This window comes from Diceros bicornis, chromosome 4 (assembly GCF_020826845.1).
Source record: "Diceros bicornis minor isolate mBicDic1 chromosome 4, mDicBic1.mat.cur, whole genome shotgun sequence".
Classification (NCBI taxonomy): Eukaryota; Metazoa; Chordata; class Mammalia; order Perissodactyla; family Rhinocerotidae; genus Diceros; species Diceros bicornis.
The window spans coordinates 67,354,854-67,499,032 of record NC_080743.1 but is presented as its reverse complement, the minus strand read 5'-3'; the positions used below and the strand labels follow the sequence as shown (position 1 = coordinate 67,499,032).

General features: G+C 46.9%; 1 protein-coding gene across 1 annotated transcript; it reads left to right on the top strand.

The window, feature by feature from the left end:
• The first annotated feature begins 56,114 nt into the window (after window positions 1–56,114).
• Window positions 56,115–138,811, top strand: LOC131401639 (neuroblastoma breakpoint family member 9-like). Its single transcript, XM_058536896.1, has 6 exons — window positions 56,115–56,250; window positions 58,268–58,370; window positions 59,171–59,385; window positions 135,566–135,668; window positions 136,469–136,683; window positions 138,765–138,811. Exons 1-6 carry the CDS (start codon window positions 56,115–56,117, stop codon window positions 138,809–138,811), a joined length of 819 nt encoding a protein of 272 aa, XP_058392879.1.
• The last annotated feature ends 5,368 nt before the right edge of the window (window positions 138,812–144,179 follow it).

The window sequence follows — 144,179 nt, the reverse complement described above, 5'->3', positions numbered from 1 at the left end:
GAAAAGTAGAAGGGGGTATTTTACCCTCAGTTTGCTGGGGATGGAGACACTGAGGCACAAAGAGTTTAGTAACATTTTCAGGTTTGCAGTGTGGTGTAGGGTGGAATTAGAATAAAGTTCCAGATATGGATTGCTGGTGCAGCCACACAACTGCCTGCTTCTCTCGGGAAAGGGCTAGACTGTTTCTCTCAGCATCCTTTCTGTCCTGTATCAGATCCTGCATCACTGTTGGCCTAAATGTCTGGAACTAATGAACCCATCAGTTCAGACTTCTCTGAGGTCCCGGTGGCAAAGCACTGTGCTACTTACACTGCAGAAACTGGTGATAGTGCACACTGGGGAACACAGGTGATAGGACCTGCTTTAAAGGAGCTTAAAGATGAGGCTGCTCCTCCCTGAAACTGTGGTATCTGTGAGTGACACCATCAAGACAGGGAACAGCCTGGTGAGAGGGAAGCCCTGCTTCCAGGGCACTGGCTGTTCTTCCTGAGTCCAAGGAAACCATTGGACACCTGTGGTGAGGTTGAGGCTGTTTCTGTGGAAATCAGAATTTGCATACCACCCCCTCTGTCTCTCTCAGCTTGTGAACCCTCAGGGATGCTGGATAGCCAGCAGGTCCCGGTGACCTGGAGAATCTAGGCTGCGAGACATGTGCCCAAAGTGAGAATGAGGGTAGGTGGAGGAGACCCCTAGCCCCAGGAAAAACTCAAGCCAGTGTGTGAGGCAGGCCCTTCCCTCCCCCAGTCAGTCTCAAAATTGGAAGCTCGATTGCCTGTTCAGTAAGACTGGGCTGTGGTGATGAAAGGCATCGTGAGAACCTGGGCACCTGCACAATGGAGTGTTTCGAAGGAGTCTGGACAACTCTGAGCCTGAATTTGTGTCATATCCTACAATTGCTTTTCAATAAGCCATTGTGGAGGTGGTGATTAAAAATCACTGATACAGAGAAAAACTGAAGCCTGCCATTTAAAAATGTGAAGAGAAGAGCTTTCAGGAAAGGACAAACTAAGTTTTATTTACATCTTTCCTTATAATCATAGCATAGCCGTAGGAAACAAATTTTGAAGATGATGAAGAAGAAAGATCTCATTTAAGCCTGGGTGTCAAGGTAACATGGTGCAGTGGTGAAGAGCACGGACTCAGGGCCGGTCTTCCCGGGCTCCAATCCAAGCTGTGTATCTTTCTGAGCCTCAGATTCATCCTCGGTTAATACGGTGCTATCATAGTACCTACTTCTTTGACTGGTTGCAATGAATCACGTGAGTGATTTCTGTAACGCTCCTAAAACAGTTGCTGTCACAGAGTAAACAGTACTTATTAGTTCTTCCTTCTGCTACTTTCAGTTTAACACAAACTTGATTAGTATCTGTGCATATTTCCTTCAGGAATTTATGGTCTAATGTATTATATTTTTCAGAATTGCACCCACGTAAATTTTTTTATCTTTGAGGTACTTGTGCTTGAAATTCTGAGCTCAAGGGAACCAACAGTCAGTATAGTCCCCGGGGCTTTCCCAAGCATACAGGAAATCGCTACTCTGTGCGCCTGCTCAGTGTTTCCCTTAAGAGCCTGCAAGGCTTGGTAAAGTGGCCCAGGACTCAGGGTCAGTCTCAGGGGATGTGAATACTGACCTTGCCAAATACCAGTTAATCTGTCTAGTTACTTTCTGTGCCTTGGAGCTTCTCTTTCCTCAGCTCTAAAATGGGGAGTAACCAAATGCCGCGTAGTAGTTGGGAGGCTGAGGAATAAGATGTGGAAATCCCAGCGTAGAGCCTGGTGCTGGGGTTATGTCTGTCCCGGGATGGACCCTGCGTCCTCCCTTGAAGGCGGTGACCACAGCAGCATGGCCAGCTTTCCACTGAGCAGGCCTCTCTGTCTTTTCTCAGAGTGTGGAGAGTACCAAGACCTCGTTGAATCTGTGCTGGGGGAGAAGCTGCATCTTGAGGAGGGGAAGCTGGCAGAGCAGTGGGCGCTAGCTGAGAAGCTCAGGTAAGGGGAGTGTGTGTGGGGAGGCTGGGGGGAAGGGGTAGGAATCTCTGAAATGGGGCAAGGAGCAACTTTGGGCCAGTAGAAGGCAGAAATGTACATGGCAGGCACATGTGCAGAAATATTTATAAAACATTGGAGAAAAATAATTGGAAAATTATGGACCCCAGTTATTCAGAGGCTCATTCACTCTTTTTTCAAAAACATAAATTATTGAACTGAAACTCACATGACGTAAATTTGAACAAATGGGAGTGAACAATTCAGTGGCCTTTAGTCCATTCAGTGTTGTGCCATCGTCACCTCATTTACCTTTAACATACTCACCTCCTGATGCACTACAGTTTGTCATTTTTTCTTTCAAAAGAATGCTGTCTCCTGGACCCCGTCTTTCTCATGTTCTTTCCAGCGAACACCAGCTGTCCTGTCCACATTTCTGTGTCTGGCTTGGTGTCCACTCACTGCATAATGCACTGTGTGTATTTCCACATAGAAACGGGCACGGCTGAAGTGAAGAACTGAAGAGACGTGTTTTTACAGCAGGTTTAGGAAGACGGCTGGCTTTGTTGATGAAGGAAACAATGACTAGGATCTCCAGGAATCTACAGGAGAACTCTCTGATCCAGAGGAAGCTTATATTTTACCTTCTTCTTTCTCTTTGCCACCGACAAGTCACCACACATGTGCCAGAATTCTCTGAGGACTCCTTGGAGTAAATTCCCACAGAAATCTTCTTGAACACCTTTAGAATCTATCACTCATCCCTTTTGACTCTGAAATGTTCTCTTCTGTCCCACCTTAGGGAATACAATATCCGAATTCGAGATCAGGAGCAACAACTGACCCATTTACGGCAACAGGTACAGGAAGGGAGAGAAGTGTCGGTCCTACTCCATCAGCACCTCAGTGACCTCCTCACACATGACGACCCTGATGACGACCAGGGGCCAGGCTTCGGAGAGCAACTGGCTGAGGGATGCGGGTTGGCCAAGCGCCTTGCCGGTGTGCTCAGCTCAGGTAAGGTGGCCACAGGCCCTGAGTGCACTGAACTGCTCTCCAAGGAGCGTGGCTCACAAGAGATTCCACAGCTCCCCTTGTAATGTTTTGACAAGCTGTCCTGGTTTCCAAACCGCACTTGGGGCCATGATAGGGTCAGGACTGGCTGGGTGGGAGCAGAGAGGAGATATTTACAGGGTGGAGGTCATGCTGCTCCAAGTGTCTGTTCCCTTCCTGATAGAGTGTGAGCTTTAGAGCCAGAGGCAGTGTTAGAGCACAGAAAAGAGGACATGACAGACAGCTTGTTAGAGTGAAAAGAGACCTGGACAAAGCATGTGCTATCCCAGGCTCTAGCCTGAGTGTTGACTTTACTAACAGTGGGCGGGAGATTGGTTGTTACTTCTTCCATATCGATCTCCTTACCTGTACAATGGATCCAATAATCCGTTTGTGGTAGCTGTAGTCATCAAGCCTATGCCTTGGCATTCGCCATCCACAAAATGTCCCGCGTTTCTGCCTAGCCTGAAAGATGCGTTTGGATGCCAAGGCTTGTAGATCCCCTCCGTCACTCTACTCTGAGTGTAGGAATTCCTCTGAACACTGGAAGACTAGTGTGTCTGGTGAGAAAAGGCTGCATAGTGCAGTAATCAGTGAGAATGCAGTTCAGCTTGTTCCCCAGAATATGTGAGGGAAAGATATCTGGGACTTTTGACACAGACCAGAGATACGGTGTTGTGATGAGGGTCTACCCGATCAGGGAGGTATTCCCAGTGGTTCAGGGGAGCAAATCACGAGGATTCACAAGACCCCACACGAGGTCTCCTGGAATATGGCTCTTACGGTATCCTGTTGTCACACTGAGGATAGTGATGTCCCTGTGCCAGGACTGAACGTTGGACGATAAAGTTCCAAGGGGGCACTGCTTAAAGTGACTGACCCTTTCTGAATTTCTTTGTAGAAAACCATCCTGATCTTGGGGACGAGGAAGACCATCACCGCATGTCTTCCAGGTAAGTCTCAAGAATCGTGGGACTTCACGTTAAGGGGACATCTGGGGATCTCAGATCCAGGGAAATCAGACAGTGCTGACTAGATCCATTTCACCGCAAGTGTCCTATTCGAAAAGTTGTCCTTTTCCATTGTGCGCCTTCCAGATGCCAATTGCTTGATCTCTCTCCAATGTAGTCAGCTGCATTCAATTGATGCAGGTGTACTAACCAGCCAGAGGATTGCTTGCCCAGTCCCGTTCTCTCTTTGTGAGGACCACCGGCATAGGACGCAATTATGCCTCTGCCTGTTTGGCATTAGCACTGTGGCAGATATTACTTGGCCAAGGAGGTGATGAATAAAAAAAAAAAAATCCATCACATTCGACCGTATTGAGAGAAAGTCACCTTGAAACTTCCTGATTTCCAAGAGTGTCCAATGCTACCGTGGCCGCTGACTTCGCAAGTGTGCATAGCTTTCAATAATGTTTCTGCAAAAGTGTTGACGTCACCTTTCTGGTTTTCTGAGAGTAGGTGCGTCATGGCTCTTGTGTACTGGGGGAGTTCGGTCTCCTTGCTCACAAGCTCGTTTTCTGCTCAGTGCTCTGAGCACCCTTTGCTTGCTCTCTGTCTCTCTCGCTCTCTCTGTCGCTGTGTCTCTCTTTTCTCACGCTCCCTATCTGGTAGTCCCATTTCCACACTATTCTGGCCCCAGATAGAGGAGGATTATTCCCTCTCCCTTGACGAGGACTTCCCATTTCTTTTCTGTGGACGGACCCTTCGGCCTTCTGGGGAAACCAGCGCTAGGACAGTGTGTTTCCCAAACCCTCTGTTTCACCTTTAGTCCTCCCTACCCCACCAGGCTGAGGAGGGATCTGCCACCGATGCGAGAGCTTCAGCTCCCGACACCGTCTCTCCACGAGTACTATGGGACATACTCAGTTGATGTTGGCCGATCGCACTCCTACTGGACTCAGACGAGCACCTCCGTGTTCTGTGTCGATCAGGTGGAGGTCTGTTCTGTTCCGGATGCAGCCAGTGAGTATTCCATCGTGCACGTCTTCAAGCTCCAGCTGGAATCCCTGCTCAGCCCACTTTCCTTGAACTCTACCCCTCTAGCTGCGCAGACACACATTGAAGTGAATCAGTTCAAGGACTGGGTTTAAGCCCAAACAAGAGGTGGTTCAGGGAACTGTGCTCCCTTCCTCATTTTCAGGATGCGCCCCTGTCACCCTGGCCCCACTCTCACATCACTGGACCCAAAGCTGGCATGACATCCACAACTCACCTCTGCAACGAATAGCAACGGTTCCGTCCGACATCCTATCGGGCATGAAATGTCTCTCCTCACCTTCAATGCCCTGCGTTTCATGCCTGAAGCGTATCCCTTCAGATTCTAGGCCTACCCAGTGCGACTGGCATCCCTGTCAATGTCTCCATCAAAGACGTACCTAGGCTTCACTGTTCCTCGCCCCGTTCTCTATCTCCTTTCTCTGGGCCTTTGTTCCTATGCAGTCCACCGACGACCGACCCTAAACACCCCTACCATTCCCTTGCTTGTGTGTTTCCCTCATGCCAGCCTATGCCTTGGCATTCGCCATCCCCAAGAGTGTCCCACGTTTCTGCCTAGCCTGAAAGATGCGTTTGGATGCCAAGGCTTGTAGATCCCCTCCGTCACTCTACTCTCAGTGTAGGATTTCCTCTGAACACTCGAAGACTAGTGTGACTGGTGAGAAAGGGCTGCATAGTGCAGTAATCAGTGAGAATGCAGTTAAGCTTGTTCCCCAGAATATGTGAGGGAAAGATATCCGGGACTTTTGACACAGACCAGAGATACGGTGTTGTCATGAGGGTCTACCCGATCAGGGAGGTATTCCCAGTGGCTCAGGGGAGCGAATCACGAGGTTTCACAAGACCCCACCTGAGGTCTCCTGGAATATGGCTCTTACGGTATCCTGTTGTCACACTGAGGATAGTGATGTCCCTGTGCCAGGACTGAACGTTGGACGATAAAGTTCCAAGGGGGCACTGCTTAAAGTGACTGACCCTTTCTGAATTTCTTTGTAGAAAACCATCCTGATCTTGGGGACGAGGAAGACCATCACCGCATGTCTTCCAGGTAAGTCTCAAGAATCGTGGGACTTCATGTTAAGGGGACATCTGGGGATCTCAGATCCAGGAAAATCAGAAAGTGCTGACTAGACCCATTTCACCGCAAGTGTCCTATTCGAAAAGTTGTCCTATTCCACTGTGCGCCTTCCAGAGGCCAATTGCTTGATCTCTCTCCAATGTAGTCACCTGCAATCAGTAGATGCAGGTGTACTAACCAGCCAGAGGATTGTTGCCCTGTCCCGTTCACTCTTTGTGAGGACCACCGGCATCGGACGCAATTATGCCTCTGCCTGTTTGCCATTAGCACTGTGGCAGGTATTTCTTGGCCAAGGAGGTGATGAGTAAAAAAAAAATCCATCACCTTTGACTGTATTGAGAGAAAGTCATCTTGAAGCTTCCAGATTTCTAAGCGTCTCCAATGCTACTGGGGCGGCTGACTTGGCAAGTGTGCATAGCTTTCAAGAATGTTTCTGCAAAAGTGTTGACGCCACCTTTCTGGATTTCTGAGAGTAGGTGCGTCATGGCTCTTGTGTACTGGGGGAGCTCGATCTCCTTGCTCACGAGCTCATTTTCTGCTCAGTGCTCCGAGCTACCTCTGCTTGCTCTCTCTCTCTCTCTCTGTCTCTGTGTCTCTCTTTTATCACGCTGCCTATCTGATAGTCCCATTTCCACACTACTCTGTCCCCAGATAGAGGAGGATTGTTTCCTCTCCCTTGACGAGGTCTTCCCATTTCTTTTCTGTGGACGGACCCTTCTGCCTTCTGGGGAAACCAGCGCTAGGACAGTGTGTTTCCCAAACCCTCTTGTTTCACCTTTAGTCCTCCCTACCCCACCAGGATGAGCAGGGATCTGCCACCGATGGGAGAGCTTCAGCTCCCCACACCGTCTCTCGACGAGTACTATGGGACATACTCAGTTGATGTTGGCCGATCGGACTCCTACGGGACTCAGACGAGCACCTCCGTGTTCTGTGTCGATCAGGTGGAGGTCTGTTCTGTTCCGGATGCAGCCAGTGAGTATTCCATCGTGCACGTCTTCAAGCTCCAGCTGGACTCCCTGCTCAGCCCACTTTCTTTGTACTCCACGCCTCTGGCTGTGCAGACACGCACATTGAACTGAATTAGTTCTAGGACTGGTTCGAAGCCAAACAAGAGGTGGTTCAGGGAGCTGCGCTCCCTTCCTCATTCCCAGGATGCGCACCTGTCACCCTGGCCCCATTCGCACATCACTGGACCCAAAGCTGGCATGACATCCTCAACTCACCTCTGCAACACGAACAGCAAAGGTTCTGTCCAACATCCTATCGGGCATGAAATGTCTCTCCTCACCTTCAATACTCTACGTTTTATGTCTGAAGCGTATCCCTTCAGATTCTAGGCCTACCCAGTGCGACTGGCATCCCTGTCAATGTCTCCATCAAAGACGTACCTAGGCTTCACTGTTCTTCGCCCCGTTCTCTATCTCCTTTCTCTGGGCCTTTGTTCCTATGCAGTCCACCGACGACCGACCCTAAACACCCCTACCATTCCCTTGCTTGTGTTTTTCCCTCATGCCAACCTATGCCTTGGCATTCGCCATCCCCAAGAGTGTCCCACGTTTCTGCCTAGCCTGAAAGATGCGTTTGGATGCCAAGGCTTGTAGATCCCCTCCGTCACTCTGCTCTTAGTGTAGGATTTCCTCTGAACACTCGAAGACTAGTGTGTCTGGTGAGAAAGGGCTGCATAGTGCAGTAATCTGTGAGAATGCAGTTAAGCTTGTTCCCCAGAATATGTGAGGGAAAGATATCCAGGACTTTTGATACAGACCAGAGATACGGTGGTGTCATGAGGGTCTACCCGATCAGGGAGGTATTCCCAGTAGCTCAGGGGAGCGAATCACGAGGTTTCACAAGACCCCACCTGAGGTCTCCTGGAATATGGCTCTTACGGTATCCTGTTGTCACACTGAGGATAGTGATGTCCCTGTGCCAGGACTGAACGTTGGACGATAATGTTCCAAGGAGGAACTGCTTAATGTGACTCACCCTTTCTGAATTTCTTTGTAGAAAACCAACCTGAACTTGATGACGAGGAAGACCATCACCGCATGTCTTCCAGGTAAGTCTCAAGAATCGTGGGACTTCACGTTAAGGGGACATCTGGGGATCTCAGATCCAGGGAAATCACAAAGTGCTGACTAGATCCATTTCACCGCAAGTGTCCTATTCGAAAAGTTGTCCTTTTCCACTGTGCGCCTTCCAGAGGCCAATTGCTTGATCTCTCTCCAATGTAGTCACCTGCATTCATTTGATGCAGGTGTACTAACCAGCCAGAGGATTGCTTGCCCAGTCCCGTTCTCTCTTTGTGAGGACCACCGGCATAGGACGCAATTATGCCTCTGCCTGTTTGGCATTAGCACTGTGGCAGATATTACTTGGCCAAGGAGGTGATGAATAAAAAAAAAAAATCCATCACATTCGACTGTATTGAGAGAAAGTCACCTTGAAACTTCCAGATTTCCAAGAGTGTCCAGTGCTACCGTGGCCTTTGACTTGGCAAGTGTGCTTAGCTTTCAATAATGTTTCTGCAAAAGTGTTGACGCCACCTTTCTGGTTTTCTGAGAGTAGGTGCGTCATGGCTCTTGTTACTGGGGAACTCGGTCTCCTTGCTCACAAGCTTGTTTTCTGCTCAGTGCTCTGAGCACCCTCTGCTTGCTCTCTGTCTCTCTCTCTCTCTGTCTCTGTGTCTCTCTTTTCTCACGCTCCCTATCTGGTAGTCCCATTTCCACACTACACTGGCCCCAGATAGAGGAGGATTATTCCCTCTCCCTTGACGAGGACTTCCCATTTCTTTTCTGTGGACGGACCCTTCTGCCTTCTGGGGAAACCAGCGCTAGGACAGTGTGTTTCCCAAACCCTCTTGTTTCAACTTTAGTCCTCCCTACCCCACCAGGATGAGCAGGGATCTGCCACCGATGGGAGAGCTTCAGCTCCCCACACCGTCTCTCGACGAGTACTATGGGACATACTCAGTTGATGTTGGCCGATCGCACTCCTACTGGACTCAGACGAGCACCTCCGTGTTCTGTGTCGATCAGGTGGAGGTCTGTTCTGTTCCGGATGCAGCCAGTGAGTATTCCATCGTGCACGTCTTCAAGCTCCAGCTGGACTCCCTGCTCAGCCCACTTTCTTTGTACTCCACGCCTCTGGCTGTGCAGACACACACATTGAACTGAAATAGTTCTAGGACTGGTTCGAAGCCAAACAAGAGGTGGTTCAGGGAGCTGCGCTCCCTTCCTCATTCCCAGGATGCGCCCCTGTCACCCTGGCCCCATTCGCCCATCACTGGACCCAAAGCTGGCATGACATCCTCAACTCACCTCTGCAACACGAACAGCAGGGGTTCTGTCCAACATCCTATCGGGCATGAAATGTCTCTCCTCACCTTCAATGCCCTGCGTTTCATGCCTGAAGCGTATCCCTTCAGATTCTAGGCCTACCCAGTGCGACTGGCATCCCTGTCAATGTCTCCATCAAAGACGTACCTAGGCTTCACTGTTCCTCGCCCCGTTCTCTATCTCCTTTCTCTTGGTAGTTGTTCCTATGCAGTCCACCGACGACCGACCCTAAACACCTCTACGGATCCCTTGCTTGTGTGTTTCCCTCATGCCAGCCTATGCCTTGGCATTCGCCATCCCCAAGAGTGTCCCACGTTTCTGCCTAGCCTGAAAGATGCGTTTGGATGCCAAGGCTTGTAGATCCCCTCCGTCACTCTACTCTCAGTGTAGGATTCCCTCTGAACACTCGAAGACTAGTGTGACTGGTGAGAAAGGGCTGCATAGTGCAGTAATCTGTGAGAATGCAGTTAAGCTTGTTCCCCAGAATATGTGAGGGAAAGATATCCGGGACTTTTGACACAGACCAGAGATACGGTGTTGTCATGAGGGTCTACCCGATCAGGGAGGTATTCCCAGTGGCTCAGGGGAGCGAATCACGAGGTTTCACAAGACCCCACCTGAGGTCTCCTGGAATATGGCTCTTACGGTATCCTGTTGTCACACTGAGGATAGTGATGTCCCTGTGGCAGGACTGAACGTTGGACGATAAAGTTCCAAGGGGGCACTGCTTAAAGTGACTGACCCTTTCTGAATTTCTTTGTAGAAAACCATCCTGATCTTGGGGACGAGGAAGACCATCACCGCATGTCCTCCAGGTAAGTCTCAAGAATCGTGGGACTTCACGTTGAGGGGACATCTGGGGATCTCAGATCCAGGAAAATCAGAAAGTGCTGACTAGACCCATTTCACCGCAAGTGTCCTATTCGAAAAGTTGTCCTATTCCACTGTGCGCCTTCCAGAGGCCAATTGCTTGATCTCTCTCCAATGTAGTCACCTGCAATCAGTAGATGCAGGTGTACTAACCAGCCAGAGGATTGTTGCGCTGTCCCGTTCTCACTTTGTGAGGACCACCGGCATAGGACGCAATTATGCCTCTGCCTGTTTGCCATTAGCACTGTGGCAGGTATTTCTTGGCCAAGGAGGTGATGAGTAAAAAAAAAAAATCCACCACCTTCGACTGTATTGAGAGAAAGTCATCTTGAAGCTTCCAGATTTCTAAGCGTCTCCAATGCTACCGGGGCGGCTGACTTGGCAAGTGTGCATAGCTTTCAAGAATGTTTCTGCAAAAGTGTTGACGCCACCTTTCTCGATTTCTGAGAGTAGGTGCTTCATGGCTCTTGTGTACTGAGGGAGCTCGGTCTCCTTGCTCACGAGCTCATTTTCTGCTCAGTGCTCCGAGCTACCTCTGCTTGCTCTCTCTCTCTCTCTCTGTCTCTGTGTCTCTCTTTTATCATGTTGCCTATCTGATAGACCCATTTCCACACTACTCTGTCCCCAGATAGAGGAGGATTGTTTCCTCTCCCTTGACGAGGTCTTCCCATTTCTTTTCTGTGGACGGACCCTTCTGCCTTCTGGGGAAACCAGCGCTAGGACAGTGTGTTTCCCAAACCCTCTTGTTTCACCTTTAGTCCTCCCTACCCCACCAGGATGAGCAGGGATCTGCCACCGATAGGAGAGCTTCAGCTCCCCACACCGTCTCTCGACGAGTACTATGGGACATACTCAGTTGATGTCGGCCGATCGCACTCCTACTGGACTCAGACGAGCACCTCCGTGTTCTGTGTCGATCAGGTGGAGGTCTGTTCTGTTCCGGATGCAGCCAGTGAGTATTCCATCGTGCACGTCTTCAAGCTCCAGCTGGACTCCCTGCTCAGCCCACTTTCTTTGTACTCCACGCCTCTGGCTGTGCAGACACACACATTGAACTGAAATAGTTCTAGGACTGGTTCGAAGCCAAACAAGAGGTGGTTCAGGGAGCTGCGCTCCCTTCCTCATTCCCAGGATGCGCCCCTGTCACCCTGGCCCCATTCACACATCACTGGACCCAAAGCTGGCATGACATCCTCAACTCACCTCTGCAACACGAACAGCAAAGGTTCTGTCCAACATCCTATCGGGCATGAAATGTCTCTCCTCACCTTCAATGCTCTACGTTTCATGCCTGAAGCGTATCCCTTCAGATTCTAGGCCAACCCAGTGCGACTGGCATCCCTGTCAATGTCTCCATCAAAGACGTACCTAGGCTTCACTGTTCCTCGCCCCGTTCTCTATCTCCTTTCTCTGGGTATTTGTTCATATGCAGTCCACCGACGACCGACCCTAACACCCCTACCATTCCCTTGCTTGTGTGTTTCCCTCATGCCAGCCTATGCCTTGGCATTCGCCATCCCCAAGAGTGTCCCACGTTTCTGCCTAGCCTGAAAGATGCGTTTGGATGCCAAGGCTTGTAGATCCCCTCCGTAACTCTACTCTCAGTGCAGGATTTCCTCTGAACTCTCGAAGACTAGTGTGTCTGGTGAGAAAAGGCTGCATAGTGGAGTAATTCTGTGAGAATGCGGTTAAGCTTGTTCCCCAGAATATGTGAGGGAAAGATATCTGGGACTTTTGACACAGACCAGAGATACGGTGTTGTGATGAGGGTCTACCCGATCAGGGAGGTATACCCAGTGGCTCAGGGGAGTGAATCACGAGGTTTCACAAGACCCCACCTGAGGTCTTCAGGAATATTGCTCTTACGGTATCCTGTTGTCACACTGAGGATAGTGATGTCCCTGTGCCAGGACTGAACGTTGGACGATAATGTTCCAAGGAGGAACTGCTTAATGTGACTCACCCTTTCTGAATTTCTTTGTAGAAAACCATCCTGATCTTGGGGACGAGGAAGACCATCACCGCATGTCTTCCAGGTAAGTCTCAAGAATCGTGGGACTTCACGTTAAGGGGACATCTGGGGATCTCGGATCCAGGGAAATCAGAAAGTGCTGACTAGATCCATTTCACCGCAAGTGTCCTATTCGAAAAGTTATCCTATTCCACTGTGCGCCTTCCAGAGGCCAATTGCTTGATCTCTCTCCAATGTAGTCACCTGCATTCATTTGATGCAGGTGTACTAACCAGCCAGAGGATTGCTTGCCCAGTCCCGTTCTCTCTTTGTGAGGACCACCGGCATAGGACGCAATTATGCCTCTGCCTGTTTGGCATTAGCACTGTGGCAGATATTACTTGGCCAAGGAGGTGATGAATAAAAAAAAAAAATCCATCACATTCGACCGTATTGAGAGAAAGTCACCTTGAAACTTCCAGATTTCCAAGAGTGTCCAATGCTACCGTGGCCGCTGACTTGGCAAGTGTGCATAGCTTTCAATAATGTTTCTGCAAAAGTGTTGACGCCACCTTTCTGGTTTTCTGAGAGTAGGTGCGTCATGGCTCTTGTGTACTGGGGGAGTTCGGTCTCCTTGCTCACAAGCTCGTTTTCTGCTCAGTGCTCTGAGCACCCTTTGCTTGCTCTCTGTCTCTCTCTCTCTCTGTCTCTGTGTCTCTCTTTTCTCACGCTCCCTATCTGGTAGTCCCATTTCCACACTATTCTGGCCTCAGATAGAGGAGGATTATTCCCTCTCCCTTGACGAGGACTTCCCATTTCTTTTCTGTGGACGGACACTTCTGCCTTCTGGGGAAACCAGCGCTAGGACAGTGTGTTTCCCAAACCCTCTTGTTTCAACTTTAGTCCTCCCTACCCCACGAGGCTGAGGAGGGATCTGCCACCGATGGGAGAGCTTCAGCTCCCGACACCGTCTCTCGACGAGTACTATGGGACATACTCAGTTGATGTCGGCCGATCGCACTCCTACTGGACTCAGACGAGCACCTCCGTCTTCTGTGTCGATCAGGTGGAGGTCTGTTCTGTTCCGGATGCAGCCAGTGAGTATTCCATCGTGCACGTCTTCAAGCTCCAGCTGGACTCCCTGCTCAGCCCACTTTCTTTGTACTCCACGCCTCTGGCTGTGCAGACACACACATTGAACTGAAATAGTTCTAGGACTGGTTCGAAGCCAAACAAGAGGTGGTTCAGGGAGCTGCGCTCCCTTCCTCATTCCCAGGATGCGCCCCTGTCACCCTGGCCCCATTCGCCCATCACTGGACCCAAAGCTGGCATGACATCCTCAACTCACCTCTGCAACACGAACAGCAGGGGTTCTGTCCAACATCCTATCGGGCATGAAATGTCTCTCCTCACCTTCAATGCCCTGCGTTTCATGCCTGAAGCGTATCCCTTCAGATTCTAGGCCTACCCAGTGCGACTGGCATCCCTGTCAATGTCTCCATCAAAGACGTACCTAGGCTTCACTGTTCCTCGCCCCGTTCTCTATCTCCTTTCTCTTGGTAGTTGTTCCTATGCAGTCCACCGACGACCGACCCTAAACACCTCTACGGATCCCTTGCTTGTGTGTTTCCCTCATGCCAGCCTATGCCTTGGCATTCGCCATCCCCAAGAGTGTCCCACGTTTCTGCCTAGCCTGAAAGATGCGTTTGGATGCCAAGGCTTGTAGATCCCCTCCGTCACTCTACTCTCAGTGTAGGATTTCCTCTGAACACTCGAAGACTAGTGTGTCTGGTGAGAAAGGGCTGCATAGTGCAGTAATCTGTGAGAATGCAGTTAAGCTTGTTCCCCAGAATATGTGAGGGAAAGATATCCGGGACTTTTGACACAGACCAGAGATACGGTGTTGTCATGAGGGTCTACCCGATCAGGGAGGTATTCCCAGTGGCTCAGGGGAGCGAATCACGAGGTTTCACAAGACCCCACCTGAGGTCTCCTGGAATATGGCTCTTACGGTATCCTGTTGTCACACTGAGGATAGTGATGTCCCTGTGCCAGGACTGAACGTTGGACGATAAAGTTCCAAGGGGGCACTGCTTAAAGTGACTGACGCTTTCTGAATTTCTTTGTAGAAAACCATCCTGATCTTGGGGACGAGGAAGACCATCACCGCATGTCTTCCAGGTAAGTCTCAAGAATCGTGGGACTTCACGTTAAGGGGACATATGGGGATTTCAGATCCAGGAAAATCAGAAAGTGCTGACTAGACCCATTTCACCGCAAGTGTCCTATTCGAAACGTTGTCCTATTCCACTGTGCGCCTTCCAGAGGTCAATTGCTTGATCTCTCTCCAATGTAGTCACCTGCAATCAGTAGATGCAGGTGTACTAACCAGCCAGAGGATTGTTGCCCAGTCCCGTTCTCTCTTTGTGAGGACCACTGGCATAGGACGCAATTATGCCTCTGCCTGATTGCCATTAGCACTGTGGCAGGTATTTCTTGGCCAAGGAGGTGATGAGTAAAAAAAAAAAATCCATCACCTTCGACTGTATTGAGAGAAAGTCATCTTGAAGCTTCCAGATTTCTAAGCGTCTCCAATGCTACCGGGGCAGCTGACTTGGCAAGTGTGCGTAGCTTTCAAGAATGTTTCTGCAAAAGTGTTGACGCCACCTTTCTCGATTTCTGAGAGTAGGTGCTTCATGGCTCTTGTGTACTGGGGGAGCACGGTCTCCTTGCTCACGAGCTCATTTTCTGCTCAGTGCTCTGAGCTACCTCTGCTTGCTCTCTCTCTCTCTCTCTGTCTCTTTGTCTCTCTTTTATCACGCTGCCTATCTGATAGTCCCATTTCCACACTACTCTGTCCCCAGATAGAGGAGGATTGTTTCCTCTCCCTTGACGAGGACTTCCCATTTCTTTTCTGTGGACGGACCCTTCTGCCTTCTGGGGAAACCAACGCTAGGACAGTGTGTTTCCCAAACCCTCTTGTTTCAACTTTAGTCCTCCCTACCCCACCAGGCTGAGGAGGGATCTGCCACCGATGGGAGAGCTTCAGCTCCCGACACCGTCTCTCGACGAGTACTATGGGACATACTCAGTTGATGTTGGCCGATCGGACTCCTACTGGACTCAGACGAGCACCTCCGTGTTCTGTGTCGATCAGGTGGAGGTCTGTTCTGTTCCGGATGCAGCCAGTGAGTATTCCATCGTGCACGTCTTCAAGCTCCAGCTGGACTCCCTGCTCAGCCCACTTTCTTTGTACTCCACGCCTCTGGCTGTGCAGACACGCACATTGAACTGAATTAGTTCTAGGAAGGGTTCGAAGCCAAACAAGAGGTGGTTCAGGGTGCTGCGCTCCCTTCCTCATTCCCAGGATGCGCCCCTGTCACCCTGGCCCCATTCGCACATCACTGGACCCAAAGCTGGCATGACATCCTCAACTCACCTCTGCAACACGAACAGCAAAGGTTCTGTCCAACATCCTATCGGGCATGAAATGTCTCTCCTCACCTTCAATGCTCTACGTTTCATGCCTGAAGCGTATCCCTTCAGATTCTGGGCCTACCCAGTGCAACTGGCATCCCTGTCAATGTCTCCATCAAAGACGTACCTAGGCTTCACTGTTCCTCACCCCATTCTCTATCTCCTTTCTCTGGGCCTTTGTTCCTATGCAGTCCACCGACGACCGACCCTAAACACCCCTACCATTCCCTTGCTTGTGTGTTTCCCTCATGCCAGCCTATGCCTTGGCATTCGCCATCCCCAAGAGTGTCCCACGTTTCTGCCTAGCCTGAAAGATGCGTTTGGATGCCAAGGCTTGTAGATCCCCTCCGTCACTCTACTCTCAGTGCAGGATTTCCTCTGAACTCTCGAAGACTAGTGTGTCTGGTGAGAAAAGGCTGCACAGTGCAGTAATTCTGTGAGAATGCGGTTAAGCTTGTTCCCCAGAATATGTGAGGGAAAGATATCTGGGACTTTTGACACAGACCAGAGATACGGTGTTGTGATGAGGGTCTACCCGATCAGGGAGGTATACCCAGTGGCTCAGGGGAGTGAATCACGAGGTTTCACAAGACCCCACCTGAGGTCTTCAGGAATATTGCTCTTACGGTATCCTGTTGTCACACTGAGGATAGTGATGTCCCTGTGCCAGGACTGAACGTTGGACGATAATGTTCCAAGGAGGAACTGCTTAATGTGACTCACCCTTTCTGAATTTCTTTGTAGAAAACCAACCTGAACTTGATGACGAGGAAGACCATCACCGCATGTCTTCCAGGGAAGTCTCAAGAATCGTGGGACTTCACGTTAAGGGGACATCTGGGGATCTCAGATCCAGGGAAATCAGAAAGTGCTGACTAGATCCATTTCACCGCAAGTGTCCTATTCGAAAAGTTATCCTATTCCACTGTGCGCCTTCCAGAGGCCAATTGCTTGATCTCTCTCCAATGTAGTCACCTGCATTCAGTTGATGCAGGTGTACTAACCAGCCAGAGGATTGTTGCCCTGTCCCGTTCTCTCTTTGTGAGGACCACCGGCATAGGACGCAATTATGCCTCTGCCTGTTTGGCATTAGCACTGTGGCAGATATTACTTGGCCAAGGAGGTGATGAATAAAAAAAAAAAATCCATCACATTCGACCGTATTGAGAGAAAGTCACCTTGAAACTTCCAGATTTCCAAGAGTGTCCAATGCTACCGTGGCCGCTGACTTGGCAAGTGTGCATAGCTTTCAATAATGTTTCTGCAAAAGTGTTGACGCCACCTTTCTGGTTTTCTGAGAGTAGGTGCGTCATGGCTCTTGTGTACTGGGGGAGTTCGGTCTCCTTGCTCACAAGCTCGTTTTCTGCTCAGTGCTCTGAGCACCCTCTGCTTGCTCTCTGTCTCTCTCTCTCTCTGTCTCTGTGTCTGTCTTTTCTCACGCTCCCTATCTGGTAGTCCCATTTCCACACTATTCTGGCCCCAGATAGAGGAGGATTATTCCCTCTCCCTTGACGAGGACTTCCCATTTCTTTTCTGTGGACGGACCCTTCTGCCTTCTGGGGAAATCAGCGCTAGGACAGTGTGTTTCCCAAACCCTCTTGTTTCAACTTTAGTCCTCCCTACCCCACCAGGCTGAGGAGGGATCTGCCACCGATGGGAGAGCTTCAGCTCCCGACACCGTCTCTCGACGAGTACTATGGGACATACTCAGTTGATGTTGGCCGATCGCACTCCTACTGGACTCAGACGAGCACCTCCGTGTTCTGTGTCGATCAGGTGGAGGTCTGTTCTGTTCCGGATGCAGCCAGTGAGTATTCCATCGTGCACGTCTTCAAGCTCCAGCTGGACTCCCTGCTCAGCCCACTTTCTTTGTACTCCACGCCTCTGGCTGTGCAGACACGCACATTGAACTGAATTAGTTCTAGGAAGGGTTCGAAGCCAAACAAGAGGTGGTTCAGGGTGCTGCGCTCCCTTCCTCATTCCCAGGATGCGCCCCTGTCACCCTGGCCCCATTCGCACATCACTGGACCCAAAGCTGGCATGACATCCTCAACTCACCTCTGCAACACGAACAGCAAAGGTTCTGTCCAACATCCTATCGGGCATGAAATGTCTCTCCTCACCTTCAATGCTCTACGTTTCATGCCTGAAGCGTATCCCTTCAGATTCTGGGCCTACCCAGTGCAACTGGCATCCCTGTCAATGTCTCCATCAAAGACGTACCTAGGCTTCACTGTTCCTCGCCCCATTCTCTATCTCCTTTCTCTGGGCCTTTGTTCCTATGCAGTCCACCGACGACCGACCCTAAACACCCCTACCATTCCCTTGCTTGTGTGTTTCCCTCATGCCAGCCTATGCCTTGGCATTCGCCATCCCCAAGAGTGTCCCACGTTTCTGCCTAGCCTGAAAGATGCGTTTGGATGCCAAGGCTTGTAGATCCCCTCCGTCACTCTACTCTCAGTGCAGGATTTCCTCTGAACTCTCGAAGACTAGTGTGTCTGGTGAGAAAAGGCTGCACAGTGCAGTAATTCTGTGAGAATGCGGTTAAGCTTGTTCCCCAGAATATGTGAGGGAAAGATATCTGGGACTTTTGACACAGACCAGAGATACGGTGTTGTGATGAGGGTCTACCCGATCAGGGAGGTATACCCAGTGGCTCAGGGGAGTGAATCACGAGGTTTCACAAGACCCCACCTGAGGTCTTCAGGAATATTGCTCTTACGGTATCCTGTTGTCACACTGAGGATAGTGATGTCCCTGTGCCAGGACTGAACGTTGGACGATAATGTTCCAAGGAGGAACTGCTTAATGTGACTCACCCTTTCTGAATTTCTTTGTAGAAAACCAACCTGAACTTGATGACGAGGAAGACCATCACCGCATGTCTTCCAGGGAAGTCTCAAGAATCGTGGGACTTCACGTTAAGGGGACATCTGGGGATCTCAGATCCAGGGAAATCAGAAAGTGCTGACTAGATCCATTTCACCGCAAGTGTCCTATTCGAAAAGTTATCCTATTCCACTGTGCGCCTTGCAGAGGCCAATTGCTTGATCTCTCTCCAATGTAGCCACCTGCATTCAGTTGATGCAGGTGTACTAACCAGCCAGAGGATTGTTGCCCTGTCCCGTTCTCTCTTTGTGAGGACCACCGGCATAGGACGCAATTATGCCTCTGCCTGTTTGGCATTAGCACTGTGGCAGATATTACTTGGCCAAGGAGGTGATGAATAAAAAAAAAAAATCCATCACATTCGACCGTATTGAGAGAAAGTCACCTTGAAACTTCCAGATTTCCAAGAGTGTCCAATGCTACCGTGGCCGCTGACTTGGCAAGTGTGCATAGCTTTCAATAATGTTTCTGCAAAAGTGTTGACGCCACCTTTCTGGTTTTCTGAGAGTAGGTGCGTCATGGCTCTTGTGTACTGGGGGAGTTCGGTCTCCTTGCTCACAAGCTCGTTTTCTGCTCAGTGCTCTGAGCACCCTCTGCTTGCTCTCTGTCTCTCTCTCTCTCTGTCTCTGTGTCTGTCTTTTCTCACGCTCCCTATCTGGTAGTCCCATTTCCACACTATTCTGGCCCCAGATAGAGGAGGATTATTCCCTCTCCCTTGACGAGGACTTCCCATTTCTTTTCTGTGGACGGACCCTTCTGCCTTCTGGGGAAATCAGCGCTAGGACAGTGTGTTTCCCAAACCCTCTTGTTTCAACTTTAGTCCTCCCTACCCCACCAGGATGCGGAGGGTCTGCCACCGATGGGAGAGCTTCAGCTCCCGACACCGTCTCTCGACGAGTACTATGGGACATACTCAGTTGATGTTGGCCGATCGCACTCCTACTGGACTCAGACGAGCACCTCCGTGTTCTGTGTCGATCAGGTGGAGGTCTGTTCTGTTCCGGATGCAGCCAGTGAGTATTCCATCGTGCACGTCTTCAAGCTCTAGCTGGACTCCCTGCTCAGCCCACTTTCTTTGTACTCCACGCCTCTGGCTGTGCAGACACACACATTGAACTGAATTAGTTCTAGGAAGGGTTCGAAGCCAAACAAGAGGTGGTTCAGGGTGCTGCGCTCCCTTCCTCATTCCCAGGATGCGCCCCTGTCACCCTGGCCCCACTCTCACATCACTGGACCCAAAGCTGGCATGACATCCACACCTCACCTCTGCAACGAATAGCAACGGTTCCGTCCGACATCCTATCGGGCATGAAATGTCTCTCCTCACCTTCAATGCCCTGCGTTTCATGCCTGAAGCGTATCCCTTCAGATTCTAGGCCTACCCAGTGCGACTGGCATCCCTGTCAATGTCTCCATCAAAGACGTACCTAGGCTTCACTGTTCTTCGCCCCGTTCTGTATCGCCTTTCTCTGGGCCTTTGTTCCTATGCAGTCCACCCACGACTGACCCTAAACACCTCTACCGATCCCTTCCTTGTGTGTTTCCCTCATGCCAGCCTATGCCTTGGCATTCGCCATCCCCAAGAGTGTCCCACGTTTCCGCCTAGCCTGAAAGATGCGTTTGGATGCCAAGGCTTGTAGATCCCCTCGTCACTCTACTCTCAGTGTAGGATTTCCTCTGAACACTCGAAGACTAGTTTGTTGGTGAGAAAAGGCTGCATAATGCAGTAATTCTGTGACAATGCTGTTAAGCTTGTTCCCCAGAATATGTGAGGGAAAGATATCTGGGAATTTTGACACAGACCAGAGATACGGTGTTGTGATGAGGGTCTACCCGATCAGGGATGTATTCCCAGTGGCTCAGGGGAGCGATTCACAAGGTTTCACAAGACCCCACCTGAGGTCTCCTGGAATATGGCTCTTACGGTATCCTGTTGTCACACTGAGGATAGTGATGTCCCTGTGCCAGGACTGAATGTTGGACGATAATGTTCCAAGGGGGAACTACTTAATGTGACTGACCCTTTCTGAATTTCTTTGTAGAAAACCATCCTGATCTTGGGGACGAGGAAGACCAGCACCGCATGTCTTCCAGGTAAGTCTCAAGAATCGTGGGACTTCATGTTAAGGGGACATCTGGGGATCTCAGATCCAGGAAAATCAGAAAGTGCTGACTAGACCCATTTCACCGCAAGTGTCCTATTCGAAAAGTTGTCTTTTTCGACTCTGCGCCTTCCAGAGGCCAATTGCTTGACCTCTCTCCAATGTAGTCACCTGTAATCAGTTGATGCAGGTGTACTAACCAGCCAGAGGATTGCTTGCCCTGTCCCGTTCTCTCCTGGTGAGGACCACCGGCATAGGACACAATTATGCTCCTGCCTGTTTGGCATTAGCACTGTGGCAGGTATATCTTGGCCAAGGAGGTGATGAGTAAAAAAAAAAAATCCATCACCTTCGACCGTATTGAGAGAAAGTCACCTTGAAGCTTCCAGACTTCTAAGAGTCTCCAACGCTACCGTGGCCGCTGATTTGGCAAGTGTCAATAGCTTTCAAGAATGTTTCTGCAAAAGTGTGATGCCACCTTTCTGGTTTTCTGAGAGTAGGTGCGTCATGACTCTTGTGTACTGGGGTTGCTCGGTCTCCTTCCTCCTGACCTCGTTTTCTCCTCAGTGCTCTGATCATCCTCTGCTTGCCGTCTCTCCTCCAACCCCCATTTCTCTCTCTCTCTCCGTATCTTTCTAATGATCTACTTCTCTCTCCCATTCACTTTTCAACTACAGTTGTTTCCGGTGTGGGGAATTTTCCTATATCTCCCTTGATGCACTCTTCTCTTTTGTTTTTTTTGACCACTTCCTTATCCCTCACTTCTAATCCAATTCTCCTATTCTGTATTTCCTAATCCCTCTCGTTTAATCTTGTATTCTTCCTACCCCAGAAGCCTCAGCAGGCATCTGCTGTTAATAATGAAGATTGAAGTCCCACGGGACTTCCTGGATGAATGGTATTTCACTCGTTCAATTGGCCATGACCTGGCAGCCTCTTGTAGGCCTTACACAAGTTCCTCATTGGCGTTTGATGGAAAGGAATTCTTCTCCGCCTTGGATGCACGCGGTGAGTATTCCCATTGTAAAGGGCATACAGTGTTGGTGCGTCCCTGGTAGGCTGTATGTTCTTTGAATCCACCAACCTGCACTGACTGAGAGATGCAACCCTGCAAACAGGTTCTGTAGACTAGACTGGTTCTGGGTTGAATCGTGCTCTTGGATTTAATTTTAAGATTGCATCCTGTGGCCAGAGAACGTTTTTGTCCCAATCTGGTCACCTGTCGCCTGGCATCTCTCACAGGTGCAGGCTGTTCCTATCAAGTCAGGTTCGAGAGAAGGAATGGAGGGATAATGGCAAAATGTCAGCCGTCATTATGCCACCTAGCGTAATTTGTGTAACATAGCTCTCTTTTTCCTCATAAAACTTCTCACACTCAAGACATGATGTTTTTGCTTGCATTTCCTGAATAGTTTTGTACAAACTCTCTAGCTTTCCACACAAGTTTGCATTCTGCTCCGTATTTGCAACATCCTTTATTTTGTTTCAGAGCTCAAAGTTTTCCCCCTGCGTTGCCTACCTCCCTCTGAAGCATTTCGATACCAGACCCTGAGCACCAAATCCTGCCTGTGCCTGTGGTTTCAATGAAGCCAAATCTCTCGTTCTGATCTTTCATCCTCCACAGATGGCCATGGTTTTCATCCTTTGTGCAACACCATTCATTTCTTCCGTTTGTGGCTTGTAGTTTCAATCACATGTCTAGTCTCCGTCGTATCATCTCACGTAAACTATCAGCAACCTGTGTACCTGAGGGGGGTATTGACCTAATTTATGAGCAGAGTAGAGTGGTTCCCCTCTCCGTGATATCCAGAAAAGTCCTTCCTGGTGAGCACCATCTCGTTGGGGCAACAATTTCATAGAGTTTCTAGATGAAAACACAGTTTCCATTTCCTCTCACAGAGGCTATTTTTTGACCTTTTCATCTGGGAGAAGCAGTTGGATATTTAGGGGACTTTATTCATCAAATCAGCTTGTAGGAAGAGCAAGAAACTTGGTGGTGTTCCTTACTCACTCTATTTTATAGTGAAATTGGCTATGAACGCTATGTCCCTCAGCCTTTTTGGGTCGGTAAGTGTCTTTTCACACTGGGACCATCCTCTCGCCTGTTTCCCATTCCTCCCTGAGGTGCAAAGGATCAGAGGCTTTCTGAGGACCACAACAATTCACAAAACAAAAATGTAACACACAGTTCTTTTGCATCTGTTGTTTGCCATGCCCCTTAGCAAGCGAGCTCCATGGACGCCCTAATCCACTTGGTCCTCACAGCGACACTCTCAACTAGGTGTGGGATCTCATGTTAGAGCTGAGGGGGCTGAGGTTCAGGAAGGTCACTTCACTAGCCCAAAACACCCAGCCAGCGCACAGTGGGTCATAGGCCGCTCGTTGGCCTGACTCCCTGCTCAGGCCCTGTCCCCTGCTGTCAGCAGTCAGACTGTCATAGACTAAGCAAGGATGGTGCTCACCCTCTTCTTTTTCCTTTGTTGCAAGTTGTGTCAAACAATTTTTGAGCTTAAACAGAAAAGTCTGAATACTGGTCCAAAGACCTCCTGTGGCCACTCATATAGATCTGCCAACTCCTACTGTCTCAGTGCACTTTGTCCTGTGAGCAGAGCCAGAGTCTCATCCAGCCCCTCTAGGGGGAGCTGCAGCTCCATGAGACTCTCTCTCCGTGGAAAATCAGTCAGGGCTGAGAGATCTCTGTCTCTCACCACCCCCTGTCCTCAGGGGTTTCCTGCTCTGACTCAGGTTTGTCCTGGCATCCTTGTAAAGCCACATAGCTCCATCTCAGTTACGCTGCCAGCCAGGTCTGGTTCCCATGAGGAGGAGGAGAAAGGCTCAGACACACCTCTCAGGAGTGTGATGCGTGTGACAGCGCCCGGCCTTGTCAGGCCATCCTTCAAAATGCACCAGGAGAAAACAAATTCCCCCACGCGGATGGGCTGAGATAAATGAAGGGAACGTTTCAATTCTACACGCATCTGTCCTGTGTGGGGGTTCACTAATGACAACATGTAAACAGTGTGTATAGCAGCAGTGGGGCCACAGATGGTCTGCTCCACCCCATCCTCTCTGTACAGGGAGAAACGCTCTGGAAACAATGCGAACACAACCTAAATCATAACATGATCTTTTATTGAGGGCTCTTGCCCACCTGCCACACCAACAATATGGGACAGCCCTTCAGAAGTTCAGTACAATGTTCTCCCTGTTCTCCTGCAAATGCAAAGAATATTCAAAGCATAGGTTTAATAAAGCCTAGCAGTTGGGAAGAGAGAGATAAAACAACATGATGCAATCAGCCATGATAATTAAAACAACCTTAGACCTTGATTCAAAGTAACTCTTGAGAATGATGAGACCTCGTTTTGGTGATTCTTTTACCAGGCAGATTTGTTAATTTCAGAGGGTTTACTCTTTAGCCCAATATGTGTTATCATAAAATCTTATTATATGTCCTAAATTATGATTAATAAACTGTCTCCAGGAAATATGGAGGATGTAACGTGCTTGTGGAAAAAGAGCTGGAAGCTAGAAGAGGCACGTGGTGCAGGGCTGGCGTGGTGTGGGGAGAGGGGTAGGCTGACTCCAGAGGATTTGTAGAAGGGAGCTGTGGGAAATGATGTTGGAGAAGAAAGAGGGACCAGAGGAAAGGAGGAGGGAGTGCAAAGGAAGGTGAGGAGTTGAGAGTGTGTGTAGCAGAGAAGGGAGAGGAAGTTCTCACAGCAGAGCAGGCATGGGATGAAACTGGATTGGGAGTAATAAGACGGGTGACACATTGGATGGTGAGGAGAGGATAGAATCAGAGAAAGCAGTTAGAAGGAGGTTGGATGAATCCATGATGAGAGTCAGGTAGAGTATGCGATCTGGAAGACAAAATGGTAACAGATACACAAAGACACGTGTAAGAAACGGTTAAACAAACCTTGATGAGAATGGAGATGTGTAGAGGGCAGGAGAGAGGGGAGCCCATCTCAGCGTGGAGCAGGCCCTGTGGGCCAGGACCCCGCCTGAGCCTGACTTGGATTGGCCTCAGCCTATCTGAGGTCTTTGGTTAGCCCACTTTCTGAGAATATGTATTCATTTCACAGTAGAAATATACACATGTTTCAATAGGGAGAAGGGGCCAGAAGCCACTGAGGGGTGTGTGACATAGGATTGTGCACTCTCTTACCTCCCTGAAGAACCACAGAGTCTGATTCTGTAGCACTTCTGGCCCCTCAGTTTCCCATAAGGGACTCAGACCTCTACTGCATTTCCTTCACCTGCAACTACCCCTGTGTGGCAATAGAATGTCTAGATGTGTGGGTGAGTGAAGGGCAGTCAAAATTTACAGACAAGGGTGTTCAATGGGCCGCAGAACTCTGCAAAAATTCTCGTAAAATGGTCCACGAACTAGTTTCCCAACACCCTTTTCTACCGGACCTGAAGCCTTGAGGCCGTACTTTTTTCCCTGTTCCTTTATTCTGGTGGGTACACATCAACATCACTTTCTCCCCATCTCCTGAGGCCTCTCTAGAACCTTCTCTCTAGGCTATAGGACTAAGTTAATAAGAACAGATTAATAGGCATGACTTCTTCTGCCCGTGCAAAGTCCTCTGGACTCAGTGGGTGATTTTTCACTTCAGGGACACTGCAGCCTGGTACCTGCCATCTCAGCCTCTCCAGGCACACACATGAAGGTGACACTAAGATCATGAATAACAATGGATCCTGTTGTCTGTGATTTTATTTTCAGAGCTGTGTTTGGATGCCTGCGCTACAGGGAAGAACCTGAAGATCATGAAAAGAAAACCACTTTTCAAGTGGAGAGTAACTTGCAATTTCCCTGGCCTTCAGATTAGGGTACTGAGGTAATCACATCAGTGGCTCTTAGATGTACTTATTCCTTCTTGCTCTCTATCTAAGATTGTAGCTCAATCTCTCACTATTTTTTCTCTTCCTCATTTGTTCAGTCCAACAGCTGATGCGACCTCTGTCTAGTCTTCCCTCTGCTTTCCATGGGGGCTGCCACCCTGCCAGACCTTTCAATCTCCATCTCCTGTTTACACTCTGAGCTCTGCTGTGTGCCTGCTGCTGCTGTCCCGATATTCCCTCTAACCGTTCCTCTTAGCCACGGGGAAACCTGGCCCCAAGGTCCTCCTCATCACAAGAGCATCGTTGAAGCCATTGAACACATGGCACTTTGCCTGAAATCACACTTTCTTGATTTGCTTGCCTTCCATCCCTGGCTTCCCAACTCCACTGCCTCTTTCTTCATAACGAATCACTCACACATGGATCCTCGTCTTGCGTCTTGTGGGGAACCTGACCTAGGACAACCCTTAACCCTGGACTTCTCCATGTGAACAAGAAGTATTAAAACTGAGGTTAAAGAGCCCAGATTACAAAAACTAAATTAGAACTGGAGTCACAGTTGGCATGCCATATTGATCTCCTCAGCCCCAGGTGTGCAGGCCTGTGCTCATCTGCATGGGCCTTCCAGGGACTTAGTGTCCCCCCCAAGGCCCTCTTGGAGCTGGCATTAACACTGTCAGGCTTAAGCACCTGGTGAAATTTTAATTAAGATGAATGCCTTGACCTCACACCTGGAGATTCTCATTTAAATGGTCGGCGGTGGGGTTTTGTGCTTCAGGAGATTTGAAAAGCTCCCCAGTGATTCTAATGTGCAGCTGGACATGAGAGGGACCATTCCAGCATGATGATCTCAGGTTCAGCATAGAAATGCCCTGAATGTGTGGCTACTTCATTGAAAAGGCTGAATATCCATCAGCCGTTGATGAAATTTGTATGCCTCTCTCAACAGTACTATCTGTACAACATGGGAAAAAAGTGAGGAGAAAAAAGTAGGTGAATGGATTAGACTTCTAACCTCCCTACTTGGAGGAGAGTTTCTGCAACTTTTCTGAATACGTGATAAAATAGGAAAGAAGCATTTCATTGAAACCCAGTGTACAGAAAAGAAGACCTCCCTTATTACACACCATAAAATTTAGTATTTTCTTTAATATTTCTCATATAAAACTACAAATTCATATTCCATCCAATTGATTTCAAGCCCAATGGGTTCAGCACTACAGGTTGAAAATTTTAGTATTGATCAATTTTTGTCATTAAGTAAGAGCTCCAAAGAGAATCATTATGTTCATTCCCCTAAAGAGAATATCATAGCAAATAAAAACTGCAAGTTAGGAAAAAGATTGTATGTTTATGCTTCTTTAAGCCATTCTTTACACTGGCATAAAAGACAAAAAACAGAATCCTTCCCTAGGCAGTGCTTTGCGGGAATAATGGGTGAGTGGGGGAGAATCTAGTCAAACCAGTTGCTGTATGCTTCCCCTTCAGAGTTTTTGATGTTGAGAACTCTAGTGTTGAGAATATTCCTAGAAATGCCCTAAGGTGTATCCTGGCGTCCAATCAACACCAGAGAATGAAGGAAAATGAGTGGGGCCGTGGTTACCCTCCCTGCTCTCTTTTTGCTAATTCTATTTTGAGTTTCTCCTTTTTTGTTCTTTCCTCAGTCCCTTTGGAGAGGAATTTCTCTGTAAAGCCCTATTCCTTTCCAGCCGAGGTGACCCAACAGTGTCTATGGCCTGTTGAAACCTCCAGATTGGAGCCTTTCCTCTCACCTTCCCCCAAGTTATGGAAAGGGCCTGAGGCCTGGGTTCTAGTTCTAGGGTTGTCAATAACAGGTCCCGTGGCTTTGGTTAGTCCTTGCCCCTTGGCACTACAACTTCTCATGTGTAAAAGGGGGAACTGGATTTACATATATTCTGAGGTCGCTCTTGCCCCTCACATTCTGGGACTCTCCCATAGCCGGCCCCTCTTCCTCGGAGGACGGCAACATAGAGTTAAAGAGGGTGTGTTTCTCTGCCAAGGGTCCCCTCCTTCTGACAGCAGTCTGTTTCTGAATGTGTGCGATGGATGCTAAGGACATCCCTCCCTGGGAGGTGTGAGAAAGCCATCACTTTGCTGCAGATGAAGGGGATTCGGGAGTGAAGTGGCGGCTGAGGAAAGGGTGGTAGGGGTCTGGCTAACGCTCTGCAGCAGCTTTGAGCTGGGACATCACCAGGCTCCTGGTGGGATGAGGACAGGGTCCCTGGATGCTGCACCACAGACTGGATGTAAGTTTAGGGAGGTATTTCTTCTAACCTGTGGATCTCACTTTCCCCTTCAGCCAATTGTGGCTCCCTGCTTCAGCTCCTGCTCTCAACAGGAGCTCAGCATCCTGCTGGCCTCTGTCACTACATAGCCATTCCTCCAGGCTCAGCTATCAGCAGGACCTGACAAAGACTCACATTTGGTTTTTATTTATTTATTTTTTCTCTCTCTCTCTCAGGTACCAAGAACTCTGGAACTAAGAAAAGAGATTGCTGATTTGAAAGAAACCGCATCGTAAAAGGAAGATTTTCCACTTGATGAAAAAAAACCTAAAACAGCAAGTCAATTTAAAGCCCAAACAGAACTCTGAAGGGACCCTTTGTTGAAAAACATTGCAACCACAAACCACTCTCCAAGATTTTTACTCCAAGCCTGGTTTGAGGGGAGAAATCCCAGCCCTTCAGCCTCCAAGTGTGCAAAATGACTAAGGAGACCAATGCCTAGACCCAGACAGAGTTATGAGAGACCTTAACTCTTTCTCCTCTCAGTTTCCATCCTGTACATCACCGGAATCGGGAGCAACTGGCAGCAGACAGCATGACACACTGGGCATTCTTTGGCACCAGATGGGCTGCGCTAGGAGCAGACAGCGTTCACTATGCAGTGTCTTTGCTGAAAACGTTTAGCCTGAATTGAATCATGAGGTAGTTATGAGACAAGTGCAGAATTTAGACCATTGAACAAGACAACTCGCCTTTGTTCAAACAGTCAATGTCACCACCAGTGAGATCACAAAAAGGAAAAGACATGTTTGAGGTTCCAAAGCTCTCAAAAGATTGTGTTACTATATTTCTTTAGTCCTTTTGAACCAAACACATCTCCTCACCTTTAGTTCTTTTAGGTGGTGGTGACACTGCCTCGTTTGTAGAGGTCAGGTCAGTTGTCTGGCTCAATGGTCTACACTACATAATTGTCTGACCATTTCCTCACGATGAAATTCAGGCTGACCCTCTTGCCAAGAACACTGCATAGTTAATGCTGTGTGCTTCCTAGTGCAGCCCACCTGGAGACCAAGAAAGTTTATCCATCGCTATCCTTGCCATACTAGCATTGGTCACTTTGTTGCGGAGGGGCCTGCGAGATCTCTTCATTGTGAAGACACATTTTTTTCTTTCTATAATCAGCAAGTAATTTGGCGAGAGGTACTTTGAGAGTGTATGAATATCCTCTTCTCTAACAATCTTTCTCTCAAAATTTTGCCATCCCTTAATGATCCCTGATGTGGTTCAATGATCATATTCATATTTGTACATTGGAAATTTTCTCACTCATTCATACCTTTATACTTTATTTGCTGGCATTGTGCCGTGAAAAAGAACATTCCCTCCCCATTCATACCATTAAAATTTTTGTTTTGACTATCACTGTGGACTTGTCAATTTTTTAAATTCAGTGTTATTAATCATTATCATCGTGACTGATTGGGTGGAAGTAAATAGAAATTAATATAAACATTCTTTCTCTTCTTCACATGTATATCCTACACTCTCCCATACATTTTAGGCCATATTAGCCATGTGTAGTAGATTGTATTTATAAATGTCTTTCTTTCTCCACGTTTTTGTGTGTGTGTGTGTCTGTGTTTATTTGGTATTTAAGAAGAAATTATAGCTAGTGGTCTACACTGCACTAAATTTTGTTTGATATCTTAGTCCCTCATTAACTTGTCAAATTCTAGCATTTGTTCTATGAGTTTGAAATGTCAACTGCCAACTTTGACCACTGTGACCATCAAGTCCATTGATTCTATTTTCTCTTTTCTTCCATCTTTCCCTGCCACTTCTTATAGAATTATTTCAACCCAGTCCAAGGTATACCATTCACACTATTTTTCCCACCTTATCCCCTCCTAGATCTTTGTTTTAGATCTACAATTCAATACATTCAGTGGTGACCAGCTGTTCAAATGTCCCAATTTACTCAGTTTCCTCTTCTTGGGTGGAGTTCCTCCTGAAAAGACTCCTCAGGATGGAAGCAGGACTCCCCGAGGGTTGCACGTATAACACTCTTTTCTGCTGCCTTGATACGTGGGCAGCTTGGTGAATAGAAGGTACTTGCCCACAATGACTTTTCTTGAGCTTTTATGAGATATCGTCCCGCTTTGTATGTTCTGTTGAGATGTAGAACGTGAATTGATTTTTCTCTGCGTTGCATGTGAACTGGCTTCTCTGGGGAGCAGAGAGAGCTCTGGAGCTTCAGAGGAATTGTGTTTTCTTTTTCTTTAAAATCTATCAGTTCTAAGAGGATAGGTCTTAGAGTTGAGCATTGCAGTTCTGTGTCTCCCAGGTAGCTAGACTTCGATCCTTTCTCATCATCTTTTCTTCATTTCTGTTCTGTTGGATGCTTTCATTTCTTTATTCAATGTCCCTTCTAGTCTTTTTAGACAAATATGTTGCCCTTATGAACCTTGTCATTTAGCTTATTTTTCAGAGAATTTTCTTTTGCTTCAATTTTCTCCTAATTTCTGCCAATTCTAATTTCTGATTTTCTGTTTCTTATCCACTTCTCTTTTGAGTTGTGTATTTCTTATGTGAAGTTTTGTGTTTTTCGTACCTACAAATGCTTTGTTAGGAACATTTAATTCAGATAGGGATGTCATTTTATAGTTTTTCTATGTTTTGTGATGGATTTTGAGGGAAATCGTTTCTCGAGCTGAAATCTTTGACTCTCTCTTTCTATTCTTCTCTTCTGTCACCTTGGAATACATGTCTGCTCTGTGATTTTCACGTTAACATGCCTAGGTTTACCTGAACGAGAAACAGAAGTTCTATGCAGGAGAGGACAGGTGCTATGAGTGGCTTAGTGGAGTTCTTAGGTCTAGATCTCTCTCTTCGGTGCAATTACTCTCATAGATGTAGGGTTGTGAGGATGGGTGTGGCGTGTTCTGATTCTGGGATCCTATTTTCTTCCAGGAGGACCTTTAATTTCTACCACTTGCTTCAAATAGATTCACAAACACTGCCAATTCAACTTCAGATCCACAGGGTTTTCATTGAACATTTACCTTTCATCTGAAGCTCCTTTCTCTGACACTAAACATCTTGTGATAAGGACACAGGGAGTAAGAGAATTAGAATATCCCACAATGTCTTCTTTGCTTTTTCCCACATGATATAGACAAAAGAATAAAGATACTAGCAACAATACCACTAGCAACATGATGGAGAAAAGTGCTTTTTGGTTTTGTTACTGTCTTGGGGTATAGATAAATTATTGTTTTCAAGTCTCTTGGAATAGTTCTAATCCATATGGTTGTTCTACAACACGATTACACAGGTTCGTTTGTTACATTGTGTTTTCAGTGTCTGAAGTCCCAATTTAAAAAATTTAATTTAGTTTTATAATTATGTCAGAATGAATATGGTTTGCAACTCATATCTAACCAAACAAGGTACACTCCAAATAGTCTAGCCTTGACACTAATATCTGCAAGCTTCTCAAAGCCCTGGGTGGAGGTGAATCAGTGACCCCTGGTCTCCACAGAGGCTGGTTCTGTAGCCAGGATTCCTCTTTCTGGTTGAGTTTGGGAGGAAAGGATGAAATTTCTCGGAGTCAGTTTCAAAGCTTAGCTTAACAGCAGCTTTAGTGTCCAATGGAGACTCTGGAGCTAGAAATTCTGAATAAAATCTGAATAAGTTAGAATAGAATCAATTAAAATTCTCAATAAAATAGGTCATTTAAACAAAACACGGTACTTCCGATTTAGGTCTCCAACTGTTGACGCCAAAAACTGAGACACAATCACTAATGACTGAGCTGGCCCCATCCCAGTTTCTCACATCTACCACATACTCACAAACAGGGAAACAACGTCAGCACTGTGACTCAGCTGCCTTTAGTAATATATTACAAAAGAGACGACCTCAGGGAATAAAGATGGTCTGTTTCGCAAGCAGGAATGAAAGGAATACTGACTCTGTGTCTTCAACAGGTAAATGATATGGAAAAGTTTCCTTGATAACTCATCTTCAGTCTTTAACCAAGACATACACACACACATTCACTATGTATATATGTAGAAACACAACTCCTCAAATCCTCCTCTCCATCCACTTCAGTCAAGAACGAGTATTTACTACTTGGTATCTCAGTTGTGCAATACAGTGACATAGTGACACAGATGCAACCTAGTAGCTGAGGGAACTGAGAAATATTGCTCCTACACTATACATCAAACTGCTAAAATTTGACTAGTAAAATTTGGGGGAATAAAACAATAAATTTTTAAACTATATTTAGATTTAATAATATTTCAGATGTTCATTCTTTGGGTGTTAACACATGGTTTTATCCTCTGCTGAATACTGATTCTAACATGGGACTATTGAGGTTACACGGCCAAAATATATACTCAGTGACTTCTACCAAAAAGGTGTATAATTGCTGGATTGGATCTCCAGCAGTCCTAAAACCTGGGCCTGGTAGGGAGATGTTGTGATTGCAACACAGGTTTGCCATGTGCTGATATTCTGAAATACAGTCTCTTAAGTTCCAAATAACAATAATTGGGGTATAATAATATATGTTAGTGTTTTTGAAAAATATGAAATCTGAATCAGTATATCTTAATATGTATCCAAAGAGGTACACTCCGCGTTAAAATTTCAAATACAATAAAACTAGTCTCCTTAAAAGAATTTCGCTATATCCATCCCTTGCTTAAAAGCCTATCACGGTTTTACGCCACTAAATACACCAGAATTTCAATACTGAAAATATCACTGTGTACTGGAATACCGAAAGCTTGTTTTGTAATCACAACGTCCTGGTGGCAGACCCAGGTTTTAGGCCTGGTTCTGGTCGGTTCTTGCAATTGTTGTTATTGTTTTTTAATTCTTTTTTTTTTTTTTAAAAAGAATTTGTCTCTTTTTTTTTTTTTAAAGATTTTATTTTTATTTATTTTTTCCCCCCAAAGCCCCAGTAGATAGTTGTATGTCATAGCTGCACATCCTTCTAGTTGCTGTATGTGGGACTCGGCCTCAGGATGGACGGAGAAGTGGTGCCTCGGTGCGCGCCCGGGATCCGAACCCGGGCCACCAGCATCGGAGCGCGTGCACTTAACCACCAAGCCACGGGGCCGGCCCTGTTTTTTAATTCTTAATCCTAGACATCTGAGTACTCTTTTCTTGTGTTAATTTATCTGGGACAACTGAGTAATTTGATTTATCTGAGACTGTCAGACAGAAGACCAAAATCTTTAGGGCCAGTGGAAAGAAGCTCATGGCGGTAGAGAGGAGGAGAAGAAAAAAGAATGGTGTGAAACAGGGGAGGTCTAGTGGGTAGTTGTAAATCACGCTATTAGAAAATAAACATTGAGTGAGCTTTGAATTGACATGAATGCTTTGACCAATACTTTTAAATTCTGATTTAAACATTCTGGGGTGGGGCTTGGATATTAGTATTTTTAAAAAGCTCCATTAAGATGCATCGAGGAATTAGAAGGACTATGGATCTAGTAGGATCTCAGTCAGCAGTGTAGAAGTGTCCCATGTGTGTGGCTACTTCATAGAAAAGCTGAATATCCGCCATGGGTGGAAGTAGCATTCTTCTCTCAACAGAACTCTGTGTACAGCCTGGAGAAAAGAGGAGAGGAAAAAAGATAGCTGGGTGGGCTAGACACGTGCTCTCTCTATTTCGATCAGAGTTTCGCACAATTTTTATAGTACAAGATACAGTAAGAATAAATTAAATAGAAACCCAGTGTACAAAAAGTAATACCTCCCCTATTATAAGTAATGGAATTGAGTGCTTTCTTTTCTACTTTTAAAATGAAACCTGCAGCCCAGTATTCACTAAATTGATTTCACAGCTGACTAACTGGTTCAGACTGCAGATTGAAAAAGTTGTTTTTTATCAAATTTGGCCTTATGCAAAATCCCAATAAAGTATCTTAGGTCTCATTCTCCTATGTTGATCCTTTTTCATGCCCTTCTTTACCCTGGCACTCTTTCTTTAGGAGACGTTTGGAAGAAAATTGATGGGACTCTAGTATAACTAAAACTAACGCTTTTTCACTTTCACTTCAGAGTTTTGTGGGTCACCTACTGAGGATATTCCTAGAAATGCCCTAAGGTGTATCCTGGCATGAAATCCCCTTCAGAGAATTTTACTGTCTATGGGATGAAAATGAAAGGGGCCCTGGTTAAACTCTCCGCTCTCCTTTTTGCTAATTCCATTTTGAGTTCCTCTTTTTGGAGTTCTGTCCTCAGTTCCTTTGGAGAAGAATTTCTCTGTAAAGCCTTACTCCTTTCCAGCCAAGGTCACTCAACAGCATCTACTGCCTGTTGACACCTCCAGATTGGAGCCTTTCCTCTCACCTTCCCCCAAATTATGGAAAGGGCCTGAGGCCTGGGTTCTAGTTCTAGGGTTGTCAATAACAGGTCCCGTGGCTTTGGTTAGTCCTTAGCCCCTTGGCATCACAATTCCTCATGTGTAAAAGGGGGAACTGGATATGCATCTATTCTGAGGTTGTTGTTGGCTCTCACATTCGAGGACTCTCCCATACCCTGCCCCTCCTCTGCAGAGGGCTGGGACATAGAGTTAAAGAGAGCATGTTTCTCTGCCAAGCGTCCTCTCCTTTCGACAGCAGCCTGTTTCTGAATGTGTGCGATGGATGCTAAGGACATCCCTCCCTGGGAGGTGTGAGAAAGCCATCACTTTGCTGCAGATGAAGGGGATTCGGGAGTGAAGTGGCGGCTGAGGAAGGGTGGTAGGGGTCTGGCTAACGCTCTGCAGCAGCTTTGAGCTGGGACATCACCAGGCTCCTGGTGGGATGAGGACAGGGTCCCTGGATGCTGCACCACAGACTGGATGTAAGTTTAGGGAGGTATTTCTTCTAACCTGTGGATCTCACTTTCCCCTTCAGCCAATTGTGGCTCCCTGCTTCAGCTCCTGCTCTCAACAGGAGCTCAGCATCCTGCTGGCCTCTGTCACTACATAGCCATTCCTCCAGGCTCAGCTATCAGCAGGACCTGACAAAGACTCACATTTGGTTTTTATTTTCTCTGCCTCTCTCAGATATCAAGTACTTCTGGAACTAAAAAAGATATTGCTGATTTGAAAGAAACCGCATCATAAGAAGAAGCTTTTCCACTTGATGGAAAAAAATCTAAAACAGCAAGTCAATTTAAAGCCCAAACGGAACACTGAAGGGATCCTTTGTTGAGAATCAGCACCACAACCACAAACCATTCTCCAAGATTTTCACTCCAAAGCCTGGTTTGAGGGGAGAAATCCCAGCCCTTCAGCCTCCAATTGTGCAAAATCACTAAGGAGACCAATGCCTAGACCCACACACAGTTATGAGAGACCTTAACCCTTGCTCCTCTCAGTTCCCATCCTGTACATCACCGGAATCGGGAGCAAATGGCAACAGACAACATGACACACTGGGCATTCTTTGCCACCAGATGGGCTGTGCTAGGAGCAGACAGCATTAACTATGCAGAGTCCTTGCTGCATAGTTTAGCCTGAGGTAGTTATCAGACAAGCATGGAATTTAGACTGTTGAACAAGACAACTGCCCTGTCTTTCTTCAAATAGTCAATGTCACCACCAATAAGATGACAAACAGAAGAGACATTTGGAGTTCTAAACGACTAAAAAGATTTTAGTCCTTTTGAACCAGAAACATCTCCTCACCTTTTGTTGTTTTAGTTGGTGGTGACACTCCCTCGTTTGTAGAGATCAGGCGAGTTGTCTGGCTCAGTGGTCTACACTACGTAGTTGTCTGACCATTTCCTCACGAGGAAATTCAGGCTGACCCTCTTGCCAAGAACACTGCATAGTTAATGCTGTGTGCTTCCTAGTGCAGCCCACCTGGAGACCAAGAATGTGAAGTTTATGCATCACTATTTTTGTCATAGTAGCATTGGTCACTTTGTTACTGAGGGGCCTATAAGATCTGTACCTTGTAAAGACACATTTTTTTCTTTCTATAACGAGCAAGTAAGTTGGTGAGTGGTACTTTGAGAGTGTATGAATATCCTCTTTTTTAACGATCTTTCTCTAAAAATTTACCATCCATTAATGACCCCTCCTGTGTGTCAATTATCATATTCATATTTGTACATTGGGAATTTTCTAATTCAATCATTCCTATATACTTGTATTTGCTGGCAGTGTGCCATGAAAAAGAACATTCCCACCCCCTTCCACACTATTAATATTTTTGTTTTGACTATAACTATGGAGTCGTGAATTTTTTAAATTCAGTGTTATAAATCATTACCATCATGAATGATTGGGTGAATACAAATATAAATTAATATAAATATTCTTCTTTTTCCTCTTCATATTTATATCCTAAATTCTCCCACACCTTTTGGGCTATAGTAACCATGCACAGTAGATTGTATTTACTATAGTTCTTTCTCCATTGTTTTCTAGAGAACACGTGATTTCTCTATTCACTGTAACATTTATAAAGAATGTAAACGATCTTAATTTAGTTGTACTGAGAACGTGGTTCCCATGGTACAAGCAACTCACGAACAAATCATCACTCTGAAAATTAGCTTTTCCCTACTGAGCAAGCTCAGGCTAGGACTCCAGAGATTTTTAATAAGCTTGATACACAATTGCTCAATATATGGTATATGGTATTAAGGGTATTCAAATAAATCACCACAATATGACTTTAGGCCAGTCACTTATTAGGTTTCAATGACCTCAGTTTAAGAAGCCTTTGGACAACACTTTCTTCTGCCACAGAATGTACTTTTGAGCTCTGTTACATAGCAATATCATCCTGCAGTTTGTATGGGGTGTGATGGAGGTGGGACCTCAACTTTGAAAAGTAATCTGCCCAGTCCTTAATTCTCTTAGTCATGAATGCCTAGTGGAACACTTGGAGGTCACGACCGTTGTCACCCTTGTGAAACCACCAGCCTAGCCAATCCCAGCAGTTATAGAGACACACGAATCAGGAGAATTTCCCACATTTCAGGCTCACTAACCGTGGGTAGGATGTAGGTTAGGAGATGGCTCTCTCTCGGGCCACACCTCTCTTCCCGACCCCAGCTGCTGTGCCACTAAACACTATTGTACACACGTGGCATATATCCTTTCCACCCTGGCCAGGGCCTGTATTTTCCCACGTACGTCAGAGAAACACCAACACAGGTCACTGGTATGTGCCCACCCAGGCAGATCCAGCAACACTGTTCCATAGAAACTGCCCCTGCAGCCACTCCTGTTGAATATATTGCTTGTCCAAAGGCAGATATAATTACATCATCAGATTTATTACATGTATTCAGGGAGATATATGTGAAATTTTTAAATGGCTCTGACACATAGAAAAGAGATCCTGTGGAATTGTAATGAAATTCCTAAGTTACATATACAGAGTTTAATTTTTATAGAAAGTAAAAATCCAAACAAAGCACACATATCAACAGAGGATGAGGCAGGGAGGTAGAGATGCCAAAATTCACTTCAAGTTATGTGAAACCCAATACATTGCCGTGGGGGGAAACTGAGTCAACATTATAGCGGGTTACGTTAAGAACAATACTAATAGGCAGCTGGGATAGATATCCTTTGGCTAAATTAACTAGCCACAAGCTAAGTAGAGTATATTCTCAGATGGACTCCACGGTCTCAAGGGTATGAAAGATTGGTAGAGACTAAAAGAAGAATGTGTAAAATCTTACATTTTTCTTTGAGGAAAAGCATCAAGGACAATTCAAATGGAAACAGATCAATGAATGACCTCAACAGATTCCTCAATAAAAGAAAGTTGCTGAAAATTATAGCTGCCTTGATGTTTTTCTCTGCACATGCAACACCGAACAAGGAGAAATTCTCAGATTGGAGAAAGTGTTTGGAAGGATCAGCACAGGTAAGCCAAAAACTGAAATGAAAGGGGCTGAGAAGGATGGTCTCCTTCACTGGAGACCTTCACAGAGGAGCTAAGCAGCCTTGGAGCTCTGACATCGGGAGCCTTGTTCTTTGTGGTCTGCAACTCTGAGGTGATGTGGGGTCTGATGAAGCTTCCTGACTTACGAGGTGTACCTCAGCAGAAGAGAAGCATCACAGCCTCCTCACCTCCAGCATAATTAAAAATATCTTTGTTTCCACTAGATTTATTGTTCGTCTATTTCTCCTCTCACCTACTTTGGGACCCTCCACTTCCTCCTCATGGCTGTATCTCTCCTTGTCTCCCACCCACAGTCGTCTGCAGGGCCCACATGACTGAGGAAGCAGTTATCCAGATGTCATACAGTTGGGCTGACTCTTCACTTAGGAGCTGCCTTTGTGGGGCCATGTTCGGATGGGGCCTCTTTAGCGACCTGACCTCTTTCAACTGTTATTTCACTTCAGCTCATCCACATGGATTTGGAGAAAACTGGGTCATTGATAAGACGCCTAATGCATCTCTTCCTCTCTCTTCCCATAGAAGAGGCAGTAACTGTGCTCTTCAAGAAAGTATTCTCCCCTGAGTGCTGAGACCATCCAGCAGCAAGAGGACAAGAGATAAACCAGAGCTGGACGGAAAGAGCTAAAGGCTCAGGTGGAGGAATCTACTCTGGTCCCTCCAGGTAGGACCCCTTCCCTGGAGGAGGGAAGCTTCTTACTAAAGGCCACCAGAGACAAAGGACTTGCACTACAACTGCTGAGTCCTTCTCCCTGGTTTGGTTTGCTGTATAGGTCGTTACTTTCAGATAAAATTCACTACAAATACACACAGTTAAAGTACATAATTCATATTACAACTTTTGTGGGCCCTAGGCACTTTTGCCTTCATGGGCCCCCTCATCCATGAAATATTAAAAAGTGTAGTCTACCACTGTGTTGGTATAAAGAAAATGTATTACTATTATTATACGTGAAAACATTCTCTTTGACCTAAAAGAAAATGACTTTTCTTTTGATTTTAAAATAAATTAATACACATTTTCCTGTGCCTACTGTGTGGATCCCTAGGGCAGCCCGTGTGCCATCATGAGATGGAGGAGGAAGGGGAGCGGGTTGGAGAGGCAGGATATGGGAGGAATGAGAGGGACAGAGGAGGGGGAGGAGCAGGAGGAGAAGGAGGGGGAGGATGGAGAGCTGAATACCAAGGAGATTCTATTCCCTGGCCCCAGAATGGCAGCCCCTCTCTCTCTGGGACACTCCCTTACCAGAATCTGCACACACACACCCCGCCCTCATCTCTCATCCTCCAGCCTCCCTTCTTCCCACATGAATAGCCACTCATTCCTCCTCTCATGCCCTGATTCTAGGGATTCTTTCCTTTTCCACTGGGTCTCCCCAAGCTTGGGCCCAAGTCCTTCACCTGGAGCAGGACTGTCCCCTCCCAACCCCCACCTCCGCAGGCCCTTATTTGCCAACCCTTGTCTTGGGGTTCTGGAGAGTCTGAAGCATAAAAATCTCCCAAGAGAGAAGGAAGTGCAGGCCAGGTCTCCTCACAGAGTCATGGGGTCCCCCTGCTAAATGGAATCCAGCCGTCCCAGGTCATTCTAGTTGGATTTGTGAAGATGTCAAACCTGAACGGAGCAGGGAGGATGGACACAGAAAACACACTGATTAGTACTTTAACATGTAGGCTTATATCTATATATCCAGTATATCACATTCATTCAGTTTTGTTTTATTCTGTTCATATGACTCAGATAATCTGCATGCATTGCTTTATAGATTTTTTTTTTTTTTTACCTCAGAAAGGCTTGGATAGGCATAACACAGGACCCCAGAATTCCACTCTTTGTTGTGTAATCCACTGTGCCCAGGACACTGCACCAGAAGGACCATAGCCTCATTGTGTGAAAGATCCACAACCTGGAAACAACCAAAATGTCCATCATCAATAGAATGGATAACTAAATTGTGGTCTATTTCATTAGCAACCACAATGGAGGAATCACTGATGACTATTAAATCCATAATTTTTAGGGAAAAAAGCCAGGCATAAGAGAATACATACTATACGATTACAGGTTAAAATCCAGACCTGTGAATTGGGCCTAATAAACAAAATTATAAAATATGTAAACAAGGAATGAAGCATCATGAAAATAAGACTGTGGTTACTGCCAAGGGCAGGGAGGGAGAGGTGATGAGGAAGGGGCATGTGGGAAGCTTCTGGAAGCCTCACATGTTCTAGGTATTGATCTAGGTGCTGGTTATGTTCATTTATAGCCATTCATTAAGCTGTACATTTATGTTTTAGGCAGCCTTCTGCATATTGTGTTACACAATGAAAGAAACAAATATCTTTCTGTCAATGCACATCATACCAGGAAGCACAAACTGTGCTAGGTGAGTAATGGGGTTATCTTACTCTGCACAGCACTATGAGGTGTGGGGTACTATTACATCCATATGACCCACGAGGAAAGTGTGTGTGATAACTATGGCAGAGAAGAGGACTTCCCAGTTACCCCCGGTATTATGTGGGCCCATGGGGCAGAGCTCCTCAAGGGTAGCGTGGCCAGAGCATTCCAAATATCTCAGAGCCCTTAGACAGGAAATGCCCCACGCAGAGGTGAGGGGACCGTGGCCTCCAACTGAAGTCAACAACCTGGGAGAGAACATACAGCCAGAGAAGAGGCAGAACCTACAGAAGATCACTTGAGGTTCCCAGCATCCACTTTGTTACGTGTCCCCAAAAGCTCACCCCCAACTAAACACGTGGGAATACACACACGCACACACACTCACAGAGCAACAACAAAAGAAAAAACAATAGCTGGCAGCAACAGCAACAAAGCAGCAACAGTAAAGACACTAGACCTGCCAAGGGTGTGTCTGCTCCAGGGTCTGTGGCCGCCTCTATGAAATACGCAGGAGAGAGCCCCACTGCCCGCAGCGCCGAGTCAGCGGAAGAGCGAGAGTGGTCAGTTTGGAAGGAAGGCAGGCAAGACGGGAAGAACCAAAAACGCTAATAGCAAGGAGAACTAGAAGCTCGGGATTAAAACAGCTCTCACTAAATCCCAAATAGAATAAAACCCACACACCATAACTCACTACCACACATCATACAGGCAATTCGGCAGAGTTAGGAAAACGGCAGAGATAAGAAAATACCAGGTACAGCCGGACCACCGCACCCTGAGGAAGCACGCCCATGCTGAGGACATCTCGGGTATCACACTTGGAAAACTGCTTCCTGCCGCCCTGCCGGACCCTTGTATTCCTTACCGTGTGCATTCACGGTCTCAAGCACCTCCCCCACACCAGCCCCGGAGCTCCAACACACAGAAGTTGTTGCAGATTCAGCAACAGTCCCGGACTCCGTCCCCCCGGGTCAGGAAGCCATCTAGAGCGTGAGTAACGGGCGCCTAAACGGCGGACCGCGGAACTGCCTCATCTACAGAAGACACGCCCCCTACCCGGCATCATTGGCTCTTGCCTGCCTTCCGCCCCACGCCCCGCCCCCTGCCGCATCTCGCCTCCCAATCCATCGCCCCTGCCAATGGCGGGTCAGCAGACAAGCCGGGAAGTGATGTCCTCACCCGCCAGGTTTAGGCTGACTGTCGACTCCTAGGCCTCGTCCCTGTGGATGCTGCTTCATCCAGAGACAGGTTTAGAAAAAGAGCTCTTGAAAATGAAAAGCATCCTAGTAGGAATAAGGACAACAAGAAAAAAGATTTGCAGGATCATGCTAAGGACGTATTCTAGAAATCAGAGCAAAATCTTGAAGGGAAGAAAGGGAGAAGAAAGATAAACCCAAAGGCGTGTCTGCCAAGGCCAGATATGAAAACAGGATTTTTTGGGAAAAAAGAGCTGTAATGGGGCCCGTCCAGTGGCGTAGTGGTGAAGTTCGTGAGCTCTGCCTTGGGGCCCAGGTTCTCGTGTTCGGATCCCCGGCTTGGACGTATGCGCACGGCTTGTCAAGCCATGCTGCGGCGGCGTCCCATATACGAAATGAGGAAGATGGGCACAGATGTTAGCTCAGGGCTAATCTTCCTCAGCAAAAAGAGGAAGATGGGCAAGGGATTTTAGCTCAGGGCCAATCTTCCTCACCGAAAAAAAAAAAAAGAGAGAGAGCTGTTATAACAATCCCCCACTCACCAGGGAGAAGGAGTTGGAAGCAGTATCCCACAGTTTAGTGAGAATAGGAAGGGAGGGAAGGGCCATGCGCCGTTGTAGGAGGAGACCCCACAGAGCCTGCCAAGTCCTCCATGCCTTTGGCCAAGGTCCATGGACACAAAAGCCAGGTAACAGTCTTTGCAACAAGATCCAGAGAGAAGCATTCCAAAGCACCATGTGTTTAAGTTGGGGGGGATAATGACATCTATATTGTGACTAATCTCTTAGGGAAATGTAGCATTTTATTTATTAAATTGACTATTTTTATTGAAGTAACGTCAGTTTATAACATTGTGTAAGTTTCAGGTGTACATCATTATATTTTGACTTCTGCGTAGACTACATCGCGTTCACCACCAAAAGTCTAGTTGCCGTCACCATACACCTGTGGCCCTTTACCCCTTTTTGCCCTCCCCCCACCCCCTTCCCCTCTAGTAACTAACAATCTGTTCCCTGTGTCTATGTGTTTGTTAGTTTGTTTATCTTCCACATGTGAGTGAAATCATTTCCTTTTGAGTATGGTCACATGAGAGTCCTGTACCTTTATCGCCAACAGGAGATTCCAGTTCTTATGTCACATTACGGTAGGTGTAGATATCGCCACAGGATTCTTGGGCTCTTTCTCTGGAGCTGGTGGTGTTCCACAAGGCAGAGGAGCCCCGGCTGCAGCAGCTTGGGGCTAGAAAGACCCGGCATAGAGGCCCGGTGCCTGCCTTTCCTTGAGTAATAGGTGAGCTCATTCATCTGTTCACTGAAGGGTTGGTGGTTCAAGCTCAGCTACAGATACCGGAGTTGACTGATTCCAGGTTCTTTGAAGCTATGTTTGGGCTGCACATTCTCTCTTAACTAGCTTCTCTCTTAACCTTATCTTCAATCTCTCTACTTTAAATCAGACGTGGAAAAATCCTGCCTGAACTCGGAAGGTTCATGTTAGTTACTAAAGGGGTTTGGTAGAATTTTTAAGGGTTAAAACAAGTTTTGGAGTTCCAGAGCCTACGTTTCTTACAGACAGTGTGTACAGCCTTTCTTCCCGAGGCTGGGTTTTTACAGCTGCTCATCCCTGGAAACCTGGTGTCGATTCCCTTAAGCCAAATCATCAGGAACACACCTCTTGTTAAACAAGTTGGGTTTTTTATTCCTTGGAGCCAGAAAGAACACATCCCGTGGTCTGAGTAAGAGGGTGTTAGAAAGAACCTATTGTAGGATTGGGGCTTTGGTTGCGTGATTTGGGGGAGGATGGGAGGAAGCAGGGTTTGTTCGATATTGAATACTGTAGTCAGCGTGGACAATTCTATGATTGGAGTGAAGAAGTAACAGTCATTTCCTTATGAATACAGGAGGGTGTTTGGGATTTCATAGGTTGCACAGTGACCTTGTTTTTGTCTGTGCCTGGATGAAATTACGAGCTAGCCTTGTTTTGTCCAATTTTGTCAAGGTTTCAGGGTAATCGTGTCTGGGGCTGATGTTCTGTATCTGAGATGATTTCCAACAGGAAAACAAAATAAAATGGTCAGGCTGTGAGTGTCAGATCAGTGCAGGGCATCAGAGGCTGGTATTTTTCTGTCTCACTGGAAATCCCTAAAATAGAGGACAAGAAAAGAGAGCACTCTAGTCTCACAAGCTGTAGGGGCAAACCTGACTGGGTGACAGTGTTACTTTGACTAAGTTTCTTCAATTTTCTGTGGCTCAGTTTCTCACTTTAAATGGGTCAAATAGGAGTTCTTCCTACATGGTTTGACCTAGGTTTACATGAGATGTGCTGGTAAATCACTGAGCCCAGTGCCTGGCACATAGTGAGTGCTCGGTGCATATTAGCTCCTACCATGCATCACCATCAGCATTTTTGTTATCTGCCTTGTTCTTTGAAACAACTGCAGACCCTTTCAGGGTGTGGATGGACCATTCTAAATAAAGGTTCTCCAACTGACAGACGTGAAATTGGTTGCAGTCTTTATTGTTAGACACAATGCTGCAGTGGACATTTGTATATCTACATCTATATCTGTATATCTCCATCATAGCTTGTGTAAGCATGTCTCTAGTGTCTATCCTTGGAAAGAGAATTGCTCGGTTTAGAAATATATTTGCATATATCTAATTTTTGGTAAATCCTGCCCTATTGCCTTGCAAAGAAGTTTTACCAATTCATATTCTCAATCATTTATGAGAATATTCTTTTCTCTACCCTCTTGCCAACACTGGATAGCATCTGTACCTACCATTTATTTTTGCCAACAATTAACCCTTTATGGAGAGATTTACTCAATGAGTTTACATTCATTGGCCTAACTTAACTGACATCCTGGAAAAGCTGAAATCAATAGGATTTTTCTCTGTTCTCTTCTATTTTATGAATGCTCTGTTCTCTCAGATGATCTGGGCCCAGAGCAGTGCAAACACATCACTCGTGCTTGTTGGATGCTCCTGCCTGTTGGGTTCACACACTGTTCTGGATGTTGAGGGTGAGGGGCTGGTTCACAGAAGAGGTTTGAGGTTGAGTTTACCTGACTGCCCTTGACAGAGCCCAGGCTGCAGTGAACTGGGAACCCACTCACCCTGAGAAGTGAGGTTTCCATGATTGGGCTTGAACAGAGACTTTTGGAACACAGAGACTTTTAAATTTTCATTAGAATAGGCCTTGAAAAAATAGATCTTTTCTTTATTTCTAGCCCAAATAAGTGGAGAGATTGCATTCAAAAGACTTTGTTTGGGGAACTTGCTATAGTGGCTGTTTCGTTGCTCTCCTTGAATTGGTTCACCTGTGCTGGTAACTGGCACTTGTTATAAAACCTTGTCTGGTGAGCTCAGGAGAACAAGGAGCTAAAAATAATCTGCCATAGGAAACAGAGACAGTCGATGGATTTGCAGATAATGTTACGTGGAGCTAAGTATTGTACCCTCTTTCTTCTCTTAGAGGTTTGGTTGGTAGCATGAAAGAGACATTCCTCCAGTGCCCAAAATGCCGTTCATAGTGCCCTTCACATTACAAAGGCTTGGAAACAGTCACCTGAAGGTGAGCTCACCATTCTTGCTGTGCAGAGGATTTTGACAAGCACCACGTTGACTCTGAAGTAGGTGTTCTTTAGCTCTGCAGCTGGTGCCCAGGGATTGGAGCCCTATCTACTGCCTGTTATCGCATTTAGTCATCCAACGCTCTAGTGGTCAAGGCTGCTTCTCTGTTTTACGTTTGACATTCTTCTCTCTTTTGCATGAGATAAACATGCTCAAAGCAGGTAATGAAATCATCCACTAAAGCATACTTGGTCCATGGTGGAGTTGGTATTTGAATCTTTGACTGCTTTTCCTAAGTCTGTGCTTTTATCCAGCATAAACCTAGGATAGGATTTGATTAGAAATGTGATTGGGAGTGGAAGACATCAGTACAAGTTAGCTATTCTTGCTAACTGTTATTTATGTACTTGACAAGTATTTACTGACTCTTTTATCTGGCAGTGTCTTGTGGAGGCACTGGGGACACGGGGTGAATGGGCAGACGGAGTGCCCGTTCTCAGGAAGATGAGCTTCTGGCACAAGAGCCAGACATTTTACAGATAATCACATAAATATATTTTAATTATGGCTATGATAAATTTTATTGACTACTTGTGTGTTCCTTGGTCCCATTGTGTCAGCCAGGTTTGAAAACTGACTGAGTATAAATAATAGGACTACAGAACTGTGGTAAAAGATTTGTCCCCAGAAAGATCCTTGAGATATTTGAGTTGGAACAGTGGAAATCCTGATGTTTGATCCATTGTCCCCTGAAATTCAGATGTGGGTTCCTGGAGGGAGTGGTAAGTACTTTGGACAGGGAAGATTGTGGCCAAGGCTTGAGTGGGGGCTCTGCTGCCATCAAGTGGTGAGAGAGCGTGGGAAAATCTCCTAGTCTCTCTGGGCCTCAGTTTCCCCATCAGTAAGATAACATTGTTGTTCAAATTCTCCAAAGTCCCTTCCTGCTCACTTTTCTCTGAGTGCATGTGGGACTGAGATGCGTGCTAAACGTGCCCTGGGAACTGCAAGTGAGACCGGGCCTTAGTCTCTTCTCTGTGTGTCTCCTGTAGGAGCCTGAGCTGAGCCCACACCCTGAAAACACAGAAATGAGGGAGCAGATGGAAGAAAGAAAATCAGCAGGTTGGGAGTATGATAATAACCCAAAGAAGGTGAAGGTACTGGTGGAGCAGGTGGATGCCAAAGGAGGTGAGAATAAGGACAAGTTGAGTTCAGGAAATCAAGGGAAACTGAGGAATGAGTACAGCATCATCCACTCCTCAAGGAGCAGCCTGAGCTGAGCGGTGAGGACTGGGAGAGTAACTTACTCCACAGAGAACCTGTGCTCCTGCCAAGGAGATCCAAGGATGGATCAGGGTTGGTTTCTACTGCTGGGAAACACCAATTCAAAGAGGAGGATGGGACCCCAGAGGCTCTTCCCCAGACCCCCTAGCCTCAACCTCAGAGCTGCTGTTACTGTGGATGCCCTTCAAGCGTGGGCTTAGAGGGATAGATGGTATTTGGAGAAGGGTTGGAGAGGTCTATTCTTACCTTAAACAGTTGTGCCCTCAAGTCAGGAGGGGCCAGGGTAAGGGGACCCTTGCATCTGAAGCAGTGATAGTAATATTCTTCTGCATTTATGGTTGAGAAAGGCTTTAGACACAATATGTCTTAAATATGTGTTCAATGCCTAATTTTCCTTATGCTATGTCAAGAACTTGGAGTTTGCATTTCAATAACATTTCCCTAAGGAAATCAAAGCAGTGAGAGGAAGAATATGAAGAGATAGTTTCAACAAAATGTGATAGGTTTCCTAAACCGAGGAGTTGTGGCAGCCCAGATGATGAGAGAGTAGGCCGAGGACATCTCTTCCTAATGACAGGGTGAACCATTGTGAGGAATCCCTGAGGACCATCCCTTCCTCATCAGAGCTGACCACAGGTGAGTGTCCTAGGACATGGGGAGGGGAGGGCAGACCCCAGTCTAAGGAAGGGGATTTGCTACATCCTGGGAGAAAGCAGAGCATCCCTGACAGGACATTTGGGACAGGAATGTAGTTGAGATGACTGGAGCTTTGCAGCCACTTTTATTCAATCGGTTGAACAAATGTCGCTGAGAGCCTCCTCAAGTGCTTGACTGGCTGCTAGGATCATGAAAACAGAGATGAATAAAATATTATCCCAACTTTCAGAGGGCTCTCAGTCTAGTAACCAGGAAGTTATGAGAAGTGTAGTTGTGGTGGGTTCATTGGAGGAACTGGCCAGTGCTGGCCAGGGATGACCTCAGTGGTTGTCCTGGACCCCCTTCTGCTTTTCCCAACAGCTGGATGACCTGTCTGGGTCCATGACCCCGAACCTCAGCCAGACTGCAGCCTCTCAGAGTACAGCCAACACCTGGGCTCCATGCTGGCTGCAAGCCCTCAACACTGCCAAGGTCTCCAGAGGAAACTGCTGATATCAGTCGCTACTGACTGTGTCCCAGCCAGCTGGAGAAATCAAGAGGCAAGTTTAATAAGTCTTTTTCTTATTATTTCTTATTTTTCTTTTTTTTGTTGAGGTAACATTGGTTTGTAGCATTATATAGATTTCAGGTATACATCATTAGAATTCAACTTCTGTATACACCACATCATGTTCACCACCGAAAGTCTAGTTTCCATTCATCACTATACAAACGGGTGGATTTAAAAATCATTATGCTCCATGAAGGAATGCAGACACGAAAGAACACGTGTATAGTTCCATGCATACAAAGTTGTTAAAGATGCAAACACATTTGTAATGACAGTGGTTGCCTGGGGCTGAGGGTTGAGGGAGTGATGGACTGCAAAGAGCCCAAAGAATGCTGTGAGATCATGGAAATGCCCTGTGTCTTGACTGTAGCAGTAGTTTCATTAGTGTCTACATCTGTCAAAGTGCATTTAATTGTATACTTTAAAGTGGCGCAGTCTGTTGTGCCAAAATTATACCTCAATGGCATTCATATAATAATTTATTGCATTTCTCCATCCTAGACTGAGTGTTTAGAAAATGAAATCCAATAAAACACAATAGAGATTAACATTCACAATCATTAAATGCTTAAGAACACATATAATGAAGACTCCTCAAAACTATCACTGAGAGAAATTAAAGACGACTACATAAATAGAAAAATATATATCAAATTCATAGATTAGAAGATTCAATGTTGTTAGAATGACAAATCAACATTGTTCTGATTAACGTTGTATCAGGCATTTTGGGGGGAAATTTGCAAGCTAATTCTCAAATGTTTATGGAAATCAAAGTACCTGGAATAGCCAAGACGACCTTGAAGAAGAATGAAGTTGGAGAACACACTCTACTGGATTTCAAAACTCACTGGAAAGCTACGGTAATTAAGACACTATAGTATTGGTGGAAGTAGACACAGCACAAATATATCATGTGAAAGAGTAGAGAGTAAGAAATTGACCCCCACAGTTATGCAATTATTTGGCTTTTTAAAATAAAGTCACCAATACACTTCAGTGGGGGTAATGAAAGACTTTTTTGCTAAAAGATGTGAGAATGAATGACTATTTATTTAGAACTAAATTAATATTCACAACCACCTTCCACCACACATTGAGTTAATTGGAAACGTGAAAGTTAAAATTATAAAGCTTTTGAAAGTAAAATGGAAATATTCTCACAAACAAGGCAAAGGCAGAGAAGTCTTAGACGTAACACCAAGGCACTCACCATGGATGAAAATTGGAAGGCCAAACGGAACTTGTTTCTAATGCCCACTCCTCTCCTCACTAGATTGTGGCCTTGGAGTATGTTTTCATCTTTCTGAGCTTTTTTTCTCATAAAGAAAAGGATAAAACCTGACTAATAATATAGTTCTTAGGGTTAAATATAATCACTTGAACAATAATGGACACTAAGAAAATATTTCACTTGGAGTCCTCCTTTACCCACTTTAAATTTGGAGACATAAAAAAATTGGCAGAGAACAGATAAGATATTCTAAAATAAATATTTTCCCACTGCTTCTAGAAAGAAGTCGTGTATATAGTAAAAGGAATGAGAGAGGAACAAGAGCCTCTTGAACAGCCATCCCCAAACCCTGAAGCAGGGCTAGTTTCCATGTAAGACCAGAGATGGAAATCTTGACCAGACCCAGCCCCCGCAGTCTTCCCTGTCTGGAATGAAATGAGGAAGTCCACTAGCTTTAGAACAACCCGGACTCCCAGGTGTTCCTCAGGAAGACACTCAATCAGTTGTTCAACTCCAAAGATATTGAACAATTTTTGACACCAGGAGAGGTCAAGGAGAAGCTGAACCAGCTGACCAGGACTCTCACCTGAGTCAAAGCCGGGATAGTCATACATACCATTTCCCAGATCTCTCTAACAGCACGTGGATGCTCCAATGAAGTGGGTGGCAGACCTGTGAGTATCAGTCAGGAGACATCTCTATCAATTTACAGGAATCAAAATTCAAAAATATGCCTGTACCCTAACCGAGAAAAGTTCTTGTTCAAAGCAATGTGGTGAAGAAGACATAGGTGTAAATCTTTGTAATCTTTGATTACATACTGATTTCTTAGATATGACAGGTAAAGCAAAAACAACCGATGAATAAATAGATAAATTGGACCTCATCCAAATCTTCTGTGCTTCAAAGGATGCTAACACAAAAAATGAAAAGACAACCCTGAGAATCAAAGAAAACAGTTGCAACACAGATATCTGACATATCTAGTATCCAGAAAATAGAAATAACTCTTACAACTCAACCATAAAAAGACAAATAATCCAGTTAATCAATGGAAAAAGGATTTGTATGGACATTTCTCCATAGAAGACATACAAATGTCCAATAAGCACATGAAAAGATTTATTAACATGATTAGTCATTAAGAAAATAGAAATCAAACCCACAATGAGATGCCACTTCACACCCACTAGTATGGCTGTAATAAAAAGATGGGCGATAACAAGTGTGGAGGAGGATGTGGAGAAATTGGAATCCTCATGCATTGCTAGTGGGAATGTAAAAAGGAGCAAATGCTTTGGCAAACTGTAGGTCAGTTCCTCCAAGTTACATATAGTGTTGACGTAGATATAGCAATTCCACTCCTAGGTATATCTCAAGAGAATTGAAGACACATGGTCACTAACAAACTTGTATGTGAATATTCATAGCAGTAAAAGTAGAAACTACCCAAATGTCCATCAACTGATAAATGCACAAAATGTAGTCTAGTCATAAAATGAAATCTTGTTCAAGGATAGAAAGAATAAAGTACTGATACACACCAAAATATATGTTAACTTTGGGAAGTTTTTGGTAGAAATGAGGTATAGGCAGGAAGCACCTACTTGGAAAGACCTGACGCAGAGTGAATTGGAAAATGTGGGAGGGGGCTTTGGGGTGGAGGGGACTCTACCTGACAGCCGGCTCCAGCGCTTACAACACGGGGACCTGGGGCCAGTTACAAACCCTGTCTGTGCCTTGGTTTCTTCATCAGCAAACCAGGGAAAGGGAATGCTTTCCTCACAAGTCGATAGTGACGATTAGAAGTAATAACATATATGAAATAATCGTTCCCCAAACTGTGAGGAATGTTGATGATATCAGTAGGTCCTCAATCTGACTGCACATCTGAGTAACTTTAACACATAGATTCCAGCCCCCCGCTCAGCCCGCTGAATCAGAATCACCACAAATGAAGACTCTGACCTTGTATTTGTACTAACTCTCCCAGGTGATTTTTTTTTTTAAGAATTTAAATAGGTTTAATTCTCCAAACCCAATAGAATTACTTGCAGGGTTGTTGAAGAGTTTTGTACATTTGACCATGGAGTGATCTATGAAAGTCAAATGTTTCAATCCAGAACTCTGAGACACAGGAGTTCTAATAAAATAGTGAGCAAAACTGTAAAATGTTGATATAAAAGGCTCAAAACATAAGAAGCATTGGTTGGCTAGAGTTTTGGCTGAGAGGAAAGTTGGCTTTTTCTAGGAACGACATGAATTCCTTCCACATCAGGCATCAGCAGCCACAGCATTGAAGGCACTGACAACAGAGCTGGCACTTGAGATGGCAGACGTCTTCGTCATAGAGTCCTTGGTGACTTCATGGCATAGTTGCCCCTTTGGTTGTCTGCAGCTAGCAGATTGACCAAAGTGGTAGGTGCACCTTGGTGACCAGGAGGAGGAGTTCCTGGAATGCAGATGCAACCCCCCTTTGGGAATTCCCACAGCTATTTCAAAGGAATTTGAACTAATTGAACAAATTGAACAAATTCAATTTGAATTTGAACAATTTCTTAAGAAATTGGTGGGAGCAGAACCATGAACATTCTATTTTGTAGTGTTGTTATAAGTCTTCAGTCAAATCCATTCTCCTTGGTTTTTCAGAGATATTATTGCCCCTTGTTGTGAGCCTATGATGCTGATAGAGTTAATGTTCCAGGCAGTTTTTACATTTTAAAAAGACATACTTATGGGCTGTTTTGATCCAATGGGATGAATTCCCTTTTTTTTTTTTTTTTTTGGGAGGAGGATTTGCCCTGAGCTAACATCTACTGCCAATTTTCCTCTTTTTTTTCTTAATTTGTTTTTTTTTTTTTTGCTTGAGGCAGATTCACCCTGAGCTAACATCCGTGCCAATCTTCCTCTGTTTTGTATCTGGGTCGCCACCACAGCATGGCCACTGCCAAGTGGTGCAGGTCTGCACCCAGGAACAGAACCGAGGCTGCCGAAGTGGAGAATGCTGAACTTAACCACTAGGCCACAGGGCCAGCCCAGTGGGATGAATTCTTAATGGTAGAAATTTAGATGCTGCAAGGGTATGCCTTAGCAGACCATTTCCCTGTTCCTCTCATATTTCTCATAACTGGTGTTCCATTTCTGCTTGCCGTTTATTTTCTGTTTTCATTTTTTGTAAGTTAATATTTATTGAGGTAATATTGGTTTATAACATTATGTAAGTTTTAGGTGTACATCATTATGTTTCGACTTCTGTATAGACTACATCGTGTTCACCACCAAAAGTCTAGTTGTCATCTGTCACCGAACATATGCGCCCCTTTACGCCTTTGCCCTCTCCCTTCCCCCATACCCCTCTGGGAAACACCAATTTGTTCTCTGGGTCTGTGTCGGTTTGTTGTTTTTATTATCTTCCACATATGAGTGAAATCATATGGCATTTGACTTTCTCCATCTGACTTATTTCACTTAGCATAATAAATCTCAAGTTCCATCCATGTTGTTGCAAATGGCAAGATTTCATCTTTTTTGATGGCTGAGTAGTACACCATGGTGTGTGTGTGTGTGTGTGTGTGTGTGTATATATATATGTGTGTACATATATATATCTCACATCTTCTTTATCCATTCATCCATTAATGGTCACTTAGGTTGTTTCCAAGTCTTGGCTATTGTGAATAATGCTTCCATGAACATAGGGGTGCATAAATCTTTTGGAATTAGTGATTTTGTGTTCTTTGGATAAATACACAGAAATAGAATAGCTGGATTATAGGGTAGTTCTATTTTTAATTTTTTTGAGGAATCTCCATGCTGTTTTCTATGGTGGCTGCAGCAATTACATTCCCACCAGCAATATATGAGGGTTCACTTTTCTCTACAACCTCTCCAACACGTATTTCTTGGCTTTTTAGTGATAGGCATTTGAAGACGCATGAGGTGATATCTCATTACGGTTTTGATTTGCATTTCCCTAATAATTAGTGATGTTGAACATCTTTTCATGTGCTTTTTGGCCATGTGAACATCTTCTTTGAAAAACTGTCTATTCAGATCCTTGCCCATTTTTTAATCCGGTTGTTTCCATTTGTTTGTTTTGTTGTGGAGTTGTATGAATTCTTTATATATTTTGGATTTTAACCCCTTATCGGATATATGATTTGCAAATATCTTCTCCCAATTGGTAACTGTCTTTTCGTCTTGTGGATGGTTTCCCTTTCCGTGCTTAACTTCCCAACACATTTTATTTGTTGGGAAACTATTTTGTCTTCATGTTTTTAGATGCACACAAGATTGAACTGGGAGAGTTATGCTTAGATATTTTTTGGAAAGACACAGGTGGGTAGATCAGCACAAGCGTAGACAGCTATTGAGAGTGGCTGCTGAGGGGTGGTCCCCATCAGCGGTGACCTTCAGAAGAGACCGGGCAGCCTTGTTTGTCAGCGTGGCCTAGGCAACTGGAAGGCAGGGGTTCCTAGGATTCCATGACACCCCGCACCTTCCAATTCTGTTATGGCAACTCCAGACCGTTAACTGGCACACTGGGTGCTCTCTCCATCACTCCTGTCTGAGTCTGAGCTACAGGCAGTGCCTGTGGCTCTGAGCTCTGGCATCTTGACCCTTGTTTGGACAGTTACGGACTCTCAAGTGTTGTGGGGTGTAAATCAAGTTGTTCCCAACCATAAGGTAAGCATTCTTGTTTGATGTAGTCCCATTTGTTTACTTTTTTCTTCTGCTTCCCTTGCCTGAGGAGACATGATATTCAAAAAGATACTGCTAAAACCAAGGTCAAAGAGCATACTCCCTATGTTTTCTATGGCTTCAGGTCTTCCTTTCAAGTCTTTAACGCATTTTGAGTTAATTTTTCTGTGTGATGGAAGGTAACGGTCTACTTTCATTCTTTTGCGTGTGGCAATCCAGTTTTCTCAATACCATTTATTGAAGAGACTTTCTTTTCTCTGTTGTAAGTCCTTGGATCCTTTGTCAGAAATTAGCTGTCCCTAGATGTGAGCGTGTATTTCTGGGCTCTCAGTTCTCTTCCATTGATCTGTGTGTCTGTTTCTCTGCCAGTATCAGGATGTTTTGATTATTATAGCTTTGTAGTGTATTTTGAAATCAGGGAGTATGATACCTCCCGCTTTGTTCTTTTGTCTCAAGTATTGCTTTGGATCCAAGCGATTCTTATAATGATCAACTTGGGGGTAGGAAACATTGAGCTGTATAACTTTTACCCAAAACACAAAAGTAGGACAGAGCCGAACAACAAGGATATTTTCAATCCAGTCTCTAAAGCAGAGGAGAAACTGTTGGAGGACTGTAGAATGGAAGGGGACCTGGCTCATCTGACCCCATTTTGACTTCACTCATTTTACAGCAGAGACACAAGCCCTTGGGGGCATATGACTGAGGCACCTGACAGTTCACCTTGAAAACAGTTAGAGCCCTACTTTCAAATTCTAGCTTGCTTTGAATGGAAGTTAAATTTCCTTTTTTTGCTCATTGATGCGACCAGTCTTCTCCAAGGTTCTCACCTTACACAATAAATCCTATTATTACTCATTCAAACTTCAACAGTGGGGTTTAAGTAAGAAAATCTTATAAACATTCTACCCAGCTAAGGAAAAAACAGAGAGTTAGCAAGTCCGTACAAGTTCAGGACAGTACGGCCCAGTAGATCGCAGGCATTTGAGACATAAAGAAAAGCATGTCAGGCCCAACAGACACCAAAAAATAGATTTCTTGAAAGCTTTGGATGGATCTCACACACCAATATCGTTACACAGTGTTGTTGGAGGATGGCGTGGGGTGGGGAGAAGATGGGCTTCAAAAGCGGTCGATGCAGTCCTCTGTCCTTGACCTGGACATAAATGCTCAGTGGTACGTGGTCACACCCCTCTCACCCTCAGTTCAGGCAAGTCCAGCAGCTAAACTGAAGAGACCAGTGCCAGAGGGGGTCTCCCAAGTCTCCGGCTCACAAGACGCAGGTGGCAACAGATGACCAGAAAGTGAGGAGGACCTTCAGGGCATCACTTTCCCTTCCCTGCCTGTCCCTCTCTCCTCAATCCCAGCTTCTCTGTCACTGAACCCCACTGCACACGTACACTGTGAATCATCAACCATCCCTGACCCGTGACCTTGAACTTTCATGTCCTGTTAGAGGACTACAACCACAGCTCAATAGCATGATGACAATTCAAAGAGATGTGTCAAGCAATGTTCCATAGAAACTGCTCTTGATCCCTGTTCTGTTCAACATGTGAGTGAAATGAATGAAGACATAAAAAATAGCATCAGGTTTACAAGTCTTCCCAAAAGAAATGGCCACTACCCGTATTCAGGATAGACACATAAACTATTGTAATCATTTTCATAGCTTGGAAAGAGCTCTTGTGGGACAAGAATGATATCCATGAACGAGAAGTATGAGAGAGGGTGTTTACTGACATTAAAAAAACAACAAAAAAGCAACCCACTCATAGAGAAGGATTTTAGGAGGTAAGGTTGTCACTCAGACTTCAGTTTAATGATAAGCCAACATGGTGCCCCAGTGAGGGGTAAGAAGTCGACATAAGACAGGGATGCAGCAAGTAGCCTGCTGAGAGAGTCAGGACAGAAAATAATTTTTAAATTAACTCTTCCTTCACTTAGTATCGTACTCTGGTTTTTGTCCTTTTTAATGGATGTAGAAAACACTGGAGAAGACCCAGAGAAGAACATCATGAGAATCTAAAAGTTTGACATCTTTCACGTGTGGAAAAGCCTTAAGATCTCTTTTAATTTAAAGAGAACATGGGGTGACTTCATGCCAGTGCTTAAGAAAATAAAATTTGTCAGGAAACTGTTCTGTCTTGATGTTTTTAGATGCACACAAGATGGAACAGGGAGAATTGTGCTTAGATATTTTTGGTAGATCAGCACAAGGGTAGACAGCTATTGAGAGTGGGTGCTGAGGGGTGGTCCCCATCGGTGGTGACCTTCAGAAGAGACCAGGCAGCCTTGTTTGTCAGCGTGGCCTAGGCAACTGGAAGGCAGGGGCTCCTAGGATTCCATGACACCCCACACCTTCCAATTCTGCTATGGCAACTCCAGACCGTTAACTGGCGCGCTGGGTGCTCTCTCCATCACTCCTGTCTGAGTCTGAGCTACAGGCAGTGCCTGTGGCTCTGAGCTCTGGCATCTTGACCCTTGTTTGGACAGTTACGGACTCTCAAGTGTTGTGGGGCGTCGATCAAGTTGTTACCAACGGTAGGGTAGGAATTCCTGGATCAGGCCTGATGAAACCTGTTTGATGTCACTTGTTTTTTTGTATTGGTTTTTGTTTGATTTCACTTGTTTTTAACCTTATGTGTTTGGATTTCTCTAGCAGTCCCTGGCTCTACCTCTTCTGCCACACGTCACCATGGCAGTATGTCTTAGCTCTGTGTCTGATCCGAGGGCAGAAATGACGGTCCATGAAATCAACCAAGAATTGCATTCCCAGCTGGCAAAAAGCGAGCAGGACTTCCAAGACCTCATGGAGAAATTCCTTGTATCCCAAGCTACGACCTACTCTCTGGCCAAGGAGCTGCAGAAATATAGTAAGTCCTACAGGGCCATGGTCACCAAAGGGATGAATGATCACTGTCTTCCCTCTAAAATACTGAACACTCTCCAGACTTTATCTTCTATTCCCTTTGTCCAAATAAACTTCATTCTGACCACAATCCAGGAAAAGTAGAAGGGGGTATTTTACCCTCAGTTTGCTGGGGATGGAGACACTGAGGCACAAAGAGTTTAGTAACATTTTCAGGTTTGCAGTGTGGTGTAGGGTGGAATTAGAATAAAGTTCCAGATATGGATTGCTGGTGCAGCCACACAACTGCTTGCTTCTCTCGGGAAAGGGCTAGACTGTTTCTCTCAGCATCCTTTCTGTCCTGTATCAGATCCTGCATCACTGTTGGCCTAAATGTCTGGAACTAATGAACCCATCAGTTCAGACTTCTCTGAGGTCCCGGTGGCAAAGCACTGTGCTACTTACACTGCAGAAACTGGTGATAGTGCACACTGGGGAACACAGGTGATAGGACCTGCTTTAAAGGAGCTTAAAGATGAGGCTGCTCCTCCCTGAAACTGTGGTATCTGTGAGTGACACCATCAAGACAGGGAACAGCCTGGTGAGAGGGAAGCCCTGCTTCCAGGGCACTGGCTGTTCTTCCTGAGTCCAAGGAAACCATTGGACACCTGTGGTGAGGTTGAGGCTGTTTCTGTGGAAATCAGAATTTGCATACCACCCCCTCTGTCTCTCTCAGCTGGTGAACCCTCAGGGATGCTGGATAGCCAGCAGGTCCCGGTGACCTGGAGAATCTAGGCTGCGAGACATGTGCCCAAAGTGAGAATGAGGGTAGGTGGAGGAGACCCCTAGCCCCAGGAAAAACTCAAGCCAGTGTGTGAGGCAGGCCCTTCCCTCCCCCAGTCAGTCTCAAAATTGGAAGCTCGATTGCCTGTTCAGTAAGACTGGGCTGTGGTGATGAAAGGCATCGTGAGAACCTGGGCACCTGCACAATGGAGTGTTTCGAAGGAGTCTGGACAACTCTGAGCCTGAATTTGTGTCATATCCTACAATTGCTTTTCAATAAGCCATTGTGGAGGTGGTGATTAAAAATCACTGATACAGAGAAAAACTGAAGCCTGCCATTTAAAAATGTGAAGAGAAGAGCTTTCAGGAAAGGACAAACTAAGTTTTATTTACATCTTTCCTTATAATCATAGCATAGCCGTAGGAAACAAATTTTGAAGATGATGAAGAAGAAAGATCTCATTTAAGCCTGGGTGTCAAGGTAACATGGTGCAGTGGTGAAGAGCACGGACTCAGGGCCGGTCTTCCCGGGCTCCAATCCAAGCTGTGTATCTTTCTGAGCCTCAGATTCATCCTCGGTTAATACGGTGCTATCATAGTACCTACTTCTTTGACTGGTTGCAATGAATCACGTGAGTGATTTCTGTAACGCTCCTAAAACAGTTGCTGTCACAGAGTAAACAGTACTTATTAGTTCTTCCTTCTGCTACTTTCAGTTTAACACAAACTTGATTAGTATCTGTGCATATTTCCTTCAGGAATTTATGGTCTAATGTATTATATTTTTCAGAATTGCACCCACGTAAATGTTTTTATCTTTGAGGTACTTGTGCTTGAAATTCTGAGCTCAAGGGAACCAACAGTCAGTATAGTCCCCGGGGCTTTCCCAAGCATACAGGAAATCGCTACTCTGTGCGCCTGCTCAGTGTTTCCCTTAAGAGCCTGCAAGGCTTGGTAAAGTGGCCCAGGACTCAGGGTCAGTCTCAGGGGATGTGAATACTGACCTTGCCAAATACCAGTTAATCTGTCTAGTTACTTTCTGTGCCTTGGAGCTTCTCTTTCCTCAGCTCTAAAATGGGGAGTAACCAAATGCCGCGTAGTAGTTGGGAGGCTGAGGAATAAGATGTGGAAATCCCAGCGTAGAGCCTGGTGCTGGGGTTATGTCTGTCCCGGGATGGACCCTGCGTCCTCCCTTGAAGGCGGTGACCACAGCAGCATGGCCAGCTTTCCACTGAGCAGGCCTCTCTGTCTTTTCTCAGAGTGTGGAGAGTACCAAGACCTCGTTGAATCTGTGCTGGGGGAGAAGCTGCATCTTGAGGAGGGGAAGCTGGCAGAGCAGTGGGCACTAGCTGAGAAGCTCAGGTAAGGGGAGTGTGTGTGGGGAGGCTGGGGGGAAGGGGTAGGAATCTCTGAAGTGGGGCAAGGAGCAACTTTGGGCCAGTAGAAGGCAGAAATGTACATGGCAGGCACATGTGCAGAAATATTTATAAAACAATTAGAGAAAAATAATTGGAAAATTATGGACCCCAATTATTCAGAGGCTCATTCACTCTTTTTTCAAAAACATAAATTATTGAACTGAAACTCACATGACGTAAATTTGAACAAATGGGAGTGAACAATTCAGTGGCCTTTAGTCCATTCAGTGTTGTGCCATCGTCACCTCATTTACCTTTAACATACTCACCTCCTGATGCACTACAGTTTGTCATTTTTTTTTTCAAAAGAATGCTGTCTCCTGCACCCTGTCTTTCTCGTGTTCTTTCCAGCGAACACCAGCTGTCCTGTCCACATTTCTGTGTCTGGCTTGGTGTCCACTCACTGCATAATGCACTGTGTGTATTTCCACATAGAAACGGGCACGGCTGAAGTGAAGAACTGAAGAGACGTGTTTTTACAGCAGGTTTAGGAAGACGGCTGGCTTTGTTGATGAAGGAAACAATGACTAGGATCTCCAGGAATCTACAGGAGAACTCTCTGATCCAGAGGAAGCTTATATTTTACCTTCTTCTTTCTCTTTGCCACCGACAAGTCACCACACATGTGCCAGAATTCTCTGAGGACTCCTTGGAGGAAATTCCCACAGAAATCTTCTTGAAAACCTTTAGAATCTATCACTCATCCCTTTTGACTCTGAAATGTTCTCTTCTGTCCCACCTTAGGGAATACAATATCCGAATTCGAGATCAGGAGCAACAACTGACCCATTTACGGCACCAGGTACAGGAAGGGAGAGAAGTGTCGGTCCTACTCCATCAGCACCTCAGTGACCTCCTCACACATGACGACCCTGATGACGACCAGGGGCCAGGCTTCGGAGAGCAACTGGCTGAGGGATGCGGGTTGGCCAAGCGCCTTGCCGGTGTGCTCAGCTCAGGTAAGGTGGCCACAGGCCCTGAGTGCACTGAACTGCTCTCAAAGGTGCCTGGCTCACAAGAGACTCCACAGCTCCCCTTGTAATGTTTTGACAAGCCGTCCTGGTTTCCACACCACACTTGGGGCCATGATAGGGTCAGGACTGGCTGGGTGGGAGCAGAGAGGAGATATTTACAGGGTGGAGGTCATGCTGCTCCAAGTGTCTGTTCCCTTCCTGATAGAGCGTGAGCTTTAGAGCAAGAGGCAGTGTTAGAGCACAGAAAAGAGGACATGACAGACAGCTTGTTAGAGTGAAAAGAGACCTGGCCAAAGCATGGGCTTTCCCAGGCTCTAGCCTGAGTGTTGACTTTACTAACAGTGGGCGGGAGATTGGTTGTTACTTCTTCCATATCGATCTCCTTACCTGTAAAATGGATCCAATAATCCGTTTGTGGTAGCTGTAGTCATCAAGCCTATGCCTTGGCATTCGCCATCCACAAAATGTCCCGCGTTTCTGCCTAGCCTGAAAGATGCGTTTGGATGCCAAGGCTTGTAGATCACCTCCGTCACTCTACTCTGAGTGTAGGAATTCCTCTGAACACTGGAAGACTAGTGTGTCTGGTGAGAAAAGGCTGCATAGTGCAGTAATCAGTGAGAATGCAGTTCAGCTTGTTCCCCAGAATATGTGAGGGAAAGATATCTGGGATTTTTGACACAGACCAGGGATACGGTGTTGTGATGAGGGTCTACCCGATCACGGAGGTATTCCCAGTGGTTCAGGGGAGCGAATCACGAGGTTTCACAAGACCCCACCTGAGGTCTCCTGGAATATGGCTCTTACGGTATCCTGTTGTCACACTGAGGATAGTGATGTCCCTGTGCCAGGACTGAACGTTGGACGATAATGTTCCAAGGGGGAACTGCTTAATGTGACTGACCCTTACTGAATTTCTTTGTAGAAAACCATCCTGATCTTGGGGACGAGGAAGACCATCACCACCTGTCTTCCAGGTAAGTCTCAAGAATTGTGGGACTTCATGTTGAGAACATCTGGGGATCTCAGATCCAGGGAAATCAGAAAGTGCTGACTAGACCCATTGCACCACAAGTGTCATATTCAAAAAGATGTCCTATTCCACTGTGCGCCTTACAGAGGCCAATTGCTTGATCTCTCTCCAATGTAGTCACCTGCAATCAGTTGATGCAGGTGTACTAACCAGCCAGAGGATTGCTTGCCCTGTCCCGTTCTCTCTTTGTGAGGACCACCGGCTGGCATAGGAAGCAATTATGCCTCTGCCTGTTTGGCATTAGCACTGTGGCAGGTATTTCTTGGCCGAGGAGGTGATGAGTAAAAAAAAAAAAATCCATCACATTCGACCGTATTGAGAGAAAGTCATCTTGAAGCTTCCAGATTTCTAAGAGTCTCCAATGCTACCGGGGACACTGACTTGGCAAGTGTGCCTAGCTTTCAAGAATGTTTCTGCTAAAGTGTTGACGCCACCTTTCTGGATTTCTGAGAGTAGGTGCGTCATGGCTCTTGTGTACTGGGGGAGCTCGGTCTCCTTGCTCACGAGCTCATTTTCTGCTCAGTGCTCCGAGCTACCTCTGCTTGCTCTCTCTCTCTGTCTCTGTCTCTGTGTCTCTCTTTTATCACGCTGCCTATCTGATAGTCCCATTTCCACACTACTCTGTCCCAAGATAGAGGAGGATTGTTTCCTCTCCCTTGACGAGGTCTTCCCATTTCTTTTCTGTGGACGGACCCTTCTGCCTTCTGGGGAAACCAGCGCTAGGACAGTGTGTTTCCCAAACCCTCTTGTTTCACCTTTAGTCCTCCCTACCCCACCAGGATGAGGAGGGATCTGCCACCGATGGGAGAGCTTCAGCTCCCGACACCGTCTCTCGACGAGTACTATGGGACATACTCAGTTGATGTTGGCCGATCGCACTCCTACTGGACTCAGACGAGCACCTCTGTGTTCTGTGTCGATCAGGTGGAGGTCTGTTCTGTTCCGGATGCAGCCAGTGAGTATTCCATCGTGCACGTCTTCAAGCTCCAGCTGGAATCCCTGCTCAGCCCACTTTCGTTGAACTCTACCCCTCTAGCTGCGCAGACACACATTGAAGTGAATCAGTTCAAGGACTGGGTTTAAGCCCAAACAAGAGCTGGTTCAGGGAACTGTGCTCCCTTCCTCATTTCCAGGATGTGCCCCTGTCACCCTGGCCCCACTCTCACATCACTGGACCCAAAGCTGGCATGACATCCACAACTCACCTCTGCAACGAATAGCAACGGTTCCGTCCAACATCCTATCGGGCATGAAATGTCTCTCCTCACCTTCAATGCCCTGCGTTTCATGCCTGAAGCGTATCCCTTCAGATTCTAGGCGTACCCAGTGCGACTGGCAAACCTGTCAATATCTCCATCAAAGACGTACCTAGGCTTCACTGTTCTTTGCCCCGTTCTCTATCTCCTTTCTCTTCTCCATTGTTCCTATGAAGTCCACCGACGACCGACCCTAAACACCCCTACCATTCCCTTGCTTGTGTGTTTCCCTCATGCCAGCCTATGCCTTGGCATTCGCCATCCCCAAGAGTGTCCCACGTTTCTGCCTAGCCTGAAAGATGCGTTTGGATGCCAAGGCTTGTAGATCCCCTCCGTCACTCTACTCTCAGTGTAGGATTTCCTCTGAACACTCGAAGACTAGTGTGACTGGTGAGAAAGGGCTGCATAGTGCAGTAATCTGTGAGAATGCAGTTAAGCTTGTTCCCCAGAATATGTGAGGGAAAGATATCCGGGACTTTTGACACAGACCAGAGATACGGTGTTGTCATGAGGGTCTACCCGATCAGGGAGGTATTCCCAGTGGCTCAGGGGAGCGAATCACGAGGTTTCACAAGACCCCACCTGAGGTCTCCTGGAATATGGCTCTTACGGTATCCTGTTGTCACACTGAGGATAGTGATGTCCCTGTGCCAGGACTGAACGTTGGACGATAAAGTTCCAAGGGGGCACTGCTTAAAGTGACTGACCCTTTCTGAATTTCTTTGTAGAAAACCATCCTGATCTTGGGGACGAGGAAGACCATCACCGCATGTCTTCCAGGTAAGTCTCAAGAATCGTGGGACTTCATGTTAAGGGGACATCTGGGGATCTCAGATCCAGGAAAATCAGAAAGTGCTGACTAGACCCATTTCACCGCAAGTGTCCTATTCGAAAAGTTGTCCTATTCCACTGTGCGCCTTCCAGAGGCCAATTGCTTGATCTCTCTCCAATGTAGTCACCTGCAATCAGTAGATGCAGGTGTACTAACCAGCCAGAGGATTGTTGCCCTGTCCCGTTCTCTCTTTGTGAGGACCACCGGCATAGGACGCAATTATGCCTCTGCCTGTTTGGCATTCGCACTGTGGCAGGTATTTCTTGGCCAAGGAGGTGATGAGTAAAAAAAAAAAATCCATCACCTTCGACTGTATTGAGAGAAAGTCATCTTGAAGCTTCCAGATTTCTAAGCGTCTCCAATGCTACTGGGGCGGCTGACTTGGCAAGTGTGCATAGCTTTCAAGAATGTTTCTGCAAAAGTGTTGACGCCACCTTTCTGGATTTCTGAGAGTAGGTGCGTCATGGCTCTTGTGTACTGGGGGAGCTCGATCTCCTTGCTCACGAGCTCATTTTCTGCTCAGTGCTCCGAGCTACCTCTGCTTGCTCTCTCTCTCTCTCTCTCTGTCTCTGTGTCTCTCTTTTATCACGCTGCCTATCTGATAGTCCCATTTCCACACTACTCTGTCCCAAGATAGAGGAGGATTGTTTCCTCTCCCTTGACGAGGTCTTCCCATTTCTTTTCTGTGGACGGACCCTTCTGCCTTCTGGGGAAACCAGCGCTAGGACAGTGTGTTTCCCAAACCCTCTTGTTTCACCTTTAGTCCTCCCTACCCCACCAGGATGAGCAGGGATCTGCCACCGATGGGAGAGCTTCAGCTCCCGACACCGTCTCTCGACGAGTACTATGGGACATACTCAGTTGATGTTGGCCGATCGGACTCCTACTGGACTCAGACGAGCACCTCCGTGTTCTGTGTCGATCAGGTGGAGGTCTGTTCTGTTCCGGATGCAGCCAGTGAGTATTCCATCGTGCACGTCTTCAAGCTCCAGCTGGACTCCCTGCTCAGCCCACTTTCTTTGTACTCCACGCCTCTGGCTGTGCAGACACGCACATTGAACTGAATTAGTTCTAGGACTGGTTCGAAGCCAAACAAGAGGTGGTTCAGGGAGCTGCGCTCCCTTCCTCATCCCAGGATGCGCCCCTGTCACCCTGGCCCCATTCGCACATCACTGGACCCAAAGCTGGCATGACATCCTCAACTCACCTCTGCAACACGAACAGCAAAGGTTCTGTCCAACATCCTATCGGGCATGAAATGTCTCTCCTCACCTTCAATACTCTACGTTTCATGCCTGAAGCGTATCCCTTCAGATTCTAGGCCTACCCAGTGCGACTGGCATCCCTGTCAATGTCTCCATCAAAGACGTACCTAGGCTTCACTGTTCTTCGCCCCGTTCTCTATCTCCTTTCTCTGGGCCTTTGTTCCTATGCAGTCCACCGACGACCGACCCTAAACACCCCTACCATTCCCTTGCTTGTGTTTTTCCCTCATGCCAGCCTATGCCTTGGCATTCGCCATCCCCAAGAGTGTCCCACGTTTCTGCCTAGCCTGAAAGATGCGTTTGGATGCCAAGGCTTGTAGATCCCCTCCGTCACTCTACTCTCAGTGTAGGATTTCCTCTGAACACTCGAAGACTAGTGTGACTGGTGAGAAAGGGCTGCATAGTGCAGTAATCTGTGAGAATGCAGTTAAGCTTGTTCCCCAGAATATGTGAGGGAAAGATATCCGGGACTTTTGACACAGACCAGAGATACGGTGTTGTCATGAGGGTCTACCCGATCAGGGAGGTATTCCCAGTGGCTCAGGGGAGCGAATCACGAGGTTTCACAAGACCCCACCTGAGGTCTCCTGGAATATGGCTCTTACGGTATCCTGTTGTCACACTGAGGATAGTGATGTCCCTGTGGCAGGACTGAACGTTGGACGATAAAGTTCCAAGGGGGCACTGCTTAAAGTGACTGACCCTTTCTGAATTTCTTTGTAGAAAACCATCCTGATCTTGGGGACGAGGAAGACCATCACCGCATGTCTTCCAGGTAAGTCTCAAGAATCGTGGGACTTCATGTTAAGGGGACATCTGGGGATCTCAGATCCAGGAAAATCAGAAAGTGCTGACTAGACCCATTTCACCGCAAGTGTCCTATTCGAAAAGTTGTCCTATTCCACTGTGCGCCTTCCAGAGGCCAATTGCTTGATCTCTCTCCAATGTAGTCACCTGCAATCAGTAGATGCAGGTGTACTAACCAGCCAGAGGATTGTTGCCCTGTCCCGTTCTCTCTTTGTGAGGACCACCGGCATAGGACGCAATTATGCCTCTGCCTGTTTGGCATTCGCACTGTGGCAGGTATTTCTTGGCCAAGGAGGTGATGAGTAAAAAAAAAAAATCCATCACCTTCGACTGTATTGAGAGAAAGTCATCTTGAAGCTTCCAGATTTCTAAGCGTCTCCAATGCTACTGGGGCGGCTGACTTGGCAAGTGTGCATAGCTTTCAAGAATGTTTCTGCAAAAGTGTTGACGCCACCTTTCTGGATTTCTGAGAGTAGGTGCGTCATGGCTCTTGTGTACTGGGGGAGCTCGATCTCCTTGCTCACGAGCTCATTTTCTGCTCAGTGCTCCGAGCTACCTCTGCTTGCTCTCTCTCTCTCTCTCTCTGTCTCTGTGTCTCTCTTTTATCACGCTGCCTATCTGATAGTCCCATTTCCACACTACTCTGTCCCAAGATAGAGGAGGATTGTTTCCTCTCCCTTGACGAGGTCTTCCCATTTCTTTTCTGTGGACGGACCCTTCTGCCTTCTGGGGAAACCAGCGCTAGGACAGTGTGTTTCCCAAACCCTCTTGTTTCACCTTTAGTCCTCCCTACCCCACCAGGATGAGCAGGGATCTGCCACCGATGGGAGAGCTTCAGCTCCCGACACCGTCTCTCGACGAGTACTATGGGACATACTCAGTTGATGTTGGCCGATCGGACTCCTACTGGACTCAGACGAGCACCTCCGTGTTCTGTGTCGATCAGGTGGAGGTCTGTTCTGTTCCGGATGCAGCCAGTGAGTATTCCATCGTGCACGTCTTCAAGCTCCAGCTGGACTCCCTGCTCAGCCCACTTTCTTTGTACTCCACGCCTCTGGCTGTGCAGACACGCACATTGAACTGAATTAGTTCTAGGACTGGTTCGAAGCCAAACAAGAGGTGGTTCAGGGAGCTGCGCTCCCTTCCTCATTCCCAGGATGCGCCCCTGTCACCCTGGCCCCATTCGCACATCACTGGACCCAAAGCTGGCATGACATCCTCAACTCACCTCTGCAACACGAACAGCAAAGGTTCTGTCCAACATCCTATCGGGCATGAAATGTCTCTCCTCACCTTCAATACTCTACGTTTCATGCCTGAAGCGTATCCCTTCAGATTCTAGGCCTACCCAGTGCGACTGGCATCCCTGTCAATGTCTCCATCAAAGACGTACCTAGGCTTCACTGTTCTTCGCCCCGTTCTCTATCTCCTTTCTCTGGGCCTTTGTTCCTATGCAGTCCACCGACGACCGACCCTAAACACCCCTACCATTCCCTTGCTTGTGTTTTTCCCTCATGCCAGCCTATGCCTTGGCATTCGCCATCCCCAAGAGTGTCCCACGTTTCTGCCTAGCCTGAAAGATGCGTTTGGATGCCAAGGCTTGTAGATCCCCTCCGTCACTCTACTCTCAGTGTAGGATTTCCTCTGAACACTCGAAGACTAGTGTGACTGGTGAGAAAGGGCTGCATAGTGCAGTAATCTGTGAGAATGCAGTTAAGCTTGTTCCCCAGAATATGTGAGGGAAAGATATCCGGGACTTTTGACACAGACCAGAGATACGGTGTTGTCATGAGGGTCTACCCGATCAGGGAGGTATTCCCAGTGGCTCAGGGGAGCGAATCACGAGGTTTCACAAGACCCCACCTGAGGTCTCCTGGAATATGGCTCTTACGGTATCCTGTTGTCACACTGAGGATAGTGATGTCCCTGTGGCAGGACTGAACGTTGGACGATAAAGTTCCAAGGGGGCACTGCTTAAAGTGACTGACCCTTTCTGAATTTCTTTGTAGAAAACCATCCTGATCTTGGGGACGAGGAAGACCATCACCGCATGTCTTCCAGGTAAGTCTCAAGAATCGTGGGACTTCATGTTAAGGGGACATCTGGGGATCTCAGATCCAGGAAAATCAGAAAGTGCTGACTAGACCCATTTCACCGCAAGTGTCCTATTCGAAAAGTTGTCCTATTCCACTGTGCGCCTTCCAGAGGCCAATTGCTTGATCTCTCTCCAATGTAGTCACCTGCAATCAGTAGATGCAGGTGTACTAACCAGCCAGAGGATTGTTGCCCTGTCCCGTTCTCTCTTTGTGAGGACCACCGGCATAGGACGCAATTATGCCTCTGCCTGTTTGGCATTCGCACTGTGGCAGGTATTTCTTGGCCAAGGAGGTGATGAGTAAAAAAAAAAAATCCATCACCTTCGACTGTATTGAGAGAAAGTCATCTTGAAGCTTCCAGATTTCTAAGCGTCTCCAATGCTACTGGGGCGGCTGACTTGGCAAGTGTGCATAGCTTTCAAGAATGTTTCTGCAAAAGTGTTGACGCCACCTTTCTGGATTTCTGAGAGTAGGTGCGTCATGGCTCTTGTGTACTGGGGGAGCTCGATCTCCTTGCTCACGAGCTCATTTTCTGCTCAGTGCTCCGAGCTACCTCTGCTTGCTCTCTCTCTCTCTCTCTCTGTCTCTGTGTCTCTCTTTTATCACGCTGCCTATCTGATAGTCCCATTTCCACACTACTCTGTCCCAAGATAGAGGAGGATTGTTTCCTCTCCCTTGACGAGGTCTTCCCATTTCTTTTCTGTGGACGGACCCTTCTGCCTTCTGGGGAAACCAGCGCTAGGACAGTGTGTTTCCCAAACCCTCTTGTTTCACCTTTAGTCCTCCCTACCCCACCAGGATGAGCAGGGATCTGCCACCGATGGGAGAGCTTCAGCTCCCGACACCGTCTCTCGACGAGTACTATGGGACATACTCAGTTGATGTTGGCCGATCGGACTCCTACTGGACTCAGACGAGCACCTCCGTGTTCTGTGTCGATCAGGTGGAGGTCTGTTCTGTTCCGGATGCAGCCAGTGAGTATTCCATCGTGCACGTCTTCAAGCTCCAGCTGGACTCCCTGCTCAGCCCACTTTCTTTGTACTCCACGCCTCTGGCTGTGCAGACACGCACATTGAACTGAATTAGTTCTAGGACTGGTTCGAAGCCAAACAAGAGGTGGTTCAGGGAGCTGCGCTCCCTTCCTCATTCCCAGGATGCGCCCCTGTCACCCTGGCCCCATTCGCACATCACTGGACCCAAAGCTGGCATGACATCCTCAACTCACCTCTGCAACACGAACAGCAAAGGTTCTGTCCAACATCCTATCGGGCATGAAATGTCTCTCCTCACCTTCAATACTCTACGTTTCATGCCTGAAGCGTATCCCTTCAGATTCTAGGCCTACCCAGTGCGACTGGCATCCCTGTCAATGTCTCCATCAAAGACGTACCTAGGCTTCACTGTTCTTCGCCCCGTTCTCTATCTCCTTTCTCTGGGCCTTTGTTCCTATGCAGTCCACCGACGACCGACCCTAAACACCCCTACCATTCCCTTGCTTGTGTTTTTCCCTCATGCCAGCCTATGCCTTGGCATTCGCCATCCCCAAGAGTGTCCCACGTTTCTGCCTAGCCTGAAAGATGCGTTTGGATGCCAAGGCTTGTAGATCCCCTCCGTCACTCTACTCTCAGTGTAGGATTTCCTCTGAACACTCGAAGACTAGTGTGACTGGTGAGAAAGGGCTGCATAGTGCAGTAATCTGTGAGAATGCAGTTAAGCTTGTTCCCCAGAATATGTGAGGGAAAGATATCCGGGACTTTTGACACAGACCAGAGATACGGTGTTGTCATGAGGGTCTACCCGATCAGGGAGGTATTCCCAGTGGCTCAGGGGAGCGAATCACGAGGTTTCACAAGACCCCACCTGAGGTCTCCTGGAATATGGCTCTTACGGTATCCTGTTGTCACACTGAGGATAGTGATGTCCCTGTGGCAGGACTGAACGTTGGACGATAAAGTTCCAAGGGGGCACTGCTTAAAGTGACTGACCCTTTCTGAATTTCTTTGTAGAAAACCATCCTGATCTTGGGGACGAGGAAGACCATCACCGCATGTCTTCCAGGTAAGTCTCAAGAATCGTGGGACTTCATGTTAAGGGGACATCTGGGGATCTCAGATCCAGGAAAATCAGAAAGTGCTGACTAGACCCATTTCACCGCAAGTGTCCTATTCGAAAAGTTGTCCTATTCCACTGTGCGCCTTCCAGAGGCCAATTGCTTGATCTCTCTCCAATGTAGTCACCTGCAATCAGTAGATGCAGGTGTACTAACCAGCCAGAGGATTGTTGCCCTGTCCCGTTCTCTCTTTGTGAGGACCACCGGCATAGGACGCAATTATGCCTCTGCCTGTTTGGCATTCGCACTGTGGCAGGTATTTCTTGGCCAAGGAGGTGATGAGTAAAAAAAAAAAATCCATCACCTTCGACTGTATTGAGAGAAAGTCATCTTGAAGCTTCCAGATTTCTAAGCGTCTCCAATGCTACTGGGGCGGCTGACTTGGCAAGTGTGCATAGCTTTCAAGAATGTTTCTGCAAAAGTGTTGACGCCACCTTTCTGGATTTCTGAGAGTAGGTGCGTCATGGCTCTTGTGTACTGGGGGAGCTCGATCTCCTTGCTCACGAGCTCATTTTCTGCTCAGTGCTCCGAGCTACCTCTGCTTGCTCTCTCTCTCTCTCTCTCTCTGTCTCTGTGTCTCTCTTTTATCACGCTGCCTATCTGATAGTCCCATTTCCACACTACTCTGTCCCAAGATAGAGGAGGATTGTTTCCTCTCCCTTGACGAGGTCTTCCCATTTCTTTTCTGTGGACGGACCCTTCTGCCTTCTGGGGAAACCAGCGCTAGGACAGTGTGTTTCCCAAACCCTCTTGTTTCACCTTTAGTCCTCCCTACCCCACCAGGATGAGCAGGGATCTGCCACCGATGGGAGAGCTTCAGCTCCCGACACCGTCTCTCGACGAGTACTATGGGACATACTCAGTTGATGTTGGCCGATCGGACTCCTACTGGACTCAGACGAGCACCTCCGTGTTCTGTGTCGATCAGGTGGAGGTCTGTTCTGTTCCGGATGCAGCCAGTGAGTATTCCATCGTGCACGTCTTCAAGCTCCAGCTGGACTCCCTGCTCAGCCCACTTTCTTTGTACTCCACGCCTCTGGCTGTGCAGACACGCACATTGAACTGAATTAGTTCTAGGACTGGTTCGAAGCCAAACAAGAGGTGGTTCAGGGAGCTGCGCTCCCTTCCTCATTCCCAGGATGCGCCCCTGTCACCCTGGCCCCATTCGCACATCACTGGACCCAAAGCTGGCATGACATCCTCAACTCACCTCTGCAACACGAACAGCAAAGGTTCTGTCCAACATCCTATCGGGCATGAAATGTCTCTCCTCACCTTCAATACTCTACGTTTCATGCCTGAAGCGTATCCCTTCAGATTCTAGGCCTACCCAGTGCGACTGGCATCCCTGTCAATGTCTCCATCAAAGACGTACCTAGGCTTCACTGTTCTTCGCCCCGTTCTCTATCTCCTTTCTCTGGGCCTTTGTTCCTATGCAGTCCACCGACGACCGACCCTAAACACCCCTACCATTCCCTTGCTTGTGTTTTTCCCTCATGCCAGCCTATGCCTTGGCATTCGCCATCCCCAAGAGTGTCCCACGTTTCTGCCTAGCCTGAAAGATGCGTTTGGATGCCAAGGCTTGTAGATCCCCTCCGTCACTCTACTCTCAGTGTAGGATTTCCTCTGAACACTCGAAGACTAGTGTGACTGGTGAGAAAGGGCTGCATAGTGCAGTAATCTGTGAGAATGCAGTTAAGCTTGTTCCCCAGAATATGTGAGGGAAAGATATCCGGGACTTTTGACACAGACCAGAGATACGGTGTTGTCATGAGGGTCTACCCGATCAGGGAGGTATTCCCAGTGGCTCAGGGGAGCGAATCACGAGGTTTCACAAGACCCCACCTGAGGTCTCCTGGAATATGGCTCTTACGGTATCCTGTTGTCACACTGAGGATAGTGATGTCCCTGTGGCAGGACTGAACGTTGGACGATAAAGTTCCAAGGGGGCACTGCTTAAAGTGACTGACCCTTTCTGAATTTCTTTGTAGAAAACCATCCTGATCTTGGGGACGAGGAAGACCATCACCGCATGTCTTCCAGGTAAGTCTCAAGAATCGTGGGACTTCATGTTAAGGGGACATCTGGGGATCTCAGATCCAGGAAAATCAGAAAGTGCTGACTAGACCCATTTCACCGCAAGTGTCCTATTCGAAAAGTTGTCCTATTCCACTGTGCGCCTTCCAGAGGCCAATTGCTTGATCTCTCTCCAATGTAGTCACCTGCAATCAGTAGATGCAGGTGTACTAACCAGCCAGAGGATTGTTGCCCTGTCCCGTTCTCTCTTTGTGAGGACCACCGGCATAGGACGCAATTATGCCTCTGCCTGTTTGGCATTCGCACTGTGGCAGGTATTTCTTGGCCAAGGAGGTGATGAGTAAAAAAAAAAAATCCATCACCTTCGACTGTATTGAGAGAAAGTCATCTTGAAGCTTCCAGATTTCTAAGCGTCTCCAATGCTACTGGGGCGGCTGACTTGGCAAGTGTGCATAGCTTTCAAGAATGTTTCTGCAAAAGTGTTGACGCCACCTTTCTGGATTTCTGAGAGTAGGTGCGTCATGGCTCTTGTGTACTGGGGGAGCTCGATCTCCTTGCTCACGAGCTCATTTTCTGCTCAGTGCTCCGAGCTACCTCTGCTTGCTCTCTCTCTCTCTCTCTCTGTCTCTGTGTCTCTCTTTTATCACGCTGCCTATCTGATAGTCCCATTTCCACACTACTCTGTCCCAAGATAGAGGAGGATTGTTTCCTCTCCCTTGACGAGGTCTTCCCATTTCTTTTCTGTGGACGGACCCTTCTGCCTTCTGGGGAAACCAGCGCTAGGACAGTGTGTTTCCCAAACCCTCTTGTTTCACCTTTAGTCCTCCCTACCCCACCAGGATGAGCAGGGATCTGCCACCGATGGGAGAGCTTCAGCTCCCGACACCGTCTCTCGACGAGTACTATGGGACATACTCAGTTGATGTTGGCCGATCGGACTCCTACTGGACTCAGACGAGCACCTCCGTGTTCTGTGTCGATCAGGTGGAGGTCTGTTCTGTTCCGGATGCAGCCAGTGAGTATTCCATCGTGCACGTCTTCAAGCTCCAGCTGGACTCCCTGCTCAGCCCACTTTCTTTGTACTCCACGCCTCTGGCTGTGCAGACACGCACATTGAACTGAATTAGTTCTAGGACTGGTTCGAAGCCAAACAAGAGGTGGTTCAGGGAGCTGCGCTCCCTTCCTCATTCCCAGGATGCGCCCCTGTCACCCTGGCCCCATTCGCACATCACTGGACCCAAAGCTGGCATGACATCCTCAACTCACCTCTGCAACACGAACAGCAAAGGTTCTGTCCAACATCCTATCGGGCATGAAATGTCTCTCCTCACCTTCAATACTCTACGTTTCATGCCTGAAGCGTATCCCTTCAGATTCTAGGCCTACCCAGTGCGACTGGCATCCCTGTCAATGTCTCCATCAAAGACGTACCTAGGCTTCACTGTTCTTCGCCCCGTTCTCTATCTCCTTTCTCTGGGCCTTTGTTCCTATGCAGTCCACCGACGACCGACCCTAAACACCCCTACCATTCCCTTGCTTGTGTTTTTCCCTCATGCCAGCCTATGCCTTGGCATTCGCCATCCCCAAGAGTGTCCCACGTTTCTGCCTAGCCTGAAAGATGCGTTTGGATGCCAAGGCTTGTAGATCCCCTCCGTCACTCTACTCTCAGTGTAGGATTTCCTCTGAACACTCGAAGACTAGTGTGACTGGTGAGAAAGGGCTGCATAGTGCAGTAATCTGTGAGAATGCAGTTAAGCTTGTTCCCCAGAATATGTGAGGGAAAGATATCCGGGACTTTTGACACAGACCAGAGATACGGTGTTGTCATGAGGGTCTACCCGATCAGGGAGGTATTCCCAGTGGCTCAGGGGAGCGAATCACGAGGTTTCACAAGACCCCACCTGAGGTCTCCTGGAATATGGCTCTTACGGTATCCTGTTGTCACACTGAGGATAGTGATGTCCCTGTGGCAGGACTGAACGTTGGACGATAAAGTTCCAAGGGGGCACTGCTTAAAGTGACTGACCCTTTCTGAATTTCTTTGTAGAAAACCATCCTGATCTTGGGGACGAGGAAGACCATCACCGCATGTCTTCCAGGTAAGTCTCAAGAATCGTGGGACTTCATGTTAAGGGGACATCTGGGGATCTCAGATCCAGGAAAATCAGAAAGTGCTGACTAGACCCATTTCACCGCAAGTGTCCTATTCGAAAAGTTGTCCTATTCCACTGTGCGCCTTCCAGAGGCCAATTGCTTGATCTCTCTCCAATGTAGTCACCTGCAATCAGTAGATGCAGGTGTACTAACCAGCCAGAGGATTGTTGCCCTGTCCCGTTCTCTCTTTGTGAGGACCACCGGCATAGGACGCAATTATGCCTCTGCCTGTTTGGCATTCGCACTGTGGCAGGTATTTCTTGGCCAAGGAGGTGATGAGTAAAAAAAAAAAATCCATCACCTTCGACTGTATTGAGAGAAAGTCATCTTGAAGCTTCCAGATTTCTAAGCGTCTCCAATGCTACTGGGGCGGCTGACTTGGCAAGTGTGCATAGCTTTCAAGAATGTTTCTGCAAAAGTGTTGACGCCACCTTTCTGGATTTCTGAGAGTAGGTGCGTCATGGCTCTTGTGTACTGGGGGAGCTCGATCTCCTTGCTCACGAGCTCATTTTCTGCTCAGTGCTCCGAGCTACCTCTGCTTGCTCTCTCTCTCTCTCTCTCTGTCTCTGTGTCTCTCTTTTATCACGCTGCCTATCTGATAGTCCCATTTCCACACTACTCTGTCCCAAGATAGAGGAGGATTGTTTCCTCTCCCTTGACGAGGTCTTCCCATTTCTTTTCTGTGGACGGACCCTTCTGCCTTCTGGGGAAACCAGCGCTAGGACAGTGTGTTTCCCAAACCCTCTTGTTTCACCTTTAGTCCTCCCTACCCCACCAGGATGAGCAGGGATCTGCCACCGATGGGAGAGCTTCAGCTCCCGACACCGTCTCTCGACGAGTACTATGGGACATACTCAGTTGATGTTGGCCGATCGGACTCCTACTGGACTCAGACGAGCACCTCCGTGTTCTGTGTCGATCAGGTGGAGGTCTGTTCTGTTCCGGATGCAGCCAGTGAGTATTCCATCGTGCACGTCTTCAAGCTCCAGCTGGACTCCCTGCTCAGCCCACTTTCTTTGTACTCCACGCCTCTGGCTGTGCAGACACGCACATTGAACTGAATTAGTTCTAGGACTGGTTCGAAGCCAAACAAGAGGTGGTTCAGGGAGCTGCGCTCCCTTCCTCATTCCCAGGATGCGCCCCTGTCACCCTGGCCCCATTCGCACATCACTGGACCCAAAGCTGGCATGACATCCTCAACTCACCTCTGCAACACGAACAGCAAAGGTTCTGTCCAACATCCTATCGGGCATGAAATGTCTCTCCTCACCTTCAATACTCTACGTTTCATGCCTGAAGCGTATCCCTTCAGATTCTAGGCCTACCCAGTGCGACTGGCATCCCTGTCAATGTCTCCATCAAAGACGTACCTAGGCTTCACTGTTCTTCGCCCCGTTCTCTATCTCCTTTCTCTGGGCCTTTGTTCCTATGCAGTCCACCGACGACCGACCCTAAACACCCCTACCATTCCCTTGCTTGTGTTTTTCCCTCATGCCAGCCTATGCCTTGGCATTCGCCATCCCCAAGAGTGTCCCACGTTTCTGCCTAGCCTGAAAGATGCGTTTGGATGCCAAGGCTTGTAGATCCCCTCCGTCACTCTACTCTCAGTGTAGGATTTCCTCTGAACACTCGAAGACTAGTGTGACTGGTGAGAAAGGGCTGCATAGTGCAGTAATCTGTGAGAATGCAGTTAAGCTTGTTCCCCAGAATATGTGAGGGAAAGATATCCGGGACTTTTGACACAGACCAGAGATACGGTGTTGTCATGAGGGTCTACCCGATCAGGGAGGTATTCCCAGTGGCTCAGGGGAGCGAATCACGAGGTTTCACAAGACCCCACCTGAGGTCTCCTGGAATATGGCTCTTACGGTATCCTGTTGTCACACTGAGGATAGTGATGTCCCTGTGGCAGGACTGAACGTTGGACGATAAAGTTCCAAGGGGGCACTGCTTAAAGTGACTGACCCTTTCTGAATTTCTTTGTAGAAAACCATCCTGATCTTGGGGACGAGGAAGACCATCACCGCATGTCTTCCAGGTAAGTCTCAAGAATCGTGGGACTTCATGTTAAGGGGACATCTGGGGATCTCAGATCCAGGAAAATCAGAAAGTGCTGACTAGACCCATTTCACCGCAAGTGTCCTATTCGAAAAGTTGTCCTATTCCACTGTGCGCCTTCCAGAGGCCAATTGCTTGATCTCTCTCCAATGTAGTCACCTGCAATCAGTAGATGCAGGTGTACTAACCAGCCAGAGGATTGTTGCCCTGTCCCGTTCTCTCTTTGTGAGGACCACCGGCATAGGACGCAATTATGCCTCTGCCTGTTTGGCATTCGCACTGTGGCAGGTATTTCTTGGCCAAGGAGGTGATGAGTAAAAAAAAAAAATCCATCACCTTCGACTGTATTGAGAGAAAGTCATCTTGAAGCTTCCAGATTTCTAAGCGTCTCCAATGCTACTGGGGCGGCTGACTTGGCAAGTGTGCATAGCTTTCAAGAATGTTTCTGCAAAAGTGTTGACGCCACCTTTCTGGATTTCTGAGAGTAGGTGCGTCATGGCTCTTGTGTACTGGGGGAGCTCGATCTCCTTGCTCACGAGCTCATTTTCTGCTCAGTGCTCCGAGCTACCTCTGCTTGCTCTCTCTCTCTCTCTCTCTGTCTCTGTGTCTCTCTTTTATCACGCTGCCTATCTGATAGTCCCATTTCCACACTACTCTGTCCCAAGATAGAGGAGGATTGTTTCCTCTCCCTTGACGAGGTCTTCCCATTTCTTTTCTGTGGACGGACCCTTCTGCCTTCTGGGGAAACCAGCGCTAGGACAGTGTGTTTCCCAAACCCTCTTGTTTCACCTTTAGTCCTCCCTACCCCACCAGGATGAGCAGGGATCTGCCACCGATGGGAGAGCTTCAGCTCCCGACACCGTCTCTCGACGAGTACTATGGGACATACTCAGTTGATGTTGGCCGATCGGACTCCTACTGGACTCAGACGAGCACCTCCGTGTTCTGTGTCGATCAGGTGGAGGTCTGTTCTGTTCCGGATGCAGCCAGTGAGTATTCCATCGTGCACGTCTTCAAGCTCCAGCTGGACTCCCTGCTCAGCCCACTTTCTTTGTACTCCACGCCTCTGGCTGTGCAGACACGCACATTGAACTGAATTAGTTCTAGGACTGGTTCGAAGCCAAACAAGAGGTGGTTCAGGGAGCTGCGCTCCCTTCCTCATTCCCAGGATGCGCCCCTGTCACCCTGGCCCCATTCGCACATCACTGGACCCAAAGCTGGCATGACATCCTCAACTCACCTCTGCAACACGAACAGCAAAGGTTCTGTCCAACATCCTATCGGGCATGAAATGTCTCTCCTCACCTTCAATACTCTACGTTTCATGCCTGAAGCGTATCCCTTCAGATTCTAGGCCTACCCAGTGCGACTGGCATCCCTGTCAATGTCTCCATCAAAGACGTACCTAGGCTTCACTGTTCTTCGCCCCGTTCTCTATCTCCTTTCTCTGGGCCTTTGTTCCTATGCAGTCCACCGACGACCGACCCTAAACACCCCTACCATTCCCTTGCTTGTGTTTTTCCCTCATGCCAGCCTATGCCTTGGCATTCGCCATCCCCAAGAGTGTCCCACGTTTCTGCCTAGCCTGAAAGATGCGTTTGGATGCCAAGGCTTGTAGATCCCCTCCGTCACTCTACTCTCAGTGTAGGATTTCCTCTGAACACTCGAAGACTAGTGTGACTGGTGAGAAAGGGCTGCATAGTGCAGTAATCTGTGAGAATGCAGTTAAGCTTGTTCCCCAGAATATGTGAGGGAAAGATATCCGGGACTTTTGACACAGACCAGAGATACGGTGTTGTCATGAGGGTCTACCCGATCAGGGAGGTATTCCCAGTGGCTCAGGGGAGCGAATCACGAGGTTTCACAAGACCCCACCTGAGGTCTCCTGGAATATGGCTCTTACGGTATCCTGTTGTCACACTGAGGATAGTGATGTCCCTGTGGCAGGACTGAACGTTGGACGATAAAGTTCCAAGGGGGCACTGCTTAAAGTGACTGACCCTTTCTGAATTTCTTTGTAGAAAACCATCCTGATCTTGGGGACGAGGAAGACCATCACCGCATGTCTTCCAGGTAAGTCTCAAGAATCGTGGGACTTCATGTTAAGGGGACATCTGGGGATCTCAGATCCAGGAAAATCAGAAAGTGCTGACTAGACCCATTTCACCGCAAGTGTCCTATTCGAAAAGTTGTCCTATTCCACTGTGCGCCTTCCAGAGGCCAATTGCTTGATCTCTCTCCAATGTAGTCACCTGCAATCAGTAGATGCAGGTGTACTAACCAGCCAGAGGATTGTTGCCCTGTCCCGTTCTCTCTTTGTGAGGACCACCGGCATAGGACGCAATTATGCCTCTGCCTGTTTGGCATTCGCACTGTGGCAGGTATTTCTTGGCCAAGGAGGTGATGAGTAAAAAAAAAAAATCCATCACCTTCGACTGTATTGAGAGAAAGTCATCTTGAAGCTTCCAGATTTCTAAGCGTCTCCAATGCTACTGGGGCGGCTGACTTGGCAAGTGTGCATAGCTTTCAAGAATGTTTCTGCAAAAGTGTTGACGCCACCTTTCTGGATTTCTGAGAGTAGGTGCGTCATGGCTCTTGTGTACTGGGGGAGCTCGATCTCCTTGCTCACGAGCTCATTTTCTGCTCAGTGCTCCGAGCTACCTCTGCTTGCTCTCTCTCTCTCTCTCTCTGTCTCTGTGTCTCTCTTTTATCACGCTGCCTATCTGATAGTCCCATTTCCACACTACTCTGTCCCAAGATAGAGGAGGATTGTTTCCTCTCCCTTGACGAGGTCTTCCCATTTCTTTTCTGTGGACGGACCCTTCTGCCTTCTGGGGAAACCAGCGCTAGGACAGTGTGTTTCCCAAACCCTCTTGTTTCACCTTTAGTCCTCCCTACCCCACCAGGATGAGCAGGGATCTGCCACCGATGGGAGAGCTTCAGCTCCCGACACCGTCTCTCGACGAGTACTATGGGACATACTCAGTTGATGTTGGCCGATCGGACTCCTACTGGACTCAGACGAGCACCTCCGTGTTCTGTGTCGATCAGGTGGAGGTCTGTTCTGTTCCGGATGCAGCCAGTGAGTATTCCATCGTGCACGTCTTCAAGCTCCAGCTGGACTCCCTGCTCAGCCCACTTTCTTTGTACTCCACGCCTCTGGCTGTGCAGACACGCACATTGAACTGAATTAGTTCTAGGACTGGTTCGAAGCCAAACAAGAGGTGGTTCAGGGAGCTGCGCTCCCTTCCTCATTCCCAGGATGCGCCCCTGTCACCCTGGCCCCATTCGCACATCACTGGACCCAAAGCTGGCATGACATCCTCAACTCACCTCTGCAACACGAACAGCAAAGGTTCTGTCCAACATCCTATCGGGCATGAAATGTCTCTCCTCACCTTCAATACTCTACGTTTCATGCCTGAAGCGTATCCCTTCAGATTCTAGGCCTACCCAGTGCGACTGGCATCCCTGTCAATGTCTCCATCAAAGACGTACCTAGGCTTCACTGTTCTTCGCCCCGTTCTCTATCTCCTTTCTCTGGGCCTTTGTTCCTATGCAGTCCACCGACGACCGACCCTAAACACCCCTACCATTCCCTTGCTTGTGTTTTTCCCTCATGCCAGCCTATGCCTTGGCATTCGCCATCCCCAAGAGTGTCCCACGTTTCTGCCTAGCCTGAAAGATGCGTTTGGATGCCAAGGCTTGTAGATCCCCTCCGTCACTCTACTCTCAGTGTAGGATTTCCTCTGAACACTCGAAGACTAGTGTGACTGGTGAGAAAGGGCTGCATAGTGCAGTAATCTGTGAGAATGCAGTTAAGCTTGTTCCCCAGAATATGTGAGGGAAAGATATCCGGGACTTTTGACACAGACCAGAGATACGGTGTTGTCATGAGGGTCTACCCGATCAGGGAGGTATTCCCAGTGGCTCAGGGGAGCGAATCACGAGGTTTCACAAGACCCCACCTGAGGTCTCCTGGAATATGGCTCTTACGGTATCCTGTTGTCACACTGAGGATAGTGATGTCCCTGTGGCAGGACTGAACGTTGGACGATAAAGTTCCAAGGGGGCACTGCTTAAAGTGACTGACCCTTTCTGAATTTCTTTGTAGAAAACCATCCTGATCTTGGGGACGAGGAAGACCATCACCGCATGTCTTCCAGGTAAGTCTCAAGAATCGTGGGACTTCATGTTAAGGGGACATCTGGGGATCTCAGATCCAGGAAAATCAGAAAGTGCTGACTAGACCCATTTCACCGCAAGTGTCCTATTCGAAAAGTTGTCCTATTCCACTGTGCGCCTTCCAGAGGCCAATTGCTTGATCTCTCTCCAATGTAGTCACCTGCAATCAGTAGATGCAGGTGTACTAACCAGCCAGAGGATTGTTGCCCTGTCCCGTTCTCTCTTTGTGAGGACCACCGGCATAGGACGCAATTATGCCTCTGCCTGTTTGGCATTCGCACTGTGGCAGGTATTTCTTGGCCAAGGAGGTGATGAGTAAAAAAAAAAAATCCATCACCTTCGACTGTATTGAGAGAAAGTCATCTTGAAGCTTCCAGATTTCTAAGCGTCTCCAATGCTACTGGGGCGGCTGACTTGGCAAGTGTGCATAGCTTTCAAGAATGTTTCTGCAAAAGTGTTGACGCCACCTTTCTGGATTTCTGAGAGTAGGTGCGTCATGGCTCTTGTGTACTGGGGGAGCTCGATCTCCTTGCTCACGAGCTCATTTTCTGCTCAGTGCTCCGAGCTACCTCTGCTTGCTCTCTCTCTCTCTCTCTCTGTCTCTGTGTCTCTCTTTTATCACGCTGCCTATCTGATAGTCCCATTTCCACACTACTCTGTCCCAAGATAGAGGAGGATTGTTTCCTCTCCCTTGACGAGGTCTTCCCATTTCTTTTCTGTGGACGGACCCTTCTGCCTTCTGGGGAAACCAGCGCTAGGACAGTGTGTTTCCCAAACCCTCTTGTTTCACCTTTAGTCCTCCCTACCCCACCAGGATGAGCAGGGATCTGCCACCGATGGGAGAGCTTCAGCTCCCGACACCGTCTCTCGACGAGTACTATGGGACATACTCAGTTGATGTTGGCCGATCGGACTCCTACTGGACTCAGACGAGCACCTCCGTGTTCTGTGTCGATCAGGTGGAGGTCTGTTCTGTTCCGGATGCAGCCAGTGAGTATTCCATCGTGCACGTCTTCAAGCTCCAGCTGGACTCCCTGCTCAGCCCACTTTCTTTGTACTCCACGCCTCTGGCTGTGCAGACACGCACATTGAACTGAATTAGTTCTAGGACTGGTTCGAAGCCAAACAAGAGGTGGTTCAGGGAGCTGCGCTCCCTTCCTCATTCCCAGGATGCGCCCCTGTCACCCTGGCCCCATTCGCACATCACTGGACCCAAAACTGGCATGACATCCTCAACTCACCTCTGCAACACGAACAGCAAAGGTTCTGTCCAACATCCTATCGGGCATGAAATGTCTCTCCTCACCTTCAATACTCTACGTTTCATGCCTGAAGCGTATCCCTTCAGATTCTAGGCCTACCCAGTGCGACTGGCATCCCTGTCAATGTCTCCATCAAAGACGTACCTAGGCTTCACTGTTCTTCGCCCCGTTCTCTATCTCCTTTCTCTGGGCCTTTGTTCCTATGCAGTCCACCGACGACCGACCCTAAACACCCCTACCATTCCCTTGCTTGTGTTTTTCCCTCATGCCAGCCTATGCCTTGGCATTCGCCATCCCCAAGAGTGTCCCACGTTTCTGCCTAGCCTGAAAGATGCGTTTGGATGCCAAGGCTTGTAGATCCCCTCCGTCACTCTACTCTCAGTGTAGGATTTCCTCTGAACACTCGAAGACTAGTGTGACTGGTGAGAAAGGGCTGCATAGTGCAGTAATCTGTGAGAATGCAGTTAAGCTTGTTCCCCAGAATATGTGAGGGAAAGATATCCGGGACTTTTGACACAGACCAGAGATACGGTGTTGTCATGAGGGTCTACCCGATCAGGGAGGTATTCCCAGTGGCTCAGGGGAGCGAATCACGAGGTTTCACAAGACCCCACCTGAGGTCTCCTGGAATATGGCTCTTACGGTATCCTGTTGTCACACTGAGGATAGTGATGTCCCTGTGGCAGGACTGAACGTTGGACGATAAAGTTCCAAGGGGGCACTGCTTAAAGTGACTGACCCTTTCTGAATTTCTTTGTAGAAAACCATCCTGATCTTGGGGACGAGGAAGACCATCACCGCATGTCTTCCAGGTAAGTCTCAAGAATCGTGGGACTTCATGTTAAGGGGACATCTGGGGATCTCAGATCCAGGAAAATCAGAAAGTGCTGACTAGACCCATTTCACCGCAAGTGTCCTATTCGAAAAGTTGTCCTATTCCACTGTGCGCCTTCCAGAGGCCAATTGCTTGATCTCTCTCCAATGTAGTCACCTGCAATCAGTAGATGCAGGTGTACTAACCAGCCAGAGGATTGTTGCCCTGTCCCGTTCTCTCTTTGTGAGGACCACCGGCATAGGACGCAATTATGCCTCTGCCTGTTTGGCATTCGCACTGTGGCAGGTATTTCTTGGCCAAGGAGGTGATGAGTAAAAAAAAAAAATCCATCACCTTCGACTGTATTGAGAGAAAGTCATCTTGAAGCTTCCAGATTTCTAAGCGTCTCCAATGCTACTGGGGCGGCTGACTTGGCAAGTGTGCATAGCTTTCAAGAATGTTTCTGCAAAAGTGTTGACGCCACCTTTCTGGATTTCTGAGAGTAGGTGCGTCATGGCTCTTGTGTACTGGGGGAGCTCGATCTCCTTGCTCACGAGCTCATTTTCTGCTCAGTGCTCCGAGCTACCTCTGCTTGCTCTCTCTCTCTCTCTCTCTGTCTCTGTGTCTCTCTTTTATCACGCTGCCTATCTGATAGTCCCATTTCCACACTACTCTGTCCCAAGATAGAGGAGGATTGTTTCCTCTCCCTTGACGAGGTCTTCCCATTTCTTTTCTGTGGACGGACCCTTCTGCCTTCTGGGGAAACCAGCGCTAGGACAGTGTGTTTCCCAAACCCTCTTGTTTCACCTTTAGTCCTCCCTACCCCACCAGGATGAGCAGGGATCTGCCACCGATGGGAGAGCTTCAGCTCCCGACACCGTCTCTCGACGAGTACTATGGGACATACTCAGTTGATGTTGGCCGATCGGACTCCTACTGGACTCAGACGAGCACCTCCGTGTTCTGTGTCGATCAGGTGGAGGTCTGTTCTGTTCCGGATGCAGCCAGTGAGTATTCCATCGTGCACGTCTTCAAGCTCCAGCTGGACTCCCTGCTCAGCCCACTTTCTTTGTACTCCACGCCTCTGGCTGTGCAGACACGCACATTGAACTGAATTAGTTCTAGGACTGGTTCGAAGCCAAACAAGAGGTGGTTCAGGGAGCTGCGCTCCCTTCCTCATTCCCAGGATGCGCCCCTGTCACCCTGGCCCCATTCGCACATCACTGGACCCAAAGCTGGCATGACATCCTCAACTCACCTCTGCAACACGAACAGCAAAGGTTCTGTCCAACATCCTATCGGGCATGAAATGTCTCTCCTCACCTTCAATACTCTACGTTTCATGCCTGAAGCGTATCCCTTCAGATTCTAGGCCTACCCAGTGCGACTGGCATCCCTGTCAATGTCTCCATCAAAGACGTACCTAGGCTTCACTGTTCTTCGCCCCGTTCTCTATCTCCTTTCTCTGGGCCTTTGTTCCTATGCAGTCCACCGACGACCGACCCTAAACACCCCTACCATTCCCTTGCTTGTGTTTTTCCCTCATGCCAGCCTATGCCTTGGCATTCGCCATCCCCAAGAGTGTCCCACGTTTCTGCCTAGCCTGAAAGATGCGTTTGGATGCCAAGGCTTGTAGATCCCCTCCGTCACTCTACTCTCAGTGTAGGATTTCCTCTGAACACTCGAAGACTAGTGTGACTGGTGAGCAAGGGCTGCATAGTGCAGTAATCTGTGAGAATGCAGTTAAGCTTGTTCCCCAGAATATGTGAGGGAAAGATATCCGGGACTTTTGACACAGACCAGAGATACGGTGTTGTCATGAGGGTCTACCCGATCAGGGAGGTATTCCCAGTGGCTCAGGGGAGCGAATCACGAGGTTTCACAAGACCCCACCTGAGGTCTCCTGGAATATGGCTCTTACGGTATCCTGTTGTCACACTGAGGATAGTGATGTCCCTGTGGCAGGACTGAACGTTGGACGATAAAGTTCCAAGGGGGCACTGCTTAAAGTGACTGACCCTTTCTGAATTTCTTTGTAGAAAACCATCCTGATCTTGGGGACGAGGAAGACCATCACCGCATGTCTTCCAGGTAAGTCTCAAGAATCGTGGGACTTCATGTTAAGGGGACATCTGGGGATCTCAGATCCAGGAAAATCAGAAAGTGCTGACTAGACCCATTTCACCGCAAGTGTCCTATTCGAAAAGTTGTCCTATTCCACTGTGCGCCTTCCAGAGGCCAATTGCTTGATCTCTCTCCAATGTAGTCACCTGCAATCAGTAGATGCAGGTGTACTAACCAGCCAGAGGATTGTTGCCCTGTCCCGTTCTCTCTTTGTGAGGACCACCGGCATAGGACGCAATTATGCCTCTGCCTGTTTGGCATTCGCACTGTGGCAGGTATTTCTTGGCCAAGGAGGTGATGAGTAAAAAAAAAAAATCCATCACCTTCGACTGTATTGAGAGAAAGTCATCTTGAAGCTTCCAGATTTCTAAGCGTCTCCAATGCTACTGGGGCGGCTGACTTGGCAAGTGTGCATAGCTTTCAAGAATGTTTCTGCAAAAGTGTTGACGCCACCTTTCTGGATTTCTGAGAGTAGGTGCGTCATGGCTCTTGTGTACTGGGGGAGCTCGATCTCCTTGCTCACGAGCTCATTTTCTGCTCAGTGCTCCGAGCTACCTCTGCTTGCTCTCTCTCTCTCTCTCTCTGTCTCTGTGTCTCTCTTTTATCACGCTGCCTATCTGATAGTCCCATTTCCACACTACTCTGTCCCAAGATAGAGGAGGATTGTTTCCTCTCCCTTGACGAGGTCTTCCCATTTCTTTTCTGTGGACGGACCCTTCTGCCTTCTGGGGAAACCAGCGCTAGGACAGTGTGTTTCCCAAACCCTCTTGTTTCACCTTTAGTCCTCCCTACCCCACCAGGATGAGCAGGGATCTGCCACCGATGGGAGAGCTTCAGCTCCCGACACCGTCTCTCGACGAGTACTATGGGACATACTCAGTTGATGTTGGCCGATCGGACTCCTACTGGACTCAGACGAGCACCTCCGTGTTCTGTGTCGATCAGGTGGAGGTCTGTTCTGTTCCGGATGCAGCCAGTGAGTATTCCATCGTGCACGTCTTCAAGCTCCAGCTGGACTCCCTGCTCAGCCCACTTTCTTTGTACTCCACGCCTCTGGCTGTGCAGACACGCACATTGAACTGAATTAGTTCTAGGACTGGTTCGAAGCCAAACAAGAGGTGGTTCAGGGAGCTGCGCTCCCTTCCTCATTCCCAGGATGCGCCCCTGTCACCCTGGCCCCATTCGCACATCACTGGACCCAAAGCTGGCATGACATCCTCAACTCACCTCTGCAACACGAACAGCAAAGGTTCTGTCCAACATCCTATCGGGCATGAAATGTCTCTCCTCACCTTCAATACTCTACGTTTCATGCCTGAAGCGTATCCCTTCAGATTCTAGGCCTACCCAGTGCGACTGGCATCCCTGTCAATGTCTCCATCAAAGACGTACCTAGGCTTCACTGTTCTTCGCCCCGTTCTCTATCTCCTTTCTCTGGGCCTTTGTTCCTATGCAGTCCACCGACGACCGACCCTAAACACCCCTACCATTCCCTTGCTTGTGTTTTTCCCTCATGCCAGCCTATGCCTTGGCATTCGCCATCCCCAAGAGTGTCCCACGTTTCTGCCTAGCCTGAAAGATGCGTTTGGATGCCAAGGCTTGTAGATCCCCTCCGTCACTCTACTCTCAGTGTAGGATTTCCTCTGAACACTCGAAGACTAGTGTGACTGGTGAGCAAGGGCTGCATAGTGCAGTAATCTGTGAGAATGCAGTTAAGCTTGTTCCCCAGAATATGTGAGGGAAAGATATCCGGGACTTTTGACACAGACCAGAGATACGGTGTTGTCATGAGGGTCTACCCGATCAGGGAGGTATTCCCAGTGGCTCAGGGGAGCGAATCACGAGGTTTCACAAGACCCCACCTGAGGTCTCCTGGAATATGGCTCTTACGGTATCCTGTTGTCACACTGAGGATAGTGATGTCCCTGTGGCAGGACTGAACGTTGGACGATAAAGTTCCAAGGGGGCACTGCTTAAAGTGACTGACCCTTTCTGAATTTCTTTGTAGAAAACCATCCTGATCTTGGGGACGAGGAAGACCATCACCGCATGTCTTCCAGGTAAGTCTCAAGAATCGTGGGACTTCATGTTAAGGGGACATCTGGGGATCTCAGATCCAGGAAAATCAGAAAGTGCTGACTAGACCCATTTCACCGCAAGTGTCCTATTCGAAAAGTTGTCCTATTCCACTGTGCGCCTTCCAGAGGCCAATTGCTTGATCTCTCTCCAATGTAGTCACCTGCAATCAGTAGATGCAGGTGTACTAACCAGCCAGAGGATTGTTGCCCTGTCCCGTTCTCTCTTTGTGAGGACCACCGGCATAGGACGCAATTATGCCTCTGCCTGTTTGGCATTCGCACTGTGGCAGGTATTTCTTGGCCAAGGAGGTGATGAGTAAAAAAAAAAAATCCATCACCTTCGACTGTATTGAGAGAAAGTCATCTTGAAGCTTCCAGATTTCTAAGCGTCTCCAATGCTACTGGGGCGGCTGACTTGGCAAGTGTGCATAGCTTTCAAGAATGTTTCTGCAAAAGTGTTGACGCCACCTTTCTGGATTTCTGAGAGTAGGTGCGTCATGGCTCTTGTGTACTGGGGGAGCTCGATCTCCTTGCTCACGAGCTCATTTTCTGCTCAGTGCTCCGAGCTACCTCTGCTTGCTCTCTCTCTCTCTCTCTCTGTCTCTGTGTCTCTCTTTTATCACGCTGCCTATCTGATAGTCCCATTTCCACACTACTCTGTCCCAAGATAGAGGAGGATTGTTTCCTCTCCCTTGACGAGGTCTTCCCATTTCTTTTCTGTGGACGGACCCTTCTGCCTTCTGGGGAAACCAGCGCTAGGACAGTGTGTTTCCCAAACCCTCTTGTTTCACCTTTAGTCCTCCCTACCCCACCAGGATGAGCAGGGATCTGCCACCGATGGGAGAGCTTCAGCTCCCGACACCGTCTCTCGACGAGTACTATGGGACATACTCAGTTGATGTTGGCCGATCGGACTCCTACTGGACTCAGACGAGCACCTCCGTGTTCTGTGTCGATCAGGTGGAGGTCTGTTCTGTTCCGGATGCAGCCAGTGAGTATTCCATCGTGCACGTCTTCAAGCTCCAGCTGGACTCCCTGCTCAGCCCACTTTCTTTGTACTCCACGCCTCTGGCTGTGCAGACACGCACATTGAACTGAATTAGTTCTAGGACTGGTTCGAAGCCAAACAAGAGGTGGTTCAGGGAGCTGCGCTCCCTTCCTCATTCCCAGGATGCGCCCCTGTCACCCTGGCCCCATTCGCACATCACTGGACCCAAAGCTGGCATGACATCCTCAACTCACCTCTGCAACACGAACAGCAAAGGTTCTGTCCAACATCCTATCGGGCATGAAATGTCTCTCCTCACCTTCAATACTCTACGTTTCATGCCTGAAGCGTATCCCTTCAGATTCTAGGCCTACCCAGTGCGACTGGCATCCCTGTCAATGTCTCCATCAAAGACGTACCTAGGCTTCACTGTTCTTCGCCCCGTTCTCTATCTCCTTTCTCTGGGCCTTTGTTCCTATGCAGTCCACCGACGACCGACCCTAAACACCCCTACCATTCCCTTGCTTGTGTTTTTCCCTCATGCCAGCCTATGCCTTGGCATTCGCCATCCCCAAGAGTGTCCCACGTTTCTGCCTAGCCTGAAAGATGCGTTTGGATGCCAAGGCTTGTAGATCCCCTCCGTCACTCTACTCTCAGTGTAGGATTTCCTCTGAACACTCGAAGACTAGTGTGACTGGTGAGCAAGGGCTGCATAGTGCAGTAATCTGTGAGAATGCAGTTAAGCTTGTTCCCCAGAATATGTGAGGGAAAGATATCCGGGACTTTTGACACAGACCAGAGATACGGTGTTGTCATGAGGGTCTACCCGATCAGGGAGGTATTCCCAGTGGCTCAGGGGAGCGAATCACGAGGTTTCACAAGACCCCACCTGAGGTCTCCTGGAATATGGCTCTTACGGTATCCTGTTGTCACACTGAGGATAGTGATGTCCCTGTGGCAGGACTGAACGTTGGACGATAAAGTTCCAAGGGGGCACTGCTTAAAGTGACTGACCCTTTCTGAATTTCTTTGTAGAAAACCATCCTGATCTTGGGGACGAGGAAGACCATCACCGCATGTCTTCCAGGTAAGTCTCAAGAATCGTGGGACTTCATGTTAAGGGGACATCTGGGGATCTCAGATCCAGGAAAATCAGAAAGTGCTGACTAGACCCATTTCACCGCAAGTGTCCTATTCGAAAAGTTGTCCTATTCCACTGTGCGCCTTCCAGAGGCCAATTGCTTGATCTCTCTCCAATGTAGTCACCTGCAATCAGTAGATGCAGGTGTACTAACCAGCCAGAGGATTGTTGCCCTGTCCCGTTCTCTCTTTGTGAGGACCACCGGCATAGGACGCAATTATGCCTCTGCCTGTTTGGCATTCGCACTGTGGCAGGTATTTCTTGGCCAAGGAGGTGATGAGTAAAAAAAAAAAATCCATCACCTTCGACTGTATTGAGAGAAAGTCATCTTGAAGCTTCCAGATTTCTAAGCGTCTCCAATGCTACTGGGGCGGCTGACTTGGCAAGTGTGCATAGCTTTCAAGAATGTTTCTGCAAAAGTGTTGACGCCACCTTTCTGGATTTCTGAGAGTAGGTGCGTCATGGCTCTTGTGTACTGGGGGAGCTCGATCTCCTTGCTCACGAGCTCATTTTCTGCTCAGTGCTCCGAGCTACCTCTGCTTGCTCTCTCTCTCTCTCTCTCTGTCTCTGTGTCTCTCTTTTATCACGCTGCCTATCTGATAGTCCCATTTCCACACTACTCTGTCCCAAGATAGAGGAGGATTGTTTCCTCTCCCTTGACGAGGTCTTCCCATTTCTTTTCTGTGGACGGACCCTTCTGCCTTCTGGGGAAACCAGCGCTAGGACAGTGTGTTTCCCAAACCCTCTTGTTTCACCTTTAGTCCTCCCTACCCCACCAGGATGAGCAGGGATCTGCCACCGATGGGAGAGCTTCAGCTCCCGACACCGTCTCTCGACGAGTACTATGGGACATACTCAGTTGATGTTGGCCGATCGGACTCCTACTGGACTCAGACGAGCACCTCCGTGTTCTGTGTCGATCAGGTGGAGGTCTGTTCTGTTCCGGATGCAGCCAGTGAGTATTCCATCGTGCACGTCTTCAAGCTCCAGCTGGACTCCCTGCTCAGCCCACTTTCTTTGTACTCCACGCCTCTGGCTGTGCAGACACGCACATTGAACTGAATTAGTTCTAGGACTGGTTCGAAGCCAAACAAGAGGTGGTTCAGGGAGCTGCGCTCCCTTCCTCATTCCCAGGATGCGCCCCTGTCACCCTGGCCCCATTCGCACATCACTGGACCCAAAGCTGGCATGACATCCTCAACTCACCTCTGCAACACGAACAGCAAAGGTTCTGTCCAACATCCTATCGGGCATGAAATGTCTCTCCTCACCTTCAATACTCTACGTTTCATGCCTGAAGCGTATCCCTTCAGATTCTAGGCCTACCCAGTGCGACTGGCATCCCTGTCAATGTCTCCATCAAAGACGTACCTAGGCTTCACTGTTCTTCGCCCCGTTCTCTATCTCCTTTCTCTGGGCCTTTGTTCCTATGCAGTCCACCGACGACCGACCCTAAACACCCCTACCATTCCCTTGCTTGTGTTTTTCCCTCATGCCAGCCTATGCCTTGGCATTCGCCATCCCCAAGAGTGTCCCACGTTTCTGCCTAGCCTGAAAGATGCGTTTGGATGCCAAGGCTTGTAGATCCCCTCCGTCACTCTACTCTCAGTGTAGGATTTCCTCTGAACACTCGAAGACTAGTGTGACTGGTGAGCAAGGGCTGCATAGTGCAGTAATCTGTGAGAATGCAGTTAAGCTTGTTCCCCAGAATATGTGAGGGAAAGATATCCGGGACTTTTGACACAGACCAGAGATACGGTGTTGTCATGAGGGTCTACCCGATCAGGGAGGTATTCCCAGTGGCTCAGGGGAGCGAATCACGAGGTTTCACAAGACCCCACCTGAGGTCTCCTGGAATATGGCTCTTACGGTATCCTGTTGTCACACTGAGGATAGTGATGTCCCTGTGGCAGGACTGAACGTTGGACGATAAAGTTCCAAGGGGGCACTGCTTAAAGTGACTGACCCTTTCTGAATTTCTTTGTAGAAAACCATCCTGATCTTGGGGACGAGGAAGACCATCACCGCATGTCTTCCAGGTAAGTCTCAAGAATCGTGGGACTTCATGTTAAGGGGACATCTGGGGATCTCAGATCCAGGAAAATCAGAAAGTGCTGACTAGACCCATTTCACCGCAAGTGTCCTATTCGAAAAGTTGTCCTATTCCACTGTGCGCCTTCCAGAGGCCAATTGCTTGATCTCTCTCCAATGTAGTCACCTGCAATCAGTAGATGCAGGTGTACTAACCAGCCAGAGGATTGTTGCCCTGTCCCGTTCTCTCTTTGTGAGGACCACCGGCATAGGACGCAATTATGCCTCTGCCTGTTTGGCATTCGCACTGTGGCAGGTATTTCTTGGCCAAGGAGGTGATGAGTAAAAAAAAAAAATCCATCACCTTCGACTGTATTGAGAGAAAGTCATCTTGAAGCTTCCAGATTTCTAAGCGTCTCCAATGCTACTGGGGCGGCTGACTTGGCAAGTGTGCATAGCTTTCAAGAATGTTTCTGCAAAAGTGTTGACGCCACCTTTCTGGATTTCTGAGAGTAGGTGCGTCATGGCTCTTGTGTACTGGGGGAGCTCGATCTCCTTGCTCACGAGCTCATTTTCTGCTCAGTGCTCCGAGCTACCTCTGCTTGCTCTCTCTCTCTCTCTCTCTGTCTCTGTGTCTCTCTTTTATCACGCTGCCTATCTGATAGTCCCATTTCCACACTACTCTGTCCCAAGATAGAGGAGGATTGTTTCCTCTCCCTTGACGAGGTCTTCCCATTTCTTTTCTGTGGACGGACCCTTCTGCCTTCTGGGGAAACCAGCGCTAGGACAGTGTGTTTCCCAAACCCTCTTGTTTCACCTTTAGTCCTCCCTACCCCACCAGGATGAGCAGGGATCTGCCACCGATGGGAGAGCTTCAGCTCCCGACACCGTCTCTCGACGAGTACTATGGGACATACTCAGTTGATGTTGGCCGATCGGACTCCTACTGGACTCAGACGAGCACCTCCGTGTTCTGTGTCGATCAGGTGGAGGTCTGTTCTGTTCCGGATGCAGCCAGTGAGTATTCCATCGTGCACGTCTTCAAGCTCCAGCTGGACTCCCTGCTCAGCCCACTTTCTTTGTACTCCACGCCTCTGGCTGTGCAGACACGCACATTGAACTGAATTAGTTCTAGGACTGGTTCGAAGCCAAACAAGAGGTGGTTCAGGGAGCTGCGCTCCCTTCCTCATTCCCAGGATGCGCCCCTGTCACCCTGGCCCCATTCGCACATCACTGGACCCAAAGCTGGCATGACATCCTCAACTCACCTCTGCAACACGAACAGCAAAGGTTCTGTCCAACATCCTATCGGGCATGAAATGTCTCTCCTCACCTTCAATACTCTACGTTTCATGCCTGAAGCGTATCCCTTCAGATTCTAGGCCTACCCAGTGCGACTGGCATCCCTGTCAATGTCTCCATCAAAGACGTACCTAGGCTTCACTGTTCTTCGCCCCGTTCTCTATCTCCTTTCTCTGGGCCTTTGTTCCTATGCAGTCCACCGACGACCGACCCTAAACACCCCTACCATTCCCTTGCTTGTGTTTTTCCCTCATGCCAGCCTATGCCTTGGCATTCGCCATCCCCAAGAGTGTCCCACGTTTCTGCCTAGCCTGAAAGATGCGTTTGGATGCCAAGGCTTGTAGATCCCCTCCGTCACTCTACTCTCAGTGTAGGATTTCCTCTGAACACTCGAAGACTAGTGTGACTGGTGAGCAAGGGCTGCATAGTGCAGTAATCTGTGAGAATGCAGTTAAGCTTGTTCCCCAGAATATGTGAGGGAAAGATATCCGGGACTTTTGACACAGACCAGAGATACGGTGTTGTCATGAGGGTCTACCCGATCAGGGAGGTATTCCCAGTGGCTCAGGGGAGCGAATCACGAGGTTTCACAAGACCCCACCTGAGGTCTCCTGGAATATGGCTCTTACGGTATCCTGTTGTCACACTGAGGATAGTGATGTCCCTGTGCCAGGACTGAACGTTGGACGATAAAGTTCCAAGGGGGCACTGCTTAAAGTGACTGACCCTTTCTGAATTTCTTTGTAGAAAACCATCCTGATCTTGGGGACGAGGAAGACCATCACCGCATGTCTTCCAGGTAAGTCTCAAGAATCGTGGGACTTCATGTTAAGGGGACATCTGGGGATCTCAGATCCAGGAAAATCAGAAAGTGCTGACTAGACCCATTTCACCGCAAGTGTCCTATTCGAAAAGTTGTCCTATTCCACTGTGCGCCTTCCAGAGGCCAATTGCTTGATCTCTCTCCAATGTAGTCACCTGCAATCAGTAGATGCAGGTGTACTAACCAGCCAGAGGATTGTTGCCCTGTCCCGTTCTCTCTTTGTGAGGACCACCGGCATAGGACGCAATTATGCCTCTGCCTGTTTGGCATTCGCACTGTGGCAGGTATTTCTTGGCCAAGGAGGTGATGAGTAAAAAAAAAAAATCCATCACCTTCGACTGTATTGAGAGAAAGTCATCTTGAAGCGTCCAGATTTCTAAGCGTCTCCAATGCTACTGGGGCGGCTGACTTGGCAAGTGTGCATAGCTTTCAAGAATGTTTCTGCAAAAGTGTTGACGCCACCTTTCTGGATTTCTGAGAGTAGGTGCGTCATGGCTCTTGTGTACTGGGGGAGCTCGATCTCCTTGCTCACGAGCTCATTTTCTGCTCAGTGCTCCGAGCTACCTCTGCTTGCTCTCTCTCTCTCTCTCTCTGTCTCTGTGTCTCTCTTTTATCACGCTGCCTATCTGATAGTCCCATTTCCACACTACTCTGTCCCAAGATAGAGGAGGATTGTTTCCTCTCCCTTGACGAGGTCTTCCCATTTCTTTTCTGTGGACGGACCCTTCTGCCTTCTGGGGAAACCAGCGCTAGGACAGTGTGTTTCCCAAACCCTCTTGTTTCACCTTTAGTCCTCCCTACCCCACCAGGATGAGCAGGGATCTGCCACCGATGGGAGAGCTTCAGCTCCCGACACCGTCTCTCGACGAGTACTATGGGACATACTCAGTTGATGTTGGCCGATCGGACTCCTACTGGACTCAGACGAGCACCTCCGTGTTCTGTGTCGATCAGGTGGAGGTCTGTTCTGTTCCGGATGCAGCCAGTGAGTATTCCATCGTGCACGTCTTCAAGCTCCAGCTGGACTCCCTGCTCAGCCCACTTTCTTTGGACTCCACGCCTCTGGCTGTGCAGACACGCACATTGAACTGAATTAGTTCTAGGACTGGTTCGAAGCCAAACAAGAGGTGGTTCAGGGAGCTGCGCTCCCTTCCTCATTCCCAGGATGTGCCCCTGTCACCCTGGCCCCATTCGCACATCACTGGACCCAAAGCTGGCATGACATCCTCAACTCACCTCTGCAACACGAACAGCAAAGGTTCTGTCCAACATCCTATCGGGCATGAAATGTCTCTCCTCACCTTCAATACTCTACGTTTCATGCCTGAAGCGTATCCCTTCAGATTCTAGGCCTACCCAGTGCGACTGGCATCCCTGTCAATGTCTCCATCAAAGACGTACCTAGGCTTCACTGTTCTTCGCCCCGTTCTCTATCTCCTTTCTCTGGGCCTTTGTTCCTATGCAGTCCACCGACGACCGACCCTAAACACCCCTACCATTCCCTTGCTTGTGTTTTTCCCTCATGCCAGCCTATGCCTTGGCATTCGCCATCCCCAAGAGTGTCCCACGTTTCTGCCTAGCCTGAAAGATGCGTTTGGATGCCAAGGCTTGTAGATCCCCTCCGTCACTCTACTCTCAGTGTAGGATTTCCTCTGAACACTCGAAGACTAGTGTGACTGGTGAGAAAGGGCTGCATAGTGCAGTAATCTGTGAGAATGCAGTTAAGCTTGTTCCCCAGAATATGTGAGGGAAAGATATCCGGGACTTTTGACACAGACCAGAGATACGGTGTTGTCATGAGGGTCTACCCGATCAGGGAGGTATTCCCAGTGGCTCAGGGGAGCGAATCACGAGGTTTCACAAGACCCCACCTGAGGTCTCCTGGAATATGGCTCTTACGGTATCCTGTTGTCACACTGAGGATAGTGATGTCCCTGTGCCAGGACTGAACGTTGGACGATAAAGTTCCAAGGGGGCACTGCTTAAAGTGACTGACCCTTTCTGAATTTCTTTGTAGAAAACCATCCTGATCTTGGGGACGAGGAAGACCATCACCGCATGTCTTCCAGGTAAGTCTCAAGAATCGTGGGACTTCATGTTAAGGGGACATCTGGGGATCTCAGATCCAGGAAAATCAGAAAGTGCTGACTAGACCCACTTCACCGCAAGTGTCCTATTCGAAAAGTTGTCCTATTCCACTGTGCGCCTTCCAGAGGCCAATTGCTTGATCTCTCTCCAATGTAGTCACCTGCAATCAGTAGATGCAGGTGTACTAACCAGCCAGAGAATTGTTGCCCTGTCCCGTTCTCTCTTTGTGAGGACCACCGGCATAGGACGCAATTATGCCTCTGCCTGTTTGGCATTCGCACTGTGGCAGGTATTTCTTGGCCAAGGAGGTGATGAGTAAAAAAAAAAAATCCATCACCTTCGACTGTATTGAGAGAAAGTCATCTTGAAGCTTCCAGATTTCTAAGCGTCTCCAATGCTACTGGGGCGGCTGACTTGGCAAGTGTGCATAGCTTTCAAGAATGTTTCTGCAAAAGTGTTGACGCCACCTTTCTGGATTTCTGAGAGTAGGTGCGTCATGGCTCTTGTGTACTGGGGGAGCTCGGTCTCCTTGCTCACGAGCTCATTTTCTGCTCAGTGCTCCTAGCTACCTCTGCTTGCTCTCTCTCTCTCTCTCTGTCTCTATGTCTCTCTTTTATCACGCTGCCTATGTGATAGTCCCATTTCCACTCTACTCTGTCCCCAGATAGAGGAGGATTGTTTCCTCTCCCTTGACGAGGTCTTCCCATTTCTTTTCTGTGGACGGACCCTTCTGCCTTCTGGGGAAACCAGCGCTAGGACAGTGTGTTTCCCAAACCCTCTTGTTTCACCTTTAGTCCTCCCTACCCCACCAGGATGAGCAGGGATCTGCCACCGATGGGAGAGCTTCAGCTCCCGACACCGTCTCTCGACGAGTACTATGGGACATACTCAGTTGATGTTGGCCGATCGGACTCCTACTGGACTCAGACGAGCACCTCCGTGTTCTGTGTCGATCAGGTGGAGGTCTGTTCTGTTCCGGATGCAGCCAGTGAGTATTCCATCGTGCACGTCTTCAAGCTCCAGCTGGACTCCCTGCTCAGCCCACTTTCTTTGTACTCCACGCCTATGGCTGTGCAGACACACACATTGAACTGAATTAGTTCTAGGAGTGGTTCAAGCCAAACAAGAGGTGGTTCAGGGAGCTGCGCTCCCTTCCTCATTCCCAGGATGCGCCCCTGTCACCCTGGCCCCACTCTCACATCACTGGACCCAAAGCTGGCATGACATCCACAACTCACCTCTGCAAGGAATAGCAACGGTTCCGTCCGACATCCTTTCGGGCATGAAATGTCTCTCCTCACCTTCAATGCCCTGCGTTTCATGCCTGAAGCGTATCCCTTCAGATTCTAGGCCTACCCAGTGCGATTGGCATCCCTGTAACTGTCTCCATCAAAGACTTACCTAGGCTTCACTGTTCTTCGCCCCGTTCTGTATCGCCTTTCTCTGGGCCTTTGTTCCTATGCAGTCCACCGACGACTGACCCTAAACACCCCTACCATTCCCTTGCTTGTGTGTTTCCCTCATGCCAGCCTATGCCTTGGCATTCGCCATCCCCAAGAGTGTCCCACGTTTCTGCCTAGCCTGAAAGATGCGTTTGGATGCCAAGGCTTGTAGATCCCCTCCGTCACTCTACTCTCAGTGTAGGATTTCCTCTGAACACTCGAAGACTAGTGTGACTGGTGAGAAAGGGCTGCATAGTGCAGTAATTTGTGAGAATGCAGTTAAGCTTGTTCCCCAGAATATGTGAGGGAAAGATATCCGGGACTTTTGACACAGACCAGAGATACGGTGTTGTCATGAGGGTCTACCCGATCAGGGAGGTATTCCCAGTGGCTCAGGGGAGCGAATCATGAGGTTTCACAAAACCCCACCTGAGGTCTCCTGGAATATGGCTCTTAAGGTATCCTGTTGTCACACTGAGGATAGTGATGTCCCTGTGCCAGGACTGAACGTTGGACGATAAAGTTCCAAGGGGGCAGTGCTTAAAGTGACTGACCCTTTCTAAATTTCTTTGTAGAAAAGCATCGTGATCTTGGGGACGAGGAAGACCATCACCGCATGTCTTCCAGGTAAGTCTCAAGAATCGTGGGACTTCATGTTAAGGGGACATCTGGGGATCTCAGATCCAGGAAAATCAGAAAGTGCTGACTAGACCCACTTCACCGCAAGTGTCCTATTTGAAACGTTGTCCTATTCCACTGTGCGCCTTCCAGAGGCCAATTGCTTGATCTCTCTCCAGTGTAGTCACCTGCAATCAGTAGATGCAGGTGTACTAACCAGCCAGAGGATTTTTGCCCTGTCCCATTCTCTCTTTGTGAGGACCACCGGCATAGGACGCAATTATGCCTCTGCCTGTTTGGCATTCGCACTGTGGCAGGTATTTCTTGGCCAAGGAGGTGATGAGTAAAAAAAAAAAATCCATCACCTTCGACTGTATTGAGAGAAAGACATCTTGAAGCTTCCAGATTTCTAAGCGTCTCCAATGCTACTGGGGCGGCTGACTTGGCAAGTGTGCATAGCTTTCAAGAATGTTTCTGCAAAAGTGTTGACGCCACATTTCTGGATTTCTGAGAGTAGGTGCGTCATGGCTCTTGTGTACTGGGGGAGCTCGGTCTCCTTGCTCACGAGCTCATTTTCTGCTCAGTGCTCCTAGCTACCTCTGCTTGCTCTCTCTCTCTCTCTCTGTCTCTATGTCTCTCTTTTATCACGCTGCCTATGTGATAGTCCCATTTCCACACTACTCTGTCCCCAGATAGTGGAGGATTGTTTCCTCTCCCTTGACGAGGTCTTCCCATTTCTTTTCTGTGGACGGACCCTTCTGCCTTCTGGGGAAACCAGCGCTAGGACAGTGTGTTTCCCAAACCCTCTTGTTTCACCTTTAGTCCTCCCTACCCCACCAGGATGAGCAGGGATCTGCCACCGATGGGAGAGCTTCAGCTCCAGACACTGTCTCTCGACGAGTACTATGGGACATACTCAGTTGATGTTGGCCGATCGGACTCCTACTGGACTCAGACGAGCACCTCCGTGTTCTGTGTCGATCAGGTGGAGGTCTGTTCTGTTCCGGATGCAGCCAGTGAGTATTCCATCGTGCACGTCTTCAAGCTCCAGCTGGACTCCCTGCTCAGCCCACTTTCTTTGTACTCCACGCCTATGGCTGTGCAGACACACACATTGAACTGAATTAGTTCTAGGAGTGGTTCAAGCCAAACAAGAGGTGGTTCAGGGAGCTGCGCTCCCTTCCTCATTCCCAGGATGCGCCCCTGTCACCCTGGCCCCACTCTCACATCACTGGACCCAAAGCTGGCATGACATCCACAACTCACCTCTGCAAGGAATAGCAACGGTTCCGTCCGACATCCTTTCGGGCATGAAATGTCTCTCCTCACCTTCAATGCCCTGCGTTTCATGCCTGAAGCGTATCCCTTCAGATTCTAGGCCTACCCAGTGCGATTGGCATCCCTGTAACTGTCTCCATCAAAGACTTACCTAGGCTTCACTGTTCTTCGCCCCGTTCTGTATCGCCTTTCTCTGGGCCTTTGTTCCTATGCAGTCCACCGACGACTGACCCTAAACACCTCTACCGATCCCTTGCTTGTGTGTTTCCCTCATGCCAGCCTATGCCTTGGCATTCGCCATCCCCAAGAGTGTCCCACGTTTCTGCCTAGCCTGAAAGATGCGTTTGGATGCCAAGGCTTGTAGATCCCCTCGTCACTCTACTCTCAGTGTAGGATTTCCTCTGAACACTCGAAGACTAGTTTGTTGGTGAGAAAAGGCTGCATAATGCAGTAATTCTCTGACAATGCTGTTAAGCTTGTTCCCCAGAATATGTGAGGGAAAGATATCCGGGACTTTTGACACAGACCAGAGATACGGTGTTGTGATGAGGGTCTACCCGATCAGGGATGTATTCCCAGTGGCTCAGGGGAGCGAATCACAAGGTTTCACAAGACCCCACCTGAGGTCTCCTGGAATATGGCTCTTACGGTATCCTGTTGTCACACTGAGGATAGTGATGTCCCTGTGCCAGGACTGAATGTTGGACGATAATGTTCCAAGGGGGAACTACTTAATGTGACTGACCCTTTCTGAATGTCTTTGTAGAAAACCATCCTGATCTTGGGGACGAGGAAGACCATCACCGCATGTCTTCCAGGTAAGTCTCAAGAATCGTGGGCCTTCATGTTAAGGGGACATCTGGGGATCTGAGATCCAGGAAAATCAGAAAGTGCTGACTAGACCCATTTCACCGCAAGTGTCCTATTCGAAAAGTTGTCCTTTTCGACTCTGCGCCTTCCAGAGCCAATTGCTTGACCTCTCTCCAATGTAGTCACCTGTAATCAGTTGATGCAGGTGTACTAACCAGCCAGAGGATTGCTTGCCCTGTCCCGTTCTCTCCTGGTGAGGACCACCGGCATAGGACACAATTATGCTTCTGCCTGTTTGGCATTAGCACTGTGGCAGGTATATCTTGGCCAAGGAGGTGATGAGTAAAAAAAAAAAATCCATCGCCTTCGACCGTATTGAGAGAAAGTCACCTTGAAGCTTCCAGACTTCTAAGAGTCTCCAACGCTACCGTGGCCGCTGATTTGGCAAGTCTCAATAGCTTTCAAGAATGTTTCTGCAAAAGTGTTGATGCCACCTTTCTGGTTTTCTGAGAGTAGGTGCGTCATGACTCTTGTGTACTGGGGTAGCTCGGTCTCCTTCCTCCTGACCTCGTTTTCTCCTCAGTGCTCTGATCATCCTCTGCTTGCCGTCTCTCCTCCAACCCCCATTTCTCTCTCTCTCTCCGTATCTTTCTAATGATCTACCTCTCTCTCCCATTCACTTTTCAACTACAGTTGTTTCCGGTGTGGGGAATTTTCCTATATCTCCCTTGATGCACTCTTCTCTTTTGTTTTTTTTGACCACTTCCTTATCCCTCACTTCTAATCCAATTCTCCTATTCTGTATTTCCTAATCCCTCTCGTTTAATCTTGTATTCTTCCTACCCCAGAAGCCTCAGCAGGCATCTGCTGTTAATAATGAAGATTGAAGTCCCACGGGACTTCCTGGATGAATGGTATTTCACTCGTTCAATTGGCCATGACCCGGCAGCCTCTTATAGGCCTTACACAAGTTCCTCATTGGCGTTTGATGGAAAGGAATTCTTCTCCGCCTTGGATGCACGTGGTGAGTATTCCCATTGTAAAGGGCATACAGTGTTGGTGCGTCCCTGGTAGGCTGTATGTTCTTTGAATCCACCAACCTGCACTGACTGAGAGATGCAACCCTGCAAACAGGTTCTGTAGACTAGACTGGTTCTGGGTTGAATCGTGCTCTTGGATTTACTTTTAAGATTGCATCCTGTGGCCAGAGAACGTTTTTGTCCCAATCTGGTCACCTGTCGCCTGGCATCTCTCACAGGTGCAGGCTGTTCCTATCAAGTCAGGTTCGAGAGAAGGAATGGAGGGATAATGGCAAAATGTCAGCCGTCATTATGCCACCTAGCGTAATTTGTGTAACATAGCTCTCTTTTTCCTCATAAAACTTCTCACACTCAAGACATGATGTTTTTGCTTGCATTTCCTGAATAGTTTTGTACAAACTCTCTAGCTTTCCACACAAGTTTGCATTCTGCTCCGTATTTGCAACATCCTTTATTTTGTTTCAGAGCTCAAAGTTTTCCCCCTGCGTTGCCTACCTCCCTCTGAAGCATTTCGATACCAGACCCTGAGCACCAAATCCTGCCTGTGCCTGTGGTTTCAATGAAGCCAAATCTCTCGTTCTGATCTTTCATCCTCCACAGATGGCCATGGTTTTCATCCTTTGTGCAACACCATTCATTTCTTCCGTTTGTGGCTTGTAGTTTCAATCACATGTCTAGTCTCCGTCGTATCATCTCACGTAAACTATCAGCAACCTGTGTACCTGAGGGGGGTATTGACCTAATTTATGAGCAGAGTAGAGTGGTTCCCCTCTCCGTGATATCCAGAAAAGTCCTTCCTGGTGAGCACCATCTCGTTGGGGCAACAATTTCATAGAGTTTCTAGATGAAAACACAGTTTCCATTTCCTCTCACAGAGGCTATTTTTTGACCTTTTCATCTGGGAGAAGCAGTTGGATATTTAGGGGACTTTATTCATCAAATCAGCTTGTAGGAAGAGCAAGAAACTTGGTGGTGTTCCTTACTCACTCTATTTTATAGTGAAATTGGCTATGAACGCTATGTCCCTCAGCCTTTTTGGGTCGGTAAGTGTCTTTTCACACTGGGACCATCCTCTCGCCTGTTTCCCATTCCTCCCTGAGGTGCAAAGGATCAGAGGCTTTCTGAGGACCACAACAATTCACAAAACAAAAATGTAACACACAGTTCTTTTGCCATGCCCCTTAGCAAGCGAGCTCCATGGACGCCCTAATCCACTTGGTCCTCACAGCGACACTCTCAACTAGGTGTGGGATCTCATGTTAGAGCTGAGGGGGCTGAGGTTCAGGAAGGTCACTTCACTAGCCCAAAACACCCAGCCAGCGCACAGTGGGTCATAGGCCGCTCGTTGGCCTGACTCCCTGCTCAGGCCCTGTCCCCTGCTGTCAGCAGTCAGACTGTCATAGACTAAGCAAGGATGGTGCTCACCCTCTTCTTTTTCCTTTGTTGCAAGTTGTGTCAAACAATTTTTGAGCTTAAACAGAAAAGTCTGAATACTGGTCCAAAGACCTCCTGTGGCCACTCATATAGATCTGCCAACTCCTACTGTCTCAGTGCACTTTGTCCTGTGAGCAGAGCCAGAGTCTCATCCAGCCCCTCTAGGGGGAGCTGCAGCTCCATGAGACTCTCTCTCCATGGAAAATCAGTCAGGGCTGAGAGATCTCTGTCTCTCACCACCCCCTGTCCTCAGGGGTTTCCTGCTCTGACTCAGGTTTGTCCTGGCATCCTTGTAAAGCCACATAGCTCCATCTCAGTTACGCTGCCAGCCAGGTCTGGTTCCCATGAGGAGGAGGAGAAAGGCTCAGACACACCTCTCAGGAGTGTGATGCGTGTGACAGCGCCCGGCCTTGTCAGGCCATCCTTCAAAATGCACCAGGAGAAAACAAATTCCCCCACGCGGATGGGCTGAGATAAATGAAGGGAACGTTTCAATTCTACACGCATCTGTCCTGTGTGGGGGTTCACTAATGACAACATGTAAACAGTGTGTATAGCAGCAGTGGGGCCACAGATGGTCTGCTCCACCCCATCCTCTCTGTACAGGGAGAAACGCTCTGGAAACAATGCGAACACAACCTAAATCATAACATGATCTTTTATTGAGGGCTCTTGCCCACCTGCCACACCAACAATATGGGACAGCCCTTCAGAAGTTCAGTACAATGTTCTCCCTGTTCTCCTGCAAATGCAAAGAATATTCAAAGCATAGGTTTAATAAAGCCTAGCAGTTGGGAAGAGAGAGATAAAACAACATGATGCAATCAGCCATGATAATTAAAACAACCTTAGACCTTGATTCAAAGTAACTCTTGAGAATGATGAGACCTCGTTTTGGTGATTCTTTTACCAGGCAGATTTGTTAATTTCAGAGGGTTTACTCTTTAGCCCAATATGTGTTATCATAAAATCTTATTATATGTCCTAAATTATGATTAATAAACTGTCTCCAGGAAATATGGAGGATGTAACGTGCTTGTGGAAAAAGAGCTGGAAGCTAGAAGAGGCACGTGGTGCAGGGCTGGCGTGGTGTGGGGAGAGGGGTAGGCTGACTCCAGAGGATTTGTAGAAGGGAGCTGTGGGAAATGATGTTGGAGAAGAAAGAGGGACCAGAGGAAAGGAGGAGGGAGTGCAAAGGAAGGTGAGGAGTTGAGAGTGTGTGTAGCAGAGAAGGGAGAGGAAGTTCTCACAGCAGAGCAGGCATGGGATGAAACTGGATTGGGAGTAATAAGACGGGTGACACATTGGATGGTGAGGAGAGGATAGAATCAGAGAAAGCAGTTAGAAGGAGGTTGGATGAATCCATGATGAGAGTCAGGTAGAGTATGCGATCTGGAAGACAAAATGGTAACAGATACACAAAGACACGTGTAAGAAACGGTTAAACAAACCTTGATGAGAATGGAGATGTGTAGAGGGCAGGAGAGAGGGGAGCCCATCTCAGCGTGGAGCAGGCCCTGTGGGCCAGGACCCCGCCTGAGCCTGACTTGGATTGGCCTCAGCCTATCTGAGGTCTTTGGTTAGCCCACTTTCTGAGAATATGTATTCATTTCACAGTAGAAATATACACATGTTTCAATAGGGAGAAGGGGCCAGAAGCCACTGAGGGGTGTGTGACATAGGATTGTGCACTCTCTTACCTCCCTGAAGAACCACAGAGTCTGATTCTGTAGCACTTCTGGCCCCTCAGTTTCCCATAAGGGACTCAGACCTCTACTGCATTTCCTTCACCTGCAACTACCCCTGTGTGGCAATAGAATGTCTAGATGTGTGGGTGAGTGAAGGGCAGTCAAAATTTACAGACAAGGGTGTTCAATGGGCCGCAGAACTCTGCAAAAATTCTCGTAAAATGGTCCACGAACTAGTTTCCCAACACCCTTTTCTACCGGACCTGAAGCCTTGAGGCCGTACTTTTTTCCCTGTTCCTTTATTCTGGTGGGTACACATCAACATCACTTTCTCCCCATCTCCTGAGGCCTCTCTAGAACCTTCTCTCTAGGCTATAGGACTAAGTTAATAAGAACAGATTAATAGGCATGACTTCTTCTGCCCGTGCAAAGTCCTCTGGACTCAGTGGGTGATTTTTCACTTCAGGGACACTGCAGCCTGGTACCTGCCATCTCAGCCTCTCCAGGCACACACATGAAGGTGACACTAAGATCATGAATAACAATGGATCCTGTTGTCTGTGATTTTATTTTCAGAGCTGTGTTTGGATGCCTGCGCTACAGGGAAGAACCTGAAGATCATGAAAAGAAAACCACTTTTCAAGTGGAGAGTAACTTGCAATTTCCCTGGCCTTCAGATTAGGGTACTGAGGTAATCACATCAGTGGCTCTTAGATGTACTTATTCCTTCTTGCTCTCTATCTAAGATTGTAGCTCAATCTCTCACTATTTTTTCTCTTCCTCATTTGTTCAGTCCAACAGCTGATGCGACCTCTGTCTAGTCTTCCCTCTGCTTTCCATGGGGGCTGCCACCCTGCCAGACCTTTCAATCTCCATCTCCTGTTTACACTCTGAGCTCTGCTGTGTGCCTGCTGCTGCTGTCCCGATATTCCCTCTAACCGTTCCTCTTAGCCACGGGGAAACCTGGCCCCAAGGTCCTCCTCATCACAAGAGCATCGTTGAAGCCATTGAACACATGGCACTTTGCCTGAAATCACACTTTCTTGATTTGCTTGCCTTCCATCCCTGGCTTCCCAACTCCACTGCCTCTTTCTTCATAACGAATCACTCACACATGGATCCTCGTCTTGCGTCTTGTGGGGAACCTGACCTAGGACAACCCTTAACCCTGGACTTCTCCATGTGAACAAGAAGTATTAAAACTGAGGTTAAAGAGCCCAGATTACAAAAACTAAATTAGAACTGGAGTCACAGTTGGCATGCCATATTGATCTCCTCAGCCCCAGGTGTGCAGGCCTGTGCTCATCTGCATGGGCCTTCCAGGGACTTAGTGTCCCCCCCAAGGCCCTCTTGGAGCTGGCATTAACACTGCCAGGCTTAAGCACCTGGTGAAATTTTAATTAAGATGAATGCCTTGACCTCACACCTGGAGATTCTCATTTAAATGGTCGGCGGTGGGGTTTTGTGCTTCAGGAGATTTGCAAAGCTCCCCAGTGATTCTAATGTGCAGCTGGACATGAGAGGGACCATTCCAGCATGATGATCTCAGGTTCAGCATAGAAATGCCCTGAATGTGTGGCTACTTCATTGAAAAGGCTGAATATCCATCAGCCGTTGATGGAATTTGTATGCCTCTCTCAACAGTACTATCTGTACAACATGGGAAAAAAGTGAGGAGAAAAAAGTAGGTGAATGGATTAGACTTCTAACCTCCCTACTTGGAGGAGAGTTTCTGCAACTTTTCTGAATACGTGATAAAATAGGAAAGAAGCATTTCATTGAAACCCAGTGTACAGAAAAGAAGACCTCCCTTATTACACACCATAAAATTTAGTATTTTCTTTAATATTTCTCATATAAAACTACAAATTCATATTCCATCCAATTGATTTCAAGCCCAATGGGTTCAGCACTACAGGTTGAAAATTTTAGTATTGATCAATTTTTGTCATTAAGTAAGAGCTCCAAAGAGAATCATTATGTTCATTCCCCTAAAGAGAATATCATAGCAAATAAAAACTGCAAGTTAGGAAAAAGATTGTATGTTTATGCTTCTTTAAGCCATTCTTTACACTGGCATAAAAGACAAAAAACAGAATCCTTCCCTAGGCAGTGCTTTGCGGGAATAATGGGTGAGTGGGGGAGAATCTAGTCAAACCAGTTGCTGTATGCTTCCCCTTCAGAGTTTTTGATGTTGAGAACTCTAGTGTTGAGAATATTCCTAGAAATGCCCTAAGGTGTATCCTGGCGTCCAATCAACACCAGAGAATGAAGGAAAATGAGTGGGGCCGTGGTTACCCTCCCTGCTCTCTTTTTGCTAATTCTATTTTGAGTTTCTCCTTTTTTGTTCTTTCCTCAGTCCCTTTGGAGAGGAATTTCTCTGTAAAGCCCTATTCCTTTCCAGCCGAGGTGACCCAACAGTGTCTATGGCCTGTTGAAACCTCCAGATTGGAGCCTTTCCTCTCACCTTCCCCCAAGTTATGGAAAGGGCCTGAGGCCTGGGTTCTACTTCTAGGGTTGTCAATAACAGGTCCCGTGGCTTTGGTTAGTCCTTGCCCCTTGGCACTACAACTTCTCATGTGTAAAAGGGGGAACTGGATTTACATATATTCTGAGGTCGCTCTTGCCCCTCACATTCTGGGACTCTCCCATAGCCGGCCCCTCTTCCTCGGAGGACGGCAACATAGAGTTAAAGAGGGTGTGTTTCTCTGCCAAGGGTCCCCTCCTTCTGACAGCAGTCTGTTTCTGAATGTGTGCGATGGATGCTAAGGACATCCCTCCCTGGGAGGTGTGAGAAAGCCATCACTTTGCTGCAGATGAAGGGGATTCGGGAGTGAAGTGGCGGCTGAGGAAAGGGTGGTAGGGGTCTGGCTAACGCTCTGCAGCAGCTTTGAGCTGGGACATCACCAGGCTCCTGGTGGGATGAGGACAGGGTCCCTGGATGCTGCACCACAGACTGGATGTAAGTTTAGGGAGGTATTTCTTCTAACCTGTGGATCTCACTTTCCCCTTCAGCCAATTGTGGCTCCCTGCTTCAGCTCCTGCTCTCAACAGGAGCTCAGCATCCTGCTGGCCTCTGTCACTACATAGCCATTCCTCCAGGCTCAGCTATCAGCAGGACCTGACAAAGACTCACATTTGGTTTTTATTTATTTATTTTCTCTCTCTCTCTCTCAGGTACCAAGAACTCTGGAACTAAGAAAAGAGATTGCTGATTTGAAAGAAACCGCATCGTAAAAGGAAGATTTTCCACTTGATGAAAAAAAACCTAAAACAGCAAGTCAATTTAAAGCCCAAACAGAACTCTGAAGGGACCCTTTGTTGAAAAACATTGCAACCACAAACCACTCTCCAAGATTTTTACTCCAAGCCTGGTTTGAGGGGAGAAATCCCAGCCCTTCAGCCTCCAAGTGTGCAAAATGACTAAGGAGACCAATGCCTAGACCCAGACAGAGTTATGAGAGACCTTAACTCTTTCTCCTCTCAGTTTCCATCCTGTACATCACCGGAATCGGGAGCAACTGGCAGCAGACAGCATGACACACTGGGCATTCTTTGGCACCAGATGGGCTGCGCTAGGAGCAGACAGCGTTGGCTATGCAGTGTCTTTGCTGAAAACGTTTAGCCTGAATTGAATCATGAGGTAGTTATGAGACAAGTGCAGAATTTAGACCATTGAACAAGACAACTCGCCTTTGTTCAAACAGTCAATGTCACCACCAGTGAGATCACAAAAAGGAAAAGACATGTTTGAGGTTCCAAAGCTCTCAAAAGATTGTGTTACTATATTTCTTTAGTCCTTTTGAACCAAACACATCTCCTCACCTTTAGTTCTTTTAGGTGGTGGTGACACTGCCTCGTTTGTAGAGGTCAGGTCAGTTGTCTGGCTCAATGGTCTACACTACATAATTGTCTGACCATTTCCTCACGATGAAATTCAGGCTGACCCTCTTGCCAAGAACACTGCATAGTTAATGCTGTGTGCTTCCTAGTGCAGCCCACCTGGAGACCAAGAAAGTTTATCCATCGCTATCCTTGCCATACTAGCATTGGTCACTTTGTTGCGGAGGGGCCTGCGAGATCTCTTCATTGTGAAGACACATTTTTTTCTTTCTATAATCAGCAAGTAATTTGGCGAGAGGTACTTTGAGAGTGTATGAATATCCTCTTCTCTAACAATCTTTCTCTCAAAATTTTGCCATCCCTTAATGATCCCTGATGTGGTTCAATGATCATATTCATATTTGTACATTGGAAATTTTCTCACTCATTCATACCTTTATACTTTATTTGCTGGCATTGTGCCGTGAAAAAGAACATTCCCTCCCCATTCATACCATTAAAATTTTTGTTTTGACTATCACTGTGGACTTGTCAATTTTTTAAATTCAGTGTTATTAATCATTATCATCGTGACTGATTGGGTGGAAGTAAATAGAAATTAATATAAACATTCTTTCTCTTCCTCACATGTATATCCTACACTCTCCCATACATTTTAGGCCATATTAGCCATGTGTAGTAGATTGTATTTATAAATGTCTTTCTTTCTCCACGTTTTTGTGTGTGTGTGTGTCTGTGTTTATTTGGTATTTAAGAAGAAATTATAGCTAGTGGTCTACACTGCACTAAATTTTGTTTGATATCTTAGTCCCTCATTAACTTGTCAAATTCTAGCATTTGTTCTATGAGTTTGAAATGTCAACTGCCAACTTTGACCACTGTGACCATCAAGTCCGTTGATTCTATTTTCTCTTTTCTTCCATCTTTCCCTGCCACTTCTTATAGAATTATTTCAACCCAGTCCAAGGTATACCATTCACACTATTTTTCCCACCTTATCCCCTCCTAGATCTTTGTTTTAGATCTACAATTCAATACATTCAGTGGTGACCAGCTGTTCAAATGTCCCAATTCACTCAGTTTCCTCTTCTTGGGTGGAGTTCCTCCTGAAAAGACTCCTCAGGATGGAAGCAGGACTCCCCGAGGGTTGCACGTATAACACTCTTTTCTGCTGCCTTGATACGTGGGCAGCTTGGTGAATAGAAGGTACTTGCCCACAATGACTTTTCTTGAGCTTTTATGAGATATCGTCCCGCTTTGTATGTTCTGTTGAGATGTAGAACGTGAATTGATTTTTCTCTGCGTTGCATGTGAATTGGCTTCTCTGGGGAGCAGAGAGAGCTCTGGAGCTTCAGAGGAATTGTGTTTTCTTTTTCTTTAAAATCTATCAGTTCTAAGAGGATAGGTCTTAGAGTTGAGCATTGCAGTTCTGTGTCTCCCAGGTAGCTAGACTTCGATCCTTTCTCATCATCTTTTCTTCATTTCTGTTCTGTTGGATGCTTTCATTTCTTTATTCAATGTCCCTTCTAGTCTTTTTAGACAAATATGTTGCCCTTATGAACCTTGTCATTTAGCTTATTTTTCAGAGAATTTTCTTTTGCTTCAATTTTTTCCTAATTTCTGCCAATTCTAATTTCTGATTTTCTGTTTCTTATCCACTTCTCTTTTGAGTTGTGTATTTCTTATGTGAAGTTTTGTGTTTTTCGTACCTACAAATGCTTTGTTAGGAACATTTAATTCAGATAGGGATGTCATTTTATAGTTTTTCTATGTTTTGTGATGGATTTTGAGGGAAATCGTTTCTCGAGCTGAAATCTTTGACTCTCTCTTTCTATTCTTCTCTTCTGTCACCTTGGAATACATGTCTGCTCTGTGATTTTCACGTTAACATGCCTAGGTTTACCTGAATGAGAAACAGAAGTTCTATGCAGGAGAGGACAGGTGCTATGAGTGGCTTAGTGGAGTTCTTAGGTCTAGATCTCTCTCTTCGGTGCAATTACTCTCATAGATGTAGGGTTGTGAGGATGGGTGTGGCGTGTTCTGATTCTGGGATCCTATTTTCTTCCAGGAGGACCTTTAATTTCTACCACTTGCTTCAAATAGATTCACAAACACTGCCAATTCAACTTCAGATCCACAGGGTTTTCATTGAACATTTACCTTTCATCTGAAGCTCCTTTCTCTGACACCAAACATCTTGTGATAAGGACACAGGGAGTAAGAGAATTAGAATATCCCACAATGTCTTCTTTGCTTTTTCCCACATGATATAGACAAAAGAATAAAGATACTAGCAACAATACCACTAGCAACATGATGGAGAAAAGTGCTTTTTGGTTTTGTTACTGTCTTGGGGTATAGATAAATTATTGTTTTCAAGTCTCTTGGAATAGTTCTAATCCATATGGTTGTTCTACAAGACGATTACACAGGTTCGTTTGTTACATTGTGTTTTCAGTGTCTGAAGTCCCAATTTAAAAAATTTAATTTAGTTTTATAATTATGTCAGAATGAATATGGTTTGCAACTCATATCTAACCAAACAAGGTACACTCCAAATAGTCTAGCCTTGACACTAATATCTGCAAGCTTCTCAAAGCCCTGGGTGGAGGTGAATCAGTGACCCCTGGTCTCCACAGAGGCTGGTTCTGTAGCCAGGATTCCTCTTTCTGGTTGAGTTTGGGAGGAAAGGATGAAATTTCTCGGAGTCAGTTTCAAAGCTTAGCTTAACAGCAGCTTTAGTGTCCAATGGAGACTCTGGAGCTAGAAATTCTGAATAAAATCTGAATAAGTTAGAATAGAATCAATTAAAATTCTCAATAAAATAGGTCATTTAAACAAAACACGGTACTTCCGATTTAGGTCTCCAACTGTTGACGCCAAAAACTGAGACACAATCACTAATGACTGAGCTGGCCCCATCCCAGTTTCTCACACCTACCACATACTCACAAACAGGGAAACAACGTCAGCACTGTGACTCAGCTGCCTTTAGTAATATATTACAAACGAGACGACCTCAGGGAATAAAGATGGTCTGTTTCGCAAGCAGGAATGAAAGGAATACTGACTCTGTGTCTTCAACAGGTAAATGATATGGAAAAGTTTCCTTGATAACTCATCTTCAGTCTTTAACCAAGACATACACACACACATTCACTATGTATATATGTAGAAACACAACTCCTCAAATCCTCCTCTCCATCCACTTCAGTCAAGAACGAGTATTTACTACTTGGTATCTCAGTTGTGCAATACAGTGACATAGTGACACAGATGCAACCTAGTAGCTGAGGGAACTGAGAAATATTGCTCCTACACTATACATCAAACTGCTAAAATTTGACTAGTAAAATTTGGGGGAATAAAACAATAAATTTTTAAACTATATTTAGATTTAATAATATTTCAGATGTTCATTCTTTGGGTGTTAATACATGGTTTTATCCTCTGCTGAATACTGATTCTAACATGGGACTATTGAGGTTACACGGCCAAAATATATACTCAGTGACTTCTACCAAAAAGGTGTATAATTGCTGGATTGGATCTCCAGCAGTCCTAAAACCTGGGCCTGGTAGGGAGATGTTGTGATTGCAACACAGGTTTGCCATGTGCTGATATTCTGAAATACAGTCTCTTAAGTTCCAAATAACAATAATTGGAGTATAATAATATATGTTAGTGTTTTTGAAAAATATGAAATCTGAATCAGTATATCTTAATATGTATCCAAAGAGGTACACTCCGCGTTAAAATTTCAAATACAATAAAACTAGTCTCCTTAAAAGAATTTCGCTATATCCATCCCTTGCTTAAAAGCCTATCACGGTTTTACGCCACTAAATACACCAGAATTTCAATACTGAAAATATCACTGTGTACTGGAATACCGAAAGCTTGTTTTGTAATCACAACGTCCTGGTGGCAGACCCAGGTTTTAGGCCTGGTTCTGGTCGGTTCTTGCAATTGTTGTTATTGTTTTTTAATTCTTTTTTTTTTTTTTTTAAAGAATTTGTCTCTTTTTTTTTTTTTAAAGATTTTATTTTTATTTATTTTTTCCCCCCAAAGCCCCAGTAGATAGTTGTATGTCATAGCTGCACATCCTTCTATTTGCTGTATGTGGGACTCGGCCTCAGGATGGACGGAGAAGTGGTGCCTCGGTGCGCGCCCGGGATCCGAACCCGGGCCACCAGCATCGGAGCGCGTGCACTTAACCACCAAGCCACGGGGCCGGCCCTGTTTTTTAATTCTTAATCCTAGACATCTGAGTACTCTTTTCTTGTGTTAATTTATCTGGGACAACTGAGTAATTTGATTTATCTGAGACTGTCAGACAGAAGACCAAAATCTTTAGGGCCAGTGGAAAGAAGCTCATGGCGGTAGAGAGGAGGAGAAGAAAAAAGAATGGTGTGAAACAGGGGAGGTCTAGTGGGTAGTTGTAAATCACGCTATTAGAAAATAAACATTGAGTGAGCTTTGAATTGACATGAATGCTTTGACCAATACTTTTAAATTCTGATTTAAACATTCTGGGGTGGGGCTTGGATATTAGTATTTTTAAAAAGCTCCATTAAGATGCATCGAGGAATTAGAAGGACTATGGATCTAGTCGGATCTCAGTCAGCAGTGTAGAAGTGTCCCATGTGTGTGGCTACTTCATAGAAAAGCTGAATATCCGCCATGGGTGGAAGTAGCATTCTTCTCTCAACAGAACTCTGTGTACAGCCTGGAGAAAAGAGGAGAGGAAAAAAGATAGCTGGGTGGGCTAGACACGTGCTCTCTCTATTTCGATCAGAGTTTCGCACAATTTTTATAGTACAAGATACAGTAAGAATAAATTAAATAGAAACCCAGTGTACAAAAAGTAATACCTCCCCTATTATAAGTAATGGAATTGAGTGCTTTCTTTTCTACTTTTAAAATGAAACCTGCAGCCCAGTATTCACTAAATTGATTTCACAGCTGACTAACTGGTTCAGACTGCAGATTGAAAAAGTTGTTTTTTATCAAATTTGGCCTTATGCAAAATCCCAATAAAGTATCTTAGGTCTCATTCTCCTATGTTGATCCTTTTTCATGCCCTTCTTTACCCTGGCACTCTTTCTTTAGGAGACGTTTGGAGGAAAATTGATGGGACTCTAGTATAACTAAAACTAACGCTTTTTCACTTTCACTTCAGAGTTTTGTGGGTCACCTACTGAGGATATTCCTAGAAATGCCCTAAGGTGTATCCTGGCATGAAATCCCCTTCAGAGAATTTTACTGTCTATGGGATGAAAATGAAAGGGGCCCTGGTTAAACTCTCCGCTCTCCTTTTTGCTAATTCCATTTTGAGTTCCTCTTTTTGGAGTTCTGTCCTCAGTTCCTTTGGAGAAGAATTTCTCTGTAAAGCCTTACTCCTTTCCAGCCAAGGTCACTCAACAGCATCTACTGCCTGTTGACACCTCCAGATTGGAGCCTTTCCTCTCACCTTCCCCCAAATTATGGAAAGGGCCTGAGGCCTGGGTTCTAGTTCTAGGGTTGTCAATAACAGGTCCCGTGGCTTTGGTTAGTCCTTAGCCCCTTGGCATCACAATTCCTCATGTGTAAAAGGGGGAACTGGATATGCATCTATTCTGAGGTTGTTGTTGGCTCTCACATTCGAGGACTCTCCCATACCCTGCCCCTCCTCTGCAGAGGGCTGGGACATAGAGTTAAAGAGAGCATGTTTCTCTGCCAAGCGTCCTCTCCTTTCGACAGCAGCCTGTTTCTGAATGTGTGCGATGGATGCTAAGGACATCCCTCCCTGGGAGGTGTGAGAAAGCCATCACTTTGCTGCAGATGAAGGGGATTCGGGAATGAAGTGGCGGCTGAGGAAAGGGTGGTAGGGGTCTGGCTAACGCTCTGCAGCAGCTTTGAGCTGGGACATCACCAGGCTCCTGGTGGGATGAGGACAGGGTCCCTGGATGCTGCACCACAGACTGGATGTAAGTTTAGGGAGGTATTTCTTCTAACCTGTGGATCTCACTTTCCCCTTCAGCCAATTGTGGCTCCCTGCTTCAGCTCCTGCTCTCAACAGGAGCTCAGCATCCTGCTGGCCTCTGTCACTACATAGCCATTCCTCCAGGCTCAGCTATCAGCAGGACCTGACAAAGACTCACATTTGGTTTTTATTTTCTCTGCCTCTCTCAGATATCAAGTACTTCTGGAACTAAAAAAGACATTGCTGATTTGAAAGAAACCGCATCATAAGAAGAAGCTTTTCCACTTGATGGAAAAAAATCTAAAACAGCAAGTCAATTTAAAGCCCAAACGGAACACTGAAGGGATCCTTTGTTGAGAATCAGCACCACAACCACAAACCATTCTCCAAGATTTTCACTCCAAAGCCTGGTTTGAGGGGAGAAATCCCAGCCCTTCAGCCTCCAATTGTGACAATCGCTAAGGAGACCAATGCCTAGACCCACACACAGTTATGAGAGACCTTAACCCTTGCTCCTCTCAGTTCCCATCCTGTACATCACCGGAATCGGGAGCAAATGGCAACAGACAACATGACACACTGGGCATTCTTTGCCACCAGATGGGCTGTGCTAGGAGCAGACAGCATTAACTATGCAGAGTCCTTGCTGCATAGTTTAGCCTGAGGTAGTTATCAGACAAGCATGGAATTTAGACTGTTGAACAAGACAACTGCCCTGTCTTTCTTCAAATAGTCAATGTCACCACCAATAAGATGACAAACAGAAGAGACATTTGGAGTTCTAAACGACTAAAAAGATTTTAGTCCTTTTGAACCAGAAACATCTCCTCACCTTTTGTTGTTTTAGTTGGTGGTGACACTCCCTCGTTTGTAGAGATCAGGCGAGTTGTCTGGCTCAGTGGTCTACACTACGTAGTTGTCTGACCATTTCCTCACGAGGAAATTCAGGCTGACCCTCTTGCCAAGAACACTGCATAGTTAATGCTGTGTGCTTCCTAGTGCAGCCCACCTGGAGACCAAGAATGTGAAGTTTATGCATCACTATTTTTGTCATAGTAGCATTGGTCACTTTGTTACTGAGGGGCCTATAAGATCTGTACCTTGTAAAGACACATTTTTTTCTTTCTATAACGAGCAAGTAAGTTGGTGAGTGGTACTTTGAGAGTGTATGAATATCCTCTTTTTTAACGATCTTTCTCTAAAAATTTACCATCCATTAATGACCCCTCCTGTGTGTCAATTATCATATTCATATTTGTACATTGGGAATTTTCTAATTCAATCATTCCTATATACTTGTATTTGCTGGCAGTGTGCCATGAAAAAGAACATTCCCACCCCCTTCCACACTATTAATATTTTTGTTTTGACTATAACTATGGAGTCGTGAATTTTTTAAATTCAGTGTTATAAATCATTACCATCATGAATGATTGGGTGAATACAAATATAAATTAATATAAATATTCTTCTTTTTCCTCTTCATATTTATATCCTAAATTCTCCCACACCTTTTGGGCTATAGTAACCATGCACAGTAGATTGTATTTACTATAGTTCTTTCTCCATTGTTTTCTAGAGAACACGTGATTTCTCTATTCACTGTAACATTTATAAAGAATGTAAACGATCTTAATTTAGTTGTACTGAGAACGTGGTTCCCATGGTACAAGCAACTCACGAACAAATCATCACTCTGAAAATTAGCTTTTCCCTACTGAGCAAGCTCAGGCTAGGACTCCAGAGATTTTTAATAAGCTTGATACACAATTGCTCAATATATGGTATATGGTATTAAGGGTATTCAAATAAATCACCACAATATGACTTTAGGCCAGTCACTTATTAGGTTTCAATGACCTCAGTTTAAGAAGCCTTTGGACAACACTTTCTTCTGCCACAGAATGTACTTTTGAGCTCTGTTACATAGCAATATCATCCTGCAGTTTGTATGGGGTGTGATGGAGGTGGGACCTCAACTTTGAAAAGTAATCTGCCCAGTCCTTAATTCTCTTAGTCATGAATGCCTAGTGGAACACTTGGAGGTCACGACCGTTGTCACCCTTGTGAAACCACCAGCCTAGCCAATCCCAGCAGTTATAGAGACACACGAATCAGGAGAATTTCCCACATTTCAGGCTCACTAACCGTGGGTAGGATGTAGGTTAGGAGATGGCTCTCTCTCGGGCCACACCTCTCTTCCCGACCCCAGCTGCTGTGCCACTACACTAAACACTATTGTACACACGTGGCATATATCCTTTCCACCCTGGCCAGGGCCTGTATTTTCCCACGTACGTCAGAGAAACACCAACACAGGTCACTGGTATGTGCCCACCCAGGCAGATCCAGCAACACTGTTCCATAGAAACTGCCCCTGCAGCCACTCCTGTTGAATATATTGCTCGTCCAAAGGCAGATATAATTACATCATCAGATTTATTACATGTATTCAGGGAGATATATGTGAAATTTTTAAATGGCTCTGACACATAGAAAAGAGATCCTGTGGAATTGTAATGAAATTCCTAAGTTACATATACAGAGTTTAATTTTTATAGAAAGTAAAAATCCAAACAAAGCACACATATCAACAGAGGATGAGGCAGGGAGGTAGAGATGCCAAAATTCACTTCAAGTTATGTGAAACCCAATACATTGCCGTGGGGGGAAACTGAGTCAACATTATAGCGGGTTACGTTAAGAACAATACTAATAGGCAGCTGGGATAGATATCCTTTGGCTAAATTAACTAGCCACAAGCTAAGTAGAGTATATTCTCAGATGGACTCCACGGTCTCAAGGGTATGAAAGATTGGTAGAGACTAAAAGAAGAATGTGTAAAATCTTACATTTTTCTTTGAGGAAAAGCATCAAGGACAATTCAAATGGAAACAGATCAATGAATGACCTCAACAGATTCCTCAATAAAAGAAAGTTGCTGAAAATTATAGCTGCCTTGATGTTTTTCTCTGCACATGCAACACCGAACAAGGAGAAATTCTCAGATTGGAGAAAGTGTTTGGAAGGATCAGCACAGGTAAGCCAAAAACTGAAATGAAAGGGGCTGAGAAGGATGGTCTCCTTCACTGGAGACCTTCACAGAGGAGCTAAGCAGCCTTGGAGCTCTGACATCGGGAGCCTTGTTCTTTGTGGTCTGCAACTCTGAGGTGATGTGGGGTCTGATGAAGCTTCCTGACTTACGAGGTGTACCTCAGCAGAAGAGAAGCATCACAGCCTCCTCACCTCCAGCATAATTAAAAATATCTTTGTTTCCACTAGATTTATTGTTCGTCTATTTCTCCTCTCACCTACTTTGGGACCCTCCACTTCCTCCTCATGGCTGTATCTCTCCTTGTCTCCCACCCACAGTCGTCTGCAGGGCCCACATGACTGAGGAAGCAGTTATCCAGATGTCATACAGTTGGGCTGACTCTTCACTTAGGAGCTGCCTTTGTGGGGCCATGTTCGGATGGGGCCTCTTTAGCGACCTGACCTCTTTCAACTGTTATTTCACTTCAGCTCATCCACATGGATTTGGAGAAAACTGGGTCATTGATAAGATGCCTAATGCATCTCTTCCTCTCTCTTCCCATAGAAGAGGCAGTAACTGTGCTCTTCAAGAAAGTATTCTCCCCTGAGTGCTGAGACCATCCAGCAGCAAGAGGACAAGAGATAAACCAGAGCTGGACGGAAAGAGCTAAAGGCTCAGGTGGAGGAATCTACTCTGGTCCCTCCAGGTAGGACCCCTTCCCTGGAGGAGGGAAGCTTCTTACTAAAGGCCACCAGAGACAAAGGACTTGCACTACAACTGCTGAGTCCTTCTCCCTGGTTTGGTTTGCTGTATAGGTCGTTACTTTCAGATAAAATTCACTACAAATACACACAGTTAAAGTACATAATTCATATTACAACTTTTGTGGGCCCTAGGCACTTTTGCCTTCATGGGCCCCCTCATCCATGAAATATTAAAAAGTGTAGTCTACCACTGTGTTGGTATAAAGAAAATGTATTACTATTATTATACGTGAAAACATTCTCTTTGACCTAAAAGAAAATGACTTTTCTTTTGATTTTAAAATAAATTAATACACATTTTCCTGTGCCTACTGTGTGGATCCCTAGGGCAGCCCGTGTGCCATCATGAGATGGAGGAGGAAGGGGAGCGGGTTGGAGAGGCAGGATATGGGAGGAATGAGAGGGACAGAGGAGGGGGAGGAGCAGGAGGAGAAGGAGGGGGAGGATGGAGAGCTGAATACCAAGGAGATTCTATTCCCTGGCCCCAGAATGGCAGCCCCTCTCTCTCTGGGACACTCCCTTACCAGAATCTGCACACACACACCCCGCCCTCATCTCTCATCCTCCAGCCTCCCTTCTTCCCACATGAATAGCCACTCATTCCTCCTCTCATGCCCTGATTCTAGGGATTCTTTCCTTTTCCACTGGGTCTCCCCAAGCTTGGGCCCAAGTCCTTCACCTGGAGCAGGACTGTCCCCTCCCAACCCCCACCTCCGCAGGCCCTTATTTGCCAACCCTTGTCTTGGGGTTCTGGAGAGTCTGAAGCATAAAAATCTCCCAAGAGAGAAGGAAGTGCAGGCCAGGTCTCCTCACAGAGTCATGGGGTCCCCCTGCTAAATGGAATCCAGCCGTCCCAGGTCATTCTAGTTGGATTTGTGAAGATGTCAAACCTGAACGGAGCAGGGAGGATGGACACAGAAAACACACTGATTAGTACTTTAACATGTAGGCTTATATCTATATATCCAGTATATCACATTCATTCAGTTTTGTTTTATTCTGTTCATATGACTCAGATAATCTGCATGCATTGCTTTATAGATTTTTTTTTTTTTTTTACCTCAGAAAGGCTTGGATAGGCATAACACAGGACCCCAGAATTCCACTCTTTGTTGTGTAATCCACTGTGCCCAGGACACTGCACCAGAAGGACCATAGCCTCATTGTGTGAAAGATCCACAACCTGGAAACAACCAAAATGTCCATCATCAATAGAATGGATAACTAAATTGTGGTCTATTTCATTAGCAACCACAATGGAGGAATCACTGATGACTATTAAATCCATAATTTTTAGGGAAAAAAGCGAGGCATAAGAGAATACATACTATACGATTACAGGTTAAAATCCAGACCTGTGAATTGGGCCTAATAAACAAAATTATAAAATATGTAAACAAGGAATGAAGCATCATGAAAATAAGACTGTGGTTACTGCCAAGGGCAGGGAGGGAGAGGTGATGAGGAAGGGGCATGTGGGAAGCTTCTGGAAGCCTCACATGTTCTAGGTATTGATCTAGGTGCTGGTTATGTTCATTTATAGCCATTCATTAAGCTGTACATTTATGTTTTAGGCAGCCTTCTGCATATTGTGTTACACAATGAAAGAAACAAATATCTTTCTGTCAATGCACATCATACCAGGAAGCACAAACTGTGCTAGGTGAGTAATGGGGTTATCTTACTCTGCACAGCACTATGAGGTGTGGGGTACTATTACATCCATATGACCCACGAGGAAAGTGTGTGTGATAACTATGGCAGAGAAGAGGACTTCCCAGTTACCCCCGGTATTATGTGGGCCCATGGGGCAGAGCTCCTCAAGGGTAGCGTGGCCAGAGCATTCCAAATATCTCAGAGCCCTTAGACAGGAAATGCCCCACGCAGAGGTGAGGGGACCGTGGCCTCCAACTGAAGTCAACAACCTGGGAGAGAACATACAGCCAGAGAAGAGGCAGAACCTACAGAAGATCACTTGAGGTTCCCAGCATCCACTTTGTTACGTGTCCCCAAAAGCTCACCCCCCAACTAAACACGTGGGAATACACACACGCACACACACTCACAGAGCAACAACAAAAGAAAAAACAATAGCTGGCAGCAACAGCAACAAAGCAGCAACAGTAAAGACACTAGACCTGCCAAGGGTGTGTCTGCTCCAGGGTCTGTGGCCGCCTCTATGAAATACGCAGGAGAGAGCCCCACTGCCCGCAGCGCCGAGTCAGCGGAAGAGCGAGAGTCGTCAGTTTGGAAGGAAGAAAGGCAAGACGGGAAGAACCAAAAACGCTAATAGCAAGGAGAACTAGAAGCTCGGGATTAAAACAGCTCTCACTAAATCCCAAATAGAATAAAACCCACACACCATAACTCACTACCACACATCATACAGGCAATTCGGCAGAGTTAGGAAAACGGCAGAGATAAGAAAATACCAGGTACAGCCGGACCACCGCACCCTGAGGAAGCACGCCCATGCTGAGGACATCTCGGGTATCACACTTGGAAAACTGCTTCCTGCCGCCCTGCCGGACCCTTGTATTCCTTACCGTGTGCATTCACGGTCTCAAGCACCTCCCCCACACCAGCCCCGGAGCTCCAACACACAGAAGTTGTTGCAGATTCAGCAACAGTCCCGGACTCCGTCCCCCCGGGTCAGGAAGTCATCTAGAGCGTGAGTAACGTGCGCCTAAACGGCGGACCGCGGAACTGCCTCATCTACAGAAGACACGCCCCCTACCCGGCATCATTGGCTCTTGCCTGCCTTCCGCCCCACGCCCCGCCCCCTGCCGCATCTCGCCTCCCAATCCATCGCCCCTGCCAATGGCGGGTCAGCAGACAAGCCGGGAAGTGATGTCCTCACCCGCCAGGTTTAGGCTGACTGTCAACTCCTAGGCCTCGTCCCTGTGGATGCTGCTTCATCCAGAGACAGGTTTAGAAAAAGAGCTCTTGAAAATGAAAAGCATCCTAGTAGGAATAAGGACAACAAGAAAAAAGATTTGCAGGATCATGCTAAGGACGTATTCTAGAAATCAGAGCAAAATCTTGAAGGGAAGAAAGGGAGAAGAAAGATAAACCCAAAGGCGTGTCTGCCAAGGCCAGATATGAAAACAGGATTTTTTGGGAAAAAAGAGCTGTAATGGGGCCCGTCCAGTGGCGTAGTGGTGAAGTTCGTGAGCTCTGCCTTGGGGCCCAGGTTCTCGTGTTCGGATCCCCGGCTTGGACGTATGCGCACGGCTTGTCAAGCCATGCTGCGGCGGCGTCCCATATACGAAATGAGGAAGATGGGCACAGATGTTAGCTCAGGGCTAATCTTCCTCAGCAAAAAGAGGAAGATGGGCAAGGGATTTTAGCTCAGGGCCAATCTTCCTCACCGAAAAAAAAAAAAAGAGAGAGAGCTGTTATAACAATCCCCCACTCACCAGGGAGAAGGAGTTGGAAGCAGTATCCCACAGTTTAGTGAGAATAGGAAGGGAGGGAAGGGCCATGCGCCGTTGTAGGAGGAGACCCCACAGAGCCTGCCAAGTCCTCCATGCCTTTGGCCAAGGTCCATGGACACAAAAGCCAGGTAACAGTCTTTGCAACAAGATCCAGAGAGAAGCATTCCAAAGCACCATGTGTTTAAGTTGGGGGGGATAATGACACCTATATTGTGACTAATCTCTTAGGGAAATGTAGCATTTTATTTATTAAATTGACTATTTTTATTGAAGTAACGTCAGTTTATAACATTGTGTAAGTTTCAGGTGTACATCATTATATTTTGACTTCTGCGTAGACTACATCGCGTTCACCACCAAAAGTCTAGTTGCCGTCACCATACACCTGTGGCCCTTTACCCCTTTTTGCCCTCCCCCCACCCCCTTCCCCTCTAGTAACTAACAATCTGTTCCCTGTGTCTATGTGTTTGTTAGTTTGTTTATCTTCCACATGTGAGTGAAATCATTTCCTTTTGAGTATGGTCACATGAGAGTCCTGTACCTTTATCGCCAACAGGAGATTCCAGTTCTTATGTCACATTACGGTAGGTGTAGATATCGCCACAGGATTCTTGGGCTCTTTCTCTGGAGCTGGTGGTGTTCCACAAGGCAGAGGAGCCCCGGCTGCAGCAGCTTGGGGCTAGAAAGACCCGGCATAGAGGCCCGGTGCCTGCCTTTCCTTGAGTAATAGGTGAGCTCATTCATCTGTTCACTGAAGGGTTGGTGGTTCAAGCTCAGCTACAGATACCGGAGTTGACTGATTCCAGGTTCTTTGAAGCTATGTTTGGGCTGCACATTCTCTCTTAACTAGCTTCTCTCTTACCCTTATCTTCAATCTCTCTACTTTAAATCAGACGTGGAAAAATCCTGCCTGAACTCGGAAGGTTCATGTTAGTTACTAAAGGGGTTTGGTAGAATTTTTAAGGGTTAAAACAAGTTTTGGAGTTCCAGAGCCTACGTTTCTTACAGACAGTGTGTACAGCCTTTCTTCCCGAGGCTGGGTTTTTACAGCTGCTCATCCCTAGAAACCTGGTGTCGATTCCCTTAAGCCAAATCATCAGGAACAAACCTCTTGTTAAACAAGTTGGGTTTTTTATTCCTTGGAGCCAGAAAGAACACATCCCGTGGTCTGAGTAAGAGGGTGTTAGAAAGAACCTATTGTAGGATTGGGGCTTTGGTTGCGTGATTTGGGGGAGGATGGGAGGAAGCAGGGTTTGTTCGATATTGAATACTGTAGTCAGCGTGGACAATTCTATGATTGGAGTGAAGAAGTAACAGTCATTTCCTTATGAATACAGGAGGGTGTTTGGGATTTCATAGGTTGCACAGTGACCTTGTTTTTGTCTGTGCCTGGATGAAATTACGAGCTAGCCTTGTTTTGTCCAATTTTGTCAAGGTTTCAGGGTAATCGTGTCTGAGGCTGATGTTCTGTATCTGAGATGATTTCCAACAGGAAAACAAAATAAAATGGTCAGGCTGTGAGTGTCAGATCAGTGCAGGGCATCAGAGGCTGGTATTTTTCTGTCTCACTGGAAATCCCTAAAATAGAGGACAAGAAAAGAGAGCACTCTAGTCTCACAAGCTGTAGGGGCAAACCTGACTGGGTGACAGTGTTACTTTGACTAAGTTTCTTCAATTTTCTGTGGCTCAGTTTCTCACTTTAAATGGGTCAAATAGGAGTTCTTCCTACATGGTTTGACCTAGGTTTACATGAGATGTGCTGGTAAATCATTGAGCCCAGTGCCTGGCACATAGTGAGTGCTCGGTGCATATTAGCTCCTACCATCCATCACCATCAGCATTTTTGTTATCTGCCTTGTTCTTTGAAACAACTGCAGACCCTTTCAGGGTGTGGATGGACCATTCTAAATAAAGGTTCTCCAACTGACAGACGTGAAATTGGTTCCAGTCTTTATTGTTAGACACAATGCTGCAGTGGACATTTGTATATCTACATCTATATCTGTATATCTCCATCATAGCTTGTGTAAGCATGTCTCTAGTGTCTATCCTTGGAAAGAGAATTGCTCGGTTTAGAAATATATTTGCATATATCTAATTTTTGGTAAATCCTGCCCTATTGCCTTGCAAAGAAGTTTTACCAATTCATATTCTCAATCATTTATGAGAATATTCTTTTCTCTACCCTCTTGCCAACACTGGATAGCATCTGTACCTACCATTTATTTTTGCCAACAATTAACCCTTTATGGAGAGATTTACTCAATGAGTTTACATTCATTGGCCTAACTTAACTGACATCCTGGAAAAGCTGAAATCAATAGGATTTTTCTCTGTTCTCTTCTATTTTATGAATGCTCTGTTCTCTCAGATGATCTGGGCCCAGAGCAGTGCAAACACATCACTCGTGCTTGTTGGATGCTCCTGCCTGTTGGGTTCACACACTGTTCTGGATGTTGAGGGTGAGGGGCTGGTTCACAGAAGAGGTTTGAGGTTGAGTTTACCTGACTGCCCTTGACAGAGCCCAGGCTGCAGTGAACTGGGAACCCACTCACCCTGAGAAGTGAGGTTTCCATGATTGGGCTTGAACAGAGACTTTTGGAACACAGAGACTTTTAAATTTTCATTAGAATAGGCCTTGAAAAAATAGATCTTTTCTTTATTTCTAGCCCAAATAAGTGGAGAGATTGCATTCAAAAGACTTTGTTTGGGGAACTTGCTATAGTGGCTGTTTCGTTGCTCTCCTTGAATTGGTTCACCTGTGCTGGTAACTGGCACTTGTTATAAAACCTTGTCTGGTGAGCTCAGGAGAACAAGGAGCTAAAAATAATCTGCCATAGGAAACAGAGACAGTCGATGGATTTGCAGATAATGTTACGTGGAGCTAAGTATTGTACCCTCTTTCTTCTCTTAGAGGTTTGGTTGGTAGCATGAAAGAGACATTCCTCCAGTGCCCAAAATGCCGTTCATAGTGCCCTTCACATTACAAAGGCTTGGAAACAGTCACCTGAAGGTGAGCTCACCATTCTTGCTGTGCAGAGGATTTTGACAAGCACCACGTTGACTCTGAAGTAGGTGTTCTTTAGCTCTGCAGCTGGTGCCCAGGGATTGGAGCCCTATCTACTGCCTGTTATCGCATTTAGTCATCCAACGCTCTAGTGGTCAAGGCTGCTTCTCTGTTTTACGTTTGACATTCTTCTCTCTTTTGCATGAGATAAACATACTCAAAGCAGGTAATGAAATCATCCACTAAAGCATACTTGGTCCATGGTGGAGTTGGTATTTGAATCTTTGACTGCTTTTCCTAAGTCTGTGCTTTTATCCAGCATAAACCTAGGATAGGATTTGATTAGAAATGTGATTGGGAGTGGAAGACATCAGTACAAGTTAGCTATTCTTGCTAACTGTTATTTATGTACTTGACAAGTCTTTACTGACTCTTTTATCTGGCAGTGTCTTGTGGAGGCACTGGGGACACGGGGTGAATGGGCAGACGGAGTGCCCGTTCTCAGGAAGATGAGCTTCTGGCACAAGAGCCAGACATTTTACAGATAATCACATAAATATATTTTAATTATGGCTATGATAAATTTTATTGACTACTTGTGTGTTCCTTGGTCCCATTGTGTCAGCCAGGTTTGAAAACTGACTGAGTATAAATAATAGGACTACAGAACTGTGGTAAAAGATTTGTCCCCAGAAAGATCCTTGAGATATTTGAGTTGGAACAGTGGAAATCCTGATGTTTGATCCATTGTCCCCTGAAATTCAGATGTGGGTTCCTGGAGGGAGTGGTAAGTACTTTGGACAGGGAAGATTGTGGCCAAGGCTTGAGTGGGGGCTCTGCTGCCATCAAGTGGTGAGAGAGCGTGGGAAAATCTCCTAGTCTCTCTGGGCCTCAGTTTCCCCATCAGTAAGATAACATTGTTGTTCAAATTCTCCAAAGTCCCTTCCTGCTCACTTTTCTCTGAGTGCATGTGGGACTGAGATGCGTGCTAAACGTGCCCTGGGAACTGCAAGTGAGACCGGGCCTTAGTCTCTTCTCTGTGTGTCTCCTGTAGGAGCCTGAGCTGAGCCCACACCCTGAAAACACAGAAATGAGGGAGCAGATGGAAGAAAGAAAATCAGCAGGTTGGGAGTATGATAATAACCCAAAGAAGGTGAAGGTACTGGTGGAGCAGGTGGATGCCAAAGGAGGTGAGAATAAGGACAAGTTGAGTTCAGGAAATCAAGGGAAACTGAGGAATGAGTACAGCATCATCCACTCCTCAAGGAGCAGCCTGAGCTGAGCGGTGAGGACTGGGAGAGTAACTTACTCCACAGAGAACCTGTTCTCCTGCCAAGGAGATCCAAGGATGGATCAGGGTTGGTTTCTACTGCTGGGAAACACCAATTCAAAGAGGAGGATGGGACCCCAGAGGCTCTTCCCCAGACCCCCTAGCCTCAACCTCAGAGCTGCTGTTACTGTGGATGCCCTTCAAGTGTGGGCTTAGAGGGATAGATGGTATTTGGAGAAGGGTTGGAGAGGTCCATTCTTACCTTAAACAGTTGTGCCCTCAAGTCAGGAGGGGCCAGGGTAAGGGGACCCTTGCATCTGAAGCAGTGATAGTAATATTCTTCTGCATTTATGGTTGAGAAAGGCTTTAGACACAATATGTCTTAAATATGTGTTCAATGCCTAATTTTCCTTATGCTATGTCAAGAACTTGGAGTTTGCATTTCAATAACATTTCCCTAAGGAAATCAAAGCAGTGAGAGGAAGAATATGAAGAGATAGTTTCAACAAAATGTGATAGGTTTCCTAAACCGAGGAGTTGTGGCAGCCCAGATGATGAGAGAGTAGGCCGAGGACATCTCTTCCTAATGACAGGGTGAACCATTGTGAGGAATCCCTGAGGACCATCCCTTCCTCATCAGAGCTGACCACAGGTGAGTGTCCTAGGACATGGGGAGGGGAGGGCAGACCCCAGTCTAAGGAAGGGGATTTGCTACATCCTGGGAGAAAGCAGAGCATCCCTGACAGGACATTTGGGACAGGAATGTAGTTGAGATGACTGGAGCTTTGCAGCCACTTTTATTCAATCGGTTGAACAAATGTCGCTGAGAGCCTCCTCAAGTGCTTGACTGGCTGCTAGGATCATGAAAACAGAGATGAATAAAATATTATCCCAACTTTCAGAGGGCTCTCAGTCTAGTAACCGGGAAGTTATGAGAAGTGTAGTTGTGGTGGGTTCATTGGAGGAACTGGCCAGTGCTGGCCAGGGATGACCTCAGTGGTTGTCCTGGACCCCCTTCTGCTTTTCCCAACAGCTGGATGACCTGTCTGGGTCCATGACCCCGAACCTCAGCCAGACTGCAGCCTCTCAGAGTACAGCCAACACCTGGGCTCCATGCTGGCTGCAAGCCCTCAACACTGCCAAGGTCTCCAGAGGAAACTGCTGATATCAGTCGCTACTGACTGTGTCTCGGCCAGCTGGAGAAATCAAGAGGCAAGTTTAATAAGTCTTTTTCTTATTATTTCTTATTTTTCTTTTTTTTGTTGAGGTAACATTGGTTTGTAGCATTATATAGATTTCAGGTATACATCATTAGAATTCAACTTCTGTATACACCACATCATGTTCACCACCGAAAGTCTAGTTTCCATTCATCACTATACAAACGGGTGGATTTAAAAATCATTATGCTCCATGAAGGAATGCAGACACGAAAGAACACGTGTATAGTTCCATGCATACAAAGTTGTTAAAGATGCAAACACATTTGTAATGACAGTGGTTGCCTGGGGCTGAGGGTTGAGGGAGTGATGGACTGCAAAGAGCCCAAAGAATGCTGTGAGATCATGGAAATGCCCTGTGTCTTGACTGTAGCAGTAGTTTCATTAGTGTCTACATCTGTCAAAGTGCATTTAATTGTATACTTTAAAGTGGCGCAGTCTGTTGTGCCAAAATTATACCTCAATGGCATTCATATAATAATTTATTGCATTTCTCCATCCTAGACTGAGTGTTTAGAAAATGAAATCCAATAAAACACAATAGAGATTAACATTCACAATCATTAAATGCTTAAGAACACATATAATGAAGACTCCTCAAAACTATCACTGAGAGAAATTAAAGACGACTACATAAATAGAAAAATATATATCAAATTCATAGATTAGAAGATTCAATGTTGTTAGAATGACAAATCAACATTGTTCTGATTAACGTTGTATCAGGCATTTTGGGGGGAAATTTGCAAGCTAATTCTCAAATGTTTATGGAAATCAAAGTACCTGGAATAGCCAAGACGACCTTGAAGAAGAATGAAGTTGGAGAACACACTCTACTGGATTTCAAAACTCACTGGAAAGCTACGGTAATTAAGACACTATAGTATTGGTGGAAGTAGACACAGCACAAATATATCATGTGAAAGAGTAGAGAGTAAGAAATTGACCCCCACAGTTATGCAATTATTTGGCTTTTTAAAATAAAGTCACCAATACACTTCAGTGGGGGTAATGAAAGACTTTTTTGCTAAAAGATGTGAGAATGAATGACTATTTATTTAGAACTAAATTAATATTCACAACCACCTTCCACCACACATTGAGTTAATTGGAAACGTGAAAGTTAAAATTATAAAGCTTTTGAAAGTAAAATGGAAATATTCTCACAAACAAGGCAAAGGCAGAGAAGTCTTAGACGTAACACCAAGGCACTCACCATGGATGAAAATTGGAAGGCCAAACGGAACTTGTTTCTAATGCCCACTCCTCTCCTCACTAGATTGTGGCCTTGGAGTATGTTTTCATCTTTCTGAGCTTTTTTTCTCATAAAGAAAAGGATAAAACCTGACTAATAATATAGTTCTTAGGGTTAAATATAATCACTTGAACAATAATGGACGCTAAGAAAATATTTGACTTGGAGTCCTCCTTTACCCACTTTAAATTTGGAGACATAAAAAAATTGGCAGAGAACAGATAAGATATTCTAAAATAAATATTTTCCCACTGCTTCTAGAAAGAAGTCGTGTATATAGTAAAAGGAATGAGAGAGGAACAAGAGCTTCTTGAACAGCCATCCCCAAACCCTGAAGCAGGGCTAGTTTCCATGTAAGACCAGAGATGGAAATCTTGACCAGACCCAGCCCCCGCAGTCTTCCCTGTCTGGAATGAAATGAGGAAGTCCACTAGCTTTAGAACAACCCGGACTCCCAGGTGTTCCTCAGGAAGACACTCAATCAGTTGTTCAACTCCAAAGATATTGAACAATTTTTGACACCAGGAGAGGTCAAGGAGAAGCTGAACCAGCTGACCAGGACTCTCACCTGAGTCAAAGCCGGGATAGTCATACATACCATTTCCCAGATCTCTCTAACAGCACGTGGATGCTCCAATGAAGTGGGTGGCAGACCTGTGAGTATCAGTCAGGAGACATCTCTATCAATTTACAGGAATCAAAAGTCAAAAATATGCCTGTACCCTAACCGAGAAAAGTTCTTGTTCAAAGCAATGTGGTGAAGAAGACATAGGTGTAAATCTTTGTAATCTTTGATTACATACTGATTTCTTAGATATGACAGGTAAAGCAAAAACAACCGATGAATAAATAGATAAATTGGACCTCATCCAAATCTTCTGTGCTTCAAAGGATGCTAACACAAAAAATGAAAAGACAACCCTGAGAATCAAAGAAAACAGTTGCAACACAGATATCTGACATATCTAGTATCCAGAAAATAGAAATAACTCTTACAACTCAACCATAAAAAGACAAATAATCCAGTTAATCAATGGAAAAAGGATTTGTATGGACATTTCTCCATAGAAGACATACAAATGTCCAATAAGCACATGAAAAGATTTATTAACATGATTAGTCATTAAGAAAATAGAAATCAAACCCACAATGAGATGCCACTTCACACCCACTAGTATGGCTGTAATAAAAAGATGGGCGATAACAAGTGTGGAGGAGGATGTGGAGAAATTGGAATCCTCATGCATTGCTAGTGGGAATGTAAAAAGGAGCAAATGCTTTGGCAAACTGTAGGTCAGTTCCTCCAAGTTACATATAGTGTTGACGTAGATATAGCAATTCCACTCCTAGGTATATCTCAAGAGAATTGAAGACACATGGTCACTAACAAACTTGTATGTGAATATTCATAGCAGTAAAAGTAGAAACTACCCAAATGTCCATCAACTGATAAATGCACAAAATGTAGTCTAGTCATAAAATGAAATCTTGTTCAAGGATAGAAAGAATAAAGTACTGATACACACCAAAATATATGTTAACTTTGGGAAGTTTTTGGTAGAAATGAGGTATAGGCAGGAAGCACCTACTTGGAAAGACCTGACGCAGAGTGAATTGGAAAATGTGGGAGGGGGCTTTGGGGTGGAGGGGACTCTACCTGACAGCCGGCTCCAGCGCTTACAACAAGGGGACCTGGGGCCAGTTACAAACCCTGTCTGTGCCTTGGTTTCTTCATCAGCAAACCAGGGAAAGGGAATGCTTTCCTCACAAGTCGATAGTGACGATTAGAAGTAATAACATATATGAAATAATCGTTCCCCAAACTGTGAGGAATGTTGATGATATCAGTAGGTCCTCAATCTGACTGCACATCTGAGTAACTTTAACACATAGATTCCAGCCCCCCGCTCAGCCCACTGAGTCAGAATCACCACCAATGAAGACTCTGACCTTGTATTTGTACTAACTCTCCCAGATGATTTTTTTTTTTTAAGAATTTAAATAGGTTTAATTCTCCAAACCCAATAGAATTACTTGCAGGGTTGTTGAAGAGTTTTGTACATTTGACCATGGAGTGATCTAGGAAAGTCAAATGTTTCAATCCAGAACTCTGAGACACAGGAGTTCTAATAAAATAGTGAGCAAAACTGTAAAATGTTGATATAAAAGGCTCAAAACATAAGAAGCATTGGTTGGCTACAGTTTTGGCTGAGAGGAAAGTTGGCTTTTTCTAGGAACGACATGAATTCCTTCCACATCAGGCATCAGCAGCCACAGCATTGAAGGCACTGACAACAGAGCTGGCACTTGAGATGGCAGACGTCTTCGTCATAGAGTCCTTGGTGACTTCATGGCATAGTTGCCCCTTTGGTTGTCTGCAGCTAGCAGATTGACCAAAGTGGTAGGTGCACCTTGGTGACCAGGAGGAGGAGTTCCTGGAATGCAGATGCAACCCCCCTTTGGGAATTCCCACAGCTATTTCAAAGGAATTTGAACTAATTGAACAAATTGAACAAATTCAATTTGAATTTGAACAATTTCTTAAGAAATTGGTGGGAGCAGAACCATGAACATTCTATTTTGTAGTGTTGTTATAAGTCTTCAGTCAAATCCATTCTCCTTGGTTTTTCAGAGATATTATTGCCCCTTGTTGTGAGCCTATGATGCTGATAGAGTTAATGTTCCAGGCAGTTTTTACATTTTAAAAAGACATACTTATGGGCTGTTTTGATCCAATGGGATGAATTCCTTTTTTTTTTTTTTTTTTGGGAGGAGGATTTGCCCTGAGCTAACATCTACTGCCAATTTTCCTCTTTTTTTTCCTAATTTGTTTTTTTTTTTTGCTTGAGGAAGATTCACCCTGAGCTAACATCCGTGCCAATCTTCCTCTGTTTGTATCTGGGTCGCCACCACAGCATGGCCGCTGCCAAGTGGTGCAGGTCTGCACCCAGGAACAGAACCGAGGCTGCCGAAGTGGAGAATGCTGAACTTAACCACTAGGCCACAGGGCCAGCCCAGTGGGATGAATTCTTAATGGTAGAAATTTAGATGCTGCAAGGGTATGCCTTAGCAGACCATTTCCCTGTTCCTCTCATATTTCTCATAACTGGTGTTCCATTTCTGCTTGCCGTTTATTTTCTGTTTTCATTTTTTGTAAGTTAATATTTATTGAGGTAATATTGGTTTATAACATTATGTAAGTTTTAGGTGTACATCATTATGTTTCGACTTCTGTATAGACTACATCGTGTTCACCACCAAAAGTCTAGTTGTCATCTGTCACCGAACATATGCGCCCCTTTACGCCTTTGCCCTCTCCCTTCCCCCATACCCCTCTGGGAAACACCAATTTGTTCTCTGGGTCTGTGTCGGTTTGTTGTTTTTATTATCTTCCACATATGAGTGAAATCATATGGCATTTGACTTTCTCCATCTGACTTATTTCACTTAGCATAATAAATCTCAAGTTCCATCCATGTTGTTGCAAATGGCAAGATTTCATCTTTTTTGATGGCTGAGTAGTACACCATGGTGTGTGTGTGTGTGTGTGTGTGTGTGTGTGTGTATATATATATGTGTGTACATATATATATCTCACATCTTCTTTATCCATTCATCCATTAATGGTCACTTAGGTTGTTTCCAAGTCTTGGCTATTGTGAATAATGCTTCCATGAACATAGGGGTGCATAAATCTTTTGGAATTAGTGATTTTGTGTTCTTTGGATAAATACACAGAAATAGAATAGCTGGATTATAGGGTAGTTCTATTTTTAATTTTTTTGAGGAATCTCCATGCTGTTTTCTATGGTGGCTGCAGCAATTACATTCCCACCAGCAATATATGAGGGTTCACTTTTCTCTACAACCTCTCCAACACGTATTTCTTGGCTTTTTAGTGATAGGCATTTGAAGACGCATGAGGTGATATCTCATTACGGTTTTGATTTGCATTTCCCTAATAATTAGTGATGTTGAACATCTTTTCATGTGCCTTTTGGCCATGTGAACATCTTCTTTGAAAAACTGTCTATTCAGATCCTTGCCCATTTTTTAATCCGGTTGTTTCCATTTGTTTGTTTTGTTGTGGAGTTGTATGAATTCTTTATATATTTTGGATTTTAACCCCTTATCGGATATATGATTTGCAAATATCTTCTCCCAATTGGTAACTGTCTTTTCGTCTTGTGGATGGTTTCCCTTTCCGTGCTTAACTTCCCAACACATTTTATTTGTTGGGAAACTATTTTGTCTTCATGTTTTTAGATGCACACAAGATTGAACTGGGAGAGTTATGCTTAGATATTTTTTGGAAAGACACAGGTGGGTAGATCAGCACAAGCGTAGACAGCTATTGAGAGTGGCTGCTGAGGGGTGGTCCCCATCAGCGGTGACCTTCAGAAGAGACCGGGCAGCCTTGTTTGTCAGCATGGCCTAGGCAACTGGAAGGCAGGGGTTCCTAGGATTCCATGACACCCCGCACCTTCCAATTCTGTTATGGCAACTCCAGACCGTTAACTGGCACACTGGGTGCTCTCTCCATCACTCCTGTCTGAGTCTGAGCTACAGGCAGTGCCTGTGGCTCTGAGCTCTGGCATCTTGACCCTTGTTTGGACAGTTACGGACTCTCAAGTGTTGTGGGGTGTAAATCAAGTTGTTCCCAACCATAAGGTAAGCATTCTTGTTTGATGTAGTCCCATTTGTTTACTTTTTTCTTCTGCTTCCCTTGCCTGAGGAGACATGATATTCAAAAAGATACTGCTAAAACCAAGGTCAAAGAGCATACTCCCTATGTTTTCTATGGCTTCAGGTCTTCCTTTCAAGTCTTTAACGCATTTTGAGTTAATTTTTCTGTGTGATGGAAGGTAACGGTCTACTTTCATTCTTTTGCGTGTGGCAATCCAGTTTTCTCAATACCATTTATTGAAGAGACTTTCTTTTCTCTGTTGTAAGTCCTTGGATCCTTTGTCAGAAATTAGCTGTCCCTAGATGTGAGCGTGTATTTCTGGGCTCTCAGTTCTCTTCCATTGATCTGTGTGTCTGTTTCTCTGCCAGTATCAGGATGTTTTGATTATTATAGCTTTGTAGTGTATTTTGAAATCAGGGAGTATGATACCTCCCGCTTTGTTCTTTTGTCTCAAGTATTGCTTTGGATCCAAGCGATTCTTATAATGATCAACTTGGGGGTAGGAAACATTGAGCTGTATAACTTTTACCCAAAACACAAAAGTAGGACAGAGCCGAACAACAAGGATATTTTCAATCCAGTCTCTAAAGCAGAGGAGAAACTGTTGGAGGACTGTAGAATGGAAGGGGACCTGGCTCATCTGACCCCATTTTGACTTCACTCATTTTACAGCAGAGACACAAGCCCTTGGGGGCATATGACTGAGGCACCTGACAGTTCACCTTGAAAACAGTTAGAGCCCTACTTTCAAATTCTAGCTTGCTTTGAATGGAAGTTAAATTTCCTTTTTTTGCTCATTGATGCGACCAGTCTTCTCCAAGGTTCTCACCTTACACAATAAATCCTATTATTACTCATTCAAACTTCAACAGTGGGGTTTAAGTAAGAAAATCTTATAAACATTCTACCCAGCTAAGGAAAAAACAGAGAGTTAGCAAGTCCGTACAAGTTCAGGACAGTACGGCCCAGTAGATCGCAGGCATTTGAGACATAAAGAAAAGCATGTCAGGCCCAACAGACACCAAAAAATAGATTTCTTGAAAGCTTTGGATGGATCTCACACACCAATATCGTTACACAGTGTTGTTGGAGGATGGCGTGGGGTGGGGAGAAGATGGGCTTCAAAAGCGGTCGATGCAGTCCTCTGTCCTTGACCTGGACATAAATGCTCAGTGGTACGTGGTCACACCCCTCTCACCCTCAGTTCAGGCAAGTCCAGCAGCTAAACTGAAGAGACCAGTGCCAGAGGGGGTCTCCCAAGTCTCCGGCTCACAAGACGCAGGTGGCAACAGATGACCAGAAAGTGAGGAGGACCTTCAGGGCATCACTTTCCCTTCCCTGCCTGTCCCTCTCTCCTCAATCCCAGCTTCTCTGTCACTGAACCCCACTGCACACGTACACTGTGAATCATCAACCATCCCTGACCCGTGACCTTGAACTTTCATGTCCTGTTAGAGGACTACAACCACAGCTCAATAGCATGATGACAATTCAAAGAGATGTGTCAAGCAATGTTCCATAGAAACTGCTCTTGATCCCTGTTCTGTTCAACATGTGAGTGAAATGAATGAAGACATAAAAAATAGCATCAGGTTTACAAGTCTTCCCAAAAGAAATGGCCACTACCCGTATTCAGGATAGACACATAAACTATTGTAATCATTTTCATAGCTTGGAAAGAGCTCTTGTGGGACAAGAATGATATCCATGAACGAGAAGTATGAGAGAGGGTGTTTACTGACATTAAAAAAACAACAAAAAAGCAACCCACTCATAGAGAAGGATTTTAGGAGGTAAGGTTGTCACTCAGACTTCAGTTTAATGATAAGCCAACATGGTGCCCCAGTGAGGGGTAAGAAGTCGACATAAGACAGGGATGCAGCAAGTAGCCTGCTGAGAGAGTCAGGACAGAAAATAATTTTTAAATTAACTCTTCCTTCACTTAGTATCGTACTCTGGTTTTTGTCCTTTTTAATGGATGTAGAAAACACTGGAGAAGACCCAGAGAAGAACATCATGAGAATCTAAAAGTTTGACATCTTTCACGTGTGGAAAAGCCTTAAGATCTCTTTTAATTTAAAGAGAACATGGGGTGACTTCATGCCAGTGCTTAAGAAAATAAAATTTGTCAGGAAACTGTTCTGTCTTGATGTTTTTAGATGCACACAAGATGGAACAGGGAGAATTGTGCTTAGATATTTTTGGTAGATCAGCACAAGGGTAGACAGCTATTGAGAGTGGCTGCTGAGGGGTGGTCCCCATCGGTGGTGACCTTCAGAAGAGACCAGGCAGCCTTGTTTGTCAGCGTGGCCTAGGCAACTGGAAGGCAGGGGCTCCTAGGATTCCATGACACCCCACACCTTCCAATTCTGCTATGGCAACTCCAGACCGTTAACTGGCGCGCTGGGTGCTCTCTCCATCACTCCTGTCTGAGTCTGAGCTACAGGCAGTGCCTGTGGCTCTGAGCTCTGGCATCTTGACCCTTGTTTGGACAGTTACGGACTCTCAAGTGTTGTGGGGCGTCGATCAAGTTGTTCCCAACGGTAGGGTAGGAATTCCTGGATCAGGCCTGATGAAACCTGTTTGATGTCACTTGTTTTTTTGTATTGGTTTTTGTTTGATTTCACTTGTTTTTAACCTTATGTGTTTGGATTTCTCTAGCAGTCCCTGGCTCTACCTCTTCTGCCACACGTCACCATGGCAGTATGTCTTAGCTCTGTGTCTGATCCGAGGGCAGAAATGACGGTCCATGAAATCAACCAAGAATTGCATTCCCAGCTGGCAAAAAGCGAGCAGGACTTCCAAGACCTCATGGAGAAATTCCTTGTATCCCAAGCTACGACCTACTCTCTGGCCAAGGAGCTGCAGAAATATAGTAAGTCCTACAGGGCCATGGTCACCAAAGGGATGAATGATCACTGTCTTCCCTCTAAAATACTGAACACTCTCCAGACTTTATCTTCTATTCCCTTTGTCCAAATAAACTTCATTCTGACCACAATCCAGGAAAAGTAGAAGGGGGTATTTTACCCTCAGTTTGCTGGGGATGGAGACACTGAGGCACAAAGAGTTTAGTAACATTTTCAGGTTTGCAGTGTGGTGTAGGGTGGAATTAGAATAAAGTTCCAGATATGGATTGCTGGTGCAGCCACACAACTGCTTGCTTCTCTCGGGAAAGGGCTAGACTGTTTCTCTCAGCATCCTTTCTGTCCTGTATCAGATCCTGCATCACTGTTGGCCTAAATGTCTGGAACTAATGAACCCATCAGTTCAGACTTCTCTGAGGTCCCGGTGGCAAAGCACTGTGCTACTTACACTGCAGAAACTGGTGATAGTGCACACTGGGGAACACAGGTGATAGGACCTGCTTTAAAGGAGCTTAAAGATGAGGCTGCTCCTCCCTGAAACTGTGGTATCTGTGAGTGACACCATCAAGACAGGGAACAGCCTGGTGAGAGGGAAGCCCTGCTTCCAGGGCACTGGCTGTTCTTCCTGAGTCCAAGGAAACCATTGGACACCTGTGGTGAGGTTGAGGCTGTTTCTGTGGAAATCAGAATTTGCATACCACCCCCTCTGTCTCTCTCAGCTGGTGAACCCTCAGGGATGCTGGATAGCCAGCAGGTCCCGGTGACCTGGAGAATCTAGGCTGCGAGACATGTGCCCAAAGTGAGAATGAGGGTAGGTGGAGGAGACCCCTAGCCCCAGGAAAAACTCAAGCCAGTGTGTGAGGCAGGCCCTTCCCTCCCCCAGTCAGTCTCAAAATTGGAAGCTCGATTGCCTGTTCAGTAAGACTGGGCTGTGGTGATGAAAGGCATCGTGAGAACCTGGGCACCTGCACAATGGAGTGTTTAGAAGGAGTCTGGACAACTCTGAGCCTGAATTTGTGTCATATCCTACAATTGCTTTTCAATAAGCCATTGTGGAGGTGGTGATTAAAAATCACTGATACAGAGAAAAACTGAAGCCTGCCATTTAAAAATGTGAAGAGAAGAGCTTTCAGGAAAGGACAAACTAAGTTTTATTTACATCTTTCCTTATAATCATAGCATAGCCGTAGGAAACAAATTTTGAAGATGATGAAGAAGAAAGATCTCATTTAAGCCTGGGTGTCAAGGTAACATGGTGCAGTGGTGAAGAGCACGGACTCAGGGCCGGTCTTCCCGGGCTCCAATCCAAGCTGTGTATCTTTCTGAGCCTCAGATTCATCCTCGGTTAATACGGTGCTATCATAGTACCTACTTCTTTGACTGGTTGCAATGAATCACGTGAGTGATTTCTGTAACGCTCCTAAAACAGTTGCTGTCACAGAGTAAACAGTACTTATTAGTTCTTCCTTCTGCTACTTTCAGTTTAACACAAACTTGATTAGTATCTGTGCATATTTCCTTCAGGAATTTATGGTCTAATGTATTATATTTTTCAGAATTGCACCCACGTAAATGTTTTTATCTTTGAGGTACTTGTGCTTGAAATTCTGAGCTCAAGGGAACCAACAGTCAGTATAGTCCCCGGGGCTTTCCCAAGCATACAGGAAATCGCTACTCTGTGCGCCTGCTCAGTGTTTCCCTTAAGAGCCTGCAAGGCTTGGTAAAGTGGCCCAGGACTCAGGGTCAGTCTCAGGGGATGTGAATACTGACCTTGCCAAATACCAGTTAATCTGTCTAGTTACTTTCTGTGCCTTGGAGCTTCTCTTTCCTCAGCTCTAAAATGGGGAGTAACCAAATGCCGCGTAGTAGTTGGGAGGCTGAGGAATAAGATGTGGAAATCCCAGCGTAGAGCCTGGTGCTGGGGTTATGTCTGTCCCGGGATGGACCCTGCGTCCTCCCTTGAAGGCGGTGACCACAGCAGCATGGCCAGCTTTCCACTGAGCAGGCCTCTCTGTCTTTTCTCAGAGTGTGGAGAGTACCAAGACCTCGTTGAATCTGTGCTGGGGGAGAAGCTGCATCTTGAGGAGGGGAAGCTGGCAGAGCAGTGGGCGCTAGCTGAGAAGCTCAGGTAAGGGGAGTGTGTGTGGGGAGGCTGGGGGGAAGGGGTAGGAATCTCTGAAGTGGGGCAAGGAGCAACTTTGGGCCAGTAGAAGGCAGAAATGTACATGGCAGGCACATGTGCAGAAATATTTATAAAACAATTAGAGAAAAATAATTGGAAAATTATGGACCCCAATTATTCAGAGGCTCATTCACTCTTTTTTCAAAAACATAAATTATTGAACTGAAACTCACATGACGTAAATTTGAACAAATGGGAGTGAACAATTCAGTGGCCTTTAGTCCATTCAGTGTTGTGCCATCGTCACCTCATTTACCTTTAACATACTCACCTCCTGATGCACTACAGTTTGTCATTTTTTTTTTCAAAAGAATGCTGTCTCCTGCACCCTGTCTTTCTCGTGTTCTTTCCAGCGAACACCAGCTGTCCTGTCCACATTTCTGTGTCTGGCTTGGTGTCCACTCACTGCATAATGCACTGTGTGTATTTCCACATAGAAACGGGCACGGCTGAAGTGAAGAACTGAAGAGACGTGTTTTTACAGCAGGTTTAGGAAGACGGCTGGCTTTGTTGATGAAGGAAACAATGACTAGGATCTCCAGGAATCTACAGGAGAACTCTCTGATCCAGAGGAAGCTTATATTTTACCTTCTTCTTTCTCTTTGCCACCGACAAGTCACCACACATGTGCCAGAATTCTCTGAGGACTCCTTGGAGGAAATTCCCACAGAAATCTTCTTGAAAACCTTTAGAATCTATCACTCATCCCTTTTGACTCTGAAATGTTCTCTTCTGTCCCACCTTAGGGAATACAATATCCGAATTCGAGATCAGGAGCAACAACTGACCCATTTACGGCACCAGGTACAGGAAGGGAGAGAAGTGTCGGTCCTACTCCATCAGCACCTCAGTGACCTCCTCACACATGACGACCCTGATGACGACCAGGGGCCAGGCTTCGGAGAGCAACTGGCTGAGGGATGCGGGTTGGCCAAGCGCCTTGCCGGTGTGCTCAGCTCAGGTAAGGTGGCCACAGGCCCTGAGTGCACTGAACTGCTCTCAAAGGTGCCTGGCTCACAAGAGACTCCACAGCTCCCCTTGTAATGTTTTGACAAGCCGTCCTGGTTTCCACACCACACTTGGGGCCATGATAGGGTCAGGACTGGCTGGGTGGGAGCAGAGAGGAGATATTTACAGGGTGGAGGTCATGCTGCTCCAAGTGTCTGTTCCCTTCCTGATAGAGCGTGAGCTTTAGAGCAAGAGGCAGTGTTAGAGCACAGAAAAGAGGACATGACAGACAGCTTGTTAGAGTGAAAAGAGACCTGGCCAAAGCATGGGCTTTCCCAGGCTCTAGCCTGAGTGTTGACTTTACTAACAGTGGGCGGGAGATTGGTTGTTACTTCTTCCATATCGATCTCCTTACCTGTAAAATGGATCCAATAATCCGTTTGTGGTAGCTGTAGTCATCAAGCCTATGCCTTGGCATTCGCCATCCACAAAATGTCCCGCGTTTCTGCCTAGCCTGAAAGATGCGTTTGGATGCCAAGGCTTGTAGATCACCTCCGTCACTCTACTCTGAGTGTAGGAATTCCTCTGAACACTGGAAGACTAGTGTGTCTGGTGAGAAAAGGCTGCATAGTGCAGTAATCAGTGAGAATGCAGTTCAGCTTGTTCCCCAGAATATGTGAGGGAAAGATATCTGGGATTTTTGACACAGACCAGGGATACGGTGTTGTGATGAGGGTCTACCCGATCACGGAGGTATTCCCAGTGGTTCAGGGGAGCGAATCACGAGGTTTCACAAGACCCCACCTGAGGTCTCCTGGAATATGGCTCTTACGGTATCCTGTTGTCACACTGAGGATAGTGATGTCCCTGTGCCAGGACTGAACGTTGGACGATAATGTTCCAAGGGGGAACTGCTTAATGTGACTGACCCTTACTGAATTTCTTTGTAGAAAACCATCCTGATCTTGGGGACGAGGAAGACCATCACCACCTGTCTTCCAGGTAAGTCTCAAGAATTGTGGGACTTCATGTTGAGAACATCTGGGGATCTCAGATCCAGGGAAATCAGAAAGTGCTGACTAGACCCATTGCACCACAAGTGTCATATTCAAAAAGATGTCCTATTCCACTGTGCGCCTTACAGAGGCCAATTGCTTGATCTCTCTCCAATGTAGTCACCTGCAATCAGTTGATGCAGGTGTACTAACCAGCCAGAGGATTGCTTGCCCTGTCCCGTTCTCTCTTTGTGAGGACCACCGGCTGGCATAGGAAGCAATTATGCCTCTGCCTGTTTGGCATTAGCACTGTGGCAGGTATTTCTTGGCCGAGGAGGTGATGAGTAAAAAAAAAAAAATCCATCACATTCGACCGTATTGAGAGAAAGTCATCTTGAAGCTTCCAGATTTCTAAGAGTCTCCAATGCTACCGGGGACACTGACTTGGCAAGTGTGCCTAGCTTTCAAGAATGTTTCTGCTAAAGTGTTGACGCCACCTTTCTGGATTTCTGAGAGTAGGTGCGTCATGGCTCTTGTGTACTGGGGGAGCTCGGTCTCCTTGCTCACGAGCTCATTTTCTGCTCAGTGCTCCGAGCTACCTCTGCTTGCTCTCTCTCTCTGTCTCTGTCTCTGTGTCTCTCTTTTATCACGCTGCCTATCTGATAGTCCCATTTCCACACTACTCTGTCCCAAGATAGAGGAGGATTGTTTCCTCTCCCTTGACGAGGTCTTCCCATTTCTTTTCTGTGGACGGACCCTTCTGCCTTCTGGGGAAACCAGCGCTAGGACAGTGTGTTTCCCAAACCCTCTTGTTTCACCTTTAGTCCTCCCTACCCCACCAGGATGAGGAGGGATCTGCCACCGATGGGAGAGCTTCAGCTCCCGACACCGTCTCTCGACGAGTACTATGGGACATACTCAGTTGATGTTGGCCGATCGCACTCCTACTGGACTCAGACGAGCACCTCCGTGTTCTGTGTCGATCAGGTGGAGGTCTGTTCTGTTCCGGATGCAGCCAGTGAGTATTCCATCGTGCACGTCTTCAAGCTCCAGCTGGAATCCCTGCTCAGCCCACTTTCGTTGAACTCTACCCCTCTAGCTGCGCAGACACACATTGAAGTGAATCAGTTCAAGGACTGGGTTTAAGCCCAAACAAGAGCTGGTTCAGGGAACTGTGCTCCCTTCCTCATTTCCAGGATGTGCCCCTGTCACCCTGGCCCCACTCTCACATCACTGGACCCAAAGCTGGCATGACATCCACAACTCACCTCTGCAACGAATAGCAACGGTTCCGTCCAACATCCTATCGGGCATGAAATGTCTCTCCTCACCTTCAATGCCCTGCGTTTCATGCCTGAAGCGTATCCCTTCAGATTCCTGGCGTACCCAGTGCGACTGGCAAACCTGTCAATATCTCCATCAAAGACGTACCTAGGCTTCACTGTTCTTTGCCCCGTTCTCTATCTCCTTTCTCTTCTCCTTTGTTCCTATGCAGTCCACCGACGACCGACCCTAAACACCCCTACCATTCCCTTGCTTGTGTGTTTCCCTCATGCCAGCCTATGCCTTGGCATTCGCCATCCCCAAGAGTGTCCCACGTTTCTGCCTAGCCTGAAAGATGCGTTTGGATGCCAAGGCTTGTAGATCCCCTCCGTCACTCTACTCTCAGTGTAGGATTTCCTCTGAACACTCGAAGACTAGTGTGACTGGTGAGAAAGGGCTGCATAGTGCAGTAATCTGTGAGAATGCAGTTAAGCTTGTTCCCCAGAATATGTGAGGGAAAGATATCCGGGACTTTTGACACAGACCAGAGATACGGTGTTGTCATGAGGGTCTACCCGATCAGGGAGGTATTCCCAGTGGCTCAGGGGAGCGAATCACGAGGTTTCACAAGACCCCACCTGAGGTCTCCTGGAATATGGCTCTTACGGTATCCTGTTGTCACACTGAGGATAGTGATGTCCCTGTGCCAGGACTGAACGTTGGACGATAAAGTTCCAAGGGGGCACTGCTTAAAGTGACTGACCCTTTCTGAATTTCTTTGTAGAAAACCATCCTGATCTTGGGGACGAGGAAGACCATCACCGCATGTCTTCCAGGTAAGTCTCAAGAATCGTGGGACTTCATGTTAAGGGGACATCTGGGGATCTCAGATCCAGGAAAATCAGAAAGTGCTGACTAGACCCATTTCACCGCAAGTGTCCTATTCGAAAAGTTGTCCTATTCCACTGTGCGCCTTCCAGAGGCCAATTGCTTGATCTCTCTCCAATGTAGTCACCTGCAATCAGTAGATGCAGGTGTACTAACCAGCCAGAGGATTGTTGCCCTGTCCCGTTCTCTCTTTGTGAGGACCACCGGCATAGGACGCAATTATGCCTCTGCCTGTTTGGCATTCGCACTGTGGCAGGTATTTCTTGGCCAAGGAGGTGATGAGTAAAAAAAAAAAATCCATCACCTTCGACTGTATTGAGAGAAAGTCATCTTGAAGCTTCCAGATTTCTAAGCGTCTCCAATGCTACTGGGGCGGCTGACTTGGCAAGTGTGCATAGCTTTCAAGAATGTTTCTGCAAAAGTGTTGACGCCACCTTTCTGGATTTCTGAGAGTAGGTGCGTCATGGCTCTTGTGTACTGGGGGAGCTCGATCTCCTTGCTCACGAGCTCATTTTCTGCTCAGTGCTCCGAGCTACCTCTGCTTGCTCTCTCTCTCTCTCTCTCTGTCTCTGTGTCTCTCTTTTATCACGCTGCCTATCTGATAGTCCCATTTCCACACTACTCTGTCCCAAGATAGAGGAGGATTGTTTCCTCTCCCTTGACGAGGTCTTCCCATTTCTTTTCTGTGGACGGACCCTTCTGCCTTCTGGGGAAACCAGCGCTAGGACAGTGTGTTTCCCAAACCCTCTTGTTTCACCTTTAGTCCTCCCTACCCCACCAGGATGAGCAGGGATCTGCCACCGATGGGAGAGCTTCAGCTCCCGACACCGTCTCTCGACGAGTACTATGGGACATACTCAGTTGATGTTGGCCGATCGGACTCCTACTGGACTCAGACGAGCACCTCCGTGTTCTGTGTCGATCAGGTGGAGGTCTGTTCTGTTCCGGATGCAGCCAGTGAGTATTCCATCGTGCACGTCTTCAAGCTCCAGCTGGACTCCCTGCTCAGCCCACTTTCTTTGTACTCCACGCCTCTGGCTGTGCAGACACGCACATTGAACTGAATTAGTTCTAGGACTGGTTCGAAGCCAAACAAGAGGTGGTTCAGGGAGCTGCGCTCCCTTCCTCATCCCAGGATGCGCCCCTGTCACCCTGGCCCCATTCGCACATCACTGGACCCAAAGCTGGCATGACATCCTCAACTCACCTCTGCAACACGAACAGCAAAGGTTCTGTCCAACATCCTATCGGGCATGAAATGTCTCTCCTCACCTTCAATACTCTACGTTTCATGCCTGAAGCGTATCCCTTCAGATTCTAGGCCTACCCAGTGCGACTGGCATCCCTGTCAATGTCTCCATCAAAGACGTACCTAGGCTTCACTGTTCTTCGCCCCGTTCTCTATCTCCTTTCTCTGGGCCTTTGTTCCTATGCAGTCCACCGACGACCGACCCTAAACACCCCTACCATTCCCTTGCTTGTGTTTTTCCCTCATGCCAGCCTATGCCTTGGCATTCGCCATCCCCAAGAGTGTCCCACGTTTCTGCCTAGCCTGAAAGATGCGTTTGGATGCCAAGGCTTGTAGATCCCCTCCGTCACTCTACTCTCAGTGTAGGATTTCCTCTGAACACTCGAAGACTAGTGTGACTGGTGAGAAAGGGCTGCATAGTGCAGTAATCTGTGAGAATGCAGTTAAGCTTGTTCCCCAGAATATGTGAGGGAAAGATATCCGGGACTTTTGACACAGACCAGAGATACGGTGTTGTCATGAGGGTCTACCCGATCAGGGAGGTATTCCCAGTGGCTCAGGGGAGCGAATCACGAGGTTTCACAAGACCCCACCTGAGGTCTCCTGGAATATGGCTCTTACGGTATCCTGTTGTCACACTGAGGATAGTGATGTCCCTGTGGCAGGACTGAACGTTGGACGATAAAGTTCCAAGGGGGCACTGCTTAAAGTGACTGACCCTTTCTGAATTTCTTTGTAGAAAACCATCCTGATCTTGGGGACGAGGAAGACCATCACCGCATGTCTTCCAGGTAAGTCTCAAGAATCGTGGGACTTCATGTTAAGGGGACATCTGGGGATCTCAGATCCAGGAAAATCAGAAAGTGCTGACTAGACCCATTTCACCGCAAGTGTCCTATTCGAAAAGTTGTCCTATTCCACTGTGCGCCTTCCAGAGGCCAATTGCTTGATCTCTCTCCAATGTAGTCACCTGCAATCAGTAGATGCAGGTGTACTAACCAGCCAGAGGATTGTTGCCCTGTCCCGTTCTCTCTTTGTGAGGACCACCGGCATAGGACGCAATTATGCCTCTGCCTGTTTGGCATTCGCACTGTGGCAGGTATTTCTTGGCCAAGGAGGTGATGAGTAAAAAAAAAAAATCCATCACCTTCGACTGTATTGAGAGAAAGTCATCTTGAAGCTTCCAGATTTCTAAGCGTCTCCAATGCTACTGGGGCGGCTGACTTGGCAAGTGTGCATAGCTTTCAAGAATGTTTCTGCAAAAGTGTTGACGCCACCTTTCTGGATTTCTGAGAGTAGGTGCGTCATGGCTCTTGTGTACTGGGGGAGCTCGATCTCCTTGCTCACGAGCTCATTTTCTGCTCAGTGCTCCGAGCTACCTCTGCTTGCTCTCTCTCTCTCTCTCTCTGTCTCTGTGTCTCTCTTTTATCACGCTGCCTATCTGATAGTCCCATTTCCACACTACTCTGTCCCAAGATAGAGGAGGATTGTTTCCTCTCCCTTGACGAGGTCTTCCCATTTCTTTTCTGTGGACGGACCCTTCTGCCTTCTGGGGAAACCAGCGCTAGGACAGTGTGTTTCCCAAACCCTCTTGTTTCACCTTTAGTCCTCCCTACCCCACCAGGATGAGCAGGGATCTGCCACCGATGGGAGAGCTTCAGCTCCCGACACCGTCTCTCGACGAGTACTATGGGACATACTCAGTTGATGTTGGCCGATCGGACTCCTACTGGACTCAGACGAGCACCTCCGTGTTCTGTGTCGATCAGGTGGAGGTCTGTTCTGTTCCGGATGCAGCCAGTGAGTATTCCATCGTGCACGTCTTCAAGCTCCAGCTGGACTCCCTGCTCAGCCCACTTTCTTTGTACTCCACGCCTCTGGCTGTGCAGACACGCACATTGAACTGAATTAGTTCTAGGACTGGTTCGAAGCCAAACAAGAGGTGGTTCAGGGAGCTGCGCTCCCTTCCTCATTCCCAGGATGCGCCCCTGTCACCCTGGCCCCATTCGCACATCACTGGACCCAAAGCTGGCATGACATCCTCAACTCACCTCTGCAACACGAACAGCAAAGGTTCTGTCCAACATCCTATCGGGCATGAAATGTCTCTCCTCACCTTCAATACTCTACGTTTCATGCCTGAAGCGTATCCCTTCAGATTCTAGGCCTACCCAGTGCGACTGGCATCCCTGTCAATGTCTCCATCAAAGACGTACCTAGGCTTCACTGTTCTTCGCCCCGTTCTCTATCTCCTTTCTCTGGGCCTTTGTTCCTATGCAGTCCACCGACGACCGACCCTAAACACCCCTACCATTCCCTTGCTTGTGTTTTTCCCTCATGCCAGCCTATGCCTTGGCATTCGCCATCCCCAAGAGTGTCCCACGTTTCTGCCTAGCCTGAAAGATGCGTTTGGATGCCAAGGCTTGTAGATCCCCTCCGTCACTCTACTCTCAGTGTAGGATTTCCTCTGAACACTCGAAGACTAGTGTGACTGGTGAGAAAGGGCTGCATAGTGCAGTAATCTGTGAGAATGCAGTTAAGCTTGTTCCCCAGAATATGTGAGGGAAAGATATCCGGGACTTTTGACACAGACCAGAGATACGGTGTTGTCATGAGGGTCTACCCGATCAGGGAGGTATTCCCAGTGGCTCAGGGGAGCGAATCACGAGGTTTCACAAGACCCCACCTGAGGTCTCCTGGAATATGGCTCTTACGGTATCCTGTTGTCACACTGAGGATAGTGATGTCCCTGTGGCAGGACTGAACGTTGGACGATAAAGTTCCAAGGGGGCACTGCTTAAAGTGACTGACCCTTTCTGAATTTCTTTGTAGAAAACCATCCTGATCTTGGGGACGAGGAAGACCATCACCGCATGTCTTCCAGGTAAGTCTCAAGAATCGTGGGACTTCATGTTAAGGGGACATCTGGGGATCTCAGATCCAGGAAAATCAGAAAGTGCTGACTAGACCCATTTCACCGCAAGTGTCCTATTCGAAAAGTTGTCCTATTCCACTGTGCGCCTTCCAGAGGCCAATTGCTTGATCTCTCTCCAATGTAGTCACCTGCAATCAGTAGATGCAGGTGTACTAACCAGCCAGAGGATTGTTGCCCTG

What these genes read in the sequence shown, in the direction of transcription:
- LOC131401639 (XM_058536896.1), top strand. Translation starts at nt 56,115, where the DNA reads ATGACGGTCCATGAAATCAACCAAGAATTGCATTCCCAGCTGGCAAAA. An exon ending in GCACTAGCTGAGAAGCTCAG is followed by an intron (nt 58,371 to 59,170) that starts GTAAGGGGAGTG and finishes GTCCCACCTTAG; the next exon opens with GGAATACAATATCCGAATTC. An exon ending in GCGCTAGCTGAGAAGCTCAG is followed by an intron (nt 135,669 to 136,468) that starts GTAAGGGGAGTG and finishes GTCCCACCTTAG; the next exon opens with GGAATACAATATCCGAATTC.